At 39.1% G+C, this 126,615-nt stretch overlaps 14 protein-coding genes, 1 long non-coding RNA gene and 4 other non-coding genes across 21 annotated transcripts in view; 7 read left to right on the forward strand and 12 right to left on the reverse strand.

The window, feature by feature from the left end:
• The window catches only part of LOC103407290 (chromatin remodeling protein EBS), a 12,385-nt gene extending 11,458 nt beyond the window's left edge, over nucleotides 1-927 (reverse strand). Inside the window, exons 1-2 of the mRNA XM_029097903.2 lie at nucleotides 363-927; nucleotides 1-44 (exon numbers count right to left, since the gene is read on the reverse strand). The exon at nucleotides 1-44 is cut by the window's left edge and continues 299 nt beyond it. Of these exons, the coding sequence (XP_028953736.1) occupies nucleotides 1-44; nucleotides 363-435 (117 nt within the window). The 5' untranslated portion in view covers nucleotides 436-927. The remainder of the gene's footprint in view (nucleotides 45-362) is intronic.
• A 15,275-nt stretch (nucleotides 928-16,202) lies between these two features.
• LOC103404940 (homeobox protein knotted-1-like LET6) lies at nucleotides 16,203-19,486 on the reverse strand. 2 transcript variants are annotated; one of them, XM_008343899.4, is made up of 4 exons: nucleotides 19,079-19,486; nucleotides 18,423-18,687; nucleotides 16,875-17,128; nucleotides 16,203-16,535 (listed from the first exon to the last, which is right to left on the reverse strand). In XM_008343899.4, exons 1-4 carry the CDS (start codon nucleotides 19,340-19,342, stop codon nucleotides 16,317-16,319), a joined length of 1,002 nt encoding a protein of 333 aa, XP_008342121.3. In that variant the 5' UTR covers nucleotides 19,343-19,486; the 3' UTR covers nucleotides 16,203-16,316. The 2 variants fall into 2 exon arrangements, with proteins under 2 accessions (XP_008342121.3, XP_008342122.3); XM_008343900.4 differs by having other exon boundaries at nucleotides 16,832-17,128.
• A 2,586-nt stretch (nucleotides 19,487-22,072) lies between these two features.
• On the reverse strand, nucleotides 22,073-33,305 carry LOC103425990 (plant UBX domain-containing protein 4). The gene is made up of 4 exons (XM_017329736.3): nucleotides 32,687-33,305; nucleotides 31,820-32,108; nucleotides 22,809-22,904; nucleotides 22,073-22,717 (listed from the first exon to the last, which is right to left on the reverse strand). Exons 1-4 carry the CDS (start codon nucleotides 33,178-33,180, stop codon nucleotides 22,334-22,336), a joined length of 1,263 nt encoding a protein of 420 aa, XP_017185225.3. The 5' UTR covers nucleotides 33,181-33,305; the 3' UTR covers nucleotides 22,073-22,333.
• A 9,841-nt stretch (nucleotides 33,306-43,146) lies between these two features.
• Nucleotides 43,147-45,033, reverse strand: LOC103417175 (glycine-rich RNA-binding protein 4, mitochondrial-like). The gene is made up of 5 exons (XM_008355366.4): nucleotides 44,711-45,033; nucleotides 44,539-44,607; nucleotides 44,263-44,369; nucleotides 44,051-44,181; nucleotides 43,147-43,372 (listed from the first exon to the last, which is right to left on the reverse strand). The coding sequence occupies exons 1-4, from the start codon at nucleotides 44,874-44,876 to the stop codon at nucleotides 44,068-44,070; spliced, it is 456 nt and encodes a 151-aa protein (XP_008353588.1). The 5' UTR covers nucleotides 44,877-45,033; the 3' UTR covers nucleotides 43,147-43,372; nucleotides 44,051-44,067.
• A 1,804-nt stretch (nucleotides 45,034-46,837) lies between these two features.
• LOC103404943 (F-box protein CPR1-like) lies at nucleotides 46,838-48,728 on the reverse strand. The gene has a single exon (XM_008343904.4). It carries the CDS (start codon nucleotides 48,482-48,484, stop codon nucleotides 47,144-47,146), a length of 1,341 nt encoding a protein of 446 aa, XP_008342126.1. The 5' UTR covers nucleotides 48,485-48,728; the 3' UTR covers nucleotides 46,838-47,143.
• Nucleotides 48,729-49,245: 517 nt separating this feature from the next.
• Nucleotides 49,246-50,811, forward strand: LOC103417174 (uncharacterized). Its single transcript, XM_008355365.4, has 3 exons — nucleotides 49,246-49,379; nucleotides 50,190-50,394; nucleotides 50,479-50,811. Exons 2-3 carry the CDS (start codon nucleotides 50,203-50,205, stop codon nucleotides 50,608-50,610), a joined length of 324 nt encoding a protein of 107 aa, XP_008353587.1. The 5' UTR covers nucleotides 49,246-49,379; nucleotides 50,190-50,202; the 3' UTR covers nucleotides 50,611-50,811.
• Nucleotides 50,812-50,872: 61 nt separating this feature from the next.
• Nucleotides 50,873-53,978, reverse strand: LOC103417173 (protein NRT1/ PTR FAMILY 6.4). Its single transcript, XM_008355364.4, has 5 exons — nucleotides 53,575-53,978; nucleotides 53,369-53,477; nucleotides 53,028-53,245; nucleotides 52,175-52,722; nucleotides 50,873-51,923 (listed from the first exon to the last, which is right to left on the reverse strand). Exons 1-5 carry the CDS (start codon nucleotides 53,575-53,577, stop codon nucleotides 51,029-51,031), a joined length of 1,773 nt encoding a protein of 590 aa, XP_008353586.1. The 5' UTR covers nucleotides 53,578-53,978; the 3' UTR covers nucleotides 50,873-51,028.
• Nucleotides 53,979-67,086: 13,108 nt separating this feature from the next.
• On the reverse strand, nucleotides 67,087-71,135 carry LOC103404947 (endoglucanase 11-like). The gene is made up of 5 exons (XM_008343907.4): nucleotides 70,698-71,135; nucleotides 70,394-70,606; nucleotides 70,070-70,270; nucleotides 69,658-69,912; nucleotides 67,087-67,933 (listed from the first exon to the last, which is right to left on the reverse strand). The coding sequence occupies exons 1-5, from the start codon at nucleotides 70,908-70,910 to the stop codon at nucleotides 67,265-67,267; spliced, it is 1,551 nt and encodes a 516-aa protein (XP_008342129.3). The 5' UTR covers nucleotides 70,911-71,135; the 3' UTR covers nucleotides 67,087-67,264.
• A 6,437-nt stretch (nucleotides 71,136-77,572) lies between these two features.
• Nucleotides 77,573-79,342, forward strand: LOC114822727 (uncharacterized). The gene is made up of 3 exons (XR_003770905.2): nucleotides 77,573-77,752; nucleotides 78,438-78,513; nucleotides 79,209-79,342. It is a non-coding gene; the product is annotated as an uncharacterized lncRNA (long non-coding RNA).
• A 1,269-nt stretch (nucleotides 79,343-80,611) lies between these two features.
• On the forward strand, nucleotides 80,612-84,501 carry LOC103404951 (probable plastidic glucose transporter 1). Its single transcript, XM_008343911.4, has 12 exons — nucleotides 80,612-80,883; nucleotides 80,985-81,123; nucleotides 81,215-81,415; nucleotides 81,547-81,646; nucleotides 82,084-82,196; nucleotides 82,332-82,425; nucleotides 82,510-82,666; nucleotides 82,951-83,097; nucleotides 83,181-83,254; nucleotides 83,423-83,511; nucleotides 83,706-83,820; nucleotides 84,024-84,501. Exons 1-12 carry the CDS (start codon nucleotides 80,640-80,642, stop codon nucleotides 84,219-84,221), a joined length of 1,671 nt encoding a protein of 556 aa, XP_008342133.1. The 5' UTR covers nucleotides 80,612-80,639; the 3' UTR covers nucleotides 84,222-84,501.
• Nucleotides 84,502-85,473: 972 nt separating this feature from the next.
• Nucleotides 85,474-94,413, forward strand: LOC103404950 (uncharacterized). Of its 2 annotated transcripts, none has more exons than XM_008343910.4 (10): nucleotides 85,474-85,928; nucleotides 86,355-86,508; nucleotides 86,637-86,811; nucleotides 87,152-87,267; nucleotides 87,437-87,496; nucleotides 92,936-93,074; nucleotides 93,451-93,520; nucleotides 93,749-93,820; nucleotides 93,936-94,001; nucleotides 94,143-94,413. In XM_008343910.4, the coding sequence occupies exons 1-10, from the start codon at nucleotides 85,746-85,748 to the stop codon at nucleotides 94,275-94,277; spliced, it is 1,170 nt and encodes a 389-aa protein (XP_008342132.3). In that variant the 5' UTR covers nucleotides 85,474-85,745; the 3' UTR covers nucleotides 94,278-94,413. The 2 variants fall into 2 exon arrangements, with proteins under 2 accessions (XP_008342132.3, XP_028952816.2); XM_029096983.2 differs by having other exon boundaries at nucleotides 85,530-85,928; nucleotides 93,637-93,820.
• A 255-nt stretch (nucleotides 94,414-94,668) lies between these two features.
• On the reverse strand, nucleotides 94,669-94,794 carry LOC114822803 (small nucleolar RNA SNORD14). The gene has a single exon (XR_003770997.2). It is a non-coding gene; the product is annotated as a small nucleolar RNA SNORD14 (small nucleolar RNA).
• A 54-nt stretch (nucleotides 94,795-94,848) lies between these two features.
• LOC114822843 (small nucleolar RNA snoR77Y) lies at nucleotides 94,849-94,930 on the reverse strand. Its single transcript, XR_003771032.1, has one exon. It is a non-coding gene; the product is annotated as a small nucleolar RNA snoR77Y (small nucleolar RNA).
• Nucleotides 94,931-95,002: 72 nt separating this feature from the next.
• On the reverse strand, nucleotides 95,003-95,156 carry LOC114822848 (small nucleolar RNA snoR2/U65). Its single transcript, XR_003771037.1, has one exon. It is a non-coding gene; the product is annotated as a small nucleolar RNA snoR2/U65 (small nucleolar RNA).
• Nucleotides 95,157-95,348: 192 nt separating this feature from the next.
• On the reverse strand, nucleotides 95,349-95,415 carry LOC114822850 (small nucleolar RNA U49). Its single transcript, XR_003771039.1, has one exon. It is a non-coding gene; the product is annotated as a small nucleolar RNA U49 (small nucleolar RNA).
• A 284-nt stretch (nucleotides 95,416-95,699) lies between these two features.
• LOC103404949 (AUGMIN subunit 2) lies at nucleotides 95,700-98,367 on the forward strand. The gene is made up of 6 exons (XM_008343909.4): nucleotides 95,700-95,991; nucleotides 96,257-96,382; nucleotides 96,471-96,575; nucleotides 97,071-97,139; nucleotides 97,416-97,529; nucleotides 97,856-98,367. Exons 1-6 carry the CDS (start codon nucleotides 95,869-95,871, stop codon nucleotides 98,204-98,206), a joined length of 888 nt encoding a protein of 295 aa, XP_008342131.1. The 5' UTR covers nucleotides 95,700-95,868; the 3' UTR covers nucleotides 98,207-98,367.
• Nucleotides 98,368-104,106: 5,739 nt separating this feature from the next.
• On the forward strand, nucleotides 104,107-109,816 carry LOC103404952 (uncharacterized). Its single transcript, XM_008343912.4, has 10 exons — nucleotides 104,107-104,758; nucleotides 104,905-104,996; nucleotides 105,337-105,478; nucleotides 105,578-105,847; nucleotides 105,933-106,080; nucleotides 106,779-107,951; nucleotides 108,067-108,305; nucleotides 108,400-108,473; nucleotides 109,172-109,278; nucleotides 109,450-109,816. Exons 2-10 carry the CDS (start codon nucleotides 104,932-104,934, stop codon nucleotides 109,476-109,478), a joined length of 2,247 nt encoding a protein of 748 aa, XP_008342134.3. The 5' UTR covers nucleotides 104,107-104,758; nucleotides 104,905-104,931; the 3' UTR covers nucleotides 109,479-109,816.
• A 962-nt stretch (nucleotides 109,817-110,778) lies between these two features.
• On the reverse strand, nucleotides 110,779-112,613 carry LOC103404953 (small ubiquitin-related modifier 1-like). Its single transcript, XM_008343913.4, has 3 exons — nucleotides 112,187-112,613; nucleotides 111,192-111,341; nucleotides 110,779-110,996 (listed from the first exon to the last, which is right to left on the reverse strand). Exons 1-3 carry the CDS (start codon nucleotides 112,262-112,264, stop codon nucleotides 110,928-110,930), a joined length of 297 nt encoding a protein of 98 aa, XP_008342135.1. The 5' UTR covers nucleotides 112,265-112,613; the 3' UTR covers nucleotides 110,779-110,927.
• Nucleotides 112,614-113,993: 1,380 nt separating this feature from the next.
• Nucleotides 113,994-117,378, forward strand: LOC103404954 (glucan endo-1,3-beta-glucosidase 12-like). The gene is made up of 3 exons (XM_070817073.1): nucleotides 113,994-114,487; nucleotides 114,592-115,914; nucleotides 117,030-117,378. Exons 1-3 carry the CDS (start codon nucleotides 114,403-114,405, stop codon nucleotides 117,068-117,070), a joined length of 1,449 nt encoding a protein of 482 aa, XP_070673174.1. The 5' UTR covers nucleotides 113,994-114,402; the 3' UTR covers nucleotides 117,071-117,378.
• Nucleotides 117,379-126,615: the final 9,237 nt, after the last annotated feature.

The following is a 126,615-nucleotide window of genomic DNA, read 5'->3' on the forward strand; positions in this document are numbered from 1 at the left end:
AGGCTTATCAGTGTCTGACGGCCGCATTAACACACAATCACCAGCTGGCCAGTACAAAATCAATCGAAATATCAATGCCACACATAGCAGAGAAACACTTAACTTCACAAACTGTTTAACAAAAAAATCGAGTCTTTAACACCAATAATTTGAAAAACTATGACAAGTCTTGGATTTCCGAGCTCGAAATTGAAATTTTGAATCTGGGTTTTACAGATAACTTCATGTATATATGTAAAGATCGAAAATTTAGCTATCTAAAACATAGATATAATTTTATTTTTTTTTAAATTCGGGTTTTTAGAAGCTAAAATTGGAGAATAAATTTTGGTTTTTTTTTCAGAGAGAGAGAGGATAGTTACGTCGAACGATTTTGTTGGTGCCCTTGATGGTGTAAGAGTCAAGGTCCTTTTTTCCAGGTTTGGTCTTGGCCATGAATGTTGAGCAGCTGCAACTTCTGCGATTTCAGACAGTCGGATGGCGGCGGAGACAGGGAAGCTGGATTTAGGGAAAATGTGAGAAAAATGAGGCGAGATTGTTGTAGCTAAGTGAGGAATTTCTATTAGGGTTTTGTGGATTGGATGGAGGGCTTTAGATGGTTTAATGGCGTAAACGGAAACCCTAGAAATTAGAAGGTTCGGACAAACGGGGAAAGAGGGGAGGAGAAGATTTGGTCGGAGAGAGAGAGAGAGAGAGCGCTTTTGCTTGGACGGATTGCGAGGATGAACAGAATGGATGCCAACAGCATCATGTATCATTCATTCATCACCACCATCATCATCCATTCTTGCATACATTGATGCCCATTTTATATTACTAAAACAAAATTATGTCTTTGCTTTTATTTTTCTTTCTTACTAAGAGTGATGTCATCAACAATCGTCTAGTGGCTGTCAAGTGTTGATGCAAACCGGTCATTCAACGTATGCTCTCAACGAGTCACTCAAGTGTGCATAAATAGCTAAGCCCCAACTCTCAACACATAAATGCGTCAACCATGCACACACTAATCGAATTCCTTAACGCACGTATCAACGGTCATTATCTCTATCCTTCTTAATACAACAATATTGATGGGAGTTGGCTTTATGACCTTTTATTTACAACGGACCAACCACTAACTATGTATTAACTCAACACAAATACAATACGGCATAGTTATTTATGTGAGTTGAATTTGTAACTTCGCACATACAAATAAAAATGAATATTACTAGATCATAGTATTATGACGCTATCTTTTTATCAAAATAAAATGATGAGTTCGAACAAGAGAGCTTTTCTAAAATTAACTTAAAATCACCTCCTCCTTTTAATGTAGATAATATCATTTGTTTAAAAAAAAATTAACATAAGATAGGTTTTCAATCTTACAGTTTTCTATTCTTGTATTTAGCTTGAAGGTCAAATTTCACTTCAAACAAGATAAATACAAAATTTATTAGATTTAAATTTAGATTTTAGCATTTGTTACTTAGTACTACAGTCTAGTGTTATTTCTCTTCACTTGTAAGTGAGAGGTCTTAAGTTCGATTTTCTCCAAATGCAAATTTAAACCACATTATTGTTAGTCTTTATGAGGCTAAGCCCACCCCATTTCCGCATAATGTAGATAATATTGTTTGTTCAAGAAAATTAAAAATGCAGATTTTAACATTTAAGGCTTACAACTAAGCAAATAGTCACTTTAAATAAATTTCATTATTATCATGTGTTATTATAAATTAGAGCATGTTTGAGAATGCTTTTTTGAATGAGTAAGTATTTTCAGTTAATTAAAAATTATGTTTTTTCAGAAAATCTTAAATTGCTTCTAAAGTTATAAAAGCGCTTTTTCAATAATGTTTTTTTTTCAAGAAATACTTTTAACTATTTTCCCAAAAGCATTTGAATTTTAATATTAAGTTTCAAATATTTCTAATAATCTCAAACCAGCCGTTACTGATCAAATTGATGTATGGAGACATTTTCATTCCTTGCAGAGAAGGTAATGAGAAACCTAGCACAAGCGAACATAGTTTAAATTAGCAGATTAGGTGAGCACACACTTCTCAAACTTTTGTTACTTTTCGTTCAACGACCTACTCTTTTCTCACCTACAGCAATTATTTAAGGCTCGATCGTCTCTTACATTTGGTGTTGGGTTTTCAAATTTTTGTGATACGAAGAAAATATAATGGAAAAAAGGAAGGATGAAGACGGGTAGTGAGAGAAAGTGAAAGAAATAAAGAAGAATTAACGAAACAAATTTTTGAAAGTGAAATTAAACAACTTAAAATTGTTTTTTGCATAGTTTTGTGTTTGTGTACCTTTCCTTGTACATTTATTCTGCGTCTCTCTCATCATATTTCCTCACTCTTCTTTATCTTTCATTTTCACCATGTATTTTACCTGATTATGAAAACACATCAAATAAAAAGTACAAGCCAAAAACCAGATAACTATCAAACAAACACTTGCGTAGTAGAGAGATTTATAAGTGGAATTGTAAGATGACGTGACAGCGCTCCAGATAAACCAAAAAATCTTGTATGTATACTTGGAATACTTATCATGTGTTATACGTTTTTATATGCTATAAAATAAGTAGACGATACGATTAATATGTCTTACTTTTAGTATAGTAATAAAATAAATACATATAATATAATTTAAATGCAATTGTAATAAGGGAACTGTTATTAGCACTTCAAAAAATTTATTATACACTCCTCACACATGTATTTTTCTTTCTAATTCTAGAAAGTTTGGAATGCAAAATGAGATTTTTTGAGTGCTAATAATAATTCCCTCATAATAATACATAACAAGTATTCCATATATAGATAAACATTGAAAGTGGCCATTTACCACAGTGGTAGAAATGTGTTAAGCCCTTGCATGATAGCCTAGGTTCAAACCTCATCGGTAGCTAATCTAACATCTAATCTAACAAAATATTTCGTTTGACAAAAACAAAAAAAAATATATATATATACACACACACATAAACATTATCCTCAATAGCGGTGTTCTTATTATTTCTATTGTTCTTCTTACTTCTATAATCTAACGGCCTCGCAATTCTATCACTTCAATATGAATATGTGCGAGAGAATGCGAACAACTTCTTCATTCAAAATAGATATTTTTTTTAAAGGTCGTGTTATCCCCGCACATATTTTTACCTCTCACACATGCATCTTTCTTAATTTTAAACCGTCAGATCAAATGAATTAAAGAAAATCAATGAAATTAACAGAAGTGAATTAAAGAGGTAAAAAAGAGTGAATCACACTACCCTTTTACCAAAATCATGCATGCATGCATGCATGGAAAAACCATGTATTCTTATTAGGCACGTATTAATTTAATAAACATGACTCGGATTTAGATTCAAGATCTGTTATATATTAGAATATAGGGTAAATTCATCACTATATAAGAGCTAAATGTTGACAAAATGACACTTGATATTGAAAAATTGGGATCAAAACTATATATCTGAAAATGATATGTTGAGTGCATGCACCAACAACGGAGATATCAAGCAGTACAATTAACATCAATCCTCTGACACTGATGCATCAGATTAATGTTATTAGGTGGTTACCACATAAGTACGTTCTCTGTTTAATGTAAATCAAGAAATAAAATGTGCGATTTTATTAGCATATGACTACAAACATAGGAAAAATCACGTCAGTGACATGTGATGGTAGCATTTCTATATCATCAATCACATACACAATAAAAAACATGTTAAAAGACGAGTACATTTTGTTAGAAAATCTCAGAGTTCAATAGTAGAATACACCTAAATTAACTATGCATACGTTCGATTTCGCGTTCATATCTTCTTTAGTTGACATGGACTATATGATGCCTTTGCAGTCAATGATTTTATACTACTATCTTATTCTCTTTCATGTGTCTTTTTTATTTATAATTCTTAATGTGCACATGAACCAAAGCTTCAATACTAAAATGAAAGACCGGACCATACCAGACACAAAGGTTTTGTTTTACGAGTGAGGATCCTCGTTGAATTCTTTTTGTGAGAATTTTAAGGATCTTCATATCATATTTGTTCATCATACATCGTGCGATATACGAATGTGATTAGAGAATCTCCGAAATCCTCATAAAGATGATCCAGCGATGATCCTCTCTCTTGTTTTACACTCGCTCTCTATTCTAGTACGGAAGCTTCGAGTTGACAGTTCATGTTTAATCTTTTATAAGTTTGCAACCTTAAATTATAAGAGGGTTCACCTACTTTTGGTCGCTTAAATAAAGTGATTTCTTTATTGAGTGTCAAATCTAGTTCTCCCTTCATCGCTCCTCTTCCTACTGGCTTGCAAGGAATATCATGGCTAAGCGTGTTGTGTCCTAGTCCAAAGCGAGCGTGCTTTAGATGCGCCTTTTGCCCCCATTTTCTTTTCACCTGTTTTTATTTTTGTTTCTATTTACAGGAGTATGTGATGGTGGTTTAGTTTCTAGTGGTTCACTTATACTGTAGCGATTTTGGTGGTGAATTCTGGCTGGGACAACCTTTGGTTGCGGGTTGGAAAAATTTGTGTTGCGCTACCTTTGTGGAACCCAACCGGCATGCTAAAAATTGGGTGCCAAGCTTGTTGGTTTTTGGCTCTACTTGCAGGTGCTTGCATTGGTGGTTAAGATCTATTGGCTCTTCTTTGGTGTGACGTTTTGGTGGCGAAATTTGATTGGTTATTCTTAGGACGGCTATTCTTGTGGCCTCTGGTAGGGTGGTGGCGACGGCGGCAATTGGCCTTTAAATAACTATCTCCAATTTATTGGGTTGGTTTAATGTCATTGTGTTGGGTCTTTCTCATTCAATAAAATTTCATGTTTTTCAGAAAGAAAAAAAAATGAACTACTTTCACAAAATAATGTCAATGAATCAAACCAAGGGAAACAATAAAATAAAGCATCGTTTGGCACACCGCATTAAGCACCGGATATGGCTAATAGTACAGAGCTTGTTGTTTGGTACACTTTGTGTTTGGCATGCCAAATAACACATTGGATAGTATTATTTAATACTATCCGGTGTTTGGTGTCATTCCGTATTAAATTAGCACCGGATTATTTATGCGGTTCGGCCTATTTTATACGACGTACGCCGGATAACTTATACACTCCAAATCGTCGGTATTAATTAGTCAGGTCGCTGAAAACAAAATCAAGCTGACTCTTTTTCCATCTCTCTTGCTAGTTTTAAATTGTGAAACTCAGTGCCATAAATGTTCTTCAATCTCCTTTTGAGGAAGTAAATGAACATGATAATCTTTGATGAATTGAGTTTTTAATCCGGACCTGCACCAAACGCCCGATTAAATAGTCAGCACGCTTGACTAAATAGTCAGCACTATCCGATGACAAATTATCCTATCCGACTGAAATAGTCAGTACAGTCTGAGCTGCCAAACGAGATCTTAAGTCTTAAATAGTCGCCCGCTTAGCTATTTGGCCAGTCCAAAATAGTGCGGTTGACACCCGCATATTAATCCCCACCCCAACCCCAAAAAGCTATGTATAATTAATCCGGGAGAGCTTAAACCAAAAAGACGCTCATGTTCTCTTACCTCTTTGCGCATTTGCTTCTTGACGAACAGGTATGTCGGCTCGCCATCTTCTTCTCCAACCCATGCAAGCAGCTGGTTCATCTTCTAATCCAACCCAAGCTCTAGCTCCCTCCCTTTGTCTCGTTCTCCAGTCTCAATCCATCATATTTTTTTCTCGCAGATTAGAAGCTTTTCTTAAAGGATTTACACATGGTCTTTATAGATTTGGAAAAAGCGTATGATAGGGTCCCAAGAGACATTCTTTGGAGGATTTTAGAGAAGAAATGAGTACGAGTAGCATATATCCAAGCTATACAGGATATGTATGAAGGAGCAAAGACTGCCGTAAGAACTCATGAAGGACAAACCGAAAGTTTTCCCATAACTGTAGGATTACATCAAGGCTCATCCTTAAGTCCTTACCTTTTTGCGTTGGTAATGGATGAGTTAACAGGACATATTCAAGATGATATTCCTTGGTGTATGCATTTCGCAGACGATATAGTTTTGATAGATGAAACTCAGGAAGGGGTAAATGCAAAGCTTAACCTTTGGAGAGAAGTGTTGGAATCTAAAGGTCATCGCCTAAGCCGATCAAAGACAGAATATATGGAGTGCAAGTTCAGTGCAAATGGGGGCCAAAATGAGTTAGGGGTGAGGATCGGAGATCAAGAAATACCAAAGAGCGACCGTTTTCGTTACCTAGGACCTATCTTGCAAAAGAACGGAGAATTAGATGGAGATCTCAACCATAGAATACAAGCTGGATGGATGAAGTGGAAGAGTGCATCCGGCGTGTTGTGTGACCGTCGTATGCCACTGAAGCTCAAGGGAAAATTTTATAGGACGGCAATAAGGCCGGCGATGCTGTATGGCACAGAATGTTGGGCGGTGAAGCATCAACACGTACACAAAATGGGTGTAGCGGAGATGAGGATGCTTCGTTGGATGTGTGGGCACACGAGAAAGGATAAGATTAGGAATGAGGATATCCGGGGTAAAGTAGGAGTAGCCGAAATTGAAGGAAAGATGAGAGAAAATCGGTTACGGTTGTTTGGACATGTGCAAATAAGGCCTACTGACGCTCCGATTAGAAGATGCAACTATGGGACAGAGGTTCAGGGCCGAAGGGGTAGAGGAAGACCTAGGAAAACTTTGGAAGAGACCTTAAGAAAAGACTTAGAGTACTTGGATCTAACGGAGGACATGACACAGGACAGAACACAATGGCGTTCTAAGATTCATATAGCTGATCCCACTCAGTAACTTGGATTTTCCAAGTCTCCAACCGAGAAGTTTTCCTCACTCGGGAAATTAAGGGAACACTACCTCAACCTACATGCTCCACTCATAAAGCTTCAACATACAAGCTTCAACAAAAGAAAATTCAATGAACTTAGCGAAGAAGGCTTTGGTGTATTTAACACAATACGTTGAAATGAAGGAAAGCTTATTTATTGATATCCCCGATAAGTTACAAATATGTACATATACTTGAGTCAAAATAAACAAACAAGAGGGAACCTTCACAAAGGTTGCTTAGGAGAAGTCTCAGCAGTCGGTAGAGCCCCAGAAAGAGAAGGCACCGGAGGGGGATCATTCGGAGCCTCAGTACTGGACAGAACCCTAGAATGAGGAGGCATCAGAGGTTGATCATTTGGAGCTTCATTACGCGGTACAGCCCCAGAAGACGAAGGCAATAAATGTCTTTGGAACAAACCCATAAATCTCTGATGATCAAGTAAAACCTGACCATCAGATTCCTTCATCTGGTCAAGCTTCCTCTTCATGTTTGTAGCATAGTCATGTGCGAGCCGGTGCAACTGTTTATTCTCATGCTTGAGCCCTCTAATCTCCTGTTTGAGACTCATCACTTCAACCGCCAATGATTCTACTTGGCGGGTTCGAGCAAATAGGCGTTGGGCCATATTAGACACAGAACCTGCACACTGAACACTAAGAGCCAGAGAATCCTTAACAGCCAACTCATCAGACCGTTTGGAAAGTATTCTATTATCTTTGGGAGTGAGAAGGTTCCTGGCCACTACCGCAGTGGTCATATCATTCTTCATCACAGAATCCCCAACGGTAAGAGGACCAGTAGGGGAGACGAAGGATGGGCGCCATATGTTGTCTGGAGAAGGCGGGGCTGCCTCTTCAACAAGGTTCAAGTCAAAATGACGGTCGGAGGGGCCAGACATTTTCAAAGGTGTTGAAGAAAGAAGAGGTCGGACAAATCAAGATCTTAGAAGTGCAAGAATTGAGCTTCTACTGGTGGATATTCAAGTGTGCTTTGGAACTTAATGTCAGCCCCTATAAAAATCTGCACTCGACGAAGCATCAGAAATCGAAGAGGCGCCTGCTCAGAAATCGAAGAGGCGTTCGCTTTCTCAAAAGCTGGGCTGCTCAGAGACCACGAGGGTCGATCTCAGAAATCGAAAAGGCGTTTGCTTTCTCAAAAGCTGGGCTGCTCAAAGACCACGAAGGCCGATATCAGAAATCGAAGAGGCTTGCTTTCTCAAAAGCTGGGCTGCTCAGAGACCACGAGGGCCGATCTCAGAAATCGAAGAGGCACCTACTTTTCCAGCCTTGTCAGCACCTGTCACACGCACTCAGCTTTGCGAAAATTATGGGCATTCTGTCGAAGATTTCTGGCGAAGTAGAAAGCACATGAATCATACTGTTCAATCACCGACTTCCCACACGCAACAGTAGCTCATGGGTACCACATATAACTTTGCCAAAGTTCTCTGACAAAGTTGAGACACGTGAAGCTTGCAGCTCCCACTACATCGCTCTGACCAAGAAGGGTAAAAGAATAGCAAAGAAACAACACTAACAAAGTTTAGACACATAAATTTTGAAGGTCTAGCTACCATATTATTACCCACAAGGGTAAAGGAACAGTACCACTACTGGATAATTGGAAAGTCCCGGTGTGTCAACCTCTGTGCTTCGTGGCAAGGTAGACTAGCAAATATGCCCAACCTTTACTCATATTCGAGAAAACACTCCCAACAAGATTGCTTGCTCCAAAATCGAAGAGGCATCGCCCTCCGAATCTAGAGAGCCAAACTCCTAACACGATTACTTTCTCAAAAATCGAAAAGAGGGTAAAGGAACAGTACCACTGCTGGATAATTGGAAAGTCCTTGTATGTCAACCTCTGTGCTTCGTGGCAAGGTAGACTAGCAAACATGCCCAACCTTTACTCACATTCGAGAAAACACTCCCAACAAGATTGCTTGCTCCAAAATCGAAGAGGCACCGCCCTCCGAATCTCGAGAGCCAGACTCATAACATGATTACTTTCTCAAAAATCGAAGAGAGGGTAAAGGAACAGTACCACTGCTAGATAATTGGAAAGTCCCTGTGTGTCAACCTCTGTGCTTCGTGGCAAGGTAGACTAGCAAACATGCCCAACCTTTACTCACATTCGAGAAAACACTCCCAACAAGATTGCTTGCTCCAAAATCGAAGAGGCACCGCCATCCGAATCTCGAGAGCCAGACTCCCAACATGATTACTTTCTCAAAAATCGAAGACATCGCTCTCCGAATCTCGAGAGCCAGACCCCCAGCAGGATTGCTTTCTCAAAAATCGAAGAGGCATCGTTCTCCGAATCTCGAGAGCCGGATCCCCGACAGAATTGCTTGTTCGAAAACCGAAGAGGCACCACTTTCCCAACTTCAAGAGCTGGATCTCCTTAGATAAAGCTTGTCTGTAATCTTCACACGTAACATCAGTTTTCCAGATATCACAGACCACTTTTTCAAAGTGCTCTAACAGAGTTAAAACTTGTGAAGGTGGCAGCTCCCACTACCGTGTTATGACCAAGCAGGGTAAAGGAATAACATTATTACTTGATGTTAGAGAGACTCCTATATATGTCGACCTCCATCCCCAACGGACAAGCAGACCTGCAAAAATGCTCAACCCTTCCTCTTATCTGAGAGGGCACTCCCAACGAAGCCTTTCGAAATATTCAGCTTTCTTTCCCCCCCGATAATACCTCTGTAAACAAGCTATACTAGAGCAAGAATATCTCATATCATCAGGGTTAAAAGCAAGAGTATCCCATATCATGCTTGTTCCCCGTCTTTTCCTTTGGCCTTGTTCTTACTTGCAAGACAAGGAGAAAGAGAGCAATTAGTCAGCACTTGGAATCAAGCTTCCAGCCAGGAACTGACTGCCTGGAACCCCTTACCTGATTACTTACCTAGCATTGCTCTCGAGTACTCATCTTCAACATCTTATGCTTCCAGGGAAGATACCGCATCTGCCTGAGGAACAGATAGGGCAAGTGAGAAGGATACAAGGAAGCATGTGGAGACAAGCGTAACAGCACACATGCCGATACATCCACTACTCTGTCAAAAGCAAAAGTATCCCATATCAGCAGGGTGGAACGTACTCTAGATTTGATGGACTTGTTTTGACCTTCAAATTCTTCAGTCGGCCTTATACTCTGGAGGAAACCAGAAAACCCTCCAGCCCAGTTCAAGAATAAGCCTGTGGAAAGTTACTTCTTCAAAAGCAAAAGTATCCCATATCATCTCTTCTCATTTTTCTTCTCTTTATCCTTCATGCTGCCTGCAAGATAGGGAGAATGTGAACAATCAGCCGGAGCTCTGATTGCTTACCTTGTCTGTCACCTCTTTCAGCAGATCCCCTAGCTCGGCGACTTGGGGGACTCCTACTACATGGTTTGTATCGCGCTTGACCAAGCCTGAAACTACAAGTAAGCTTCAAGTGACATTGATACATTACCTTGTGCATCTCCACCAGTTACAGATACCACCCCTGGATGGAGGAAGAGTACTTCCAGAGAAGATGCCACATCTACCTATGAGACAGATAAGGAAAGTCAAGATGATACCACACTCCGGTACTTAGAAGTTTCGTGGTTACGAGATCATTCTCCCACAATATTTCCTAATGTCATTTGTACTAAATCATTCACTTGTACTCACTAAAGGAGAGCTTGAACCTATGTACTTGTGTAAACCCTTCACAATTAATGAGAACTCCTCTATTCCGTGGACGTAGCCAATCTGGGTGAACCACGTACATCTTGTGTTTGCTTTCCTATCTCTATCCATTTATAGACTTATCCTCACTAATGACCGGAGCAATCTAGCGAAGATCACAAAAAGTGACCGTTTTCGCTACCTAGGATCTATCTTGCAAGAGAACGGAGAATTAGATGGAGATCTCAACCATAGAATACATGCTGGATGGATGAAGTGTAAGAGTGCATCCGGCGTGTTGTGTGACCGTCGTAGGCCACTGAAGCTCAAGGAAAAATTTTATTTTATAGGACGACAATAAGGCGCACAGAATGTTGGACGGTGAAGCATCAACACGTACACAAAATGGGTGTAGCGGAGATGAGGATGCTTCGTGGGATGTATGGGCACACGAGAAAGGATAAGATTGGGAATGAGGATATCCGAGGTAAAGTAGGAGTAGCCAAAATTGAAGGAAATATGAGAGAAAATCGGTTACGGTGGTTTGGACATGTGCAAAGAAGGCCTACTGACGCTCCGGTTCGAAAATGTGACTACGGGACAGAGGTCCAGGGCCGAAGGGGTAGAGGAAGACCTAGGAAAACTTTGGAAGATACCCTAAGAAAAGACTTGAGTACTTGGATCTAACGGAGGACATGACACAAAACCGAGCGCAATGGCGTTCTAGGATTCATATAGCCGACCCCACTTAGTGGGAAAAGGCTTTGTTGTTGTTGTAGATTAGAAGCTTTTCTTCCTTGTTTTGTGTCTTCAATCTAGTTAATAGTATTATGCTTGTTTAATTGATTCCATAATTTAAGTTTGAATTTAAATTAGGTTTACTATTTGCTGCGATTTTCTCAATTAGCCTTTGGACTGTGGACTCTAGTTTTTGTTGTGATTTCTCCTATGTTATCAGCAGCTTTTCTTTTTGTTGCTGCGTGGGTTTTATGATTTCTCGCCTTTTGGATAAGTTTGTGTGGAGTGAAATTTTGAATTTGGAAAAAATAAAAGAACAAATTGGTGGTTGTTGGATTGGCTTGCTACTTGTTGGATTATAATTTCTAAACAGTTTTCTCCCAAATGTTGGCGTTGGCTTGGCTATCTGGAAAAAATTGGTGGTTGTGAGGGATTTTCTACATCCACAATTTTGTAATCATTCAACTAAATAATATCAACATTAATTTTTATGAACAAAAAATAACAACAATTCGAATAACTTTTTATCCGGTACGGTAGCTGTTGCGAGTTATATATTAGTTAGAGTGTAAATAGTAGTTTATTGTCCCATATTGGTGAAGTACATATGTAATATCAATTGTAACTCCTATATATACTCCACTTTGGAGATTAATGAATATATAAGAAATTCTCAAATATGGTCATATATATTTTTGGTATTTACCATGTTTAGTTCAATATGGCATTAGAGCAGTTCGCTCTTGGTGACCTGTGTGCTTTAATTTTGTGCCCACATTTTTCGTGATTTCCTTGGTAAAAAAAAGTGCGTGAACAGTGGTTTGCTTTGTGAGCAGTGGTCCTCTACAGTGTCGTAAACAGTGATTGCTACAGTGCTGTGAATAGTGCTCTGCTACAGTGCCGTGAACGGTCTCTGCTACAATATTTGGTAAATTATTTTCATTCCGCTGCGTATCTTTTGTGCCTTTATTGTTCGTGGTTTTTGTTCAATGGCTCAATATAATCATAGTGTTGTTATGCATCTTGGTGGAACAAATAAATGGATAATAGATACTGGGGTCACTGATCATGTGACGAGTGACCCTAGAGTGTTTGATGAGTTATGTGACTATGTTCGTGATCCGTATGTTACTAGTGCAAATGGAGCACATTCCCCTGTGAAGGGTGAATACACTATCTCTCTGACTCCAACCTTATCATTGGTCTGTGCTTTACTTGTTCATGATCTTAAGTGCAATCTTTTGTCGGTAGGAAAACTTCTTGATACCTTATATTGTTCTGCTCACTTCTACCCTACGTATTATTATTTTCAAGATATTCAAACTCAGAAGATAATTGGTCATGATAAAAGAATAGGGGGTTTGTACATCTTGACTATAGAGGATATTGTTGTTTCTGGTTCAAATAATCATCAAGTTTTAAGTGCTAAAGTGGATGACAGACATCAAATTTGGTTATGGCATCGACGGTTGGGACATTCATCATTCAGTTATATGAAACATTTATTTCCTTCTTTGTTTCGCACTTGTAGTGATTCAGAGTTCAAGTGTGAAACATGTGTCATGGCTAAGAGTCACCGTGCTTCATTTCCTATAAGTGATTCTAAAGCTACTTTGCCATTTGATTTGATACATTCTGATGTGTGGGGTCCAGCGAAAGTTACTTCTAATGGATTCCGTTTGTTTGTTACTTTTATTGATGATTGTACTCGGTTAACTTGGGTGTTCTTGATGAAGAATAAGAGTGATGTTCCATTACTTCTTTAAGAATTTTGTACAATGGTGTCTACTCAGTTTCAGACCAAAGTTAAGGTCTTCAGGTCTGATAACGGGGGAGAATATGTGAATCACACTTTGGCATGTTTTTTTCGTGATCATGGTATTATTCACCAGACGACTACTCCGTTTACACCCCAACAAAATGGTGTGTCCGAACAGAAGAATCGTCAAATAATGGAAGTTGATCACTCCTTGATGTTGGATAATTGTGTTCCTAATCATTTGTGGGGTCATGCTGTTTTGGCTGTTGTGTATTTGATCAATCGTGTTCCAAGTAGGGTTCTTGATTTTCAAACACCGTTTGATGTGCTACAAAAACATGTTTCTCTTGTTTCTGTATCAAAGCTTCATCTGAAAGTGTTTGGGTGTATTGCGTATGTACATGTCTACTTTCATTAGCGGAGTAAACTTGATGCATGTGCTCTCCGGTGTGTCTTTATTGGGTATGCTAACAATCAGAAAGGCTATAAGTGTTATCATCCTCCGACTCAAAAAACTTATATTACCATGGATGTCACATTCCATGAGGAAGTTTCGTATTTTGTGAAGTCATCTTCCGACTCTTCACTTCAGGGGGAAATGGGGAGTGAAGTGCAGATTCGAATAGATGGTATGAATGATGTGTTACAAGCAGAGTTGGGAACAGAACCTATTATGTTGCGTGATACTGATCAGTCGATTACAGATAGTGATCGATCACCTGTTATTCCTGGAATTATTTCTACTGACGATAGATCAGATATGCCCAGCGAGTGGCCTGTTAATATGTCTGACGAATTACCTTCTAATGATCGGTTGCATGCTGCTGATATGTCTAACGAGTTGCCTGATGATGTTTCATCCAGTGATGATTCTTCTAACTGTTTGGTACAAGATGGTGGCATACATGAGGTAAATTCTGACGATTCTTCTACTTATCAGTTGTCTCCACGAGCTAATCGTGGAAAATTTAAAGTACAATATGAGCCTGGTATGCATGCCAAAGCCAAATATCCTATCAACAATTATGTGTCTACTCATTGTTTATCCAAACCATATGCATCTTACATATGTTAGCTATCTAGTGTATCAATTCCAACAAAATTGCAAGATGCTTTGTCTGACCCTAAGTGGGTTAATGCCATGCAAGTTGAGATGGAAGCTTTGGAAAAGAATTCTACCTGGGATGTGGTTCCTTTACCAAATGGAAAAAAAATCGTTAGATGTAGATGGACGTTTACTATTAAGCACAAAGCAGATGGTTCTATTGACCGGTATAAAGCTAGATTAGTTGCTAAGGGTTATACTCAAACCTATGGGGTGGACTATTAGGAGACATTTGCTCCTGTTGCCAAACTTAATACTGTGCGTGTTCTTATGTCCTTAGCAGCAAACCAGGATTAGCCTATGTTGCAGTTTGATGTTAAGAATGTTTTCCTTCATGGTGATCTTAAGGAGGAAGTGTATATAGATCTCCCACCTTGTATTGGAACATCTCCTGAAAAATGTGTTATATGCAGGTTACGAAAGGCCTTGTATGGTTTGAAACAATCTCCTAGAGCGTGGTTTGGGAGGTTTACAAGTTCAATGAAGAAGTTTGGGTATATCCAAAGTCATTCAGATCATACTTTGTTTCTAAAGCAACAAAATGGTAAGCTAACTGCATTGATTATTTATGTTGATGACATGATAGTGACTGGTGATGATCAGAAGGAGATACAACATCTTCAAAAGTATTTAGCTACTGAGTTTGAGATGAAAGAATTGGGTGAATTGAAGTATTTTCTTGGAATCGAGGTTGCAGGATCCAAGCATGGTATTTTTCTGTCTCAACAGAAATATGTTCTTGATTTGTTAGTTGAAACAGGTATGTTAGATTGCAAACCTGTTGATACTCCAATTAAGCAGAATCATCGTCTGGGCTTATTTCCAGACCAAGTTCCTACTCATAAGGAACGGTATCAAAGGCTTGTGGGGAGATTAATTTATTTGTCTCACACTTACCCTGACATTGCTTATGCAGTTAGTGTGGTAAGTCAGTTTATGCACTCACCTAGTGAAGCTCATATGGATGCAGTAACCCGTATTTTGAGGTACTTGAAGATGGCTTCTGGCAGAGGCCTGTTTTTCTCCAAGAATGGTCATTTGAATGTCGAAGGGTATACAGATGCAGATTGGGCAGGTTCTATCATTGATCGGCGATCTACATCTGGATACTTTACGTTTGTGGGTGGTAATTTAGTTACTTGGAGAAGCAAGAAACAAAAAGTGGTGGCTAGGTCAAGTGCAAAAGCTGAGTTTCGTGGTATGTCGCATGGTGTATGTGAGTTGTTGTGGTTGAAAAAATTGTTGAGAGATCTTGGGTTTAACGCCAAAGGTGTTATGAAGCTTCATTGTGATAACAAGACTGCTATTGAGATTACTCATAATCCAGTGTAACATGATCGAACAAAACATGTGGAGATTGATCGACATTTCATTAAGGAAAAATTGGATGCTGAAATTATTATGTTTCTGTTTGTGAGATCTGTAGATCAACTTGTTGATGCTCTTACTAAGGCTATGTCTAATAATGTGTTTTCCAACTCGCTTGACAAGTTAGGCAGGTGTGACATCTTTGCACCAACTTGAGGGGGAATGTTGCGAGTTATATATTAGTTATAGTGTAAATAGTAGTTTATTGTCCCACATTGGTGAAGTACATATGTAATACCAATTGTAACTCTTATATATACTCCACTTTGGAGATTAATGAATATATAAGAAATTCCCAAATATTGTCATATATATTTTTGGTATTTACCTTGTTTAGTTTAATATTGATATTTACCATGTTTAGTTCAATAGTAACAACACAGTATAAAATAGTCGGTCTTTATTCGGTACTGCATCAAACGTCCGACTAATTTAGTCAATTTAATACAAATTATTCTATCCGACTAAAATAATCAATATAGTGTGAGCTGCCAAACAAGGCTTAAAAACTACTTTTTCACAAAATATTCGACAAGCTGGTATCAAATACCAAGCGTGTTGCAAAAAAAAAAAAAATGGAACAAGACGACTTTTGAACCAAAGTGACTTCAGAACTTTCTTATCAGTTTTTGTACTCTTTTATTTTATTTTATTTTTCAGCCAATAAATTAAATAAGAATTCCAGAGACAGAAAATGGTAGAAAAGTGACGAATAAGCGGGACCAAAGTGACAAAGTCATAATGCATTCATAATACATAATACAGAAGCCCTATGATCGATACTAATAATTAGAATGCAAATGTGATGATTACAGCCGAGTAGATGAACAATCCATGGAGAAGGGATTGCAGATTGCATTGTCCATATAGATGTGGGGATGATGATGGTGATGAAGAGTTGGATCCATCAAAACAAACTGCATGTCCTCCGAAGGCTTCCAATGGCGTTTCCTTTGATTGATGAACCAGTTATTTATCTGTTTAAGATCCAGACCTGTAGATTCTGCCAATGCTAGCTTCTGAGCCTCCTGCATTTGTAATAGTCGAGGTACCCCTTTATAATATATCATGCTACATATATCATGCTACCAGTACCACAACAACAAACTAAATATTCGTGATACTGTATGATTATGTTGTTAGATTGTGAATATGAATTACGATAGCATGGTGAATTGTTGCATCCTTGCGCAATTTACATTGCCTACCACGACAAGAAACTAAATTCATGCTAATGTTTGCTCATTTTTTTAGAGCATGAAAATGAATTACGGCAAAAATCACACAATGAATGGTACAGATTTGAAATAAAGTTGGAACGTACGGATCTAAACGAACAAGGATGTAGATGAGTATGATATTTGTACCGATGGATAAGGCCACTTATAATGTCTGCACCACCAATCCAGCAACTGATGCCGGGCTTCCTCTGGCAACTTTCCATTCTTTTTCTTCTTCATAAATTCCTGCTTGAGAGTGCCCATATATCCACTGTATTTGCGCAAAAGTTGAACTTTGAGTTCTCTATCTTCAGCTTGAGGATCCATGGAACATTCCTTGATGGCATCAGCCTCTTTTGGAGACCCACTTTGCCCAACAAAATCACTACTACTAACAATAGCTGATGATCATGCAGGCCACAAAATCAGAAGAGGGAAGAATATATAATATATGTATAACCTAGCCAGAAATATTAATTAGTCAAACTTCATGAAAATGGTGAAGGGCAGTACACAGTTATTTTGATGAAGACAGTTAATTTTTCTCTATCTTCGGTTCTTCACCTTCTGCAGTTAGTACTACTCAGTACCTACACCTATGTAATAATGGTCTGTTGAATTTGGTCCAATGGCTTAAACATGCATGATCAATACATGGCCATATTTGCATCCGTCTCCAACAGAAGGTCAAAGGGCCATAAGGCTCGTTTTAGCCCTGTCACAAAACCGTCTCCAACCGAGGACCAAAACGCCATAGGGCCAAACATAACTTATTATTTAAATTTAAAAACTACAACAACTTAAATTCAAATCCAACAACAACTTAAATTTAAAAACTATAACTTATATTTTAAAACTACAACGGTAACTGGCCCAAAAAACCAAAAAAAATAGAACTTAAATTTAATGAATGGTTTAGGTATTTATAGGAGAAAAAAAATATAATTTTTAAGAATTAAAAAAAAAGGCCCAAAAAACCAAAAAAAAAGAAAAAAAAAAGAATCGAACGGTAACTAGCGTCAGCTAGCCGTTGGATTCAAAAATTTGTTTAAGCATTCATGTCGGTTATATCCAACAGGATTGCTAGAATTTCTTACCAGCCCCAGGCTAGTTGGATTGGGCCAACCCTTTCAGATTCCGTGGGGCCCACAAGCTATCTGGCCTAGCCCTTGGTTGGAGACGGTTTTTGGGCTATTTTCAGCCCTCTGGCCTTCTGGACCATTCGATTAGAGATGACCTAAGCATTTGAAAATTAAGAAATGACATCTAGACTTGCTGAGGAGACTGCCTAGGCACCCGCCTAGCCCGTCCAAACCCACCTAAGCACCCGCCTCGGTTGCATCTCACTTAGACAAAATAGTAAACTTTCATTTTGCATTTTATTTTTTTAATAAATTGTGAGATACTTATTGAATATTTAAATGAAAACACATTATATATCTGTTCCTCATGTTTTTATTATGTTTTAATACTTCATAATGTATATGTCATTTTATTTTGTAGTTTATGATAAAATTATATATATTTGAAGTATAGACACACACTTGTTTACACGAAATATAATACATTTAATTAAATCCGCCTAGCCGTCTAGGCGCTAGGCCCAATCCACCGCCCAACTAGTGTCTAAAGTCTATTAGAACCTTGGAAACAGTTGGTTGCAAATGAAGATTCAAGAAAAGATTAGAGAGATACCAGAATCTGAAGAGGAATTAGAGTGAAGAGTAAGAGCTTTGAGCTGGGTGTCAATGTTGGAGAGGAAAAGCATGGCTTCTTTGAAGGGTTCTGTGAGCTCTTCCTCGTACTTGGTCAGCATCTCGCAATACGCCTCCATGAACTGGTCCAGCGCAGCGTCTGGATGATTATCTCCTCCTCTTATGCTACTCCTCTTTGCTGCCTCAGAATTATTAGCACTACAGACCTGCTCTAACCTAGCCAACACTTCAGCAGGTGCCCCAACCTAATAACAATTTAATATATCTCATTAGTTTTGTAATTAATCAATTTCTCAAAATCAACACGGACCACAGATAACAAGGACATGCAGAGAGAACTCATAAAACTGAAACCTTGCTAGCTACCAACTTATGACAAATAATCATTGAAAACAATATTCAAAAGTTCTACGGGGCAATGCAAATGTTAATACAGGTATCTGTAGATTAGATATATTCCTTTCATAGACCACAAATTCTCTTTTTTATTTTTTTTAACACCTCAATATTCTACTCATTCATTCTAAATGAAAGAGTGAGTACAGTGCTCTAACCAATTCGGCTACGGTCACGAAACCACAAAAATTGTGTGTAGTAAATTGGGTATGTGGGGTGTGAGAGAGAAGATAGAGATACCTTTAAGCAATTGACATAGGCAGACAAGAGTTGAGGGTAGAGAGGATGAGCCATAATCTTAGCTTTCACGCTCATCTCCTGATCAATAGGCTCATGCGGATGGCTTTGTAAGTTGGGAATATTGTTGATCAAAGGTAGGGAAAGAAACTTCTTACTATAACTGCTGCTACTAGTAGTTCTGGTTTCTGAATTCATTAGGGCAGCGGCTAAAGAAGAATCCAGAAACCCTAAATTGCCACTATTACGACTGATTCCTCCTTCCATCTCTCTCCCCCTCTCTCTCTAGAAACCCTAATTTACATATTCTCTCTCTGTCTTCGCACTTCAGTGGCCTGGAAGTGGAACAGCGAGCTTTTTCTTTCTTTTTCAGAAGAGGACTTGGCTCCCGGTTTTTAAGCTAAAACTCGGACAGTCTTTGTGTACAGTGGTCGTCAGTCAAAAAATTACATGACCGAACCCTTTTCTTTCCCGATGAAATATTTAAAAAGCAATTTGTTTATTGTACTACTTTCCATTAAAGCTTCTGCTTCTGTACCGCACGTTGCCTTTCCCTTCGATCCTCACTCCACAGTGCAAATTATTTAATTACCACTGTAACCTATATCTGCTGTTTGATGATTGATGTGATCAAATGTTAACAGTCCATCTTGGTAATCGATGGTCGTCAGTCACTTTCCGTCTATCCATCCATCCATCCATTTAAATGTTCTGTGGTGATTTTGGATTTCCTTTTCCAACACTCTCTCCTCTAAATAATCAGATTCCTGATCTAAATAAATTAAGTCTAAATATTAAAAGATTCAGACAGTTGAAATTTGATTCAACGATTACAATTATTATAACTTTTAGATGACTCCTTATTTGTAATCGTTGGATCAAATTTCAAAAGTCTGAATCCTTTGATCCTTAGGCTAAGTTTATTTAGGTCCGGAGGGGATCCGATTCCCTCCTCCATTGCCCTATATCTCACATCTAGTCTAGTGATCGTCATTTCCATTACACTTTATGTTTGGAAGAAGGAAATAAATTTAGAATTATGATAAAAATAAAAAATTATAAATTAACATGCACCAATTATTTTGTTTAGATTTATAAACTTAGAAATTTAGAATTTCAGCTTAGACAAAAAACTTAGAATTTGGAACCTCCAATTCTCAAGTTTAAATTCTATGTTAATAGGTGTCATTTTCAAATTTTTATGAGTAAGAGTTTAAAAATAACAAATTATGTATTCAATTTTCATTATTCTTTTAGGCTAATCAAACAAAAAAATTCACAAATTTTAAAAAATAAAATTTCGTCATCTCAATTTTTGTCATTTTAAAATTCTTTACTAATCTCATATTCCCTCAACCAACAGAGTATTAAAAAATTCGAATTGAGTGTAAAACGTCAAATACATTATATATCTCAATTCTCTAAAGGTAAATTGTGAACCATTGCCAGCTAAATATAGCCAAAATGAGAGAACTACAACACGTTGAACATTTAATAGTGAAAAACTCACCTCACCCACTCTTTGCATGCTTCACTGCTGCTGAAAGAAGAGCCGTAAGTGCTGCTAAAATCCAATCATAAATGGGCAAGTTTTCAATTTCAATTATTCAGATAAGTGTCCATTTGTAATCCAATCATAATTTCATTTGTAATTATTCAGATACGTGTCCATTTATGATTGAATTTTCAACTCTTTTTTCAGCAGCAGCCGAAGCATGGTTTCTCTCATTTTATCCACACTTCCATGTTGAGAAAAAATATATTCAAAATTAGTTGAAATAGCTAGTGCTGTCGAAAATGCTAATTAAGTGATTATAGATGAAATAGTTATAAAATTACGACAATGTTGAAAATTACGATATGGGAAATATTGAGATGACAATCTTGCAAATGAGGTCAAGCTTGCCTTTTGTTTCACCCACACTGCTTTAAATCCTATAAAGACACTCATTCTTTCCAATGTTACTGGGAGATTGGTACCTTAGGAGAGAGGATTAATTTTTGTGAGGATTTCAGGAATTTTCCAATCATATGCGATCATTGTGCATTATGATGGTCAATTTTCGTTAAGTACTATTTATATTTAATTTTAAATAAAAAAATTTACAATGATTTCCAACCGCACAATGTACAATAAATGGATGTGCTTTGAGGATCTCCGAGATCCTCACAAAGGTGAGGATCCTCTCTCATACTTTAGGCCCTCTCATATATGTATAAATGTATCTATATAAATCAATAATATTACATTGAACAAGTGTCAAGAAATATAAACTTACACTATGTTTGGATGAGGAAAATAAACTTAGAATTTGTATAAAAGTCAGAATTTATAAATTGACATGCACCAATTCCTTACTTTGGATTCATAAACATAGAAAGATTCATAAACATAGAAATTTAGAATTTCCGCGTGGAAAAAAAATTTGGAATTTGGGACCTCCAATTCCCAAGTTTAAATTCCATGTAAATAGGTGTCATTTCCCAATTTCTATGATTGAGAGCTTAAAAATAATAAATTACATATTCAATTCCATATTCTTTTAGATTAACCAAACAACAAATTCATAAATTCTAGAAAATAAAATCCCGTCATTTCAATTACCGTCATTTTAAAATTCCTTAGTAATCTTAAATTTCTTCATCCAAACATAAGGTTATTTGCTACACGTTTTCCTTTTTATGTCTATCTCTCTCTTCATAAGACAAAGAATGCTAAAACTTTACCTTACCTTATTACTTGAACATTTTGTCTCTCTCTTCACATAACAAAACTATTCTACGTTTTATTCCCTTTTTAAGGAGGGCGGTATTCAAACGGATAATTCAATTGTCATAAAATAAGTGAAGAAACATGAAAAGATAATACAAGTGAAGTACCGATTGAATAGCGGTATTTGAAAAAAATCTCTCCAAACCTAAGACTTCGGGTACGAATGTAAATAATTTGTTGGGCATTGTGATAACAAAAAGAGCGTTAAAACGAAAAGCATCTCATTTGGACTCGAATTGAAAAATCATATACTCCACCAAATGATCTGATAATTTCAACAATTTACCTATCAAACCGAACTTCGCATGCTTTGCAAAACAGATAGTCTACTGCATCAAAAGAACATAAAAGTTGTCGTTGATTTCGTAGATAATTTTCAAATTTCGTCGGTATAACAGAAATTCATCAGAGAAAAATAGATCCGAGCGAAGGACAGATGCACTTGAAATCAAGCTTGCGCATTGATGAGACGTGTTTGCAACCTCCTAGAGTTTTTGGATAATAACAGAATTGGCTATACCGGCTTGCTCTATGGTCTGGTCTAGATCTGTCAGCTGTTTGGGAGGGAACCCCATCGTCTGCAGTCGGTAACTTCTTGTCCCATCAGGTCTTGAGGCATCAATAAAAGCATGGATGTCTCTGATTGTATGGTGGTAGTTGAAGCGGGATACCATACGCGTGCCATCTGCTAACCTTAGCTGAACAGAGGTTGACGGCAATGACTGATCCACAACTAAGCCCATTGAAGGCAATGGAGCGCCTGTAAGGGGAGGAGCTGCAGCAGTTGAGTCAGTGGTAGCTGCCGCAGAGGTGCTGCCACCTAAAGTTCTTCCAACACCCTGAAAAGCAACATGCCTCTTCATTGGTTCCTGCAAAATAATAAGCTCAATGGGATCAGAAAGATTGCACCAGATGCATATTAATAACGTATACCAGAGTAGGAGAGAACAAAGCACAAACAGGATATTCTTCATCCCGCCTAGTAAGATTAACATGAACAGCAGTCCTCTTATTGCCTGGTTCAAGCTCTTTCGGGCACTCGGACTTCTTGATGCTCTGCATTCATAAAAACATAACATTTCCTATCAGTACTCAGAAGAGAGATCAAATCAAAGGAAAAATACAACAACAACAACAACAACAACAACAAAGCCTTTTCCCACTAAGTGGGGTCGGCTATATGAATCCTAGAACGCCATTGCGCTCGGTTTTGTGTCATGCCCTCCGTTAGATCCAAGTACTCTAAGTCTTTTCTTAGAGTCTCTTCCAAAGTTTTCCTAGGTCTTCCTCTACCCCTTCGGCCCTGAACCTCTGTCCCGTAGTCACATCTTCGAACCGGAGCGTCAGTCGGCCTTCTTTGCACATGTCCAAATCACCAGAGCCGATTTTCTCTCATCTTTCCTACAATTTCGGCTACTCCTACTTTACCTCGGATATCCTCATTCCCAATCTTATCCTTTCTCGTGTGCCCACACATCCCACGAAGCATCCTCATCTCCGCTACACCCATTTTGTGTACGTGTTGATGCTTCACCACCCAACATTCTCTGCCATACAACATCGCTGGCCTTATTGCCGTCCTATAAAATTTTCCCTTGAGCTTCAGTGGCCTACGACGGTCACACAACACGCCGGATGCACTCTTTCCATCCAGCTCGTATTCTATGGTTGAGATCTCCATCTAATTCTCCGTTCTCTTGCAAGATAGATCCTAGGTAACGAAAACGGTCGCTTTTTGTGATCTTCGCTAGATTGCTCCGGTCATTAGTGTGGATAAGTATATAAATGGATAGAGATAGGAAAGCAAACACAAGATGTACGTGGTTCACCCAGATTGGCTACGCCCACGGAATAGAAGAGTTCTCATTAATTGTGAAGGGTTTACACAAGTACATAGGTTCAAGCTCTCCTTTAGTGAGTACGAGTGAATGATTTAGTACAAATGACATTAGGAAATATTGTGGGATAATGATCTCGTAATCACGAAACTTCTAAGTATCGGAGTGTGGTGTCGTCTTGACTTGCCTTATCTGTCTCATAGGTAGATGTGGCATCTTCTCTGGAAGTACTCTTCCTCCATCCAGGGGTGGTATCTTTAACTGGTGGAGATGCACAAGGTAATGTATCAATTTCACTTGAAGCTTACTTGTAGTTTCAGGCTTGGTCAAGCGCGATACAAACCATGTAGTAGGAGTCCCCCAAGTCGCCGAGCTAGGGGGTCTGCTGAAAGAGGTGACAGACAAGGTAAGCAATCAGAGCTCCGACTGATTGTTCACCTTCTCCCCATCTTGCAGCAGCATGAAGGATAAAGAGAAGAAAAATGAGAAGAGATGATATGAGATACTTTTGCTTTTGAAGAAGTAACTTTCCACAGGCTTATTCTTGAACTAAGCTGGAGGGTTTTCTGGTTTCCTCCAGAGTATAAGGCCGACTGAAGAATTTGAGGGTCAAAACAAGTCCATCAAATCTAGAGTACGTTCCACCCTGCTGATATGGGATACTTTTGCTTTTGACAGAGTAATGGATGTATCGGCACGTGTGTTGTTACGCTTGTCTCCACATGCTTCCTTGTATCCTTCGCACTTGCCCTATCTGTTCCTCAAGCAGATGCGGAATCTTCCCTGGAAACATAAGATGATGAAGATGAGTACTCGAGAGCAATGCCAGGTAAGTAATCAGGTAAGGGGTTCCAGGCAGTCAGTTCCTGGCTGGAAGCTTGATTCCAAGTACTGACTGATTGCTCTCTTTCTCCTTGTCTTGCAGGTAAAAACAAGGCCAAAAGAAAAAACAGGGAAAAAGCATGATATGGGATACTCTTGCTTTTAACCCTGATGATATGAGATATTCTTGCTCTAGTATAGCTTGTTTGCAGAGGTATTATCGGGGGGAAAGAAAGCTGAATATTTCGAAAGGCTTTGTTGGGAGTGCCCTCTCAGATATGATGAAGGGTTGAGCATTTTTGCAGGTCTGCCTGTCCGTTGGGGATGGAGGTCGACATATATAGGAGTCTCCCTAACAACAAGTAGTAATGCTATTCCTTTACCCTGCTTGGTCATTGCACGGTAGTGGGAGCTGCCAGTTTCACATGTTTTAACTCTGTCAGAGCACTTTGAAAAAGTGGTCTGTGGTATCTGGCTCTCGAGATTCGGAGAACGATGCCTCTTCGATTTTTGAGAAAGCAATCATGCTGGGGGTCTGACTCTCGAGATTCGGAGAGCAGTGTCTCTTCGATTTTTGAGGAAGTAATCATGTTGGGAGTCTGGCTCTCGAGATTCGGAAGGCGGTGCCTCTTCGATTTTGGAGCAAGCAATCTTGTTGGGAGTGTTGTCTCGAATGTGAGTAAAGGTTGGACATGTTTGCTAGTCTACCTTGCCACGAAGCACAAAGGTTGACACACAGGGACTTTCCAATTATCCAGCAATGGTACTGTTCCTTTACCCTCTCTTCGATTTTGAGAAAGTAGTCATGTTGGGAGTCTGGCTCTCGAGATTCGGAGGACGGTGCCTCTTCGATTTTGGAGCAAGCAATCTTGTTGGGACTGTTTTCTCGAATATGAGTAAAGGTTGGGCATGTTTGCTAGTCTACCTTGCCACGAAGCACAGAGGTTGACACACAGGGACTTTCCAACTATCCAGCAGTGGTACTGTTCCTTTACCCTTGTGGGTAATAATATGGTAGCTAGACCTTCAAAATTTATGTGTCTAAACTTTGTTAGTGCTGTTTCTTTGCTATTCTTTTACCTTTCTTGGTCAGAGCGATGTAGTGGGAGCTGCAAGCTTCACGTGCTCAACTTTGGCAGAGAACTTTGGCAAAGTGATCTGTGGTACCCATGAGTTATTGTTGCGTGTGGGAAGTGGGTGATTGAACAGTAAGATTCATGTGCTTTCTACTTCACCAGAAGTCTTCGACAAAATGCCCATAATTTCTGCAAAGCTGAGTGTGCGTGTGACAGGTGCTGACAAGGCTAGAAAAGTAGGTGCCTCTTCGATTTCTGAGATCGGCCCTCGTGGTCTCTGAGCAGCCCAGCTTTTGAGAAAGCGAGCGCCTCTTCGATTGATTCGGAGAACGGTGCCTCACCGATTTTTGAGAAAGCAATCATGCTGGGGGTCTGGCTCTCGAGATTCGGGGAGCAGTGTCTCTTCGATTTTTGAGAAAGTAATCATGTTGGGAGACTGGCTCTCGAGATTCGGAGGGTGGTGCCTCTTCGATTTTGGAGCAAGCAATCTTGTTGGGAGTGTTTTCTCGAATGTGAGTAAAGGTTGGGCATGTTTGCTAGTCTACCTTGCCACGAAGCACAGAGGTTGACACACAGGGACTTTCCAATTATCCAGCAATGGTACTGTTCCTTTACCATCTCTTCGATTTTTAAGAAAGTAGTCATGTTGGGAGTCTGGCTCTTTAGATTCGGAGGACGGTGCCTCTTCGATTTTGGAGCAAGCAATCTTATTGGGAGTGTTTTCTCGAATGTGAGTAAAGGTTGGGCATGTTTGCTAGTCTACCTTGCCACGAAGCACAGAGGTTGACATACATGGACTTTCCAATTATCCAGCAGTGGTACTGTTCCTTTACCCTTGTGGGTAATAATATGGTAGCTAGACCTTCAAAATTTATGGGTCTAAACTTTGTTAGTGCTGTTTCTTTGCTATTCTTTTACCCTTCTTGGTCAGAGCGATGTAGTGGGAGCTGCAAGCTTCACGTGCTCAACTTTGGCAGAGAACTTTGGCAAAGTTATCTGTGGTACCCATGAGCTATTGTTGCGTGTGGGAAGTGGGTGATTGAACAGTAAGATTCATGTGTTTTCTACTTCCCCAGAAGTCTTTGACAGAATGCCCATAATTTCCGCAAAGCTGAGTGTGCGTGTGACAGGTGCTGACAAGGCTGGAAAAGTAGGTGCCTCTTCGATTTCTGAGATCGGCCCTCGTGGTCTCTAGGGAGCCCAGCTTTTGAGAAAGCGAGCGCCTCTTCGATTTCTGAGATCGGCCTTCGTGGTCTTTGAGCAGCCCAACTTTTGAGAAAGCAAACGGCTCTTCGATTTCTGAGATCAACCCTCGTGATCTCTAAGCAGCCCAACTTTTGAGAAAGCAAACGCCTCTTCGATTTCTGAGCAGGCGCCTCTTTGATTTCTGAAGCTCCGTCGAGTGCAGATTTTTATAGAGGCTGGCATTAAGTTCCAAAGCACACTTGAATCTCCACCAGTAGAAGCTTCATTCTTGCACTTCTAATATCTTGATTTGTCCGACCTCTTCTCTCTTCAACACCTTTGAAAATGTCTGGCCCCTCCGACCGTCGTTTTGACTTGAACCTTGTTGAAGAGGCAGCCCCGCCTTCTCCAGACAACATATGGCGCCCATCCTTCGTCTCCCCAACTGGTCCTCTTACCGTTGGGGATTCCGTGATGAAGAATGATATGACCGCTGCGGTGGTGGCTAGGAACCTTCTCACTCCCAAAGATAACAGACTACTTTCCAAACGGTCTGATGAGTTAGCTGTTAAGGATTCGCTGGCTCTCAGTGTTCAATGTGCAGGTTCTGTGTCTAATATGGCCCAACGCCTATTTGCTCGAACCCGCCAAGTTGAATCATTGGCGGCTGAAGTGATGAGTCTCAAACAGGAGATTAGAGGGCTCAAGCATGAGAATAAACAGTTGCACCGGCTCGCACATGACTATGCTACAAACATGAAGAGGAAGCTTGACCAGATGAAGGAAACTGATGGTCAGGTTTTACTTGATCATCAGAGATTTGTGGGTTTGTTCCAAAGGCATTTATTGCCTTCGTCTTCTGGGGCTGTACCGCGTAATGAAGCTCCAAATGATCAACCTCTGATGCCTCCTCCTCCTAGGGTTCTGTCCAGTACTGAGGCTCCAAATGATCCCCCTCCGGTGCCTTCTCTTTCTGGGGCTCTACCGACTGCTGAGACTTCCCCTAAGCAACCTTTGTGAAGGCTCCCTCTTGTGTGTTTATTTTGACTCATGTATATGTACATATTTGTAGCTTATCGGGGATATCAATAAATAAGCTTTCCTTCATTTCAACGTATTGTGTTAAATACACCAAAGCCTTCTTCGCTAAGTTCTTTGAATTTTCTTTTGTTGAAGCTTGTATGTTGAAGCTTTCTGAGTGGAGCATGTAGGTTGGGGTAGTGTTCCCTTAATTTCCCGAGTGAGGAAAACTTCTTGGTTGGAGACTTGGAAAATCCAAGTAACTGAGTGGGATCGGCTATATGAATCTTAGAACGCCATTGTGCTCGATCCTGTGTCATGTCCTTCGTTAGATCCAAGTACTCTAAGTCTTTTCTTAGAGTCTCTTCCAAAGTTTTCCTAGGTCTTCCTCTACCCCTTCGGCCCTGAACCTCTGTCCCATAGTCGCATCTTCTAATCGGAGCGTCAGTAGGCCTTCTTTGCACATGTCCAAACCACCGTAACCGATTTTCTCTCATCTTTCCTTCAATTTCGGCTACTCCTACTTTACCCCGGATATCCTCATTCCTAATCTTATCCTTTCTCGTGTGCCCACACATCCAACGAAGCATCCTCATCTCCGCTACACCCATTTTGTGTACGTGTTGATGTTTCACCGCCCAACATTCTGTGCCATACAGCATCGCCGGCCTTATTGTCGTCCTATAAAATTTTTCCTTGAGCTTCAGTGGCATACGGCGGTCACACAACACGCCGGATGCACTCTTCCACTTCATCCATCCAGCTTGTATTCTATGGTTGAGATCTCCATCTAATTCTCCGTTCTTTTGCAAGATAGATCCTAGGTAACGAAAACGGTCGCTCTTTGGTATTTCTTGATCTCCGATCCTCACCCCTAACTCGTTTTGGTCTCCATTTGCACTGAACTTGCACTCCATATATTCTGTCTTTGATCGGCTTAGGCGAAGACCTTTAGATTCCAACACTTCTCTCCAAAGGTTAAGCTTTGCATTTACCCCTTCCTGAGTTTCATCTATCAACACTATATCGTCTGCGAAAAGCATACACCAAGGAATATCATCTTGAATATGTCCTGTTAACTCATCCATTACCAACGCAAAAAGGTAAGGACTTAAGGATGAGCCTTGATGTAATCCTACAGTTATGGGAAAGCTTTCGGTTTGTCCTTCATGAGTTCTTACGGCAGTCTTTGCTCCTTCATACATATCCTTTATAGCTTGGATATATGCTACTCGTACTCCTTTCTTCTCTAAAATCCTCCAAAGAATGTCTCTTGGGACCCTATCATACGCTTTTTCCAAATCTATAAAGACCATGTGTAAATCCTTTTTCCCATCTCTATATCTTTCCATCAATCTTCGTAAGAGATAGATTGCCTCCATGGTTGAGCGCCCTGGCATGAACCCGAATTGGTTGTCCGAAACCCGTGTCTCTTGCCTCAATCTATGCTCAATGACTCTCTCCCAGAGCTTCATTGTATGACTCATTAGCTTAATACCCCTATAGTTCATGCAATTTTGTACGTCGCCCTTATTCTTGTAGATAGGCACCAAAGTGCTCGTTCGCCACTCATTTGGCATCTTCTTCGTTTTCAAAATCCTATTGAAAAGGTCAGTGAGCCATGTTATACCTGTCTCTCCCAAAACTTTCCACACTTCAATTGGTATATCGTCTGGGCCTATTGCTTTTCTATGCTTCATCTTCTTCAAAGCTACAACCACTTCTTCCTTCCGGATTCGACGATAAAAGGAGTAGTTTCTACACTCTTCTGAGTTACTCAACTCCCCTAAAGAAGCACTCCTTTCATGTCCTTCATTGAAAAGATTATGAAAATAACCTCTCCATCTGTCTTTAACCGCGTTCTCTGTAGCAAGAACCTTTCCATCCTCATCCTTGATGCACCTCACTTGGTTTAGGTCCCTTGTCTTCTTTTCCCTTGCTCTAGCTAGTTTATAGATATCCAACTCTCCTTCTTTGGTATCTAGTCGTTTATACATATCGTCGTAAGCCGCTAACTTAGCTTCTCTGACAGCTTTCTTCGCCTCTTGCTTCGCTTTTCTATACATTTCACCATTTTCATCGGTCCTCTCCTTGTATAAGGCTTTACAACATTCCTTCTTAGCCTTCACCTTTGTTTGTACCTCCTCATTCCACCACCAAGATTCCTTTTGGTGTGGGGCAAAGCCCTTGGACTCTCCTAATACCTCTTTTGCTACTTTTCGGATACAACTAGCCATGGAATCCCACATTTGGCTAGCTTCCCCATCTCTATCCCACACACATTGGGTGATTACCTTCTCTTTGAAAATGGCTTGTTTTTCTTCTTTTAGATTCCACCATCTAGTTCTTGGGCACTTCCAAGTCTTGTTCTTTTGTCTTACTCTTTTGATATGTACATCCATCACCAACAAGCGATGTTGATTAGCCACGCTCTCTCCTGGTATAACTTTGCAATCCTTACAAGTTATACGATCCCCTTTCCTCATTAGAAGAAAATCTATTTGTGTTTTTGACGACCCACTTTTGTAGGTGATCACATGTTCTTCTCTCTTCTTAAAGAAGGTGTTGGCTAAGAAGAGATCATATGCCATTGCAAAATCCAAGATAGCTTCCCCATTCTCGTTTCTCTCCCCAAAACCATGGCCACCATGAAAACCTCCATAGTTGCCTGTCTCCCTGCCCACGTGTCCATTTAAATCTCCTCCTATAAATAACTTCTCCGTCTGAGCAATTCCTTGCACCAAGTCTCCAAGATCTTCCCAAAATTTCTCCTTCGAACTCGTATCCAACCCTACTTGAGGTGCGTACGCACTAATCACATTGATAAGTTCTTGTCCTATTACAATCTTGATTGCCATGATTCTATCTCCTACCCTCTTGATATCTACAACATCTTGTACCAAGGTCTTGTCCACGATGATGCCAACACCGTTTCTCGTTCTATTTGTGCCCGAATACCAAAGTTTAAACCCTGAGTTTTCTAGATCCTTTGCCTTACTACCAACCCACTTAGTTTCTTGTAGGCACATAATATTTATCCTTCTCCTCACCATAACTTCCACTACTTCCATAGATTTTCCCGTTAAGGTTCCTATATTCCACGTTCCTAAACGCATTTTGCTCTCTTGAACTCTACCCTTCTGTCCTAGCTTCTTCACCCTCCCCCGTCTAATAGGATCAAAGTACTTCTTTTGTGTGTCCCGGGTAAAGTTGATAGGAGCATATGCTCCCAAACAACTTTGAGTGGAGTCGTTCGAAAAGAAGTTTCTATGGCCCCCTTGCTCATTTAACAATGCATCCGGGTGCCGATGGAGATACAGCGACCCTTGCTCACTTATCACTGTGCTCGGGCCACACAGCGCGCCACTTACGGGTGACGCCCTAGCTTTAGCGCGATTTTGTTCTGGATTCATTTTCATAAGGATTCGACGTGATCATGGAGTGCCGGCTGTCGACTACCTGACGCCCTCCCCCTCCTCCTTTATCCGGGCTTGGGACCGGCCATGTAAGACATAGGCGGAGTTAAAGGAAAAATACAACAACAACAAAATGAATATCTATACTTGCAAAAAAAAAAAAAAAAGCGAAGGGAGAGCTACTAATCAAAATAATGAGATCAATACATGAGGAAGTAAATAAGTTTTGTTCATCATAAGAGTTATGGTCGGTTTTATATATATGCAAATTCTTGTCTTATCACCTTTAAGCCAAACTACTCTTCTGTCCTTGAAATTCTTAGCTCAGCCAAACAGTTAATGATTGTCAATACGATGTTTTATACATAAAGAAAGCAAGATCACCAGTTGTTTTATACATTTTTCTTTTGGTTGTAGCTTACTATGTGACATTTTAGGAGCCATTATATGTTTTGAGACAACGGTTAGGAGCCATTATATGTTTTAGGAGTCATTTTAGCATTGCTTGACTAAGCCAAGGATCCGATCCCCTGATATAACATTTCAGTTTTGATATCAATGCAGTAAAAAGTACCCACTAAACCCTATATAGGTCAAGTATCATTAGAACTTACTTCCAGGAAGGGTGCATTTTCGGGATCATCCAGCCTCCGCAAAGGACCATCATCTACAGAAAACCCATTCCTCCAAAAAGTGATAGTGTGAACGATAGTTTCAGGCGGCTGAGGAGCAGCAGTCGGGACGGTCTCCCCTGAAAGCAATCTAGCTGTTCCACTGAAACTTTTGGAGCTTGAAGAAGGCTGATGGACATCTAGAGGTCCTTGTGTGGCCGCCAGCTGCCTAGCTTGTCTGAATATTGAATCCACATCGCTGCCTTTGGTAGGGTCTTGGACAAGCATTCCACTAGAACCAGCAACAACAGGACAAATTAAAACTAAAAACTAATTGCATGATTACAACATGAAAACAATTGCAAATTTATATACGTCAAAGATGGTTTACATCTGCACAAAAATGGAATTCCACAGATAGCTCATATAGAAACAAAAGTGATAATGTTACAAACAGAACCCCATTACGATATTACTCCACAACGTTCTCCAGTCTAAAAATAATCTACTTGCACACCATTACGATATCATTGACAACGAATTGAAATTTTCTTTCTTTTGGTAGACTTGGCGTGCAATGGTATTCTATGATTCATACAACCGACCCCACTTAGTGGGATAAGGCTTGATTGTTGTTGTACTAACTTTGGTTTTTCTCAGCAACCAAACGCAACGGAAGAATGAATGTTACAAAACGAAGAAAGAAGATAAAATGCATTGATATCACAACGTAAACATTCAGCATTATTGATTAGCTTTCTACTGTTTTCTGGGTTCCTAAACATAGGGTTAAAAGCAATAAACTATCCAAATTAGGGAAAAAATCGATCATTTTCCTGGGAACCAAACAAGAACTAAGAAATAAAGTACCTTTTCTCTCCACCAGTGTAATACTCCTGGGGTTCATCGGAGTCACTATCGGACCCGCTCTTTGCCGGCCGATTCAGATCGGAAAGCGTGCGTATGCCACGCGGACGACTCGCAGATGGCGGGTTGGCATCACCCTTGCTGTCGGATCCACTAGCGGCGGCGCGCTTCGATCGGAGCTGGTAGGGCGCACGAGACGCGGGCGACGGCGAGCGAGAGCGCGGCGGGGACTGCGAGGGAGAGTAATTGGGGGAGTGCGAGGGTGAGGGAGAGGGAGAGTGGGAGGCGGGGATTGAGCGCGGGGCGGCGTGGGTGGCCTCGGCTGCGTCGGGGACGGCGGCGTTGTTGTCCAAAAACGTGGAAACGGCGGCGTCGAGGTCCCAGTTGTGGGATTCAAGGAAGAAGAGGGCTTCTTGCTTCGAGGCGGAGGTGATCTCGCAGAAGGAGTTGACGATGGCATCATTTTGGGGATTGGATTCTTGAGCTTCGGCTTCCATGGCGATTGGATCGTTCAGTGTTTCGCTCCAAATCGGATTCCTTGATTGTTTTCCAAGACTTCCAAGTGAGTGAGATTCCTCAGAAACTCAAGCTTCCGTTTTGTGCTCTACATTTTAGTTAAAGCATTCACTTTAACAAAAAAATCACATTTTTACGCTAAAAAATCAATTCTGATACTATTCACTTTACCCTTTACTTTGTCCTTATCATTAAAACTCAAAGGGTGCGTTTGTTGCGCCGGACTGTCTCGGACTGGACTAGCTGCCGGGACTAAGCTGGACTGGCTTAGACTGGACTAAGCTGGACTAACTTAGTGAAGCGTTTGGTGCAGTCTCGGACTAAGAAGCAGGATAAGAAAAACAGTACTGTTCACCAGATTTGTGTTTGCTTAGACTAGGACTACAAATTTTTGCCATTGTGTAATAGAGTAAAGATACAAATCTCATGATATGGGTTAATTGGAGCATATTTTTACCATGTATATTATGAATCTTAAAAAAAATTGACAATTGTTTTGTTTCTATTATCTGCTAATAGAATTGGGTTTAATTTGCAAATGTAACTTGATTTAAACTCTATCACCCAACAGAAGAAAAATAATAGTGGCCAATACATGCAACTTCAACAAATACAAGTACATAAGATCTCCATAATTTAGAAAATCCTAGTTAACATTAGTTAACATTAGCCAAAATAGATCTCCATAATTTACAAAATGGCTAGTTAACATAAGCCAAAATACTAGTGCAAAGCTAAGTTATAAGTCATAACATAAGATTGTATGATTAATAAAATACATCCATGTTACAACAACAACAACAACAAAGCCTTTTCCCACTAAGTGGGGTCGGCTATATGAATCCTAGAACGCCATTGCGCTCGGTTTTGTGTCATGTCCTCCGTTAGATCCAAGTACTCTAAGTCTTTTCTTAGAGTCTCTTCCAAAGTTTTCCTAGGTCTTCCTCTACCCCTTCGACCCTGAACCTCTGTCCCGTAGTCACATCTTCGAACCGGAGCGTCAGTCGGCCTTCTTTGCACATGTCCAAATCACCAGAGCCGATTTTCTCTCATATTTTCTACAATTTCGGCTACTCCTACTTTACCTCGGATATCCTCATTCCCAATCTTATCCTTTCTCGTGTGCCCACACATCCCACGAAGCATCCTCATCTCCGCTACACCCATTTTGTGTACGTGTTGATGCTTCACCACCCAACATTCTCTGCCATACAACATCGCTGGCCTTATTGCCGTCCTATAAAATTTTCCCTTGAGCTTCAGTGGCCTACGACGGTCACACAACACGCCGGATGCACTCTTTCCGTCCAGCTCGTATTCTATGGTTGAGATCTCCATCTAATTCTCCGTTATCTTGCAAGATAAATCCTAGGTAACGAAAACGGTCGCTTTTTGTGATCTTCGCTAGATTGCTCCGGTCATTAGTGTGGATAAGTATATAAATGGATAGAGATAGGAAAGCAAACACAAGATGTACGTGGTTCACCCAGATTGGCTACGTCCACGGAATAGAAGAGTTCTCATTAATTGTGAAGGGTTTACACAAGTACATAGGTTCAAGCTCTCCTTTAGTGAGTACGAGTGAATGATTTAGTACAAATGACATTAGGAAATATTGTGGGAGAATGATCTCGTAATCACGAAACTTCTAAGTATCGGAGTGTGGTGTCGTCTTGACTTGCCTTATCTGTCTCATAGGTAGATGTGGCATCTTCTCTGGAAGTACTCTTCCTCCATCCAGGGGTGGTATCTTTAACTGGTGGAGATGCACAAGGTAATGTATCAATTTCACTTGAAGCTTACTTGTAGTTTCAGGCTTGGTCAAGCGCGATACAAACCATGTAGTAGGAGTCCCCCAAATCGCCGAGCTAGGGGGTCTGCTGAAAGAGGTGACAGACAAGGTAAGCAATCAGAGCTCCGACTGATTGTTCACCTTCTCCCCATCTTGCAGCAGCATGAAGGATAAAGAGAAGAAAAATGAGAAGAGATGATATGAGATACTTTTGCTTTTGAAGAAGTAACTTTCCACAGGCTTCTTCTTGAACTGATCTGGAGGGTTTTCTGGTTTCCTCCAGAGTATAAGGCCGACTGAAGAATTTGAGGGTCAAAACAAGTCCATCAAATCTAGAGTACGTTCCACCCTGCTGATATGGGATACTTTTGCTTTTGACAGAGTAATGGATGTATCGGCACGTGTGCTGTTACGCTTGTCTCCACATGCTTCCTTGTATCCTTCGCACTTGCCCTATCTGTTCCTCAAGCAGATGCGGAATCTTCCCTGGAAACATAAGATGATGAAGATGAGTACTCGAGAGCAATGCCAGGTAAGTAATCAGGTAAGGGGTTCCAGGCAGTCAGTTCCTGGCTGGAAGCTTGATTCCAAGTGCTGACTGATTGCTCTCTTTCTCCTTGTCTTGCAGGTAAAAACAAGGCCAAAAGAAAAAACAGGGAAAAAGCATGATATGGGATACTCTTGCTTTTAACCCTGATGATATGAGATATTCTTGCTCTAGTATAGCTTGTTTGCAGAGGTATTATCGGGGGGAAAGAAAGCTGAATATTTCGAAAGGCTTTGTTGGGAGTGCCCTCTCAGATATGATGAAGGGTTGAGCATTTTTGCAGGTCTGCCTGTCCGTTGGGGATGGAGGTCGACATATATAGGAGTCTCCCTAACAACAAGTAGTAATGCTATTCCTTTACCCTGCTTGGTCATAGCACGGTAGTGGGAGCTGCCAGTTTCACATGTTTTAACTCTGTCAGAGCACTTTGAAAAAGTGGTCTGTGGTATCTGGCTCTCGAGATTCGGAGAACGATGCCTCTTCGATTTTTGAGAAAGCAATCATGCTGGGGGTCTGACTCTCGAGATTCGGAGAGCAGTGTCTCTTCGATTTTTGAGGAAGTAATCATGTTGGGAGTCTGGCTCTCGAGATTCGGAGGGCGGTGGCTCTTCGATTTTGGAGCAAGCAATCTTGTTGGGAGTGTTGTCTCGAATGTGAGTAAAGGTTGGACATGTTTGCTAGTCTACCTTGTCACGAAGCACAAAGGTTGACACACAGGGACTTTCCAATTATCCAGCAATGGTACTGTTCCTTTACCCTCTCTTCGATTTTGAGAAAGTAATCATGTTGGGAGTCTGGCTCTCGAGATTCGGAGGACGGTGCCTCTTCGATTTTGGAGCAAGCAATCTTGTTGGGACTGTTTTCTCGAATGTGAGTGAAGGTTGGGCATGTTTGCTAGTCTACCTTGCCACGAAGCACAGAGGTTGACACACAGGGACTTTCCAATTATCCAGCAGCGGTACTGTTCCTTTACCCTTGTGGGTAATAATATGGTAGCTAGACCTTCAAAATTTATGTGTCTAAACTTTGTTAGTGCTGTTTCTTTGCTATTCTTTTACCTTTCTTGGTCAGAGCGATGTAGTGGGAGCTGCAAGCTTCACGTGCTCAACTTTGGCAGAGAACTTTGGCAAAGTGATCTGTGGTACCCATGAGTTATTGTTGCGTGTGGGAAGTGGGTGATTGAACAGTAAGATTTATGTGTTTTCTACTTCACCAGAAGTCTTCGACAGAAAGCCCATAATTTCTGCAAAGCTGAGTGTGCGTGTGACAGGTGCTGACAAGGCTAGAAAAGTAGGTGCCTCTTCGATTTCTGAGATCGGCCCTCGTGGTCTCTGAGCAGCCCAGCTTTTGAGAAAGCGAGCGCCTCTTCGATTGATTCGGAGAACGGTGCCTCACCGATTTTTGAGAAAGCAATCATGCTGGGGGTCTGGCTCTCGAGATTCGGGGAGCAGTGTCTCTTCGATTTTTGAGAAAGTAATCATGTTGGGAGAGTGGCTCTCGAGATTCGGAGGGCGGTGCCTCTTCGATTTTGGAGCAAGCAATCTTGTTGGGAGTGTTTTCTCGAATGTGAGTAAAGGTTGAGCATGTTTGCTAGTCTACCTTGCCACGAAGCACAGAGGTTGACACACAGGGACTTTCCAATTATCCAGCAATGGTACTGTTCCTTTACCCTCTCTTCGATTTTTAAGAAAGTAGTCATGTTGGGAGTCTGGCTCTTTAGATTCGGAGGACGGCGCCTCTTCGATTTTGGAGCAAGCAATCATATTGGGAGTGTTTTCTCGAATGTGAGTAAAGGTTGGGCATGTTTGCTAGTCTACCTTGCCACGAAGCACAGAGGTTGACATACATGGACTTTCCAATTATCCAGCAGTGGTACTGTTCCTTTACCCTTGTGGGTAATAATATGGTAGCTAGACCTTCAAAATTTATGTGTCTAAACTTTGTTAGTGCTGTTTCTTTGCTATTCTTTTACCCTTCTTGGTCAGAGCGATGTAGTGGGAGCTGCAAGCTTCACGTGCTCAACTTTGGCAGAGAACTTTGGCAAAGTTATCTGTGGTACCCATGAGCTATTGTTGCGTGTGGGAAGTGGGTGATTGAACAGTAAGATTCATGTGTTTTCTACTTCCCCAGAAGTCTTTGACAGAATGCCCATAATTTCCGCAAAGCTGAGTGTGCGTGTGACAGGTGCTGACAAGGCTGGAAAAGTAGGTGCCTCTTCGATTTCTGAGATCGGCTCTAGGGAGCCCAGCTTTTGAGAAAGCGAGCGCCTATTCAATTTCTGAGATCGGCCTTCGTGGTCTTTGAGCAGTCCAACTTTTGAGAAAGCAAACGGCTCTTCGATTTCTGAGATCAACCCTCGTGATCTCTAAGCAGCCCAACTTTTGAGAAAGCAAACGCCTCTTCGATTTCTGAGCAGGCGCCTCTTTGATTTCTGAAGCTCCGTCGAGTGCAGATTTTTATAGAGGCTGGCATTAAGTTCCAAAACACACTTGAATCTCCACCAGTAGAAGCTTCATTCTTGCACTTCTAAGATCTTGATTTGTCCGACCTCTTCTCTCTTCAACACCTTTGAAAATGTCTGGCCCCTCCGACCGTCGTTTTGACTTGAACCTTGTTGAAGAGGCAGCCCCGCCTTCTCCAGACAACATATGGCGCCCATCCTTCGTCTCCCCAACTGGTCCTCTTACCGTTGGGGATTCCGTGATGAAGAATGATATGACCGCTGCGGTGGTGGCCAGGAACCTTCTCACTCCCAAAGATAACAGACTACTTTCCAAACGGTCTGATGAGTTAGCTGTTAAAGATTCGCTGGCTCTCAGTGTTCAGTGTGCAGGTTCTGTGTCTAATATGGCCCAACGCCTATTTGCTCGAACCCGCCAAGTTGAATCATTGGCGGCTGAAGTGATGAGTCTCAAACAGGAGATTAGAGGGCTCAAGCATGAGAATAAACAGTTGCACCGGCTCGCACATGACTATGCTACAAACATGAAGAGGAAGCTTGACCAGATGAAGGAAACTGATGGTCAGGTTTTACTTGATCATCAGAGATTTGTGGGTTTGTTCCAAAGGCATTTATTGCCTTCGTCTTCTGGGGCTGTACCGCGTAATGAAGCTCCAAATGATCAACCTCTGATGCCTCCTCCTTCTAGGGTTCTGTCCAGTACTGAGGCTCCAAATGATCCCCCTCCGGTGCCTTCTCTTTCTGGGGCTCTACCGACTGCTGAGACTTCTCCTAAGCAACCTTTGTGAAGGCTCCCTCTTGTGTGTTTATTTTGACTCATGTATATGTACATATTTGTAGCTTATCGGGGATATCAATAAATAAGCTTTCCTTCATTTCAACGTATTGTGTTAAATACACCAAAGCCTTCTTCGCTAAGTTCTTTGAATTTTCTTTTGTTGAAGCTTGTATGTTGAAGCTTTCTGAGTGGAGCATGTAGGTTGGGGTAGTGTTCCCTTAATTTCCCGAGTGAGGAAAACTTCTTGGTTGGAGACTTGGAAAATCCAAGTCACTGAGTGGGATCGGCTATATGAATCTTAGAACGCCATTGTGCTCGATCATGTGTCATGTCCTTCGTTAGATCCAAGTACTCTAAGTCTTTTCTTAGAGTCTCTTCCAAAGTTTTCCTAGGTCTTCCTCTACCCCTTCGGCCCTGAACCTCTGTCCCATAGTCGCATCTTCTAATCGGAGCATCAGTAGGCCTTCTTTGCACATGTCCAAACCACCGTAACCGATTTTCTCTCATCTTTCCTTCAATTTCGGCTACTCCTACTTTACCCCGGATATCCTCATTCCTAATCTTATCCTTTCTCGTGTGCCCACACATCCAACGAAGCATCCTCATCTCTGCTACACCCATTTTGTGTACGTGTTGATGTTTCACCGCCCAACATTCTGTGCCATACAGCATCGCCGGCCTTATTGCCGTCCTATAAAATTTTCCCTTGAGCTTCAGTGGCATACGGCGGTCACACAACACGCCGGATGCACTCTTCCACTTCATCCATCCAGCTTGTATTCTATGGTTGAGATCTCCATCTAATTCTCCGTTCTTTTGCAAGATAGATCCTAGGTAACGAAAACGGTCGCTCTTTGGTATTTCTTGATCTCCGATCCTCACCCCTAACTCGTTTTGGCCTCCATTTGCACTGAACTTGCACTCCATATATTCTGTCTTTGATCGGCTTAGGCGCAGACCTTTAGATTCCAACACTTCTCTCCAAAGGTTAAGCTTTGCATTTACCCCTTCCTGAGTTTCATCTATCAACACTATATCGTCTGCGAAAAGCATACACCAAGGAATATCATCTTGAATATGTCCTGTTAACTCATCCATTACCAATGCAAAAAGGTAAGGACTTAAGGATGAGCCTTGATGTAATCCTACAGTTATGGGAAAGCTTTCGGTTTGTCCTTCATGAGTTCTTACGGCAGTCTTTGCCTTACTACCAACCCACTTAGTTTCTTGTAGGCACATAATATTTATCCTTCTCCTCACCATAACTTCCACTACTTCCATAGAAAATACATCCATGTTAACGTTAATAAAATACATCCATGTTAACATTAGCCAAAATCCTCATCCGCTTGTGTTGTCGCTTAAAAGCCTTTGGACGAACACTTTCTTGAGTTCCGGTTTGATTGCCCTGAACACTCTCACATTTTTTGGTTTATCCAAAATAAGAGACAATGCATCAATTTGATCCATAGGAGAGAGACCCATTGCTTCAAGTTCATTAGCTATGTCAGTATGATCTGCAGTACCTTGAACTAAAGCTTCAGTTACCATTTGCATCCTCTTCACACTCACACACTGCACAGTCACACACACACACACACGGGGACAGAGTGCAACACACTCTTACCCTCACACACACACTCTGTTTTTATACTCACACACACACACACACACACACACACACACACACTGCATACACACACTGCACACTGCATACATACTGCATACATACACACACACACACTGCACACACACACACACTGCATACATACATACACACACACTGCATACATACTCATACTCATACACACACTGCACACACTGCATACATACATACTCATACTCATACACACACTGCACACACACACACTGCATACATACACTACACACACACACTGCATACATACTCATACACACACTGCGCACACACACACACTGCACACACACACACACACGCACTCACACACACACTGCATACATACTCATACTCATACACACACTGCACACACTGCATACATACATACTCATACTCATACACACACTGCACACACACACACTGCATACATACACTACACACACACACTGCATACATACTCATACACACACTGCACACACACACACATACTGCACACACACACACACTGCATACATACCACATACATACACACACACACACACACTGCATACACACTCACACACACACACACTGCACACACACTGCACACTGCATACATACACACACTGCATACATACACACACACACACTGCACATACACACACATACACTGCATACACACACACACTGCACACACACAGTGCATACACACACACACTGCATATACATACACACTGCAAACACAGTACATACATACACACACTACATACACTACACACACACACTGCATACATACACACTGCAAACACAGTACATACATACACACACTACATACACTACACACACACACTGCATACACTACACACACACACTGCATACACCCTGCATACATACACACTGCAAACACACTACACACACACTGCATACATACACACTGCAAACACTACACATATACACACACTACATACACTACACACACACTACATACACTACACACACACACTGCATACATACACACTGCAAACACAGTACATACATACACACACTACATACACTACACACACACACTACATACACTACACACACACTGCATACACTACACACACACCCTGCAAGTACACACACACTGCATACACCCTGCATACATACACACTGCAAACACACTACACACACACACTGCATACATACACACTGCAAACACTACACATATACACACACTACATACACTACACACACACTACATACACTACACACACACACTGCATACATACACACTGCAAACACAGTACATACATACACACACTACATACACTACACACACACACACTACACTACATACACTACACACACACTGCATACACTACACACACACCCTGCAAGTACACACACACTGTATACACCCTGCATACATACACACTGCAAACACAGTACATACATACACACACTACATACACTACACACACACAGAGACACACACACGCAGACACACACACACACAAGCACAAAGTACTCCCATTGTTGAAACCCCAATTTTTAAAAATCGAAAACAACATGTGGGTAGGACTTCCAAGTTTTACAACATTGACATCCTAAATTCCCAAGTTCCATCTCATCTTATGAAAAGCCCAAATCCTAATTTCAATTTCACCTAAATATCAAAACCCTAATTTATTCAAGTGCAGATCTCTATGATTCAAAAATTATCAAACCCAAAACTATCAAATCACATAAAACTCAGTAAAATTACCTTCTACAACACAAATACATGCAATTAATAGAAGAATCGAAGTTTACCGTACAACTCAGATGAGGCGAGCAGATGCAGAGACAGGAAGGCACTCAGAGGAGGGTGAGGAGGAAGAAGATGAGAGAGCACGTCAACGAAAATGAGAGGGAACGTAGAGATGAGGACGAGGGAAGACAGGAGGAAGGGACGAAGGGACGAAGGGAAGGCAGAAACTCTCTCGGTTTGCTCTGGCTTACGAATCCGCTGGGTTTTGGGGTTGCTCGCGAAGACCACCTAAGGAGGTCTTTAGTCCGACCGAGTCCGGCTTAAGCTCATTAAAGCTAATCCGGTTGCACACCAAACACAGGACTATAGTCCTGTCCAGTCCAAGCCTTGCTAATCCTGTCAAACAAACGTGCCCAAAGTTTTCAAGTCATTTTTATTAGTTTTCTTACATTTTATTAGGTGTAATGCTTCATGAAACGGCATCGTGCTAAGTCGGTTTGCGATCGCAGTTGTGATTAGACGGCATGTCGTTTCGTGTTATTCTACTCAAATTAGTTATACACCATAATCCACTCAAGGAATAAAAACTAATTTTAAATATTCCAGGACCCACCATGCATTTCAATGCGTTATTATAACATAATCGTTTGGATGTGCTTTTAAAATGACTGAAAGCGCTTTTGCCAAAAATGTTTTAGAAACACTTTCAAATGAGCATATATTTGTAATGTTCTTTTGCTATCTAAAAGCGTTTTTAGCCTCTTCATATAATTGAATCCGACTTCTTTTCTAATTGAAAACTCGTTTGGAAATGTTTTTTAAATAACCGAAAACGTTTTTGATGAAAATATTTTTGGAACCAATTCTTAGAAAAAGACAAGTAAATCCTTCCTAGAAGAAGCATATATGAAGCATTTCAAGGGATTGTGAAACACAAAAACATTTTCTCTAAAAACGTTTTCGATCATTTTAAAGCACTTCCAAATAAGTCTTGAGTTTATTTGACCTAATGGAGACTCAAATGATAAAAGACTTTGATTACCAAAAATAATCTTAATATTTCATTACAAAAAGAGAAAAATATTGTATGATGAAATGTGCTCTGGTCTCATACACTTCCCAGAAAGAACACATGAACGGTGATACTATCTCTACATTCTTGGCTTGGATTAAGATAACTTTGACAAGCTTCGAGCACCGAGAAAAAATTTCATTCAACTTGCATTCTGCATGTCATCAGCCATTCACCTGCAAACAGGAAACTCCGAAATTAATAAACTTTCAGATGCAATTTTATAACGAAGAATACACAAACAATGACGAAGAAGAAATTAACATTGTTGAGCATTTAAGTTACGATTTTTAAGCATCGGGGTTTAGACGTACATAATTGTTACAACAATGAAGAAGAAACTAGTAGTCTGTAGAGTTAGGCTTAAGAAACGAATGTGCAGTTGAGCAAAGCTGCAAACTGCGAGCAGTAAGAGATGGAAGATCAAAGGATAACTTAATTACATTTTAATTGACTTCTCCGTGGCTGCCAATCTCTGATTGTTTTAGTTTAAAACATTTATATACAAGAATCTGAAGAAACAGTGATCTAAAGCTACATGCTTGAACAAAATTTGCAACGAGAAGTGCGTGACTCAAAGTGCTGTTGATTTTTTAAGATGCCCAAGTTCCTTCCTCCTAACAAGATACTATCATCAGATACATAAAACGTAAAGCTTCTCAACCACATGTGAAATGAATTAGCTTACAAGTTTGATTACTAATTAGATCAACGTGATTGACCAATCAAAAGTAATCATTCTCTTCAAATGACAAGGGATAATGGTCACCATATTACAAAGCACAATTTACAGCTTTCGCAACTAAACATCTTTGGTCATCATCGATTCGCCATTAACATGGAACATAACTTACCACTGTACCAAAGGAGTTCATGTATATCGAGTGGAAGCATCCCCACTGTCGGGAAGGCGAGGAACCACAGCAGGTCCTCCCCTTACTTTTTCAACAGCAGAAGTAACCCTCAATGGCCGACCCAGCAATGCCTGCAAGCAGAACTACGTTAATCAGAAAATCTTTATAAAAGAAACAAACTTCGATCCATGACAATATAGTTTCTTCATCACCTTTCCATCCATGGCATCTTTTGCAACCTGTGCTTCATCTTCCTTGGAGAAATTAACAAATCCGAACCCTCTTGACCTACCGGAATCTCTGTCATACACTATCTTCACTACAATGCAGAATATGAACAAAGATTAATTCTTTTTTTAAGGAAAACCACACATAACATCCAAATCATTGAGAAATAAACTGGAAGTGATCATTGGGTCATTTTATCGAACACGTAGACGACTGATGAATAATTTGCAAAATTTCATACCGGGAAACCAAGATTTTACCTTCGGTGACCTCCCCGAATGAAGAGAAGGCGTCTTTCAATGACTTCTCGTCCACCGACCATGACAGTCCTGCAAAACCCAAAAGCCAGATCACCATCGAAACGATCAAAACACGAAAACTACATAAGTTTGGAGGTGTATTGTATGTATGGGGAGGAGTGGGAAGAGAAACCTCCAACGAAGAGCCGGTTGTTTGGGGGAGGAGAGGAGGAGGAGGAGGACGAAGACGGTGGTGCGCAGAAGAATCGCCGACTTAAAGTTGGATTTTGGATTGTGATTGTTGTCGATGCTCTTCGAGCAAGGAGCGTCCACAAAGTGTTGTTCCTCATTGATGGCATGATTAGCCGATGACTTGTTCCTTCTTTTGCGCGCTTTTGAGTTTTGAGCTGGATTTGGTTGAATTTTGAGGTCCATGCCACATGGGCATAAAGTTACTTTAGGTCTTAATTATTGAAATGCCCTTTAAAACCAACATCGAATCTCATGTTATCGTGCAAAACTCAAATAACATTATTCACTTCATTTTATTCTTTGAAACTCAAAAAACTTCACTTCTTAAAACACACATTGCGTATTTGTATCTATGCCGTCTCAATCTTTGTTTGACTAGAGGAGGTCTCGAGTCAACTCACACAAACCAAAAGATAATATACTTATATTATTTCAATATTAAGTTATGGCTCACCGTGACTCATTAAGAATGAATTAATATCAGTTTAAACGCATTACAAGACATCTAATTAAAATAATGATGATTAATTATTTTCCAAATGTGCTGGATTAACGTAACGATTCTTAAGAGCCCACACGTGCTCCATGCATCCACTCTTTTCATCTTATTTCCCTCCCACTTGTGATCACAACTAAAAATTTTCCGGGGACACCTCGTACTCGAGCAAGAGGTCTGTGCAGGTTGTAGGTTGTAGGTTGCAGTGGCTATCTTCTTCTCGGAGAATATGACCGCGTATGGAGAAGAAAGAAAATAGGGATTCTTCCAGCCTCTCTCCTCCTTGCTTCTGCCATGGTCTCATCCATCGATGCCACCCACTTCTCCTCCAACCTTTCTCTGTCGTATGGCGGGGCAGTACATAAGCCCAAATTTCCCCAAATTATTTCAACCACCTTAGTAATTTTTCTTATGGGTGAAATTTCCTACATAAGGTTAGTAAGATAGATATGATCTGTCATGGGTTGGTGAAATTTGGGGGTGGAGCTGCCATGGCTTTGAGAGAATAGGGAGGGAGGTCGTTGGTGGAGGTATGGTAGTTGTGTTCTTAGTGAAAGAGAAAGTTGATGTTTGGAAACTAGTAAAAGAGAAAAATGGTGTGTTTGGTTAGAAAGATAGTGGGAGTTTATGGAGAGTTTTATTTGACCGGTGTTTTAAATTTAGTGGTCCATGTTAGATAATCAATAACTTAGGTACTCTCTAGCAACTTATGAAACCTCGTAATGGACGCTTAAATTATGATTTTATAATTTGTAATATTGTTTTGTATATGATTTTTGAATGAAATGTATTATATTTAAATTTTCAATGTTGTTGTTGTCTATAAATTTTTTGACATTTATTATTGGGACCCCCCAAGTTTAAAATCCTAGATCCGCCACTGGTGATCACATTTCATTTTGGATCCGGTTTGCTCCCACTTTGTTCCACCGTATTCAGCAGCTTTATCGGAAGGTGCGTAGAGCCTCAGCTCGGGTGTTCGCACCACCACCTTCCACTTGTGTGTCGATCTCGGCACTGTTGCCAGAGGTTCCACTAACTTCTTCCCCAGCTTTATACCATTGGTGGCAGCAGATTAGTTTTGTGTGGAGTTCGATGGAGGACGTCAACGTTTGGTTCTGTTTTTTGTTGTTGGGGCTTGGTTGGTCTTCACCTCTAGTGTTTGTTGGGTTGCTCGTTTGGTCGCCGGAGCTTGCTTTGACGGCGGCAAGAGATCTAAACGGCTAGGGTTTTCAGTTTTTTTATGTCTTTCTTTTTTCGGGCTCAACCCTTGCGTTGGGTTGTTGTTATGATGGCCCAGTTGTGGGCTTTTGTTATGCATGCAAGTTTCTGGTAATGAAAGTTTACCTTTTATCCAAAAAAAAAACAAAAAGAGCCCACTCGTGCTGGAAAGACGCAAAAGAGTTTTACAGTGTAGAGATAATTGCAGAAAGAGCTGTACAAGATGGTTCAGTCTCGGTTCTGAATCATCATTGATACCTAAGCAGAGGATCCAAGGACAACCTGTTCACAGTATTTGTCGCAGCCGCCTCACAACAATTACACGATCCCCCATCAAGAACAAAGACGAAATGAAACGAACATGGGATGGGATATTATACAAGATGCAGGAAAAATGCAGCAAATAGTCAATTGTTCATACACCACAAGACTAGAAAAATATACAACGACTTGGACTACCCAAAACAGAGGTGAATTACAATGATACGAGTTGAAAACCAGGCGGAGAACTAACAAACTAACAATAATGCGGTACCGTACAACATAAAGAGCAAAAGGTTGATCACATAGATCAATAACCCTGGCCCTAGTCCAAAAGAAGTTGCAAATCATTACCGTGTGATCAACCCTTTTCGCGCCAACTGACTACTTTCCACCCTAATTTTGATCATCTTCAGCTGCTTCCAGTGCCAGATCAAGAGACTCTTCACTCTGCTTGGAACTTTCCGCTTCTTCGAGGTAAGAGGGGCCTTGTTGATGCCTCGCAGCAAGAACATCGTCACCATCCAGAAGACACAGGCTCCCTACACAAATAGTTACCGTGACAGGATGCGAAATACTATAATTTTCCACCATAACTACACCAGGGGGAAAACCATGAATGTCAACTTCTTTGACAGTGTCTTCCTCTATGTCAATCCAAAAAAGCATATAATAGTCATCTACAAAAAGAACCATTCCACTATTCTTTGAGAACACCAAAGGTTTGTAATGAAAGGTCTTACGACAAAGGGAACCACTGTCCTCTTCATTAATAGAATAAATCAAGGTCCAAGATTCCGCAACTCCAAATTCCTTCATAATCCAACCATCATGTCTGGTTCGTCCATGACGAACACAAATATATAAACAGTCTCCCAAGACCTCCAAAAACAAATATGGCTTATCAACCGGGGCAGGAAACGCGCCACATTCCTCAGTGGCAAGATCAAGGGTTACAATTGTGTATATATCTGAACCATCATCCATCAGCCAACACAGAGCACCGTTCACATAAACGATATTATGTAAATCAAATACATAATAACTCCACCAAGGGATGTTGATGTTTTGGATCCTTTTCCATGAGTTGGATTTTAGGCTATAAATTTGAACCGAATAAGTCAAAAACAATGGTTCTTTATTTCGAAACTCCACAAATCCAACAAGTTTATAGTCATCGTTAATGGAATCGTACCCGAAAGCATAGCAGGGAGAACCGAGTTTGGTCATGATATTCAAATCCGCCTCAAAGGTTGTGGGGGGAATCATCTTGAACTTTTGAATTGAAGGGTTCCAAAAAGCAATATCTCCGTCCTCCCCTTTGCCTCCTTTGCGAATGCAAACCAGGCCGTGAACGGAGCGGCCAATGATCTCGGTGTACGCGGCAGGGCATTTTATCCACCTTGCAGATATGAAATCCGGCAACCGCGGATCGAAGGGGTCAACTTCAACCGCCGGTTCAGGGCATTTCAACGGCGGAGCAATCTCGACGCATTCACCGAACGCCTCCGAGTCGTCAAAAGACACTGAAAAGAAATCGGAAGGATACGACCCAACTAAAAGGGCGCGATCAGAGTTGGTTGCGGCAGACCGTTGGAGATGGGCTTTGATGAAGCGGCGGCTGCGGATGGTGGCGTTCCAAGATTTGGAAACACAGAGGGATCGGAGCAAATCCTTGGGAGGGAGACGCGTGAGGATCTCGAAGAGTAGCTCCGGAAGGAGGTTTGACAATGACATGTTTGATGTGGTCTTGATTGTTGAAAGATACTGAAGCTTACTGATTGAGGGTAATTCTAGGGTTTAAGGGTCAATCTGTGCAGTTGGGTGGTTTCGGAGGAGGGAAAGGTAACATTTTTCTTTTTTATTTTTCGTTGGAAGACTCGCATTTGTGAAGCTCGTTTACAAACGAAGAGAAATACCATTAAAGTGTACTTCTGATTTTTTTCTGTTATAAATGATGTACTGGCGGAAAACATTCATGCTCATATATTTTCGGATGCGAGTTTGATCTTTTAAGTCCTTGTTGAATTTAAAAATATTTTTTCTAATGCTCTTTCAATCATTAAAAAGTATTTTTCAAACAAGAAATGCTTTATTAAGAAGAACTTGTTAAATGAGTGAAAGTGTTTTTTAAAAAATATTTTTAAGTTCTAAAAATACTTAAAATGCTTCTGCTGCATGTATTATATGATTCTTACTAGAAGCACTTGAAGTGCCTTATAAAAATTAGCTTTCATTTTTACTAAACGAGCCATAATGAAATTCCGAACAAGCCACGAATCATGTTGGGATGAAGAAAACCAAGAAGGAAAAAGGTCAGTATCGCACAGTATTTCTGTAACGCACATCTTACATACAAATTGAACATGGACCGTTAGATTAAAGCTTCAATTACAATCGAGATTGATCCAACGGGGACCAAAAAAATGTGCTGGCATCGGGTTAGAAGTATGTTGGGCTTGGTAGGTAGAAGATAGACCCAAACCGAAAGGCCCAAAGTACCAGCTAGGCCTACATGGCAAAAGGAGCGAAAATCAACTTCACCACTCAGACTCCTTAACAAGGCAGTCAGCCCTCGCCGCCGCCGACGTCGTCGTCACTGGTTGCAACTCCGTTGACAGACATACTTGAGGTCATCTCTCTCTCTCTCCCCTGTATAATCTCTTCCTTTCTTCCTTTTATTCAGTTTGTAAATCTGCTGCTTTTTCTTTTTCTGAGTTCTCATTGTTTACTTTTTGTAGTTCATGAATTGCCGGGTAAGTTTTAAATCTAACTGTGAAAAATCTGATTTTTGGGTGCAATGAAGATAAAAAGTTTTGTTCTTGAGAAAGATTGAGCTTAATTACCACCGGGCTTAGTCTAATTCCGGCTTTAGAGATAATACAACATCTTAATTTTGTTGTATTTGTTGAGTTTTAGGAGTAATTGAATGGAGGTTTGTGATCAATTTAATAACTTTGGGGGAAACACATTAGGTTTGATCACTACATGATGTGCCTGTGGCGGTTCTTGTTGAACCGTGTAGTTCGTGGTGAAATGTAGAGATATTAGTGTTCAAGGCCACTGAGCTTGGATGACGTAATTTTTCTGATTTTTTTACGATGATTTATTGGTTACGAGTTAAAATGATTGTAATGTAAACAAGGAAAATGATTGGCACTAGCCCGTTTTTAATGTTTTGATGTTCATCATTGCAATTCTGATTTAGTAATGATTGAGATCCTTTAAGCAAGCTAAACCCTGAAATCTTCTGGATATAAATAGTAAGCTATGTTTAACAGAGGCACTAAATGTTCGCGGTGCTTTTTCCTAGACTTTCTGTATTCCCGAGTTGCTATGTTTATCTTCTTTCTGGAGTTTGTCTTCTTTCTGATGCAGCCATGTATTAGTAGTTTTCACATACATTGAAGTTATGTCTTAGGCACCACTTTGGGATGTGTAGGTTGGAGAAGAAAATGAATGCTTTCAAGGCTTATAAAGCCAGTGTCCCAATTGCATGGAGCCCTAATCTGTATATAACTTTGGTGAGGGGAATCCCCGGAACCAGGAGACTTCACAGGCGTACTTTAGAGGCATTACGTCTCGGAAAGTGCAATCGAACTGTCATGCGATGGAATACTCCTACAGTTAGGGGAATGCTCCAACAGGTTTGATAAGTTCACAGTGGATGCATTCATAAGGCATCTGTCCTCTCCGTGGTTGATAATGTTAGTATGTTATTTTTCACACAGGTTAAGAGATTGGTCGTGATTGAGACAGAAGAGATGTATAATGCCCGCAAACAAAACTTGGAAAGTCACCGAGCTCTACGTCCCCCATTGGTCGTAAATCACCAACCTGGTTCTGCAAGTGGACCTTCTTAATAGCCTATGTAATTGTTTAGAGGTCAGCTCTCAGCTTCTTAGATATGATTGAGGAGACTAGTAGTATTCCTGTAGTGTAACTTTTTGTCTCAAAATTTGCAGTGTTTCTGAACTAGTTCATTAACGTTGATAAAAGTAATCTTGCAACTAGACGGCTTCTATTTTGCATATGCAATATGTTGGATGGTTTGATTTGGCAAATTCCTGATTTCTTGACGTGTGTCATGGATATGTTGTTATGCTGTTAATTTTGTTTTTCGGATGAATAAAAATCTGTCATTACATTGCATTATAGAGCACACTGTATTTACATTTAGTCCGAGAGACTGCGGACAAAAAAAGGATTTAAATATCTAATAAATGATTGATAAGCATACAATATTACACAAGATCCTTTTGGAAGCATACTTACTAGGTTCTAAGGCCCTTCCTTTGCCTCAATTCTGATTATCTCTGGCATTTCTTCAACTGTTTTGATGTTCGAGCTCTTGAACTCCTTTTCGCCACTAGCATCATGGCTATTGTGCTGATGGCCTTTGTATTGGTGTTTCATTGCAAAGGCAAGAAAAACCAAGAAGTTTATAGCTCCTAGCACTGCGAGGACCCAGTAGAAGTTATCCACCCTTCCTTTGTTCAGGTTACTCCTCAGCCAGCTCTTCTTAGTCACTTTGTCCACTACTGTCACCAAAAGACTGCTAACGTAGAATCCCATTGAGATGGTGCTTAAGAACAGCCCCGTGCTCATGGACTTCATCCTGTCCGGTGCCTCTCTGATGAAAAACTCAAGCTGTCCGACATAGACAAAAGCTTCCCCTGCACCCACGAGGAAGTATTGTGGGATAAGCCAGAAAGCACTTAGCTTGGTATTTTGGTGAACTGTAATGTTTCTTCTTTCTTTCTCTACTATTGCGGCAGCTACCATAGCCGACGTTGATAAAATGAGTCCAACCCCAATCCTCTGAAGGCTTGTTATTCCTTGGGCGTTGTTGGTGAGTTTCCGAGCAAGGGGAACAAAGAATTTCTCGTTTAAGGAAGTAAAGATGAGGATGGTGATGAAGAGAAATGCTGAGAAAGAACCCGCAGGGATTTCAAAGGAGCCTACTTTTCGGTTCATGAAGGTGGCTTGTTCGATGGTGAACGTAGTCATTTGAGAGTAGACCGTCCAAAAGAGGATACATGTCGACCAGATCGGCATGAGCTTGAAAACCAGTTTCACCTCTTCAACTTGGGTCACTGTGGATACTATCCATGAGTTGCTTCTGTTTCCTTCATGAGCTGCATATTCATCTAGGATTGCAGCTTTGTCTAGACATCTAACCATTCACATGCGTAGTAGATAAACAAAACCTAGTCAGTGCCAGTGAAGAAATTTGATGTAATTCGGATAGTTTAGGATTCTGACGCTCATTTTCTCATTTTGCGCACGCATGTTTAATTATGTACTTTTTTCTATTTCTTCAATTCAAAGGCCAAAACTAAGTAGGGTGTGCAGGAGAGAAAAATGATTTGCAGAAATTACTTCCCGATGATAAACATGGAGTACTGGTTTTATATGTAAACTTACTTGAGCCTCTCTGTGTGGGGGATCTTAGCTTCTTGGCATCCATTTAAAAGGCTTGGATGGGAAGGATGAGGATGAGCCCTCTTCTTCCAAGCCAAAAATATCACTCTCCATATGACAGTTAAAGGGCTTCCTCGAGGCTTGCTGAACCGGTAAAACGTCGTCCCCGCGAGAAATACGACGACCGCAATGATCATTGCCCCGGCTGATATTCCGTACCCCAACCCTCTGCTAACATTGACTTGCACATACACCAGCACAATAACGGCAAACAGAGACCCAATGCTGATGCCAAAGTAGAACCTGTTGAAGAAGAAGATCATGGCCTTCTCTTCCTTGGGGTCTGCGGCATCGAATTGATCGGACCCGAAACCTGAGACGTTGGATTTTATCCCACCACCACCCAGCGCTGTAGTGTACAAAGCAGCATAGAGCAGGGCTAATTGGCTGCCGTTGGCCTCAATGCATTGATGGTGTTGCTGTCTGTAGTCATCACATTGAGGTGGTCTCATGCTATGAATGGACGTAGCCAATGTCAAGAAAATTATCCCCTGCAAGAACAAGAAGGATTCAGTTTTTATAACTCTTGAAAATCACTCGAATCCAAGCATTCGAAGGCTTGAGTGCATCGAAGGGGGTTCGAGCACTGCTGGAGGGGTCTTGGGAGAGCTCAAGAACTGCTTGAGCGATTTCGATTGATTCCCATTGATAAATCTTAAAAATCGTTGTGAGCTTCAAGATGAATATTCCTTGACAGAATGACTTTTAAGGAGTGTCGGACGAAAAGTAGGCTATAAGTCTTTAATATGTTAATAAAAAGGTTAATATTACAAATTTTACATGGCTCAAAACTTACCACAGCAGTTATGGTTGCAGAAAGTGCAACTGTGAGGTACCTGCCAAGCTTAGCATCTGCTAGGAACCCACCAAGGAGGCCAAGGAGGTTCAAAGTGCCCATGAAATTGGTCACTATGTTTGCAGATTTTGCAGAAGATAAGTGCAAATCTCCAACCAGGTACGTAACCAAATTCATAGATATGCCCATCACACATATCCTCTCAGCCAGTTCAATTCCTGCAACATAGTCATCATGAAGCACAAAAAGTACCTTAAGATAATGCATAACAAAGGTAGATGTGATCTGTCCATAACTCAAACGTGAATATCAGAACGAGAGAATCTGATTCGAGAAAGCACCCAAAATAAGCCCTGCAGCAAGCCATCCGCCAGTCTTCGACTTGTCCACCGGATTCCCTCGGAAATCCACCACATCTCCATCTTTCTCACCTTTCCTTGAGATCAAAACCTGTTGGAAGTTAACGAAATGTAAAAAGAAAGAGAAAAAACAAATTGAAATTTCAAGTTTTTAGTATGATATTGGAGTTGTATGAGTAAGTAGCTACCATCTTTTAGAGAGAGAGAGAGAGAGAGAGAGAGAGAGAGGAGAGAGAGAGAGAGAGTTTTTTCTTGCTTAGGATAGCAGTAGATTCCATGAATGATTGGGGGTTATAAATAGAAGTGGGAGAGATGGTGAATACTAGCTTTGTCACGGCCTCCACAGTTCTGGTGGTCAAGAGCAGCTAAGGAAGGTGACCACTTTCGAATACGTAAACATGTTTTTGTGGTTTTGCTGCATTCTACTAAAACAATGGAAAGTGACATTCACGTTTTTTTGATAGAGTTGGGAAAGGAAAAAATGACACCGCTGTCTAACACTTGGATGCCATTGATAGATCTTATGGAGAATCAAATCAAATGGTCCACCAGATCCACAAGCATATGTCGACGAAGAATTTAAAGCTGGAGCGTAAGTATGAGTTCGTGTTTTCTATCATATACTCGTTCTTCTACTACTAGGTTGTATGGTGAAAATGAGATGGAGCTTTTGTATGACAACGTGAGTTCTAATTCCGTCGGTGACTAATCTAACATCTAATCTAACAAAATCTATCATTTAACAAAACCATTATTACCTGCTTGATTTGAATCCTTTGCAACTGTCTGTTATAATCCTCAAGAATTACGACATTCGATCTGTCATAATGTCGAATTGAATCAAACAAAAGCACCTCAATAATAAGTTTAACTTTTCAATAATCTTATAATTATCACAAAAAGAAACCCAAAAAATAATGAAATACTTTTGTTTGACCGAGCACAATCGTGTACTGGTGGAATACCCTTTTGAGTCTTGATCAGGGCAATGTTGCTCTCAGTGCAGCGTCATACTGTTCAAGTTGTCACGGAAGAGACCTATAGGTGTCCATTCTCTGGGTCCTTTTTCTGTAGTGTATATAAGTTCTTCGAGGGAGGGGAGGGACTATGCAAGTTTATACATAATGGTACAATCCATCGTGTATCCACGCATGAGTCGATCTGCACTGTTATAAACTTATCTTACACAAGTTTTTACGACTGATTATATCAGAACTTTTAAGTTCAAAGATTATATTAGTGTGCGCAACATAAAGTCAGACCACGTTATAAGAAAATTGAGCATAATTTGATCAGAGTCCATGTTGATTATTCACTATCTTTTTAAGATTCCTAATGCGGTCCTATGGTTTTTTATGGTGATTGGAATAATTGTCTCTAGCAACTTCGCTAAATGCGCGCAATTTATGTGTGCACATATTTATAAAGAAGAAAATCATGTTGCAGATGCTTTAGCTTATTTTGGGGCAGATAGTTATTCTTATTATTGGTGGTCCACGATTTTAGATTTTGTAGCCTCTGCACATGTTCGTGATATTTCGTTTTGTCTTTATTACTGTTTTCGTTGATCGTTTGTGTTTTTGCGGGTCTTGACCTAGTCCCCCGTATGTAACTTTTTTGTTTACTTTCATTTATTATCAATGAAATTGGTGAAGAAGGGACTGGCAGGGGATTTCTGGGAGTAATGGTCCACACCCCTTCATGAGAGAGTAGGTGCCTTACACGCGACCATTGCTAAATGACTAATCTCACCTAATCTTTCTCTATTTGGTAAAAAAAAAAAAAGCAATAATATTAATATTGGGTAAAGTACAAAAAACTACCTCAACTATTGATGTCACGACACTTTTATACCTCATCTTTTAAAATTGACAATATCATACCGCATCTTACGAATTTGTGACAATGTCATACCTACGTCAGTTTTTCTGTTAATTTCTCTGTTAAATGCTGACGTGGCCCAACACGTGTCCCACTCACTAATCCAGCTGGATTAAAAAACAATTAAATATATTTTTAATAATTAAATATTAAAAAAATTAAGAATAAAAAAAACAAAAAAAAAATTCTTAAGGGTGCGGCATCCCCTTTCCTTCTCCCGCACCAATTTCAATTTTTTTTGTTCTTCTCTCTCCTCCTTCTTCTTCTCTTGGGCCGAAACTGGATTTGTCACTTTTTTTTTTTTGGTTTTCAATTTTTTTTGTTCTTCTCTCTCCCCCTTCCTCTTCTGGGCCGAAACTGGATTTGTCACTTTTTTTTTTGGTTTTCAATTTTTTTTGTTCTTCTCTCTCCTCCTTCTTCTTCATCTTCTTCTTCTTCTTCTCCTGGGCCGAAACTGGATTTGTCACTTTTTTTTTTTTCGTTTTCAATTTTTTTTGTTCTTCTCTCTCCTCCTTCTTTTTCATCTTCTTCTTCTTCTCCTAGGCCGAAACTGGATTTGTCACTTCTTTTTTTTTTTCGTTCTTCTTCTCTCTTCTTCTTCTTCTTCTTCTTCTTCTTCTTGGGCCGAAACTGGGTATGAAATTTTTTTTTCTTTTTGTTTTTTGTTTGTTTTTGTTTCTGGGTTGCAGGTAGAGGGAAAAGGGGACGAAGATGAAGATGGGGAGGAGACAGAGAGGGTTCTTCTTCTTGGGTCGAAATTGGGTTCGAATTTTTTTTTTTTGTTTCTGGGTTGCAGGTAGAGGGAAAAGGGGAAGAAGATGAAGATGGGGGAGGAGAGATGAGTGCGCGTTTGGTTTGGGGGGGGGGGACGAACTGGGTTGGCAGAGTGAGGGAGTGGCGAGAAAGGGGGAGAGAGAGAGAGAGGAAAGAGAGGGTGGTGGAGGACGGGTGGGAAGGGGTTGGGTGGGAAGGGGTTGTGGGTTGCAGAGAAGAGAAAGTGGTGAGAAAGGGGGAAGAGAGAGGAGAGAGTGAAGAGATTTAATATATATATATATTTTATATTTTTTATATTTTATTATTAAAAAAAATATATATATATATATATATATATATATTTTTTTAATCCAATTGGATTAGTGAGTGGGACACGTGTCGGGCCACGTCAGCATTTAACAGAGAAATTAACAGAAAAACTGACGGAGGTATGACAATAGTTGAGGTAGTTTTTTGTATTTTACCCATTAATATTCGTATGTATTTATAATCAACTTGAAAATTGGGTTAGCTTTCATTAGGGTACATTAGGTAAACCTTTGGTGGTATAGGCTAGCCAGAAAGGCAGTCATCTATGAACCCAAGCGTCTTCGCTAAGGGAAACACATGTACTAAAACTGAGAAGTTGCCAATAACTTAAGGTCACACGGAGTATCAAAGGAAGTCAAAGAAACAGATGGAATAATTATTTCGGGTTTAGGAATCGAAAAGAAACCACATATACTTTATATGACCTGTGCCAAATTGATTTAGTTCTACTCGGTTTACGATTGGGACATTGTAATACCTAACTCTCTTTTTCTTTGGCAAATTTTGGAGCAAAAGTAGCCAGATTGTGTAGATGCAAAAGGCTTTTAGCCAAAACTTTCATCCTTGTACAATTTTAACCACTCGAAAGGGATTTGAGCACTGCTTGATGGGGCCTCAAGTGGTTATATTTATAAATCATGAAGAAACAAAATGAACGATTGAAACTCTTTCTGTAAAGGGATTTTAGCAACAATGCAGATTATGTTGCCTCTCTAATCTGCTTTTTGTTTGTACTGACTTTACTTTCCTCACTTTTGATCAATAGGGTTGGTTTATGTCAATTCTTTCTCACTTGGGTTGGGGTTAGAACTGCAGGCCTTATCTAGAAGGCTTATTTTTAGTTACGGTATCTGGAACTCGATTTTGATCCAACTTTGCTCCTGAAACTCAAAAGTTGTCAATTTACTCTGTTTGTACCATATTTAGACCTCGTATAAATACTCGGGGGACTCAAATGTAATTATGTAATAAATGAAGGAGCAAATATGTAATAAGTGATGAGCCCTTATTCTATAAAAGGACTCCTCACTCTCCTCATTAGAGGGGGTCAAGGTTTAGGCCATGGGAAGAGAGAAAACATCTCAGAGAGGGCAAACACAGAAAATAGGCTAGAGAGCACACTGCCTTTAGCCTTCTTGTATATTCACCATTCAGAGTGAAACAATATCAACATCAGTGTGGATGTAACCCAAACATTGGGGTGAACCACGATACATCTTGTGTTCTTTACTTTCTTTCAAATTCACAGTCGGATTTATGTTGTTCCAAGACCCCTCCAGTTTTGTGCATCAACATACTCCCTAGAACTTGATTTGACCAACTTTGACCTTGAAACTCAAAAGTCGCTAGTTTACTCTCTGAAACTTGATTTTAATCTCACTTTGCCCCCGGAAACTCAAAATTCGCTACTTTACTTCCTGGAACTGGATTTTTAGGAAGCAAATTTTTGCTTCCTAAAATTCAAAACTTAGACAATTCACTCCTTGAAACAAGCCAAAGTGGAGTGAATGTTGAGTTTCAGAGAGTAAAGTAATGATTTTTGAGTTTTAAGAGATGTTTGTACCATACTTGACCAATTCCGAAACTACCGAGCACCGGTCAACGTTATACCGTCAAGGACCCAGAAGAGTTTCTCTCCAACCGGGAGGCCAATCACAGAGCGACATGTGTCGACATCAAAAGCCAATCACAACACAACACATGTCAATGTCAGAACAAGTCTAGAAACTCTCTCCTATAAATAGAGATCATTCTCTCACAATATTTCCTAATGTCATTTGTACTAAATCATTCACTAGTACTCACTAAATGAGAGTTTGAACCTATGTACTTGTGTAAACCCTTCGCAATTAATGAGAACTCCTCTACTTCGTGAACGTAGCCAATCTGGGTGAACCACGTACATCTTGTGTTTGCTTCCCTGTCCCTATCCATTTACTTACTTATCCACACTAGTGACTGGAGCAGTATAGTGAAGGTCACAAACTTAACACTTTATGTTGTACCAAAATCCTCGTTGATTTTGTGCATCAACAAGAGATAAAGTGGAATGAAAATTGAGTTCCAACGAGCATAGCTAAAAATAAGCCCATCTAGAAAACCATACTTACTCCAATTTTGTTTCCTCGAAATTTCCTAAAATTTTGAAGTCTACTTTCCTCTTTCATTTTGTTTACTGTCAACATTTCAGCATTTATAGCAGGAGCTGCAGAATATGTTATCCAAGGATCTGTTGCTTTTGTAAACTCATTAGCTTAATTAATTACTCTTCATCCCAAATTTTCGTTTTATGTATATACAGATTCACTAGTTTACCCAGTCTTGCTAACTTTTCACAGTCTCGAATGCATTCATTCGGAGCAGTAACTTTATCCTAATTATTTGCTGAGGAGCTATATTTTCCCTATGCTTTTAAGTAGTATGTGAATATTTCCGTCAAATTGATGTTATGATTGTTATCCTTGTTCATTCAAGTGGTGACAACTGTTGGATTTTTGGATCGTCAGGCCTGTCTCACTCTAACGACATCGATACTATCTCCAATTTTATCACCTGTCCAATCCGTCAAGTGTGAGATTTTACCACAAAAAGGCCTCAGTATTAGTTAAAGTAGGGTTAATCATATTTAAACCCATTTGGTTTTCTTCACCCCACCAATGTGGGACTTTTTAACACTTCCCCTCATGTGTAATCCCATTTAGTGGTTTACACGTGGAGATCCACATCGGTAATTGAAACTCAGAGGTCGACTCACATTGGGCCCACTTGTTTTCAATGAAACTCAGCGGTCGTCTCTATATTAAGAGTTCATACCTGTTTACTTATGGGTGCACATAAGCTCATTGGCTTGCATGGGCCCGAAACGGTGGGCTCTGATACCATGTTGGACTTTTGGATCGCCGGGCCCACCTCACTTTAACGACAACGATATTGTCCCCAACTTTACCACCTACCCAATCCGTCAGGTGTGAGGTTTTACCACAAAAGACCTCAATATTAATTAGAGTAGGATAATCATATTTAAACCCATTTGGTTTTCTTCACCCCACTGATGTGGGACTTTTTAACAACAACTATTAGAAAGTACCAAGGAATTTGACTACCAAAGGTAAATTGAAATGTTTTAAAAGATTAGAGACGATCAAATGTAAATTGTGAGTGTCAAAGGACATGTACTCGCCATTTATTGACATACAAGTAACTTGGTCAATCCGAGTTAATAGTTGAGAAAATTATGGAGCCTTATTTGGTTATGTTTAGAAGTCCTTATTTAGTGCAATTAATCATGAAAACCTTAATTAGTTAACAAAGAATTTGTTACCATTTAGGACTATTATGATCCCCTAATTGATATGGAATATCCCATGTAATTAGTTGATAGGTGGATTACATGGATAATTATCAGTATATTAGGAGGTCCCTGCACTCACAGTAATTATCCTTGTTTCATGCTAAACCCTATTCACTAGCAAAGGAACTTACGACTGCTTGAGTGGAGAAGACCCTTCCTGGAACCCTAGCATCATGTCTTCCTCTCCTACAGATAAGTTTATTTCCTTTTCATGTCGATTTTTTATGGCATTTGTGATTCTAATGTCTTGTTGTTGTTCTTATGATTTCAGAAATATCTTACATGTGGTATCAGAGCCACACAACAAGCTTAGGGTTCGGGTTAATTAAAGGGTGAGATATGGCATTAAAACAGTACGGGGTCATCTCCCTTGCATGTGAGGTTTTTAGTTCTCTCTCACAAAACTCCTCAACAACAGTTTTTTTTTTATATATTCGGTGTTTTTCAGTAAGAATTCTCTCCGAAAAGGTATGAAATCTCGCAATTTAGTCTACCTAATTTGGTTGAGTTAAAATTAAACTTTTGATTCCAACTAAATTGTGAATTAGATAAAGGTGTCGTTGATTCTGGGCAATCAACCTTTATTTTCGTATTTAATTTCTTCATCTCAAAATTGATTAAGTTGAGAATTTACACTTCCAATTATTGCGTTGCAAAATCTAGCCTTTAAAATTTTCAAAGTTTTTGGTTAGTTTGCTTATATTTTGGGTTGTTCTCTGTTAGGGTTTTGTCAAATTATTGAATTAACCCTTGCAGATGTGAGGTTTCAGGATGAATATTGTATTGGATTTCATGCTTTAAAATTTGGATTTACTATTGTTAATTAACATGTTCTAAAAGGCATTCCCAATTTGTTTGTTTTTTGATGAACCGATAGGTGAAACTATTTGGCAACTTACGTATATATAAACAAATTATTGTATTATGAAGGACTGCTTGCCGTCATAATTTTGATGTGTGATTAATTACATTATTATGAATTGCTTTCAGTTGGTTCGAATTGGGATTTTCAATTGTGGTGTGAATTACTTTTGCCTAAACTTTTCTCAAAATTAATCATGCTAAATTATAATCTTTTCAAACTATAATTATTATGGGGGTATGATTATAATCTTGTCACCAACAGCCAAAGTTGTGTCTCCATTAAAGTCTCCTTAAAAGGAATTAATTATATATTTAATTCCAAATTTGGATTTTATGCATCATTATAGTGTTTTCATTTTCTGAGCAAATATAGTGTTTTCATTTGGGATTAATTCAATTTTGCATTTTTCGACACTTATCCTTATAGTGCGTATGCAAATGAACAAGTAAGTTTTGATTCTTGGTTATTTCTCTATGAAATGATAGTCGCTTCTATTATTGCAATGAATCTTACTTTTAGTGTTCTATATAACTGAATAATCATGTTTCATTTTTTGAGAACTTTATTGTTTAGTGTCAATAACGACATATTTTTGTGTCTGATTTAATCTATTGTTGTAAAAATTATTTTGAAAATCAGAATTCTAATTTATATGGTGAATACTTTTGTCCCAAATGGAATTTCAGGAAATCATTTACCAACTATAAATTAATTAGGGGTGGGCACGGTTTGGTTCGGTGCGGTTTTGAAGCCAAAACCAAAATGAAACCAAACCGTTTGGTTCGGTTCGGTGTGGTTTCAAACGGTTTCGATTTGGTTTTTAAGAAAAAATGTACAATTTGCAATTTAACATATTAATAAGCATTTCCCAATAGCAATAGGAAAAAGACATTTGTTATGTAAACAATTAGCATGTTGCATGCAGTTGTGATGTTAAAACATATTTGTGCAACAAAAGGGTGTCCCTTACAATGTTTATCATAAAACAAGTTGAATAAATTTGAATTCATTAAACGTGAGCAAAACTTTGATACTAGAATATGTGATATCATGCTTCAAATAAGTGAACTTCATTAGATCATTGTTCAACTCTTGATAACAAGATTAGTCCACCCTTGTACATATATGTGTGTGTGATGGTATAAAATAACAAAGGTCCTTCAAGTTAATGAACGAAAGAAAGTGATGAATGATGATATTCTAGTGTGGTTGAGTCTCATACTAAGTGTATGGATTCTAACAAACAACCAATTAAAACATGAAATATAATATGGACATTTAATTAAATGTTTATTAATATTTGCGCTGCGGTTCGGTTTCGGTACAGTTTTCAAAAGCCAAAACTGAAACCAAACCGTTTTCTATGTTGCGGTTTGGTTTCAAAACTGAAACCGTTTCAAAACCGCAAAACCAAACCGTTCGGTGCGGTTCGATTTGGTTCGTGTTTCGGTTTCGGTTTTCGGTTCTAAGTGCCCACCCCTAAAATTAATATTATAGCAACATAAAGTATTTCTAACATATTTTCATCTGGCTAAAGATATTGAAGCTATATGTATTTTGTGTATTTTATGTTTTGGTTAGCTATGCATGTATTTTCTTTGCATGATTAGTTTATGCCCAAAGGTGTAACAATCATGCAATTTGTGTTTGGTTCAATCCTCCACAACTCGACTACTTCCATGATGAATCTTGCATAATTGAGAAGGAGTAGGTAAATTTACCAATCTTTTGCCTTAATTTTCTTTGAGTTCTAAATTGGATTAAAATTATTGTTGAAAATTTGATGTTATTGAGATATCTAAGTGTTTATTTTAATCAACTTTGTTTTAGAATTAAAGCATAAATTTTGAGTTTGGATTCTCTTATTAGGTTTCATTTTAATTTATGACCTAATCTTTAACACATATGTGAGTCTTCTCTCATACACTAAAATAGAATAAAATTTGTAGTCATTACATAAGTTTTTATTGAACTTTTAATTCTAACCTACTTTTAAAAAAAAAAAAAATTATGTATTTGATCTTTATTGATTCAACTAGCCTATTTCATACTTGTTTATATTTTATATATGCAACTAATCTTGCAGGAAATTCAAGAAGGGTTAATATGTATATTCTGCTAAAAAATGGTTTGCTTATTAATTCGTGTTTGTTGCTCAAGAAATTAAACTTGTGATTTATATGTTATTGATGAATAATTAATCTGCTCAAAAGTGTTTTCTTATTCAGTCCAACTATAAATCAATGAATGGTTAAACATGGAATTGACAAGATTGTATATGCTTCTTCTGCTCAAAAGTGTTGAAACTATATACGTTTGCCCTCGTATTTTATGTTTTAGCTGTGAAAACCTAATATAATCAGATTATGTCCAAAGATGATTCTGGAATTTATATGTTTTTGTTGCAATAAGAAAACGTTCCGTTAAAGTTTTCTATTTCTGTCAAATGTTAGACGAATAAAATTGACCAAATGATTTTGTATAGTTTTTCAGTCATAAGAGTCACTTCCCTACAAGATATAACCGACAGAAAATTTATTATAAGAATAAATAAAAGAATTCTTGTCGGATAAAACCGACAGAAAATATATTAATAAAAAAAAATCTGCAATCTTTCTGTTCTTGAGGCAGCATTCTCTAACATAGCAGAATACGAAGCACCGACAAGAAAATGCATATGCAGATCGAAATACTCAAGTAACAGCTTGGAAGCCATATCACCAGCTTCACTACCATTATGACCATAAAAAACAGCAACAATTCCAACTCTAACCTCCTCAATTCCACCACCGTTACCTGCGTGAAAGAAAATCATACTAAGCCCCAATTTATTGTCAAATCAGCGAGAGAGAAAGAGAGAGGTTCTAGAGTGCACTAGGAAAGGGAATGATGAAGTCGAGGGCGCAGAGAATGCGATCCTCCAGCGGCCTTGTACAATCTTTGAGCACAGCTGTTTCACAGCTGGACATGCTTCGAGAGCAGGAAGCGTACCAGTCGGAGTGCCTCCATTGAAGGCATTCTTGGGACTCGAAAACCGCCGGGGCACCGCCATGTTCGTATAGCGTCAAGCACGTCGACGATTCGCCTCCGTACAAGCGCATCACGAAGGCTGCGATTACGGTTAGGCGAATCAAGCTGCAATCTGAAAGCTCAAAGTCTCATGCATATGGTGTTGTTGCGGAAGCTCAAAATAGTATATCCCCTTTTGTGGAATCAAAGCTTGAGACTAATGCCAAAGAAAATGAGCTTGTGTTGACAAAGAAAATGAGGAGATGAGAAAATGGGGAAGGGAGAAGCATCGGCGCACAGAAGAGATGGAGGGGTTATATTGTGGAAAATTTTCATTACTGTCGGTTAAAACCGACATAAATATTTTTTTTTTAAATAAAAACCGATAGAAACTTTTCATTAATGTCGGTTATAACTGACAGAAAAAAAATGGCTGCAAAAATCCCCCCAAAATTCCCTGTGAAAATTTTAAATTTTCCCCCAAAATTTTAAATTCCCCCCCCCCCAAAAAAAATTTTGTTACGATTTTAAAAAATAAAATAATAATTGTTTGGTTTAATAAATAAATAAATAATATGTATTTAAATAGAATATGTTTTTAAAAATTAAATAAATAATTGTTTGGTTTAATAGATCATTTTACATTTTTTGTTTAATAGATAATAATCCATGTAAAATATGCGATAAAGAAAGAAAAAAGAATTGTATAATGAAAATGTCATCGCATAAACTAAATATTGTCTAATAAACACTTGAAAAATATAAATAAAAATTTAGCACAAATTACTTTTCCCACTTCAAAATTTAGGCAAATTTATACATTTTACGAAACTAGTTTCCATGATCTAACAGTCAAACTTGTTTGTAGATACTACAAGATTGCATACGTAAAAAATCGTAAAAAACAAACATTCAAAGATTACGTAACGGGACGAAAGTTTTCGATAGTTATAAACGAAAATTCACAATTTAATGGTTATTTTAGCTTCGATTTTAATGATTTTTTACAACTGAGGATTAAGAAAAATGTCCACTGAGGATTAAGAAAAATTAATAAAAATTGTACTGAGGATTTTTTAATGGATATCAAAAGTCTTTTTCCACTGAGGATTAAGAAAAATTAATAAAAATTGTACTTAATAGAAATAGCTTGATTGAAAAATGAAAATAAATTCGTAGTTAAGTAAAGCATTGGCTCAAAGAAAGTCTTGTTCTTATAAAGACTTGGTTTGAAGTGAAGCTTAAGAAGAAAACATGTACACAGAGAACAGAAAGCAAACAAAAAAAGATAATTTTTTTATCTACGAACAAATTAAGCACATGTTGGGAAAAAAAAAAAAGAAGTAAGCACATAGATTTTCGATATAACCGACAGTATTCTTTTGATATCCGCCAGTAAATATCCGTCAGGAATTTCTGTCGGATATAACCGACAGGATTTTTCTAATATCCGCCACTAATTAAATGATGTGTCGGATACAATTTATCCGACAAGATTTTTCTAAAACCGCCACCATCATCCGCCACCTAAAGCTAATATTGTAGTAGTGGATGTACAAAAGTGTGAGACAAATCCCAGAAAATACATGAGACCTTATCCAACAAATCTCTCCATCAAACTACTATCATTTTCATCTATCAAAAGAAAACTATCTACACTATAAATTCGTCCAGCCTATTTAACATATCAAAACACCATCATCCATATATTATATTATAATACTTCCTTTATGAGAGTTGTTCGTCTGTCTCTCTACCATGATATATCAAAATTTCAGAAACATCCAACGGTGTGATCGTCCAATATGTCTGAAATACCAACTTCTGTCTCTAATCCCGCAGAAAACTGGACAATCATGTTCTAAGCACCAAAACCCCATTTTTCGTAACTCGAATCGAAACACTTCCTTCACAAAAGTTGTTCCTTATCATCTCCTCTATAACATATCCAAAAACCCGACAATCAAATCTATGTGCTGACTTATATCCCAGTTCAAACAGCTGATAGTTTCAGCTATATTAAAGAAGAAGTAGAAGTGGTGGGCTAACATAAAAATAAAAGATGATGTTTGGAAAGGGAAAAGCTAGAGACATAATTTCATGCATTGTGGCCTTTGAGACATATATTTCACTCTAACAATTATTTTCTCTAACATGGATGTCTATTCTTTTCTAATAAAAACAGGTTGCCCAACCAAGATGGACGAGACGACGAACAAATATATATGGAGTGGTCCATGAGCAACATTTTATATGATGAATTATAGATTATTATTTTGTTAATATTATGATTATATTACCCTTGTTACTAATCAATTTGATTTATGTTGAAGTTGCAAGTTTGTTAGATAAAGTGTGAGTATTGATATCTATGTGAACATGACATATACATATGCTTTGCAAAGCAAGAAAAAGAGTTGTGTTGTGTCAAGTGCTCACTTGTGTAAAGTGTTTAAGTTGTGAGGATATTCAAGGGCTAAATTTTGCCTCGAATATAAAATAATGAACCGTGTATATGTCAGGCGTAGGGTGCAGGGCTTGAGTATACATATGGGCGTCGGTGGAAGTGCATGTTTAATAAAGTGGAAACTGAGAGTTTAATTATAAAAATTGGGTTAAGGGATGAACGGGAGTTAACTCATATTCTAACATACTCGGAGCCAAGTGGTATAAGCATGGTATGGGACGTGCAGGCTTGGGTACCTTAGGTATGTGTTGACGGGATTAGAAGGGAGTGAGCACATTCATGCATCTCATTGTATACATTTTATGTATTTTCAAGAGCTACTCATTTCAATTATTATTTTAGTTGGTACTGTTGTTATAAATTAATTTTGTATACTAATATTTGTTACAATTTAATTATTATTTTGTTAGTAGTTTTTGTTGTGAATTAATTTGTGCACTATAGTTATTCTGCTGTGTATTCAATAAATTTTTATGTAAGATTTTGTTGATGAATGGTGTAATTGTTATAATTTTATTTTATTTTCCACCATATCTTGGTTGTAAAATTTATTTTTATAGCTAAGATATAGCTCACACTCTAACTCGTGGATAGTCTTTATTTGCGGGTCGGGGTGTGACAGTTTAGGAGTCCTTATTTAGTGCAATTAATCATGAAAACCTTAATTAGTTGACAAAGAATTCGTTACCATTTAGGACTATTATGATACCCTGATTGATATGGAATATAATATCCCATGCAATCAGTTGATAGGCCGAATTACATGGATAATTATCAGTATATTAGGAGGTCCTTGCACTCACAATAATTATCCTTGTTTTGTGCTTAACCCTATTCACTTACGAATGCTTAAGTGGAGAAGACCCTTCCTAGAACCCTAGCATCATGTCTTCCTCTTCTATAGATAAGTTTATTTCCTTTTCATGTCGATTTTATTATTGCATTCGTGACCTAATGTCTTGTTGTTGTTCTTATGATTTCAGAAATATCTTACATCAAAACCAAACAGAAGTCGAGGAGCGCAATCAGAAGAAGATCACGAGTTTGGTGGGCGTGACTAAACTTTTTCCTTTATACTTATATAAACACTTAGATATTACAACAATGAAGGCACAAAATGGGCTAGCTAGAACACCTTTCGTTCAGCCACCATGGCAAAGCCAAAAAAAAGGGATTACAAGTTATAACCCCAGCACTCTTTCCCACCACAATATCATATACCTAATAAGAAGCAACCAAATCCAAAGTTTGCCCCTGATCCACATTCTTTTGGACCTCCAATTCTGAAAACTTTGCAAAAACCCCCACTAATGGTGCTGTATTGTAAGTGCAGGCCTCAGTCTGCATGTAATTATCCCTCCTGTCCACAAAATTATCTTTGCAATCAGGCCCTCCAACCAAAGCCCCGACCAAAACATTAGGGTTTGGCTCCTCCCTGCCGTACCAATTATCATACCCTTGTGTGCACCCAATGAACCCTTTGTTCTCCCGATATGATTCCACGGACGCTCCTCTGTGGTGCACCCTCCGAGGGTATTTTGGTCCATATCCCACCAAGTAGCTCATGTTCAAAGGGTTGGAGCCCAAAATATAATCTATCTGCGATTTAGCAAAGCTGAGGACTTCTTCATGGCCTGCCGTTCCGCCATGGCAGCTGAGCTTTTGGTTCGAGGTTTCGAGGAAGTCTGAGTAGACTGTTAGGAGGAACGAAGCTGTTGAAACGTACTGCATGTTGTTCCATTGCCTTACGTACAGTAGGCCTGCCGGTGTGCGTTCCACGTTTTTGGTTGCAGTATTTTTGTTTAGGCATGAGCACATGTAGTAGTCTGCTTTTGATTTATACAACTCTAGTATGTGAGAGTGTTTCATGTGTTCTTCTTCTAAAAGCAACTGCAGAAGAAAAAAAAGAGAGCATATGAGACAATGTACTCTACTATAAAGCGCTCAAGGGGTTGTAAATGTGATGAACTCGAACACAGAATCATGGATACATGGGCGAAGCTTGTAACCGCATAATCTGTATTTATTTTTAAGCACTTTAGAATTAAGGAAAATCTTATTAAAAAACAAAACTGCAAATGAAAAAGTGAATACTTTTAAACACAACTACTTTTTTTTTTCTTGTAAACAAACTCCGTTGTACTCTTTTATATATGGAGCATTTTAACTTTCTTAAATTTTGAAATTTAAGGATGGCAAATGCGACAATATCAAAATTCGAGTCAAATGGACATAGAATTGTAGATGTAGAAATAAATGTTATTAAACACTTGACACATTTCTATTACCATGTAAGTACGAAAATCTAACTTGAACATAACACCGCAATTGCATATGTGAATGTTTTTAACCACTTAATCACTTTCTATTATTCAAATTAATACTCTTGCATGTGAGGACAATTTTACAGTTGTGAATACCTTCCATTAACTAAATTTACTCATAATATTATGTTTCACTAGTTGTATACAACTATACTTATCTCTTCTCTTATATGATTATCTCCACATACATCGATAGATTAATTTTCTCGGGCATCATATGAGGACACCTATGGCACCTAGTCTCCCTTTCAAGACATGTGGGTGGGTCTCTAGATAAACAAAGTTTAGGGAGGTTGTGCTTCTTCAAACAAAGGAAGAGACATAAATGAACGAGCTACATCCACTCAGTTTTAGAAGTGGGCCATCCCCATGCAAACATCAGGCTCCACTTTAAGATTCAATACAAAACTGATTAGATCAGCGATCTTTACTCCACTCCACGATGACATCTACCGATCTAACTGCACAATATCACCTCCCCGAATTGTGATTTGCTCCCAATTTTTGTGTTCGAAGCTGATAGACTTGTGTGGACCGTTTATTTTAAACCTTGCTATTCTTATTAGTTAATTTCATCGGCCACCTCACACATATTTAGAATTTAAATCTCTCTCACTTTTTAACTATCCAAATCTTCAAATTCTTCCACTCAAAACACAAAAATCTGTAGAAGATCTCGACTTAATCTTCCCATCTTTTACTAGAGCGCACAAACACTACTCATGCATCGCGGGGATGACCTTTGTACGTTCTATCAACCACTCAGGCCATGACAAGTGGCAGAACTTTCCTTAGTACTGCCATGCAAAGCATCATTTTGCACATGGTTTTGTTTGCTGAAGAGGAATTTCCCTTTTATTTTTGGTGCTTAATTAAAAACCCTAGTTATGTGCCTTAATTTGGGCTCACTCCATCTAATGACGAACTTAATAAAGTAACAGCATGATGTAAAAGTTTGTTTTATCATTTCAATTTGAATGCTAGAAAAGCTAATTCCCAAAAAGATTTGAAGAGAGTAGAATTTGTGGCACCTATGGAACTAGACCACAATCAAAAAGAAAAGTTCAAAGAAAAAAACCAGCAATAAAGTAAAACTGAGGTAATTACGATCAAGAAAAACGTGTGAGACTCGCCTCTGGTAGCGAACTCCACACCAACACTCATGAAAAACCAGATTAACATGTCAAATGTATTTAGACGTTTTTTTTATTTTCTAAATAAGAAACGTGATCATCAAATATGATAGATTGTTCTGTTTTTTAGATATAAAGTGAGAAGTTGAGAAGTTACCTTTGACGCAAGGAGTTGAAGGCCAGCGTACTTAACGTCCCAACTGAACTCTGTAATTGCCCAACCAATGCCACCAAGGCTATGAGCCTTGTTAATTACATACTTCAAATACTCCTCATTGTCGGTGGCTTTGTATAGCCACAAAGCTGCCCACAACAACTCGTCCTTAAACCCACTCACCGACGCATAGTAGCTCTTCACCACTCCCAAGCTCCCATCGTACTTCTCCCTATACTTGTCCCCAAACTCAAACAACTACACATATATCGAATAAAAAATAAACCTACTTTAGTAAATCGCATACAGTTACATGTTTAACTTTTTCGTGTAGCAATGTGTTAATAATTTAAAATATTATCATAATGACATTTGATTATGTGTAAGTTTTGTCAACATTAAGTTAAATTTGTACCTGCTGGGCATGGTGTAGGAGGAGGTGAGAGTAATGTGGGTTACTTTTCTTGAACACTAAGGCCGCGGCCGCCATTGCAGCGGCGGTCTCTCCGGCAAGATCCGACCCGGGATTTTTCTCATCTATCTTGTAAGCTTGCCTTGATGTGGTCATGTCCTCCGGCCGTTGCCAGCAGTAATGATCGGTGTCCCCATCACCCACCTAGGAATAATGAACTGAATATTAAATGTGCTCAAACAGTTTGGTGCTAATTAAATAATTGATTTAATAACAATGTGTGAAACTGCTAATTACAGTAATTAAACGTATGAAAATTATATGTACCTCTGCCCATAACACATTGGGACTAGTGTGAGCTTTGATGAAATAGTCAGTCCCCCATTTGATCGCCTCCATTGCATGTTCCAATTCTCCGGCGGCCGCAATTTGCTGCCGGTATTCTATAACACTCCACGACAGCATCGTCACTGTAAATGCCATCGGCAGTCCGAACTTGACGTGGTCGCCGGCATCGTAATATCCTCCTACCAAGTCCACCTACACAAAAAATATATCCGATAAATTCATACTTTAAATTTTTATTAGTACAAACTTACTAAAATATACCATTTTTAGGACATTAACGTACCCCTTGCTCTAGGCCATCGGTGAGGCCGGAATGGTCACGCCAGGTGACTCTCTGGTTGTACGGCAGGCGGCCGGAGCGTTGCGATTCGAAGTAGAGGAGACTCTTTGTGAGGGCATCACTGTAATTGAAAGCACTGGCGGTGGTGAAAATGTTGAAGGTGAGTAGAAGAAGAAGAAGATGATGATGCTGCCGTTGTGTCTTCTTCTCCTCCATTGTTAAGTCTTTAAATTTCTTCCCTCCTCTGAAGTTTTTTTTTTCTTTCTCCAAAGGAGTGAAGGGAAGGATGGGAAAAGTGAGCTAGCTCACTTTGTCAGTTTGAAATCTAACTTTGTGTCTACTAAATTGTGTGTTTAGGCTTTGATAGGTGTCTTTGTGCATGTGACTTTCACATGAGAGCGACTTTATAGTCCCACACAACACTAGCGTGATTTTTGCAACGGCTTGACTCTCTTTTTTGTACCATATATAGAGAATAAGGAGAAACTTTCGGTACGACTTTCTGATTAGGGCAGTTCTCGTGCTAGGGTTAATCACCGTAAACTCAAATGAGACTAAAATATAAGAGATTTAAGTTTTTGTGAAGAGATGTTATACGAATGACGTGTTCAAACACTTGTACTTAAGATTTCTTATAGAGAAACAATAATATTTCTACGACACTGTCTACCAACATAAGATAAAAGATAATGTTCTTACGAATCTATCAGGCAACACAAAATTGTCTGAAAAACCTAAAAGATACAATACTTATATTTTTAGACCATGAATCCGCACTACTAATCATCTTTACTTTGCGCTAAAATATGATGTCCGAATTCACTGTCTATCGATGTAATTATTTTTCTACGGCAACAAGAAAAAACAAATGATCATATGGCATATAGATTATGGGAAGGGTTTGTGTGGTTTTTGAAGATGGGTAATACACCAATAATATAATTGGTTTAAGTATCCCGACACATGATTAAAGTCTCATAAAAGTATGTTAGATAGTGGCTCAGATGCCCATGATTTTTCTAAAGATTCTTGGGTCAGAGGATTAGATTGTGTAAGATCCATACATTCATGTGTATGGTGTAAAATACTGCTGTGCAGGGCCAGGGTTTGTAGCTTAGAAGTTTCTCTTCAAGTATATAATTGTGGGTCTTGGACGTATTGGTCTCTTGGAGATGGGAGTGCCAAGTTGTCACCATAAATGGTCTTACGACTTTGCGGAGGATTTTCCTAATTACAAGAAGCATACTTAACAATAAGAAAATAAAGGGCATGCCATTGATTTTGTTCTTGATTACAACAATCAATCAAGAATGATGGTGGTGGCCTTGTACAGTAATCCCATATCATATCATAATCATGTTGTTTACTAAAATGCTTAACAATTGATGACAAAAATTAAGAAAAGTGAGCATGTTCCTAAAAAGAAGAGGAATTCCGGAAATCTGGTAGTGCAGTTGCTAATGCCTAATTTGCCTTTAGTGGTATGTGGGTGCAACTCCCCCGTTTTGACTGCCCAAATTTGTTGTCGGTCGACCTACCTCCACGTGGAGGACAGTTAAGATCCTCCATTTGCGGTGACTGGACTAGCGAAAAAGCAAAACCGGCTGAGCCGGTCAAACGGAAGCACCGACTGGCAGTGGACCTGCGCATGCTCCCTCGCCGACAGCGCGGGAAATTTACGTAAACAGTGATTAAAATCAAATTTTGATTTCAACCTCAGCAAGAGAAAAACGAAGGTTCCGACGAAAAGCATTGAAATGTGCAGCGTGATCACGACTGACTGATGACTCCAATTGACTCTCCTTCCCTCCCGCCGGAACTAGCAACATCTAAATTAAAAGTGGTTTTTTATGTTCTTTTTCAAAACGGGATCAGTTGGTGATGTCTCCACGACAGCATGACAGTGCATCTTTCGGGACCGAATTATGTATTAGCTATATATATTTAGGGTGAACTGTCGATTTAGTTTTTACATTATTACTTGAGTAAAATAGTTCCCTAAACTTTTTTTGGAAAAATTAGACATCAAAATAATAAAATTTGCCAATTATATTCCTAATGTTAGATTCGAAGATATTGTATTCAATTTTTCGTCAATTTAAATCACGTGACTTGCATGTGATACACTTTAGAGAGTCGATTGATAGTTTTTCATAAGGACTTATTTTCTTCGAAGATATAGTATATGGAGTTAACTTTGAAGAGTACACTAGACGTTAAATTTGCAACCTATAAGCAACATTAAGGGCTTATAGGCAAGAAAATAGTGGCAATACCTTCTAAAATGTGTCATGTGACTTAAGTTGACGAAATATTGAATAAAATAGCTTCGAGTATAATTTTTGGGATGAAATTAGCAGTTTTTAAAGAATTCAGAGACTTATTTTACCAAAAAAATAATTCAGATACCTAATTTTCACTTAGGTGACAATTCAGGGACTAAATTGACAGTTTACTCTATATATTAAAAAAATTATATTGTGAAAACCTAATAAAATTTTGGTATTTTTTATAATACTTACATGTATTTAATACAATTATTATTGAATGTTAGATATAATTTATGTGATAATTGTATTTAATACAATTATCATCTGACCATTGAGATGGTAATTAATACAATTATCAATATAAGTATGGTAGTCAAGTCCTAAAACTTTAAACATGTTTCGGAAGGATAGAAAATGTAGATCTTAATTATGATGGATTCCTCAAAAACTTGCTATGTTAAGATGAATTTGGGGTTAACCACATTTTCTGTCACATCCCGGCCCGGGTCCCCACTGTGACAACCCGTCCCAAATTTTATTATTCTATAAATTTTAAAATTTTAATTTACGAGAACACTTTAGAGGTGAGGGTATTGATTTCCGTTGATCACTAGTTCATGACGCGTATGAATTATTATTGTTATTATTTTAAGGGTTGTGGTTGGAAAAAAATAAATAAATAAAAGGAAGGAGGGCTGCCTGATGGCAGCAAAGGAGAAGGGGAGAAGATGGGCGTTGCCACCAATCAGGAAAGAAGGGGAAAAAGAGAGGGGACGAATTAGAGGGAGAGACGGGAGGGAAATGAGGAAGGAGAGAAGGAGAGGAACTGGCCGGGTTCCCCTTCGACCCGCGCGACCCGTTTCAAAACCTGGCCACCCCGTGTGATTTTCTGATGGTTTTGCACCATTCCTCCGACGAATTTCAGCCACCCACCATCTAGAAATCAACTCAGCGTCATCTCCTCTTCCATATTCAACCATAAACCAACACGAATTGATCACGTTTTCGTGAGATAGCACTGAAGGGGTGTGCAGTGCATGGTGGCGAAATCCATCATTTATGAAATGAATTTCCTCGATCTCCACCACCATTAGACTCCCCTTGAGCCCCTAAACAAAGCCCAACCAGTTATAGGGGCGGCGGAACACCGAGGAGGGAGAATTGAAGCCACCCAAATTCTAGGGTTTTCCGACGGGTTTGATGAAATTAGGGCCCTTCTCGGCTAAATTGGACTTGGCCACAGGTATAAAACTTGCTCTACTCATTGAGATCTTCATTTATGTGAAATTTAGTAATTTTTGGAAATAATTGGATTTTCTGGCGAGTTGGGACGGCCGACCGCCACCCACGGTGGCGTGTGCGGCGGCGCGTGGCCAGTGGGCCACCAATGCTATTTTTAGGCTATGTTAAATATCTTGAATTCAGTTTTGATATTTGAATGACGTAGGTTGATCGTTGGAACCTAAATTCTCTACGAAACGTTAATAGGTATTTATGTGAATCGACGATCCAACCGTTAGATCATCACCAAACTTTGTTACATTGTAGTACGTAATATTTGAAGAATGTAGGAACTTACGGATTGAGAATCCGACTTATGGATCTTCCCGAATTGGATTTGTAAGTTAATAAAATAAAACGTTAACCGCTAATCAGTTTTGGAAATTGGCGGAGATCCAACCGTTGGATTGTAATGAAACTTAAGTATTTTGTTCTAGAAGTATTTTTTGTGTCATGAGAAGTTACGGATTGGAAATCCTAGATGTGGATCTTTCGGATCGAGTTTTACAGGATTGTGGACCCAACCATCGATCTTCGATCGACAGTTGACACTTAGTCAATGGGTCTCAAATTTTTCTTGAAGGTCCTTGAGGATATGTTTTATGTAAATTATGTACTCTATTGGTAAGAACTTTGAGACATGATTTGATAATTGGCCACAGGCGACGATAGTTCATGATGTCTTGATATTCGTGTGAAGGAGTCGTAGCACGGACCTGAGGTGAGTAGGCCTTTTCTCTTCTATCATATATATATATATATATATATATATATATATATATATATATATATATATATAAGATTGACACAAACGTTTATGATTTGATTATTGCATATAACTATTGTGAATGCTTTGAAGTACTAATGTGAACTACGAATGGCTTGATCCTTGTTTAGGGTACGTAGGCAGTCTAACGAGACGTTAGATGCAGCCATACAATAATTGAGACAATGGCCTTGTTTAGGGAATTGAGCAGTGTGAGAGATATTGGTGGAAAATATGAGATTTAACCTTATGATTTGGTGGTTAAATGTTGGTCATAAATCAATGTGTAAAGGATCAAGAATTTGAAGTAAGGAAGTGTAAGTAATGATAATTAATTAAACTAGTGTCTAGTTGGGTTGGTCACCGATAATTATTCCCAAAATAAATAATTCAGGAGTAGAGCGTTACAACTTATGCATTTTTATGCCACATTATATATATGTATGTATGTATATAATTCGAAATGCTATAACGTGGTTGAGTATCATATTTCATCATGGTTTATCTATATGTATATTACCTGCACACAATTATTATGAATGCTTTGAAGTGCAAAGGTGAACACAAGATACTCAGGTAAGTTCAGGTGAGTTTATGGTATTAGCTGAAATGAAGGGGCTATGGTATGACTACATGTATGTTTAGGCAACTCCGACCTTGTCGTATAGGTTGCAATGATAGGCAACTCCGACGCTGTCGTACTGGTTGCCCATGAATCGTATATGTTACAATAGATACAGTTAGAGCTCATAAACATGCACTCTGGTGTTAGTGCTTCCGCCCGTGGCCATGGCACAGTCCTTCACGTGATGTTCACCTCCCTCACCTTACGCTCACTTTGGATCCAAGGTAGGTGCACAGTCCTGTCATATAGACCACTATAGGTGGTTCCGACTTGTAGGTGACCCACGATTATTCGCACAGTCTTCATGTGATCATAGCACTTGAGTGTATTTATTTACACCTAATCCTATCGTACATACCACTTTAGGTGGTTCCGACTTGTGTGCAGGTATACTTATTGAATTATGGATAAGTCGTACAGGTCATTAGAGGTGACTCCAACTTATGAGCTAGTATATGTGATGAAATATGTGATAAGCTAGCATATGTGATGAGATATGTGAGCTAGCATATGTGATGAGATATATGATAAGCTAGCATATGTGATGAGATATGTGACAAGCTAGCATATGTGATGAAATATGTGATAAGCTAGCATATGTGATGAGATATGTGACAAGCTAGCATATGTGATGAAATATGTGATAAGCTAGCATATGTGATCAAATATGTGATGAACTAGCATATGTGATAAGATATGGGTAAGTCGTACAAGTCACCATAGGTGACTCTGACTTGCGTGCTAGTATGGGTTATTAATCACATGATTATTGATATTGCTGATGAGATGCTGTGTTGTGGTATATTTATGATTTTTCTGGAAACTATACATGTGTTGTAGCGAAGGGTTATAATGTTTTATATGGTTTCTATTAAAATTTCATTTTCAGGACCATTCACCCTTGTTTTGTCTTCACCCTCCAGGTTTTAATTGCTCAGCTTTCTTATCATCGAAGATTCGTGGCGATTCTTAGTATTGGAGATTATTTCGAGGGTACGATTCTTAATTCACTCTACTGTACTTACTTATGCTCTAACGTCACGTGTGAAAATTCCCGCTCACCAACGCATTCTGGTATTTAGGCACTCTTAGGTTTAAATTTATTCACATTTTTCCACATCATCATACTTTATGGCTTCGTCACCCTTCATGTGTCGGCCAGCACAGCTCGATTAGGAGTCCTAGTAGACATCCCGGGCTCGACTTCACCATAGCACGATATTGTCCGCTTTCGGCCCCGACCACGTCCTCATGGTTTTGTTTTTGGGAACTCACACGAGAACTTCCTAGTGGGTCACCCATCATGGGATTGCTCTCGTGCGAACTCACTTAACTTCGGAGTTACGATAGAACTCGAAGCCAGTGAACTCCCAAAAGGCCTCATGCTAGGTAAAGATGAGAATATACATATAAGGCTTATAGGATCCATTCCACTGGACGATGTGGGATGTTACATTTTTACACCATTAAGGTTTAAAGTGATCTTCAAAATGGGCCACGAGGTTTTGATTTCTCACATTGTACTTGTAATATCCCAATAATTTATTATTAAAGAAGAGAAATATTTGGAAAAAAAAAAATATGTTGTGCTTATTTATAAAAAAGGTTTTCATATGAAGATAGTAAACGTTATTTCGAGTTTGTATCATTTTTCGGATTAGTTTTCGGGACTTTAATGAAATTTTGATAGAATGTCCAAGCCTGACAAATGTTAGAACACCACATGACAGCCAACGAGTGGCAAGATTGCCAAGTGCTAGCTGCTGGAGACGCCAGCATTTGGATGACATGCTGGTGGTGTTATCATCATATGATGGCACATGTCAAATATGATAAATTAAAGAGAAATCATAAGTCTTTGTGTTGCCACTTGGAAAGCTACCATTGCACCAAAAGAGATAAATAAAAGGAGAAGAAGCGGTGGATCATTTCAGATGGAACTAAGGCTTTATATTTCTTTTTCTCTTCGCAGAAAGATGCAGAGAGGAAGGAAGCAAGGAGCTTCATCTCATTGTCCAAATCAAATACCATTTTCCTCATAAATTTTGATTTGGAAGTCCGGATTTGATTCCGTTTTCGCTTACGAATTTATGGGGAAGAGTACTACAAATCTCAGGTACTAATTTATGGATTTACTATAGATTTTGGAAGTTGCCATTTTTGGATTTATTACTACACAGCGTAATATTTCGAATTCATGTGTTATTCGTGATGGCTTAAGCGTATTGGAAGCTTAATTGAATGAATTGAGATAAATTTGCCTATGGGTTAGTTGCTGTTAAACCCCATCCATGTTCAAGTTTGTGGATTTGGGGTATTGATATTATTCGACTAAATTAAAAGGAATGATGGCCTACTTTGAAGTAATTGAATCGTATAAATATGAGTATTTGAATTGAAGTTGGAAATATTTTGGACTGAAAGATGAGCAACATGAATTTGGAAACATGGTCGGCTGTACTGTTTCTGTTTCTGCAGTAGGGACCAACTTGAAAGATGAGTTTCAGATTTGGGGCCATTTTACAGTTCTCTGAACATTTAGGACAGTTTTGTAATTACCTGAAAGTTTGGGGTAAACTATAATTCTGGAACTTTTTTCGGACAGATTGTACTTGCTGTACAGGTTAGGGACATGAAGCTTATTTTTAAAGATTTGAGTACTTAAGTGAAATTATATAAATCTGAAGATCCAAATTGGAATAAGAGATGCTAAGCCTAACTTGGGAGTTCCAAAATATAGGATTTTACATTTGGTGCTATATAATGGATTATATAGTGATATACTTTTATTGTTGGATTAGGAACTCCAGTTACCGCGACGGTTGTGTGTAATCGAGGTGTTGGTAAGGGACACTGCTTGTTTGCTTTGGACTCCAGGTAGGGGAAATACGGCAGACCTTTACGGAGATTGACTTTATTAAATTTTGTGAAACATTATATTATTATTATCGATCTTCTTGGTTGATTAATGTGATCTGGCTTGCTAATTGGATAAATAATGCCCCTGCGTGTTTACTTGTTATTGGTTATGGAATTATTGATGAAATGCTATTGGTTGAGAATATACTGTGGTATATGTGAATCATTCATAATTGGTCGTGTGGTAGGAGTTTTGGTGTTGAGGAAGTAATTCTGGAAATGAGGGTAGTTGGAAATAATCTTTTGTGTAGTTGAGCCAAACTCTTAGCAGGTACCAGGTCTCAGGTGAGCCCACAGTGCACATATTCTTTAAGGGTAATTCGGGACTGGCGACAAAGGGTTTTGGCAAGATGACTAACAAAAGGGGAAATTGGGATGATTGAGTTACATGGGGTTAATTTGTATATTAAAATATTCGAACCACCACTGCAGAGGTAAAATGCACGGTATGGGACGTGCAGGTCCGCGTGTTTTATTATATGAATTAACGGGTAGAGATGAAGAGTATTGTATTGCACTCATGCATTGTTGATGATAATGATTTGGTACTTGATTACATGATTTTATTACACTTAATTTAATATTGTCAATTTACTGTGATAAGGTTATGTCCCTACTGAGTTGTTGAAGCTCACCCCTCTATTGTTATGCAGGTTTACTAACTAAACTGTCAAAAGAGTAAACGTGATGAGATCAAATTAGATGTGAGGCTAGAATTGTATTTATTTATTTTTAGCTTTGTAAAGATTATGGATTTCTTTTTTATAAGAGGAGTTTATCTTTTCAACCCGTGTCATTTCTTTTATTTATTTAGCTTTTAACTCGCGTTTCGGACTCGGGATCGAGTTTTTACTACCGACCCCAGGTCCGGGGCGTGGCAGTACTCTAAAGTTTTGTAATTATATCACTTTACACATTTTGCTTATACAGCTAATTATCCATTAAATTGATGATTTTTCAGCCAATTTAGTACAAATGTGACTTACATGTCAATCCAATTACGGATTCTATGCTCACTATGTCATAATTTAATGAAGACTCAAATAATTCGTTAGGTAAAATGCATAACTTGATACAGTTTTAAAACCTTAAGGTGTAATGTGAAATAGTTAAAATCTCACGGCCCAATTTGAAAACACTCCAAACTTAAAGGGCGTGAAATGTAGTTACTCCCAAATATTGATATATCTGTGAGATTGAAGTAGATTCAAGATTTGATACAGATTTAATACCAAGCTGGTGAGTTTCCTTGACTGTGGCTATGGGTATGGTGAAATTCCCTATAGCCTTTCCGGGCCCAAAATGAGTAAATAACTGTAACTTGCCACCAGTTGTCCATTTAAAAAAAAAAAAAAAGAAGAAGAAGAAGAAGAAGATTTGATACAGATTCTTAAAAGGAGATCTGTTTCTTGTAACATTTGATAAATCGATCGGGATAGTTAGCATTTAATGAAGCAAATTTCATATATTTCGAGAAAAAAAAATGGTTGAAGATGACTTAGCTTTCGACGTTAACATGATCACAATTGTATATAATTTAATAAGTTCCTTTTCTGAATATTTTATTGGTAAAAATTTGATTTGTATGGTCTAGATGTTCCTGAAGATCCTCGTTATTGTTATCAAATGAGAATGACATAATGGTGATGATGTCAAACATCCGCGATTAATATTATTACAAAAGGAAGCGGGAATTTGACATCAGCATGAGATAATAATGAATTTTTCATCCACGTAACTTCTGCATTTTACAACCAATCACTTTACGCCTTATTTAGTTACAAATCCACTTTACCAAGTTACCAGACTCCGATGAACCCTAACGTAGTTCGGTCCGTTGATATGATATCTAGCTGCTGTTGGGTTAATACTTTTGGTCCAGATGATCACATCGACCCAAGTTAGGACTCCGGCCCAAATTGGGCTGGGGATCCAATTGGCAGACTACACGAAACACAAAATGCGATAGGGTCCGCCACGTGTTCCATTCCTTTGTGGGTCCCGGTCCCGCCCCTTGTCCGCTTGAGAATCGCGTGCTGATCACGTGATACTAAAAATATCTGGATGATCACGCTCCTCCAGAAATGAACTTCGTCTCACTCTCTGCTTACCTTGATCCGATGTGGTTGGCTACTACCGTACATCACCAGCCGGTCCGTCCGGTTCCGACGATCTCCACGGCGGGTCCGAACCCGAAAGTCGTGTATCCCTGTCTTCCGAAACCGAAACCGTTTCGGTTCGGACCCGTCGGTGTCCGGCTCCGCCTTAACAAGTACAAAGTTTTGGCGGAAAAGAAGCAGCTCGCCGATTTAGGGACTCAGAATTCAGGTCTTCGATTCTCACTTTATACAGTTCGAATTATACTAATCCGAATATTAAACTGTAATTATTGTAATTTTATTTAGTAATTATATAAATTTATTTTGCAGATAGTGAGAAATTAGATGTAGGAGAAGAGAAAGTTGTAGAAGAAGAGGAAGTTGAAGGTTTGGATTTGGGATGGTTAGCTGCTTTTCCGCACGTGTTTATAGCTTCCATGTCGAATTTTCTGTTCGGTTATCACATTGGGTCAGTCTCTGAGTCTCTGTAACTTGCAATTGTAGTTAAAGTGTCAATCTTTTTTGTTAGTTATGAGTTGGGTGGGCTTGTTTTTGTGCAGGGTGATGAATGGTCCGATTGTTTCGATTGCCCGAGAACTCGGTTTCGAAGGGAATTCGATTCTGGAGGGACTTGTAGTTAGCATTTTCATTGTTGGTGCATTTCTTGGAAGCCTATGCTGCGGCACAATTGTTGATAAACTTGGTTGTAGAAGGACTTTTCAGATTGCCACTATTCCTCTCATTCTTGGTGCATTGATAAGGTAATTCAAGTTGATATTCGAGTTTTGAGATGCCGTATTCGACGTTGTGTCCATGTTGGTATCGGCATTTGTATTGTGTTAGTGTGCATTTTAAAACTTTTTGATGATTGGTTCATTTCGTTTCGTGACAGTGCACAAGCTCATTCCTTGGATGAAGTGACTTTTGGAAGGTTTCTTGTTGGCCTTGGCATTGGTGTTGACACTGTTCTTGTACCAATCTATATCTCAGAGGTAATTCTTCGTATTGGTTTAGTTGTGTTTGCATATTTTGTTCACGCAAATTTTCCAAGATGATGATACTACGTAGTTGAAATCCATGTTTCAGCGATAGTAAATGCTCCATTTCTATGGACCATCAAGAGTTTGGGTGAAATTGAAACTCATGAAAGTTGACCAAACTGCTTCGTTCTAATAAATCACCACTACTAGCATAGACTTTTCTGGACCTTATTTAAGTTCTCATTGAGCTTTAACACCAAGGTACACAATACAGCCGTAAATTAGTCCTTGCTAGAAAGTTATAAAAAGTTTCTTAATGGGTTTGACACATGCCCGTCGTTCTTGTTTAGAAGATTGAAGGTTATACTCGATAATACTTCTTCTCTGCATCACATGCATTGCATATCTGGAATGAAGTTCACTCATCTATCCTACCATATACCTTGCAGATTGCTCCAACAAAATATAGGGGTTCATTGGGAACCTTGTGTCAAATAGGAACGTGCCTTGGGATTATTTCATCACTGTTTCTTGGAATTCCCTCTGAAAATGATCCGCACTGGTGAGGTTCGGTTTATGCAGGGATTTTTGAAGAACTACTTTTAGCTTTTACAATGACTGGACCATTTAATGCTATCAAGAATATTTTAATATCTGAGCCTATATATTAAAATGTTTTGGCGTATCCGGTTTTTAGGTGGAGGACGATGCTTTATATTGCAAGTGTCCCTGGTTTTGTCCTCGCTCTTGGAATGCAGTTTGCTGTAGATAGCCCCCGTTGGCTATGCAAGGCAAGACTCTCTCTCTTATTGTAGAAGTATGGAATTTATTTTCAGGTGTGTTGTTCCTCAAGCTTTAATATGTTGTTTGTGCAGGTAGGGAGACTGGACAATGCTAAAGAAGTTATCAAAAATGTTTGGGGAGCATCTGAAGTTGAAAAGGCGATTGAAGAATTTCAGTCAGTTATCAAGAATGATGGTAGTGATTTGGACAGCAGCTGGTTTGAACTTTTGAAGGAGCCAAACTCAAGAGGTTGTATCAAGGTGGCGGACTTAGGATGTCAGCATTAACGGCATCTTTGTGTCGAACATCGTATAAAACTTGCGGCACTTGCATTTAGCATCACCTTCTGTACATGATAAAAAATGGCCTTTTCTTAATTAGAGGGTGATTGGTAAATATAAGAAGTTTTATGTTTGGAAACTCCTTTGATTTGTACATGCAATATTTTTGTCTGAATTATATGCTGGCTTTCAAATCATTCCTTTCAAACTGTAGAAATCCTCACTTATCGACAAATTTTTGCATGGTTGCAGTTGCATTCATTGGAGGCGCCCTTTTTGTACTTCAACAGTTTGCAGGCATAAACGGAGTTCTTTACTTTTCATCATTGACTTTCAAAGATGTTGGAATCACAAGTAGCGCTTTGGCAAGTTTGTTGATCGGAGTTACGAACTTTGCAGGTTTGAGATAGGCTCTACGTATTTGTAGAATGATGGTTGTTTCTTGAAGAACCTCTCACCCACATCAATTGTGGTCATGGCAGGGGCACTTTGTGCTTTGTACTTGATTGATAAGCAGGGAAGACAGAAGCTCTTGATTGGAAGTTACTTGGGAATGGTGAGCTGTATTTGGAATTAATGCTTGGAGACGATTAGAAAGTTACCATGCATATAGTCCTTAACATTAAAAATAGGAGGGCGATTCTGTGTTTCATGAGTTGGAAATGCAAACACGGAATCATATTAGCAAACCCATGACTAAGTAAGAAATTCTGTGTCTGTGCAGGCACTTTCGATGTTTCTTGTGGTCTATGCCATCAGTTTTCCCTTAGATGAGCAACTAAGTCACAACTTATCGATACTTGGAACAGTCATGTAAGTCTGCAGTTTGTATGATTCCACACATAATAGTTTCCATAAACCAGTAGTCAGGTACATTTAACTCATCAAAATACTATGAAGAGTTCATTTGCTGATGTCCGCCTCCTCTGTTTATGCTTTCGGATAGGCACATTTTGTGCTCTTAAGAGAACTCTACTTTTTTTTTTTCTCGTCGCACAATTTTGTAGGTACATATTCACCTTTGCAATAGGAGCTGGCCCAGTGACAGGCCTTATCATACCAGAACTTAGCAGCAACAGGTCACGCGGGAAGATCATGGGATTCAGCTTTTCTGCGCATTGGGTGAGCCCTTGAATTTTGTTCCTTGGTTAATATTTAAAATAAATGTCGTGTTTTTTCTTTTTGTTCTATGATTTATTAATGTGTTCTCACGGTTAAGAGCGGCCAGGTTATTTCCCTACTTTTGCAAATCATGTTTTGCATTTGGTCCTCCTTTAAATGTTTACTTTTTTTTTCTTCTAATTGATGCTAAATTTGTGATTCAGGTTTGCAACTTTTTGGTGGGTCTATTTTTCCTCGACTTAGTGGAGAAACTCGGCGTTGCTCCAGTTTATGGTACCTTCGGTGGAGTCTCCTTGTTGACAGCAATTTTTGCAAACTACTTTATCGTTGAAACTAAAGGCCGCTCCCTTGAGGAAATAGAAATGTCACTAACCTCCGATTTCAGGGCTAGAGACAAGTGAGAGATCGAAGATCACGTTGAAGTTTCCACGATGGAGTTTTTCAGGCGGTAACTCTTGATGTTTCAGTCTCCAATCTCCGGGCAAGGTGTGTAGGATTCTAGGATCTGATCTTGTACATCACACTACACATACATGCTGTTAAAGCTGGCCATTTTACTCGATTTCATACTAGTTCGGTTCCCGCTAAATTCTGTATGGCGAATACTTAGTACGCGTCAAATTATTCAGTCGAATATTTCGGTTTGGTGTTGATTGGAAGTCAATTTTCATGGTTTACACATTGACATTTTTGAACTGAATGTGATATGTGCATATACCTAATATGGCTATATCGCTTCCACAGACCACCGGTAACCCTGAGAAAGTGAAAGAGTCATTGTCTTATTCTTATATATGGTCTCCAAACCAGGAAGATACCACATCTCATTGAGTTAGAGCTTGTTTGAAATGTTTTTAAAATGATTGAAAGCGTTTTTGGTGAAAATATTTTTGAAACAAATCCTTAGTAAGATGCAAGCGAGTCCCCAAAAAGTATATAAAGTTTTTCATCCAAGAAGCACCAGATATTTGCTTATTGCATGAAGCATTTTAAGCGCTTTTAAAATCCAAAAGTATTTTCACTAAAAATACTTTTAATTATTTTAAAAGTACTTCTAAACAAGTTATTTTAATGTGGAATTGATATTGGAAAATATCTTGAGTTCGAATTCTTACTCATTCCATGACAGGAGAATAAGTTTACCGAAAAGCATTTAAGTTTGTTCACGACCGAGTCAGTATACAATTGTGAATTATGATTGTAATTTAGGAGATTTGTTATTGTGCTGGGAACATGAATTTAGTACTACCATAATATAAGTGGTCAATTTTTTTTTTTAAAGTATCGAATCGCTTATATATTTAGTGTATCGGATCTTGTTCATGTCACACTCTATGTTATTTACTCATCTCTTTAAACTCAAGTTCGAGTTCCTAATTTAAAATAATGGCTTAATTAGATTAATAATCCTCATGGTGATATAACAGTTAGAAGATAGTTCGTGGGTTAAAAAAAAAAAAAAAAATTTAAGCCTCTGTAATGAATTTTGTTAGAATTTATGTTCAAATTAAAAATTCCGTTTTCACCAATATTAAATTTGAGATTAGCCTTTATAAACACGATATTGACCTAAAAAGAATCTTTCTAAAAAGGATGCTCTAATTATTTATTTTTTTAAAAAGGAAAAAAAAAGAAAAAGAAAAAAGGCCGATGGCGGGCGATGCCCGGGAAAATTCCAACTGTCGATCACGTCCAAGTCAGCGTGAGAGTTCAGCTCCCCCACTGGGCCCACTCCGGTCGTGCCACGTGTACGTTGGGACCAACTTGACCGTTTACGCGTCGCTTTCCAACGAACGAACGCACACTGCATTAGACTTTAGCATTCGGCATTTCTTCTTATTCTGCGTCCGGCCGAGATTGGAGTTTCTTCGCCACGGAAGCCGCCAAAATTTTCTAGGGTTTCTGGAGATTTCGGGCGCAAGCGAATGTCGTCGTCGGCGGAGACCAGTGACGGAGAGCACGAGGTGGAGCTGATCGTGCACGACGCATCACCATCGGGGGATGACGGTGGCGCGGCCGTCGCTGACGAGATTGCCCCGCTCTTGACGCAGCCGGAGAAGGCCAAAATCAATATTTTCACCCTCTCTTATCCTCGAAAAACATCTAAGGTACGATTCCCTCACTTTAATTTAATCCAAAATTTCTTCTTTTTTTTTTTTTAATTTCAAATTTTGGTGATTAGGATGATTTTGAATTGTATACGGATGTTAACATTTCTAGGGTTTCAATATCTTTCCCTGTTTGGTTGCTCTGAAAATTGAGGAAGTGAAACTATGATATACTTAAAATTTGAAATTTTGCACTTTTAGTTTTCTAGTACTCCAAATCCAAAAGCAGTGAAAATTTGAAAATGCTGGTGATCGTTATGTAGTTTAATGCCTCAGTGATTGAGAGCGATTGATCGGTTTTGGTTCCGTCTTAATAATCTAATGATTGTTTTGTCATTTTGGAGGGAAAGTACAGTAATATTAAATTCTGCAATGGTGGTTTTTGGTTGATTTGATTGATAGTTGATATTGTGTATCTGTGTACAGGATACAGTACGGAAATCACTTGAAACGGAGACGTCCGCAGTAGCTCAATTTGTTTTGTGGGTATGGAGTGGATCGAGATACTCTGGTCTAATGTGTATGGCCATCTCATCTACCATCTACTTTGTCATGGAAGTTTTTGCAGATGTTTTTTCTGGTTAGTAAGTTCTGCATTCTATTCATCACTGAATTGCAAGTCGCAACATTTTTTCGCTGTATGTCTCCTCTCTCTTTCACTTGTCTTCCTTTTCGTTTATATTTTATATTTCTGTTATATTATGGCAGTTCAGTCCATTCCTTTGCTTGAGGCTGCATTTACAAGGTGTACGATTATCTTGGTATTGTCATTTGTGTGGCTGAGAAAGTGTGGACAGCCAATATCTGGGCTGGCAAATGTAAAAAATCTTTTGATTTCCAGAGCCCTTACTGGATATCTCTCACTGATGTGTTTCATTTATTGGTATGTCACCTTGTGTGTTTTTTTTATGTTTCTTTGGTAGGATTATTTACTCACTCTTTGATGTCAATGTATTCATGGCATGATACCTGCCTCGTTGACATTAACAGTTTCCATGCTGCATTCTGCCCGAGTGAAAATGGCATGTTCTTTACCCATATAAATGTACACATATTTGGCTAACTTGTATTTTAAGTTTGTTATCTGTGAGATGTTATTCTTGTCCACTACAGTATGTTTGAAATTCTTTTTAGGCAGCTTGTGAGCTCTGCCCTTTGCAACTTGATTCGTGATGGGAAAACACCGCATAAATAACCAGAAGTTGGCTCATTTTTCATTTCAGCATTCAAAGGCTACCTTTGCCTCAGGCTATTGTATTGAGCTTCACAACTCCAATAATGGCTTCGGTTGTGGCAAGAATCATTCTACATGAGAAGTATAAAATTTCAGACGTTGGAGGTATGTAGTAAATAATGTTTATAATCATTGCCTTTCACTCTAGTTTGGAGATAATGTTGCATATATATGTTTTTTTTCATGTGAAGATTTTAGCTTCTAGAAAAGTTCCTTAGACTACCTTTTGATAGTCAGGGAGTGATGTCTTTGTCAATTGTCATTCATTTTCCAGGTCTTGCATGCAGTTTCTTTGGTGTGCTCTTCATTTATCGACAAATGCTGACCGCACAAGGTACAGAAATGGGTTAATATAATCTTATATTATACACTGGATGTGGATGCTTTCATATGTAGTAAGAGTTTAATAACTCTTCTGTCTGTCTAAAGGTAAAGAAAAAAAATTTGGGTGTATCACACGGATGTATATGCTGTTGCCCAGCTTATCATGTCTCTTCACTTTTCTGCAAGAAAACTACTCTGATATAGTAGTCCACCAAGGGCATATATAATTTCTTATACATGAGGAAGAAAGTGTGTGTGAGTTTTGTGTCTCAATCCTCCTATATTTTGACAAAAAAAGTTTAAGCTCATATGTGTGATCGAGAGATTTTAATGCATGTCTTTAGATCACATTGTTTACTTACATTTCTTCAGTTACGGCCCCTGCTCACAGCATACAACAACAACAACAACAAAGCCTTTTCCCACTAAGTGGGGTCAGCTATGAATCCTAGAACGCCATTGCGCTCGGTTTTGTGTCATGTCCTCCGTTAGATCCAAGTACTCTAAGTCTTTTCTTAGAGTCTCTTCCAAAGTTTTCCTAGGTCTTCCTCTACCCCTTCGGCCCTGAACCTCTGTTCCGTAGTCACATCTTCGAACCGGAGCGTCAGTCGGCCTTCTTTGCACATGTCCAAATCACCGGAGCCGATTTTCTCTCATCTTTCCTACAATTTCGGCTACTCCTACTTTACCTCGGATATCCTCATTCCCAATCTTATCATTTCTCGTGTGCCCACACATCCCACGAAGCATCCTCATCTCCGCTACACCCATTTTGTGTACGTGTTGATGCTTCACCGCCCAACATTCTGTGCCATACAACATCGCTGGCCTTATTGCCGTCCTATAAAATTTTCCCTTGAGCTTCAGTGGCCTACGACGGTCACACAACACGCCGGATGCACTCTTACACTTCATCCATCCAGCTCGTATTCTATGGTTGAGATCTCCATCTAATTCTCCGTTCTCTTGCAAGATAGATCCTAGGTAGCGAAAACGGTCGCTTTTTGTGATCTTCGCTAGATTGCTCCGGTCATTAGTGTGGATAAGTATATAAATGGATAGAGATAGGAAAGCAAACACAAGATGTACGTGGTTCACCCAGATTGGCTACGTCCACGGAATAGAAGAGTTCTCATTAATTGTGAAGGGTTTACACAAGTACATAGGTTCAAGCTCTCCTTTAATGAGTACAAGTGAATGATTTATTACAAATGACATTAGGAAATATTATGGGAGAATGATCTCTTAATCACGAAACTTCTAAGTATCGGAGTGTGGTGTCGTCTTGACTTGCCTTATCTGTCTCATAGATAGATGTGGCATCTTCTCTGGAAGTACTCTTCCTCCATCCAGGGGTGGTATCTTTAACTGGTGGAGATGCACAAGGTAATGTATCAATTTCACTTGAAGCTTACTTGTAGTTTCAGGCTTGGTCAAGCGCGATACAAACCATGTAGTAGGAGTCCCCCAAGTCGCCGAGCTAGGGGGTCTGCTGAAAGAGGTGACAGACAAGGTAAGCAATCAGAGCTCCGACTGATTGTTCACCTTCTCCCCATCTTGCAGCAGCATGAAGGATAAAGAGAAGAAAAATGAGAAGAGATGATATGAGATACTTTTGCTTTTGAAGAAGTAACTTTCCACAGGCTTATTCTTGAACTGAGCTGAAGGGTTTTCTGGTTTCCTCCAGAGTATAAGGCCGACTGGAGAATTTGAGGGTCAAAACAAGTCCATCAAATCTAGAGTACGTTCCACCCTGCTGATATGGGATACTTTTGCTTTTGACTGAGTAATGGATGTATCGGCACGTGTGCTGTTACGCTTGTCTCCACATGCTTCCTTGTATCCTTCGCACTTGCCCTATCTGTTCCTCAAGCAGATGCGGAATCTTCCCTGGAAACATAAGATGTTGAAGATGAGTACTCGAGAGCAATGTCAGGTAAGTAATCAGGTAAGGGGTTCCAGGCAGTCAGTTCCTGGCTGGAAGCTTGATTCCAAGTGCTGACTGATTGCTCTCTTTCTCCTTGTCTTGCAGGTAAAAACAAGGCCAAAGGAAAAGACAGGGAAAAAGCATGATATGGGATACTCTTGCTTTTAACCCTGATGATATGAGATATTCTTGCTCTAGTATAGCTTGTTTGCAGAGGTATTATCGGGGGGAAAGAAAGCTGAATATTTCGAAAGGCTTCGTTGGGAGTGCCCTCTCAGATATGATGAAGGGTTGAGCATTTTTGCAGGTCTGCCTGTCCGTTGGGGATGGAGGTCGACATATATAGGAGTCTCCCTAACAACAAGTAGTAATGCTATTCCTTTACCCTGCTTGGTCATAGCACAATAGTGGGAGCTGCCAGTTTCACATGTTTTAACTCTGTCAGAGCACTTTGAAAAAAGTGGTCTGTGGTATCTGGCTCTCGAGATTCGGAGAACGATGCCTCTTCGATTTTTGAGAAAGCAATCATGCTGGGGGTCTGGCTCTCGAGATTTGGAGAGCAGTGTCTCTTCGATTTTTGAGGAAGTAATCATGTTGGGAGTCTGGCTCTCGAGATTCGGAGGGCGGTGCCTCTTCGATTTTGGAGCAAGCAATCTTGTTGGGAGTGTTGTCTCGAATGTGAGTAAAGGTTGGGCATGTTTGCTAGTCTACCTTGCCACGAAGCACAAAGGTTGACACACAGGGACTTTCCAATTATCCAGCAATGGTACTGTTCCTTTACCCTCTCTTCGATTTTGAGAAAGTAGTCATGTTGGGAGTCTGGCTCTCGAGATTCGGAGGACGGTGCCTCTTCGATTTTGGAGCAAGCAATCTTATTGGGAGTGTTTTCTCGAATGTGAGTAAAGGTTGAGCATGTTTGCTAGTCTACCTTGCCACGAAGCACAGAGGTTGACACACAGGGACTTTCCAATTATCCAGCAGTGGTACTGTTCCTTTACCCTTGTGGGTAATAATATGGTAGCTAGACCTTCAAAATTTATGTGTCTAAACTTTGTTAGTGCTGTTTCTTTGCTATTCTTTTACCTTTCTTGGTCAGAGCGATGTAGTGGGAGCTGCAAGCTTCACGTGCTCAACTTTGGCAGAGAACTTTGGCAAAGTTATCTGTGGTACCCATGAGCTATTGTTGCGTGTGGGAAGTGGGTGATTGAACAGTAAGATTCATGTGCTTTCTACTTCACCAGAAGTCTTCGACAGAATGCCCATAATTTCTGCAAAGCTGAGTGTGCGTGTGACAGGTGCTGACAAGGCTAGAAAAGTAGGTGCCTCTTCGATTTCTGAGATCGGCCCTCGTGGTCTCTGAGCAGCCCAGCTTTTGAGAAAGCGAGCGCCTCTTCGATTGATTCGGAGAACGATGCCTCATCGATTTTTGAGAAAGCAATCATGCTGGGGGTCTGGCTCTCGAAGATTCGGGGAGCAGTCTCTTCGATTTTTGAGAAAGTAATCATGTTGGGAGTCTGGCTCTCGAGATTCGGAGGGCGGTGCCTCTTCGATTTTGGAGCAAGCAATCTTGTTGGGAGTGTTTTCTCGAATGTGAGTAAAGGTTGGGCATGTTTGCTAGTCTACCTTGCCACGAAGCACAGAGGTTGACACACAGGGACTTTCCAATTATCCAGCAATGGTACTGTTCCTTTACCCTCTCTTCGATTTTTAAGAAAGTAGTCATGTTGGGAGTCTGGCTCTCGAGATTCGGAGGACGGTGCCTCTTCGATTTTGGAGCAAGCAATCTTATTGGGAGTGTTTTCTCGAATGTGAGTAAAGGTTGGGCATGTTTGCTAGTCTACCTTGCCACGAAGCACAGAGGTTGACACACAGGGACTTTCCAATTATCCAGCAGTGGTACTGTTCCTTTACCCTTGTGGGTAATAATATGGTAGCTAGACCTTCAAAATTTATGGGTCTAAACTTTGTTAGTGCTGTTTCTTTGCTATTCTTTTACCCTTCTTGGTCAGAGCGATGTAGTGGGAGCTGCAAGCTTCACGTGCTCAACTTTGGCAAAGTTATCTGTGGTACCCATGAGCTATTGTTGCGTGTGGGAAGTGGGTGATTGAACAGTAAGATTCATGTGTTTTCTACTTCCCCAGAAGTCTTCGACAGAATGCCCATAATTTCCGCAAAGCTGAGTGTGCGTGTGACAGGTGCTGACAAGGCTGGAAAAGTAGGTGCCTCTTCGATTTCTGAGATCGGCCCTCGTGGTCTCTGGGTAGCCCAGCTTTTGAGAAAGCGAGCGCCTCTTCGATTTCTGAGATCGGCCTTCGTGGTCTTTGAGCAGCCCAACTTTTGAGAAAGCAAACGCCTCTTCGATTTCTGAGATCAACCCTCGTGATCTCTAAGCAGCCCAGCTTTTGAGAAAGCAAACGCCTCTTCGATTTCTGAGCAGGCGCCTCTTCGATTTCTGAAGCTCCGTCGAGTGCAGATTTTTATAGGGGCTGGCATTAAGTTCCAAAGCACACTTGAATCTCCACCAGTAGAAGCTTCATTCTTGCACTTCTAAGATCTTGATTTGTCCGACCTCTTCTCTCTTCAACAACTTTGAAAATGTCTGGCCCCTCCGACCGTCGTTTTGACTTGAACCTTGTTGAAGAGGCAGCCCCGCCTTCTCCATACAACATATGGCGCCCATCCTTCGTCTCCCCTACTGGTCCTCTTACCGTTGGGGATTCCGTGATGAAGAATGATATGACCGCTGCGGTGGTGTCCAGGAACCTTCTCACTCCCAAAGATAACCGACTACTTTCCAAACGGTCTGATGAGTTAGCTGTTAAGGATTCGCTGGCTCTCAGTGTTCAGTGTGCAGGTTCTGTGTCTAATATGGCCCAACGCCTATTTGCTCGAACCCGCCAAGTTGAATCATTGGCGGCTGAAGTGATGAGTCTCAAACAGGAGATTAGAGGGCTCAAGCATGAGAATAAACAGTTGCACCGGCTCGCACATGACTATGCTACAAACATGAAGAGGAAGCTTGACCAGATGAAGGAAACTGATGGTCAGGTTTTACTTGATCATCAGAGATTTGTGGGTTTGTTCCAAAGGCATTTATTGCCTTCGTCTTCTGGGGCTGTACCGCGTAATGAAGCTCCAAATGATCAACCTCTGATGCCTCCTCCTTCTAGGGTTCTGTCCAGTACTGAGGCTCCAAATGATCCCCCTCCGGTGCCTTCTCTTTCTGGGGCTCTACCGACTGCTGAGACTTCTCCTAAGCAACCTTTATGAAGGCTCCCTCTTGTGTGTTTATTTTGACTCATGTATATGTACATATTTGTAGCTTATTGGGGATATCAATAAATAAGCTTTCCTTCATTTCAACGTACTGTGTTAAAAACACCAAAGCCTTCGTAATGTTACAAAATCTAATTAAATGGGTTTTTTGCATACAGTAATGTAAATTTTCGGTGTTTCCTCCTATTGCTCTCAGTCTTCCTTGCATTGTGGAATACTAACTTTTGAATTATGCATGAGAATTAGATAAAAATGGAGGAGAGAATACAAGTGCAAGGGGAAGCAGCTATATCTTTGCAGTCTTGGCCGGTTTACTTTCGTCCATAACTGGTGGAATCAGCTACTGCCTTACAAAGGCTGGATCAAAGGCATCTGATCAGCCACTGTAAGTATTCTCTGCATTTATCTATTATCCTTCGCTTGATTAATTATTCTAACTTCATGAAATTATGAAATGGTTGATAATGTGCTCTCTTTTATCTGCCAAACTATTGACACTGGCCATACTGATACTGTCCCATTGTGTTCAAGACCCTTTATGTAGCTTGATTCACTTTTCAGTTCCTGATGGTTTTATACAAAGAGGATAGCCTTTAATGAAGATGTTTATAACTGTTTAGGTTCCATGTTGTTACGTTGCATCGCTAAAATGAAGATAATAGTATAATCCAGTGGGAGAAAAACATTTCATTGCATCCGGGAGCTATATAGAAGTTTTGTGAGATAAAATTACCTAGATGAATACTCTGTTCAATTTTCAGGTTGACAGTCTTTTCATTTGGTTTACTCGCGAGTCCTGCTTCAGCAGCAATTTGTTTGTTTACCCTTGAGGTAAGGTTGATGTCATGGTTGCTGTACTGTTCTTTCTTTTTTTCATCATTTCAATTCTACCACACTCCATGTTAAATGCATCACTTATCACTGATAGTCTAGCAACTTAAACCTAGGAGTTCATCACGACCCGGGAGTCATATGTAGCTTCAGTGCTTTCAGGTTATTGCTTTTACATGTTATGTACATTTTGGGTTGTGCTAAATATTTATCCTTTCCTTTTTTCAGGATTTTGTTTTCCCAGATTTGCATTCCTTTTCAGTTATGATTCTACTTGGTGTTCTGGCCTTTTTTGCAGAGGTGCTGTTTTGAACTCTCTTTTTACCCGTTGTGCTGCTCTGGTTAATGGAATTCTATTTATCCGATAATGCTCCAGCAGTTGTGGACTTGAGTGAACTTTTGTGCTCGATTTCAGGTATTCTTGGCACGCGGATTGCAGCTTGAGAAAACCGGCAAAGTTGCAAATGTTATATACATGGAGGTACGTTCCCTGTTTGAATGTAATTACCACTCGCATGATTTGATTACTAATTGAGAAATCATTGAACGTGTGAAGAAATTTTGGTTCAACCACCCCCGACGATTCATTCACGCAATGCACTCTTGTTTTGCTTTGTTTCAGGCTGCCCTATCACAGTTATGGGGCATTGGTTCATCAAGGATAGCTCCATCCTTTGGTCGAATTATCGGATGTCTGCTTATTTTCATTTCTGTTAGTTGCACCATGTATTTTGGACCCGATAAAGATACGGAATGACGGGTCTTCCTATTCATTCTTAAACTGTATGCCTGACACCCATTTGTTCGCTTAAATAGTTAAGCCCAAGTTAGCAAAAGCAAATATCTTCATTTGCAACTCGTTGACACAATTAAGTCACGTCAACATTTTATATTATTATTATTTTTTATCTTATTATCTTTATAAAAAACTTAATATAAAATATTAACGTGACTTAACCGGGATAAGAGTATATGGGACTAGAAGGGCAGAGAGGCCGGGTCCCTAAAAAACTTCGTACCAAACGATTTTTCAACAAGGGTTTTCAGATTTAGGAACCACTTCCTACGACCACACTTTCTGAAAAAGCACGTACCAAAGTCATTTTTCAACTAATGTGAAATACAAGTAAAATTATTTTAGAATTTAAGATCTCAGACATCCAAGGAAGGATAAAAACAGCACAAGCTCTCAAGCCCGGCGAAAGGCGAAAGCTCTTAGGCGGCCACTGCGAATGTTCTTGAGAAACAAGCCTTCGGATTTATCATCACTGACCAATCAAATACTTTTATATTTCTTAAATAAATTATCAACCATTTAATTAAAAACTTTTAAGCCTCAGAAAGCCAGTTATTTGACATCAATAAAATTCAGTCGGTAATTCCAACTAAAATAACAATCCTCATAGGCTCAACAAATTATTTTCTAAAATAACATAATAATTTTTTTTTAATCAAAATCTAACAAAAATTCAAGAAAATTAAAAATGTAATCGCAGTAAATCGGCTCCGTGGACCGGTAAAAGATTAGGATCCACAGGTTCCTATCAGAATGCGAAACAGAAGATCCTCGCTCTCGGTTCAATCATAGCAACGTCGGTCAAGGCCATTTTAGCTACCGTCGTCGTGGCATCGAACCTTTCAAAATTATCACACAAAATAAATAAAAAATAATTAAAACTGAATAATAATTGCAGTAATCGGAAAAATTCAAGACCCTCAGAATCCCGTTCCAAATCACACACGGCGGCGGCACACCGGAGCCGCACGCCTGTTCCCGGCCAACGAACCAATCATTGGGGGATGAGAACGAGGCGGGCTCCGTTAGCGTGTGGCCGCCGCTGTATAAAGTGTCATACGGCACTTCCTATCACTTTGGGCATTCTTCCTCATTGAGATCGACCGGAAAGAAGCAAAAATAAAAAACCCTAAAGCATCCTAAAACCCTAGAAATTGACCGAAACACAAATTTGGGATTCGGGAAGAGAGGCGCGACTGCGGGAAGACAGAGAACCACCAGAGCGATTTGTGAATTGATAGGACGAGAGGGGTTTATATAGGGAAGGTGAAGATGTTTGTAAAACCCTAATTGCCCTGTATGGGCTTTGTTTTAGCGGGTTGGGCTCTATTTGGGCTAATACGACCGATATAACTATTGGGCCTCATAATTGGGCTGAAGAACGGGTCCTGCAGTTAGGTCCACCCGGCCGGCCAGAGAGCATATGTTGCAAACAGGTTTGAAAATTTTCAGCGCATTGCTGTCTCTGAAAGCAAGAACTCAGTGGAGAGAGAAGACCAGCCAAACCAAATTGTGGTGGTTGCCGTAAGGCGGTTGTTTGGGTGGTGAGGCAATGTCGATGGGGACTGACAGCACTTGGGTGGGGAAGAAGCCGCTGCGGCGTATCGGCGGCATGGCCGACGCCCTCGCCATCGCTTCGGATCTCGGCTTCTCCGTCGCCGCTCCTCCTACCCAGGTAAACCCTCGCTCTCCTTTTTGCACATTTCTATGTCCTCCATGTTCAATTTCAGTGTTTGGCTCGTTTGGACTTATGAGCTTTTACTCCCTATGTTTTAGCTTTCGTACATTTTTCAGATTTATGAGCTTAATTTTGAAAACCCAGTTGTAATTAAATTGTTATATGTTGGTGGAAGAGGAAAGCTGATTACTTGGTTAATTTTGTAATGTGGAAGCTTCTTGCTTTGAATTTCAGAAAAGTTGAATAATTTTTTGTGATGCAGGAAGAGCTTCAGAACTTGTCCAGTAGTACTGGTGAAAAGGGTGATGACTTGATAAAGGTTTTGAGGGACCTTACCTCTGTTCAGAGAAAAATAGCAGATCTGCAAGTTGAACTCCAAGGGAGAAAGGTGAGCTGTTGGAGTCCCTTTTTTCGTGTTTTGAGTTTGTGAGATTATCTTATCTGTTTTCACTGAATTGGGATTATATTGTCTGTAGGATGATAAAAACGTAGCGCATTTGACACATGTGAGTGAAATGGAAAAGAAGTGTGAAACTTTGGCCAGGATTACTACCATACTGAAAGATGTGATTCAGAATAAGGTAAATCTGTTGTGGTACATCATTGTGTGTTGCTTTGTTCTTGTTGTACATTGGGGTTATGATTGGATTGGTTTGTCTTTGTTAAATCATACAATGATTTAAGATTCATTATCATTTGCATATTCTGTCCACTGTGCATTCTTTGTCAAATCATACAATGTCTGTAATAGTTGCGAAGTCCTCCTGGCCAGAAATGGACTATAGCATCTCTTTCGAAGCGATTTCTGGTTTTCCTATCAAGAATATGCTTTAGTAGATATATTCCAGGCATGTAATGTTGTAGACTGATGCTTTGGTTATCATGTTCTTTGAAAATTGAATTTTGGTGGCATAGAAGAGCAAATTTACAGTCTATCATTCATTGAGTTTCTTTTTTATGCCACTTACATATGCAGTTGTCATCATTCATATGCATGTTTAATTCTCAGTAACACCCCCTTTATTTTTGTGTCTGAATAATACCTCCTTATTTATTTTGTTTCAAATCACTGGCAGGATCGGATCATAGCCCGTCTTCAACAACCTTATTCACTCGATTGCATTCCAGTAGAAGCAGAGTATCAGGTTTGAATTCAGCAGTATAAAATCTCTTAGGTTTGAACTCATGTAGGTTGTCTTGTATTTTACATTCTATGCTATGATTATACATGAGCCATTTTGTTTCGACCAGTCTAAGAGTGTTTGTTGCTAAATCCAAGTCATATTTTATGGGAGTTTAGATTGATCAAAAGATTCAAAACAATTGTTGGGAAAAAATTAATCACTACAGGGCTATTTGTATTTCATGTGAAAGAACTGTTTTCTTAATGTTTCTGGAATCTTTTGCTTGGGCCTGTGCAGAAACAATTCTCCGAATTATTGATGAAGGCTGCTAGTGATTATGGGGCCTTGACAGCATCAGTTGCAGATTTCCAGTGGAGTCAGACATTTAAGGAGCCTCCTTCGGTTTGGGGGGTATGTTTGCAGGAGCTTTTCGTTTGTTTCTAAATTACTGAGAATGCATGTAGCAATAGTTCTTTTTCCACATTATTTGCTTCAATTTTGATAATATTCCTGATGTTGCTTGGTTTATAAGCTATAAGACATTTAATTGTTGGCAACTGCGGGGTATGATACTGTTGCAATTTGCTGATAATAGCACCGAAGGAGTTGTTTAGATATCTGATCTACCGTGTACTGTTAGCAGAACGTGCGAATTAATAATGCAGATGTTGTAAAACTTTTTACGTGGGGAAATTATGTATGCATGATGTGATCTTCATTTTGTTTAACTGATGCAGGAAATGCTTCGTCCAATTCCTGTGGCATTAGCATCATGCACACGGTTCTTTGAAGCAATGTCTGCCATGAGGGAATCGTTTTCAACACTTCAGCATCTCAGAGTTGGTCATACTGATGCGCCTTCGCCTATAACACCAGGCAAGCAATCCTCCCGAAGAATACCAGGTGATTCTGAATGTGTAACTCCACCTCCTTGGAGAACTGAACCAAGCTTTGATGACTTAGCTATCAGAAGCTCAAGGAAGGCTGAAGTTGAGCACCAAGAAGCCGAGGATGAACACAGTGAGGTAGATGGAACTAGCCACCGGAGATTGTCATGGCCTCCATCAGTTAAAAAGAACGGTGTTTAGTCAAAATAACTGACATTCGTTTCTTGCGACTCTCTGTATGTGTTTGTGTGATATAGTAATTGTATAGGCATCAGCAAAAACAATTCCCGTAAAATTATTTTACGCCTTGAAACAGTAACTTAGTTTGTGCAGCAATACATATGTTTTCTATTATATCGAAATGTTTTGAGTTATGCCTTCAAATTTGTATTCTTTTATTGCCCCTACTCTTGTTGGGCCGTCACAGAATGTCGTTAAATCAAATGATCGTGTCTAAATTTCGTTATACTTTGACCATGCCATATAGGACTTTTAAGAAGACACCAGCAAGTTCTCAGCGGCTCTATGCAGTCAACTCTCAACAGTAGAGCCAGTGAGACTCCGGAACGTCCTCGTGGCCCCTCTCTCTTTTTAGGCACTATAGTTTTGCTACCTGTGTTGGGTAAGAGCAAAGTTCCGTTGTTGAATTTACTACTTAAATAACGCAGATAATGTCGTCTACCATTTCTATTCATAATAACTGATCACGTTATTATTATGTAAAAGAAATTGTTAGAGAATTTAAACATTGCGTAAACGGAAGTGATTATTATTAGCAATCGAGTAATGCCTTTCCTAAACGCTTCTCTTATACATGCAATATTTTTTTCAATAGGGAGGAAAAGTACACATTTTATTTTGATTACTTACAATACAAATGGCAGTTTGTGTGTGAAAATTAAAAGATCAACATCTCAATGACAATGTGGTCTAGGCTGTAGCAACAACTGAACATAACTCCACCGCGTTAAATGTTGCCAACTTTGCATGGACCTTTCACATCTACGATCCTCAAAAGAAGAGAATTTTTAGGACACATACGTCATATGTCATCATACAAGTAGATATGATTATTGTGCAAATAGTGCTTTACTACAATGACGAAAAACAATCTTGAATATGTACCTTCATACCGTTTCGATATACACCGACTCTTCTCTCCTTTACAGTTAACTATCTAACTAACTTTAACGCTATCGCTCTACTCAAAACAATAAAAGGACCATGTAGATTATATCAACGTCATCCAACAGTATTAATGTTATTGCCTTCGCAGCTAAGAAATGAACTTCCCAACATTCAACATTCCAGTATTATTAGACTAACCAAGTGCGTGAAATATTTCTACCAATCAAATTAACAAAACAACCTGCCCTCCACCCAATCGAAACGTAATTACCATAAGAAAGTGCCACCACCAAACTTGCTTAGAGTTATCATAAAGTCTGAATTTTTATGATATTTTTCAGTTACTGATCCATATTAATAAGAGAAATTACATTTTACCGATGAAGAATTTTGTCAAATACTTGGTGGACTTGTAGTCGTCAGCCAAATCATATTGCATACATGTCAACAAATATCGACATATGCTGAAGCAATCTGATGAGTGATATTGAAAGAATTTGTCGAGTAATGTCCATGAAAATTGTCGAGATATACCTAGCAAACATTACATAAAACACTCGATAAGTACAAAAAGACTAGTACCAAACATTCAAAGGCTCATCGGAACACATTTACATGTATATTTCTTGGACTCTGAGTGGTCTTGAGATGACCTTGATCCCAATATACGTTGCCACAGTTCTAATCGCATGAGGTGTTGTGTACACATCTGTCTTCCATTTATATAAATTCAGAGTTGTATAATGTGTCGTGTAATAAAATGCAAGCTCTGGCAATATTGAAGCCAAATTTATTATGCTCAAATAGTCAACATGTTGAAATAAAATTGTGCAGATGCGTTTTACTGCAATGATTGAAAGTAATTATATCTATACATTTTAATACGGGTTCCACTGACTCTTCCTCCCTTAACAATTAATTATCCAACTCATTAACTCTATCGCTCTACTCAAAACAATTGAAAACGATGTAGATTATATCAATGTCATCTAACAGTATTAATATTGTTGCCTTCGCAGCTAAGAAATGAACTTCCCAGCGTTCAAGATTCCCATAATATTAGATTAACCAAGTGTGTGAAATATGACAACCAATCAAATCATCAAAACAACCTGCCCACCACCCAATCGAAACGTAATTACCATAACAAAGTGCCACCACCAAACTTGCTTAGAGTTAGAGTTATCATAGGGTCTGAATTTTTATGATATTTTTCAATTACTAATCCATATTAATGAGTAAATTACATTTTACCGGCTCAGATTTGATTGCAATTGCAACTTCTATACATCATTGTTAAAACGGATTCTCAAACTGACCCTCAAATATTAAATGTTTTAAATAACTAAATTTATATAATGAAATTATTATATCAAAAGATGACCCAACCAAACATGAAAGGGCCTTGCACATGACTCGTCACGTATTTAGACAGACAACCAAGAGAGTATATACTCCGTAGCATGAACATATTTTTTTAAAATATTGCATTAAATTACTCATTTCTTGTCGTGAACCTCTTTTTATATCTCTTTCATCATGTTATCTGTTTGACTTGACAACCAGAAAGCAAAAAGATGCACCAGCACACATGAACATACCCTTTTCATACAAAATATCATTCACGATGATTAAAAAGCCTAATGTCCATTTTAAATTGAAGAAAGACTTACATACATCTTAACAGTATTCAAACCAATAACACACTGACACGTATCTTACTCTGATAAGTTCACACTTCGAGTACATTCCAAATGTAGATAAGTTCCTTAGTTTTGCGAACACAGATCAAGTTACAGAAATGATGAATCATCATCCAACTTCCAATAACATGCATCATGCATTGCCTTTGATGTATATTTTTTTTCTTCAAGAAATTGAGGATTTATAGAGCCACTTGCCTCCCCATCTACGAAACTATCGACATCCCCCGCACATGAACTTCACACGATTCGTGTACACACTGCATCTCTGTCCTTGCTCTATTATTTTACCTAAACAAATCAACGGTTAGGTTCCAACTCCTACCTGGGCCCTACCACTAAATCACAGATTGTTCGTTCCGAATTCGGATCCTCTCCGGATCCTCAATGAATTGTGTTCGTTCATTGTATATTGTGCGATCAGTTTTTGTCAGATATTTTTTATAGTCAATTTTAAATAATAAAATTTAAAATAATTTCTGATCGTACGATATACGATGAACGAATACAATACACGGATCTCCATAATTCTTATAAAAAAATATTCAGAGAGGATCCTATTGGTTTGTCCCTACCACGAAATCACAGATTGTTCGGTTCAGATGGAAGGAGGATTCTCTACCCTCCTATTCTCATCCTCTTTCATCCTCTCCTCTCTCATATTGTTTTTTTTCTTATTATTTGTATAAAAAAAGTAATATAAGATGTTGATATAACGTAACCGTGACTGTTTAAATAAGAAGGAATAGAAAGGATGAGAGATTAGGAAAATAAAGAATCCTCCGTTCAGACGAGGCCAAGGAGTTTCCGGATCCTGCTGTTAATCATTGAAATTCCTGATCATGGTGGGGTCATGCACCATCAAAGGATATTTTAAGGTGCCACGACCCATACGTTAGCCAAGAAAGGCCGCATGCCTAAGCCAAAAGTTAAAGGTGAAAACACTTTATGATATAACCAGTGTTTAAAATATCGGTATTGATAAAAATATTGATTTGTAAATTTGTAAAAATGTTGATATTGATATTGGTTTTCATTAGTAAAAATTTGCTTAAACATAAAAACTTAAAATAAAATTTTAGAGAATATTAAACACTAGTTTAACTTTAGACATGAACAAAAAAAAAAACATTAGTTTAAACAAATATGAGAGTTTCTCCAAATATATCTATATGTCGGATGTATCGATACATTTTGTCGATTTTAACAAAAATTCAAGAATTTCTCTGATATGTGGTGAAGTAAACTTCACTCCCATTTTTCATATGTATCATATAGAATAAATTTTAAGCACTAACCAAAGTACAAGGGTTGTAGATGTGGCACACTTACATTACCGGGTAGATTAATGGTGTATTCTATCGATCACATAATGGTGTATAAAGAGAAATTACGCTATGACATTGTATAATTGGCTTAAAATGATACCATGCACGACAATATATTCATATCATATAAATTAATCTCGTAGACATCCACTAATTAATTAAGTTGGCCGGACAAATTCTAGGAGCTCATCGTTGGACCAAATGGATGTGGCTACAGAAATCACTTAAGAGTCCTAGAATGGAAAGAACTCAATTTCAGCGTAAAAACAATTCCACAACAGTTTGTAACAAACAAGGACATAGCAATAGACTTGTGATCAACTTCGGATATATGCATCTTTAAGGCTACAAGTTCAGGCTACAATTTCATGCTTAGACTGACTTAAGCATCAAAGCGTACATAGCCGGAACCACCGCACCGGCGCTCCTCATTTCCGAGATCCGGTCCTCCTTCATCTCTCAAAGAATTAAGTGAAAGGCGTAATATTCAATCCTTGGTGATTTTATGCATCAACAACTACCTTACTCGGAAATCTTGACTTGGATTTTTTGTTGGTAAGTGTGCCTTCTCTTGCCTTAAGAGCAAAGCTTTTTTTCCTTATACTTTTCAATGCGATATTCAATTTTAAGTTTCTCTAATTCATGGGAGGGAGGATACAAACTTGAGATGACACACTATCTTAACCTATGACAATCTTCAAGACCTATCGCATTGTGTTTGATTCCAAAAAGGGTGGTGAAGTTGAGTATTTTTGGTTTTCTCATCCAATTCAAAGACTTTATATTAGTATATTTTGGCTTTTAAAATTTGGATATTTTCACTGAAGTTTGAGTTTTGACAATTTAAATGTGTATCGGAGATTGTTGAAGTTAAAACTCAAATCTTATTATTTACTTAGTTGAATAACATTTTTCTTGAACTTAAATTTCGTATTGAAACTCAAATGGTCGAAAATCTATATAAGATTTGAGTTCAGATTTTCCCTTGAATTGTAAATTACTTTGAAAAATAAAGTCTTTACTACACGCAATTAAAGCTTTAATTTTGGGAAAGGGAGCTTTCATTAAAATTGATGGTGAAGCATGCAAACAAACAAATTATGATGGACGAGGTAAGGATAGATTTTTCAAGGTGACTGTCACACGAGATAGTACACCACGAGTTTTCATATAAATGGTAACATATATGTGTTAAAAGGTTAATAACTTAAAAATTAAAAATTTCCACCACTTACATAGAAACACGTGGCGTACCATCCATATTCCTGTCACAACTAAAAATTTGTATGAGATAAGAGCTGAAATTGAGAGAATATACGAAGGCACCCTACTCACATATAGATATGGATTCTTTTCTTTTATATAGGACCACCACGGTACGCCCACGTACACAACTTTACCAGCAAAAAACAACTACGACCGCCGTATACGCGCTTTTACTTCTCTCTCCTATGAGTCCAATCGTCTGACTCCCAATTTTCAGTCCCAAATTCTGTATTAGTCCTTTGTATTGCAGCCATTCCCATTTCCGTCCTTCCATTTAGCTCTTTTTAACTTTATAACCCCCAAACTTTTGTTGTTATGTCACTTTGGTTTCTCTGTCAATGTATACTAGTTTTTAAGTTCAATTAGTATGTCCGTTCACACCATATGTTTATAGGAACTCACACTTCGACTTTCAATTAATGTACAACAAGTATTATATTACTTATTGACAACTATTACAACGACGACAACACATTTTTCTTTAAGCTCTTATTTATAATAATAATTAATACAACTAATTAAGCAACTAACTCAACAACTCAACCAATATGTTACAAACAATTGGCACGTGGACAATCAAGATGATGCCATTTGGCGTCATATAATTGTTTTAAAGTCGAAATGACAGATGCCTTAATTTTGGGTATAAAATCAAATGAACTTTCACAAAAGGACCAAAGTGAGACAAAATTAAAACTCATAAAAATTCAAGGGCCAAAGTGAGAAACAACTTACGCAGGCGATAACAGCTCGCGCGGTTATTTCCCAGGTTTCCTCGAAGTTCCGGCACCTCTTATCCCGTTCTCTTCACTTTTAGAAATTTCTCTGACTCTCTGTCCTCTGTCTGTCTGTCTCTCTCTCTATCTCTCTCTTCCACCAAACGACAGCTACTGAAGAGAGAGATAATGGTGGCGGGAAGCACATGAGATCCGCAGGAGGGTCGAATTTACCATTGTACCCATCTCCCCGGCTGCTCCCGTCATCCTCCTCATAAACTCCCCCCAACGGACGTGTCCCTGCCGAGTCGACCCGCCTCCTCTCCTCCTTCGGACACGACACCGTCCTCGTCGCCTTCGAATCCAAGCAACTCATAAATCTCCCCAAAAAAGAAGAAAAAAAAATGAAATTTAATAATTTAAAAAAAAGATGAAATCTTTGCTCTGAAAATCTCCGGAGGGTAAAGGGTTTTTCTTCCCTCCGCCGTTGATTCGTCCACGTGGACTCCCCCATTCTCTCTCTCTCTTCCGGCGTGCCTTTGCCCTCTGTTATGAAGTTCGCCGGTGATTGCTTTCTCTTCTTTCCACGGAATTTCCTTCTTTATCAACAAGGTCCTCATTTCTCTCTCACTCTACCCTTTTTCTCTCTCTAAAATGCATTCAGTGCATGCTTCCATATAAGAAGCATAGACATATAACCTTGTGTATTTGTATGTTGGATTCTGGGTTGTTAATCATTTGTGAATTGTGGGAAGCAGTGATTGGTGAAGAATTGGGCAGAAAGCATGAACTTGATGGGGAAAGGTGACGCTGCCCGCTGCATTTTCCCCCTCACCGGTTTGCAAATTGGGTAACTTTCTTCAAAATTCAGCATTTACTACTTCAATTTTTATTCTTTGGTTTTAATTTAATTAATTTGTTTAAATTCTCAAATGCCCTTTTTGTTTTGATCCTACATGCACAGTTTTTCTGTGCGAGAATTGGGTTTTATGAGAAATTTAATTGCATGACAATCTTTTTTCTTTAAATTTTCAGCTCTGGTGAGTGTTTATTTGTTAAGATTGTAGTTTAGTATTGCTAAATACAGAGAAAACTTTATGCTTTTTCATGTTCTGAAACATTGTTTTGGGTTTTTTTTGTTCTTTTTGTGTGAATAATGAAGTGATGTGGTTTGTGCTTTGTGATTGCAGAGACTTGCAGTCTTATCTTTCGGATCTTAGCCTTTTCCTGGCCCTCGAAAGCAAGAAATTCTATATCTTGGTGGACAATCGGCCATGGCTGGGCGACCTAGGTTCGCGGTCAGCACACTTGTGGCAATTGATGGTTACCAAGGTCAATCTATAGTCACCACACTCTTATTGATGTTCAACTTATTTGTTTTTCAATTCTACTTTACGGAGAATCAAAGTTTATATTGGTTTGATTTTTCAGTCAAGGTTGTCTCCTTTTGCAAACACTAAGGCGCGGAAGGTGAGAACAGAAGGAAATGATGCTTGCCCCAGACCAAAGACTGCAAAACCAAAGAAGCTTGCTAGGTGGTTCTCATTAATCAAGCATCAGAAGAAGGTGTTGTTACCTGTAAAGAAGCTGCAGAGATCTTTGCTTCTAAGAAGGGAGTTACATAGGACCTTGTATGGTTTTATTGTATTCGAAGTTGCATGGAGCAATGTTCGAGGTATCAATTACATCAATGAGCTTCAGGTATCACCCCCTTTCTATATCCTTGAACAGTTGTTTGTAGTCCTTTGTAAGTGCCCGTGTTCTATGGTTCATGTGTTCTTTGCAGACTGATACGTCGCTGGCTATAGAGGCTAAATCCATGCAAAGATGGGAATTTGACAGTATTGCTCAAGCTGCAAGCTGCATATCTTCGTGGTTCTCAGGAACAATCTCTGAGCAGCTACAGTTAAAAGAGCATCTGAATTCTTCCGTAGGTAGTATTCTTTGCCCTCATGATTCCTATTTTTGTGGTCTTCATGTTAATAACTTTATGACATGGGCTTTTTTTCTTTTGGCATATGAGCATGAGATTTCTGTACCTGTAGTCAGAATGTGGGGATGTCTTTAGTGGTCATGTTTGGTTAGTCAAAACAAATAGTGCAGCATTGAAAATGGTAAAAATTTGGAAATTTATTTGGGGCTGCTATAGCTTAATTGTTTCGCGATATATGTTCCTTTAAAGAAAAAAATATTATTACTCTGCCGTGCACTGAACCGCAAGGCGTGAAGTATTCATCTTTGCTTGAATCTGTATGATTTTGCTTGAGAGTGAAATTCTGTGATATGCATGATGATTTGAAGGTTATAAAATTCTAACACCGGCTGGAATGGAAGCCACTAGAATGTGAGATGATCTAGAGACACTGTTTAATTTACTTGGATAATCTTCTTATAGCATAGGGACTTGGGATCCCTTGAAGCTCACAAGGAGAAGTTCGAGAAGTTCTTTTTGAACATTTTTCCTTTGTTGGTTTATTAGGAAATTTGGATAAACATATATTTGGAGAATTTCTCTATCTGCACAAAGTGTTATACTGTGCTAAGTGATGGCTGCTGAAACTACTGTGTTTCTTCTACTACCAGTTGAAATGAGGATTCTATGATTTCATTTAATTTTTATTAACATTTCCAGGAGAAGTTTTCTATGATGCTGAAGAGTTTCCAGAGACAGAAACTATGGCGGTTGTTGATGACAATATCTGTCACAATAATCTGCCCACTGGGGAAGATTCTCTCCACTGCCTTAGTCGCAACTTTAGTGTTCATTCTGATATCTGTGAAAATAGGGCCGGTGTACCGCATTCACCGCCTCCACCTACTGGACCCTATAAGAGAAGGAAAATAACAGCGTGTATTAGTGCTGGAGTTGAAGTAGATACTTATTCAGAGGAAGTGCAAAGCCCTGCCTGTGACTCTGAAAGTTCTGAGACGTATAAATGTTACTTTGAAGAAGAAATGCAAAACTCTGAGACTTATTCCTGTTACTGTGGAGATGAAATGCAAAACTCTGAGACCAATACCTGTGATTCTGAAGATGAGATACCGGTGACTGCGAGGGCCTATATCAGTGATTCTGAAGGTGCTGTTAAAGCTACTCCGTTCAGCAAAGAAGCTATACCTGTAACTGTCAATACCTATACTAGTGATTGTCAAGATGCTGTTGAATCTACCCAGTACAGGGATGTGCTGATTTTGTTCAGGTTCAATCACCGTGACCTCCCATTTAAACTAAGAGAAATAATAATGTCTGATCTCCGGTTGCTGACTTTGCTTGAGGCCGGGCTTCCATCTTGGGTTATCTTCCTTCAGTCATACCCTGGGTTTTGCCATATCTATCGCCCATGGATGTGCCCTCTGGCAAGAGCATTGTATGTGCTGATCTCAGTTGTCACTGTTTTAATTGGATTTTATGACCTATACAAAAATGTTCCAGTTCTCAAGGCAACTGCATCTCGTCTTTGTGGGCCTCTATTTGATTGGATAGAGACCTGGTCGATGATATCAAGGATTAAGTACTTGGGAACAATGCTATTTCTACACCACTCTCAGAAAGTTGTTCAGTGGTTTCTGGCAATCAGGAGTACCACGCGATCCTTTTTTTCAGTTCTAGCTCAGCCATTGATAGAACCTCTTGTGGAGTGTTTTGGATTCCTCCTTCCAGTATGGAACATGCTTATTGATGTATTAGAGAGCCTCTTTTCAGTCATTTGGATTCTGATTGGATCTTCATGCAGTCTAGTCGGGAATCTGATTGAGGTTTTAGTGTTTCCAATATGGTTTGTCCTGTCAGCCATCTGGAGCATTGGTAGGTCATGCAATTCTTTGGATTACCCATCTATTGATTCAAATAGTCAATGGCGTTGTACAATTTTAAAAATCTTCTATTAAGTGCATGTACTCTTGTTTGCGTTTTGTTGCAGGAACTTCCATTGTATATCCTATATTTTGGATTCTATGGGAAGTACTGTATGCTCCGGTTCGCATGGTCCTTTCACTAGCCAATGTTATAGTTTTTATTGGTGCATGCATATATGATACACTTCGAGATATCTGGCAAGTTATTTGCAGCATATTCAAGTTTGCTTCAGCTTCTCAGGCAACTGTGAAAACGGTTGAAGTTTCCATATGGCGTTCACTTTGGAATGACCTCTTTTCTCAGGTTGGAAGTTAAAAAGTATAAATGTAGTTTCTACTTTTTAACAATGTCGCTAGATGGTTTTATTGATCACCATTCTCTTCTTTTTGGGTTTCAGGTTTTCCGAGCTGTCAGGAGTATATTAAATGGTTTTGTTGCATTCTTCATAGCTTGTAACAGGCATCGCCTTAGGTATGCTGTTCTTTTCTTTAGCGTGAATATCTTGTTTAGTGATCTTCATTTTTCTGCTCTGGGATGCATACACATTTGCCGTGGTTTCTTAGGCCATCATTAGACCTTATCAGTACAAAGTTCCTTTAAGAACAGTGTTGTCGTTAAGTTGCTAGTTGTTTGAGAGACAATAAAACTACCAGGTCAAATGTAAAACTCCGACCCATGCTCCTCAGGCATTGTTCCTGTCCTTCCAGATTCTGGGGTTATGCTAAATATTAGCTTTCTTACCTGGGAAGAAGTCAAATGTAAGATTTCAAGATTATTTGTGCAATAGTCATGGGGAAACTTCTGTTGTTATCCTCAATCCTTGGATATTGCAAAAGTAGTCTTCTCCATGGTACCAAGCTTCCCAATTGAACAACCCTTTGAGGAGGTGATCTCTCGTATCTGCCACTCTTAACGGAGCTGACTACCCCAATTCTGATTCATTATGTTCGCAATAATTTTGACCTAAAGGTTAGGTAACAATATGGAAACGAAGTCTAGATAGGAGATCCCGAGGAGAGATTTCAACTCTATTCATTTGGAAAACCTGTGCGTGTAACTATGTGGTTTGCCTATGTAGTCACTGATAATTCAGCATGATAACTATTCGTAGACCTATGTAAGATTGTGTTAATAAACCCGTGCTTATAATTATTTTGTGATGGTTACAGCATTTATAATCATATACAAGAGTTCACCCAAAGATTCCTGGACCGAACCCAGAGATCACAGCGTGAAGTTTCTAGACGTTATAGGCGCAGCAGAGACTCGGAATTTGGTTAGTTTTCTAATGTGGGAAACTTTAGATGATGAATTTCACGTCCCTGCACAAGGTTGGAGCGCAGAGAGAGAATTGCTGCACCAATAATTGCTGCTGATATTACTACGCACGAACAATTGCACATGTTCTAAATTTCGTTAACCGATTATCATGGTTTTGGCTTTGCAGTTCGAAGTAAGAAGGAAAAACAACCTTGAATAGTTTTTCCACGGCTTTTGGAGGATAACACTATCAAAGGGGCACCACCTTCGACAATGTGTGAAATGCTTTCGGCCAAACAAGAGAACATAAAGACGGCGGCATAGTGTAAAGTGTAGGAGTTGATGCGGGTGCTTCTGTTGTGTGCATGTAGCACCTATGTCTGAATACATACCATAGGAAGAGCTCGGTTTCTTTTTTATCCTTAATTCTTTGCGGTCTTGTTTCTACATGTGAATTGTAGGGGGCAAACTATTAGTTCAGTGTATATAATGTTCATTCGATTAATTCATGTTTGAATCTGAATTGGTTTGTAATCAAAACTAATCTTAGGGCATGTTTACTTGATAGAAATAGAATGAGGAATGGATAAATATTTTTCGTAGAGCGATAGAACAAAAAATAATAATAATGGTAAAAATTGCTAAAAATAGACTTGAAGTTGCTATTAAATTTGACAACCATCGTTATTGTCAATTCCCGGCATGCCAAGTAGAAATTGACATTTCGGTTCAAAAACACGAAAGCTATCTTTTCTTTTTTTTGTTATTGCTAATGTGAACTTTTTTGACTCTTTGGAGATACTCTTAAATGGTTAGTTGTTAGGAAAAAGAAAAACCGATCAATTAAATTTGCATCAGGTTGCACATGCTTGATTGCTTTCCGCTACTGCAGTAAAGCAACATTTGCCCTCAGTAAGGAAGGAATGGAAAACTTAGAAATAGGAAAAGTAAGGACAGGTCCAAGGGGAAAATATTTTTCCGATTACTTATGGGTACACAAACTCCGCCTGTGTAAGTTTATCTTACATTGCCGGTCCCAAGCCCGGATAAAGGAGGAGGGGAAGGGCGTCAGGTAGTCGACAGCCGGCACTCTTTGGTTACGTCAAATCCTTATGAAACTTATGGGTACACAAAAAAAAGTTTAGAAGTGAATTGATTCTCATTCCGGTATAGAAAATGTAGCTGGTTCATAATCAAACTAATCTTAAATCTAAGGATCCTAATCGGATTATAAATTCGAAACTAATCAATATTAGTTAGATACAGGTCGAAACCATTAAAAATCTATATACCAATTCAAAGATGGAGATAAAAATTCAAATTGGACTAAATTCAATCATTTAATAGTCTCGCATCCAGGTACGATAGCATTGCATCCCGACCAATAACACGATGTTATGTGTTTTAACAATCTCGCAATCATGTCTGTTCATTGGGACAATGACATACCAACTTAAAATCATAATCTGGATCCAAATTTAAAAGAAAACTAAAAACTTCGACGCCAAATCCCACATACAACATAATCAAAGTTGATTAACAACTACGAAAGGTCTTGTACAAAACTAAACTCACTCGTAATACTTGACAACCGAAGATTCATAGAACAACTTCATTTCCAATCATAGATAATAATATCTACCTTCCACTAAGAGCATGGTAGTATCAAATCTGTACGGCTCCCCCAGTTTGGTGCAGCATGGCGTCGATCTCATCACCGTCCTCCATTTCCAACTGGAACAAGAAAAAAACCACAAACAATTTAGCATGTGAATAAGAAAAACATAAGTGCAAATGCGCGTTCAAGTGTTTGCAATCGTAAGTTTATAATATATGCAGAAAATGAGCAACTGAGCACAAAATGCACAAGTGTTTGCAATCGTGAGAGTGGAAGAGCAGGTGCGTATGTGAGAGAGGGGAGAGGGGAACCTCATCAGGGGTCTGCTCTGCTCGTAGACGACGGCCATCAAACAAGAAGGCGATTGAGTTCATCTCCACAGATTGGCGATCACAATATGCGTTCATAAGCTTCTTCAGTTGAGTACTTCGCTTGATCCTGAAAAACACTTCATTCCCATCCTGCAACGAAATACAAAACTATCACTCATCTGCTCATCACACTTTTCGTGACTACAAACTGTTTTGAAAATATACCACTCAAACAAAACATCTGAAGATTATGATTCATTGACTTCGGAAGCAACAGCAAGGAAGCCTCAAACTCTGTCACAACTACGGAGTGAAATGAACAAAACACAATGAAGTGAATGATCATCGGAAGGACGAATAAATAAGGTACTGAATGCAACAGCAAGCGTTCAACGGTGATGTTATAAACCCATCATGCAAAATAAGCAGTTTGCGCACTAAATCGTCAATCGCACAGAAAAACAAACAACAGAGATTGAACTAAATACATCTCCATTATCATCACAAACGATTGCATAAAATAATGAAAAGCATATTGCAAAATCATAAGACCACAAAACCAATTGATTTCTGGGCGAAACCGTCATGATCATAGAAAAAACCCAACTTTAGTTTAACAAGAACAAAAGGTAATAAGATATCGACACAATCACAAGAGCAGATGGCAGACACCAAATATACGAATAAAAAGGCAGCAAAACACAGCCTAATTCACTAATCCCTGTTCAAATTGATTAACACCAATTAATTTATCCATTAATTTGCCAAAAAAAAGCAGTAAAACTCTAATCGGAGCAATTAAACTGATTTCTTAGAACAAAAAAATAGGGGAAAAATCAGGCATATTTGGGAAAACCCCAATTTTTTTTCAGAACCCAAAAATTAAAAAACCCATGCGAATCGAATATCACAATCAAAACCAGAAACGTTAAAAATTAAAAAAAAAATCTAAATTGTATACAGATGGGTAAAGTACGATGGTGAAAAATAGAGACCTGTCCTTTGACTTTGAGGTTGATGTGGGCGGCCTGGTCGTTGGGCTTCTTGTCCTCTTCTTGCTGCGGAGTCGACATCCTCTTCTTCTTCTTCTTCTCCCTCTCTCCTCTGCAGTCTGTATCTCTCTCGCTCTAAAACAAAGCAAAATTAGGGTTCCTCTCCGTGATTTTTGTACCCGCTGCGGCGCTACCACCGACGGTTCTTTTCAGTGACCCCGCGCAATAGAGGTCGTATACGTGTTAGAGTTTGATTGGTTGCTGATGGGCCTTTTGAAGTTCAAACGCCCAAGTTATTATTTAAATAGGGCCTTCGAGATCCACGAGGCCCGATAATCTTTTGGTTCAAGGATCATCAATCTTGTTAACAAGTAAGTTGGTTGGTCAAGCAGACTCACCAGCTCATGACCACAATTAAGCAAACTCGTTAGTTCGGAGTATAGAACTCGAGACATCCAATTTTTATTTATTTATTAGGAGTCATAGCAGTTTGCTCCCTTACCATTGGGCCATTTGCTGTGATTGTTGGTCAGTTGTTCATGGTACAAAGTTCGTACTCGTGTATCAGGGTTCGAATAAACTCTATCATAAATTCAAATTGTTTGGTATATCTACTTGTAATTGAGAAATCATAAGTTCGATACTAATGTACTATTTTTGTTCATTGTGTAACTTAGTCTAAAATTTCCACCCATAATTTAAGTATACATGTTGTATAAAAAATGTCGACTTAGAAATTGGTTCAACTGATATTTCCTCAAGTGGATTTTGATGCATCGCTAGGCATGGAACTCAAGTTAGAGAGAACGCTAAATAAAATTGATTTCAATTTGTCAATTTAAAAGGCGAGATATGATCCCTCTTCAGCTCTTTCAATATTCTATAAAAGTTGCAAATTAAACCATTTGCATATTTAGCTGTTGCGAATGTCCTCAACTTGACATTGCTCACAAATCAAACTTTTACACAATGAATTCTGCCACGAACACAAACCCAAAAAGTCGTCGGTTCACAACGGCATAAATGTTTTAATCATAAAAAGTGATGAACTAGTTGTTGGCTTGTTGCTTGCCTTTCCCGTTAAGCACTGCTCATTTTGCTTGTACCATCCAACGTTCGGAAAACATGATGAGATCATCTCTTCTTTTATTTTTTAATTTTCCCCAAACATCGATTCCCCCAATCCCCATGGACCCCATTGCATTGCATCCTATGTTATCATGAATCATGATTCAACACTCTTCATTATTTCCGTTACAATGAAAATGGAGACCTAAAACGGGAGGTTATAGGTTTAATATTTTATAAATTATGAATCTGTTTGATTGTGGGCATAAATAAAGTGTAATTTTTAACTAGTTTTCTTCGGATTTGAAAAAAATAAATAACCCTAGTTCGTTAATTGTTTTCTCCTCTTTAAAGAGATGGAAATCTAAATATGATGTTGTAGTAAATAAAGAATGTAGCTATCATTTCTCGTCTTTCTGTTCCAAAATTCCAGCTATTTATTTAACAAGCTGACACAACCATTTATTTAACAACAAAATAAATAAAATTAGACGAACCCTAGGAGCGTACTACGCACATTAGTAGCAAGCAAACCATTTAATATCTGCATACGCAGCGGCAGAGTTAATTAGGTAGAGGTGGATTCTCTATTCTTCTATTTGAATGATTACAATTTAATTAAGTTAATATTTTGTATTAATTTTTTTTATAAAGATAATAAAATAAAAAATAATATGTGAGAGGAGGGAAGAGAAATGAATGAAGATAAGAATAAAAGGGGAGAGAATCCCCCTCCTAATTCGGTGAAGCTTAAAACGGTCGAGTTTGTGGGACAATGTGAGAGGAAGACCCATCACGTAGTAGAAATTTTTCAGTATAACCATCACACAAGATAATATATCACGTGTTTTTATATAAATAATAAGATATATATATTAAAAAATTAATAACTTAAAAAATAAAATTTATCTCTCTTACTTACGTATCATCCATATTCTTATCGCAAATAAAAATTTCTCCATCACGTAGGGTCTCTTGCGTCAAACGCGTGGGTCCCGCCATATCGATCCGCACGTTATTCCGCTAACACCATAAAATCCACTCGCTCCCCTCGCTCCGCTCACTGTCACTCACAACCTCCGCCACAGAAAATTAGAAGAGATCAACAGAAGAGGAAAGAAGAAGAAGAAGAAGCTCTCCCACCTTTCACAATGCTCTGCTTCTCCAAGAACCAGAGTATGGAACGCCACGTCATCGCCGTCGTGCTTCTCCTTTCCGTCTTTTCATCTCTAGCAGGTAAAATACCGAGGAAAATTACATTTTTTTTTCTCTTTGTATCTTCATCTTGTAATGGTGTTTTGGGTTCTGATATTGTGTCGTTTTGTGCTACATTTGTGCAGATGCGGGCTCGGTGGGAGTGAACTATGGCAGAATCGCAGACAACCTGCCGTCGGCGTACAAGGTGGTGCAGCTTCTGAAATCCCAAGGCTTGGAGCGGGTGAAGGTCTTCGACTCCGACCCGGCCGTGCTCCGGGCCCTGTCAGGATCTGACATTAAAGTCACCGTCGACCTCCCCAATGAGCTCCTCTCAGCCGCCGCCAAGTCGCAGTCGTACGCCACCAACTGGGTCCAGCGAAATGTCGTCGCTTACCACCCCAACACCCAGATCGAAGCCATCGGCGTCGGTAACGAGGTCTTCGTCGACACCCACGACACCACCAAGTTCCTCATCTCCGCCATGAAAAACATCCACGCTGCCCTTGTCCACTTCAAGCTTGAGTCCTCCATCAAAGTCTCCTCGCCCATTGCCCTCAGCGCCCTTCAAAACTCCTACCCGTCCTCCGCCGGGTCATTCCGACCTGAACTCGTGGAACCCGTTTTCAAGCCCATGCTTGAGTTTCTCCGTCAAACCGGGTCCTACCTCATGGTCAACTGCTACCCTTACTTCGCTTACGAGTCAAACTCCGACGTCATCCCCTTGGACTACGCCCTATTCCACCAAAACCCCGGAGTCGTAGACGCCGGCAACGGTCTCCGTTACTTCAACCTCTTTGACGCCCAGATCGACGCCGTTTTCGCCGCCATGTCGGCGTTGAAGTACGACGACATCAACATGGTCGTGTCGGAAACGGGCTGGCCTTCGAAAGGCGACTCGGTTGAAGTAGGCGCGAGCGTGGAGAACGCAGCCGCCTACAACGGCAACCTCGTCCGTCGGATCTTGACCGGCGGTGGGACCCCGTTGAGGCCTAAAGCAGAATTGACCGTCTATCTCTTCGCGCTCTTCAACGAGGACAAGAAATTCGGGCCCACATCGGAGAGAAACTACGGTCTCTTCTTCCCCAACGAGCGCAAGGTATACGACATACCGTTTACCGTCGAGGGACTAAAGAACTATCACGACAGCCGGTCGCCGGTATCAGGAAACCAGCAGGTGACTGCTCCGGTCAACGGGGGAGGAGACTTGTCGAAGAGCTTAACCGGAAACACGTGGTGCGTGGCGAATGGTGAGGCGGGGAAGGAGAAGCTGCAGGCGGGTATAGACTACGCTTGCGGTGAGGGCGGGGCGGACTGCCATCAGATCCAGCCGGGGTCTGCGTGTTACGATCCTAACACCCTCGAGGCCCACGCCTCGTACGCCTTCAACAGTTACTACCAGAAGAAGGCACGTGGGGTCGGCACGTGCTATTTTGGCGGGGCAGCCTACGTGGTCTCTCAACCACCCAGTACGTATCTTATCATCTCCCTCTCGTATTTTTAATTAATATAAATACCGGCGCATTTTATAGTTTTAATATGCGGCGTTGCTAAAATACGCCGGATGGAATGGGACACTGTAGTCCTTTGAGTTCCGAGTGAAAGCTTGACTCTGGTCCACGAAATGTTGGAAAGTGGTGCAGCACGTGAGGTCAAAGGACGTCAAGTGGTGGTCGCGTGACCATTTTTTGGTTGTGTTGTTTCTAGTTTTACATTACCTTAAAAAAAAAAAGGCTTTTAGATTAAAATCAATTAAAATTTTAAATCAAATTTTAGTTCTTTATACATGTATCACCTGATTTATTTGTTAAATTTTGATGTTTAATTTTTTTTTCTAATTTAATAAATAATTACCTTTAATCTAAAAGTGTTTGAATACTTTAAAATTTTAATTATAATGATAAAATAAATGATAAAATGAATAGCATTAGAATTGATTTTTTTTTGTATAAAAATATGATTTTTCGTTAAAATAAACAGAACCGGAAGTTTTTCGATAAAGTTTTCTATTTTATTTGGGTAGTTAGGTAAAATAATTTTTATCAATACTGTGTTCTTCAGACATTTAAATACATTAATTTAATATAATATATTTTGATAGATTAATTTAATATAAAAATATTTTGTTACAAACTTTTGGGTATATTGGTCAATTGCAAAATATATTTCGATATAAATGATTATGTCATCAATTTATTTTAACATATTTTTGGTACACTTGTGGAATATGTTTATAAATAAATTCAAATTTTAAATAAAATATATGAATTGTAATTAAAAATAGAGTAATTTTATTTATAAATTTCATTTTACTTTACACTCGCTTTTGTTAATTTTTGTACATTAACTTTTTTCAAATCATTCAGTCGATGGTCATAAATTGAAAGTGCGAGACGTAAAAATAAGTTTGATTAGCACTACCACTAAAATATACACAAAATGACTAGAATGAATATGTAATCTCATTAAAATTTCAATTGTATTTTTTTTTAAGAATTAAAGTTTAAAAACCCTTTTTGTTTGGTAAATTCCTCTTATTATTTACTAATATAAGAAAAATTTGGTCTTTGTTTTTTTGTTGCAGAGTTTGGGAAATGTGAGCTGCCCACTGGATACGGAAACTGAAGAATGCAGAAGGAGGGGGGGGGGTATGATGAACTGTATGGTTTAGCAATTTTGTGGCCAAACTTAGCCTAATTGCAGTTGTGGGTTTAGTTTATAATTTATTTTTTGGGAGGTCCTTGCTTTTGTACGTATTTGTTGGTTGGACTAGTTGCTTGGCTACTTGTTAATTTCTGTTTTAGGGGTTTTAAGTCAACCATTATGTTAATAATTACACACTTAGTAGTTTCCTGGTTTAATTCCAGTGGCGATGTACCTTGTGGATCTTGACTAATTAAATCTTCCAAGAATCTTATTATTTTTGGATTTAATGATTGGAGTAATAGAGTGAGACGTGAGTTGGACAGTAATATGATGGAGAACTCTGCATGCATATGATAATTGTGTGTGGCAGTGTGTCACGTGAAGAATAATTGGATGTGTTCATCTGATACATAATTTGGATTTGGATTCTTCCAAATGTATGGTTGGATGAATAGGGATCGTGAATTCATTATTGGGAAGTACAGTTTCTCGTCTTGTCTTTCGGGGGAATGACTTATTTCACTCGCTTACGTATGTTATTGTAGCGGTATTTCAAATCAACAGTACAATATTTATGTGAACATGAAATTGCTTTAAATTACCGTTGTGTGAAATTTCTCTTCATATTTCACAATCTCCAACTATGTTAAATACACCAAGTATTTGTATTTGATTAAACATTTTAAACAAGTAACCTAACATATTAAAAATATCATATTCATTAAGCGTTGGTTATTTTTTCGTTAAATGTACATGTGGCAACAATAGATCTTGCCTTTTTGCTTACATGGACAATAAAATAATAATAAAAATAACTTTATAAAAGGCATGAAGATGAAAAAATGAAAAGAAAGAAAACGAACAAATTCACTAATAAAATAGAAAACAAAAATGAATATCGGGAAACATTAAGCCCTCGCCACTTTCAAGCTCAACCTACGATCACCGAAACCTAATCCCAATGTTTATATTCAAAACTCGACAATCGGGTATATCATAGTTAACATTACTATTGGTTGCCTCAAAATCTTAATTTTAAACATAAGTTATATAATATGTAACTCAATCATCAAACAGGTATTGAATTGAATTGAAAATGAGCACAAATTGAAATTACATCAGGAGGGCAATCTCCAAACAAAGAAGAGGGTTAAGAATTCAATTAAGGTTTCAAGGAACTTGTTTCTGGTTATGTGATTTCCTCATTCGCTGATTCTCAGCCCGTGAAGCTTCAAGTTCTTCTTGTAGGGCTGTGAAGATGGTGGTGGATGCATCATGGTAATCCATACTATTTTAGCAACCTCCATGACCCTTTCAATGTTGGTGGCTTGAGTTGTAGGTGGAGTTGGTGATTGTGCATTAGGTTTGGAGGTGATAGCCTGAAGGGGTGGTGGTGACTGTTAGTTGATGGAGACAATGCTTTCATGACCTTTTATTGATTTTGGAGACAAAGTAAGCTCTAGTTAATTTAACAAAAACTTAATCGGGACTTACTAGATGTGACATTTTCAATCGGTTAGGTATTTACTTGAAACATTTAAAGAAGTTGACACCAATTTATAATGACAATAAAACGTTAGTGAGTTTTAAGTACTTAATCTTTGTATTTGGTCGGTCTTACAACACGTGCAACATATGCTTTACAAGATTGTAGTAACCATAAATATTTTACAGCTAATTAGCTATATACATTGGTTCAGTGGGAGCAATGTGCATGGCGCAGTACTCAAACTTTTACTTGTTTAATTGTTAGACAAATAGTAGAATGAGCTGGCCTAGCGATCACCCGAAATAAATAAAATGGAATTTTAACGTAAAGTTTCCTATACTGTTTATTTTTATATTAAAAAGTTAATCCTGATACTATTCACTTTACCTTTATTTTAGAGAATTTTAATGAAAAGCTCTCGGTATTGTTCACTTTAACGAAAAATCATATTTTTATACTAAAAAGTCAATCATGGTACTATTCACTTTACCTTTTATTTTGTCCTTATCATTAAAATTCAAAGTTTTCAAACATTTTCAAACATTTTCATTAGTTTTCCTTTTATTTTATCCTTATCGTTAAAACTCAAAAACTCAAAATTTTCAAATATTTTTCATTAGTTTTCTTTAAATAAAAGCCATAGAGAATAAACGCATGTGAAACCATTTCCACACAGAGGAGGATTGTCTACTCTCCTATTTCCATACTCTTCTCATCCCTTCCTGTTTTGTGTGGTCACGGTTAAGCCACATTAACACTTTATATTTATATTACTTTTTGTTTTATTATTTTTATAAAAAAATTAATATAAAATATTAACATTGCTTAATTTTGCTCATATAAATAGAAAAAGATAAAAAAAGTATAGAAATGAGAGGCCACACAATCCACTCATTTCCACACGGCTTTTATTTGTAGCATGACAACAAAATTGCAGAATGCATGCTACTCAAAACGTTGCACATATCCCAAACGACGATTGCCTTTCACACAACCCAAAAAGTGACCAATTTTTCTTACATCGACCCATGTGCCAAGGGGCCACCCCCAACTCGATTGCATCCGATCTAACTAGGATACAATGCATTCTCTTATTGTTGGCAATAATCACACGCATGGTTGATGAAGACCCCCTTGGGGCACTTTTCTTCCATACTCCATATGGTATGAATTGAAGATCGGATTAGAGGACTTCAAATTAACGACATTGAAAATAGTATAAGTTAATGATACGGAGTATGAAATTGGATCCAAGTTTGGGTTTTGTTATTATATATAAAAAAATGAAGTTTTAATTTTATCAATTTTGGTCAAATGTACAATTTGCTTCAGTTTTGTGCTTAATTAAAAGTTTTGGTCTTTCATGTAAAATGATTGTTGTTTCCATGTTTAGCTAGGCTCTTTTGTTCAAGGTTGCATACAAAAAGTTCCCACCGCATGGATTACACATGGATGCTAAGTTATATAAATTAAAATTAGTAAATATTGAATATTTGCCTGAAATTTTTATGAATGATGCAATTTGGACACACATATTGAGATTCATATAAATGGTAAGGCCTGTTTATATTGGATGTGTGTTAGTAAGCGCTCCAGTTTTGGGTGTATAAATAGTTATAGATGATAATAAGAAGGATGCTATCAACCTTCTTTATTTCTATCATATTGACTTTCATACTCATTCGACAACGTTGCACAATAATCAAATATGTTCACTTTTTAGTTCAACCTTAAAGATCAACTTTGCGAAAAGTAATTAAATTATAAATCATTTAATTGTACAATTGATGTTGTTATAATTTTAGTATTTAACTAAATAACATGCTTTGTATATATATGTTGGATAATAGTTTAGATGACTAAATGATGTCAGATTAGGTTGGTTTACCCAAAATTGATTTTTAAAGAGTGAATTTAAAAATAGACGTTTCGTATTAATGTACAACATTACATGATAAGAAGAAGAGTTGAAAAGAGAGAACGAGAAAGTTTAAATAAAAATGTTGCGAGATCCTCATGATAAGAGAAGTAAACCACCATACTAAACTCTCCATGAACTCTTTGGATTTGCCACCTCATGGTTTTAGCATAATATTTTATAATTTTAGCACAAGAATTGATGTTAAACTATGATGTGATAGAAAATCTATAAAAAAATCCCACTTTGAGAGTCTCCTTAACATTTGTCAGTTGAAATCAAAGTACAACGTGGCAGCACAAATATTAATTAGGAGTTCCCCAATTCATGAAACACTGCGTCAATGTGAACAACGTTTATTATTCATGACCTTCAAAACAGGCTACATAAACAACACTTCACCAGCTCAATCTGCCCACCATTCCAAGCCATGCCGAACTGAGAGTTCGAATGCATGGTGAGTGCTTTGCCAACCTTCTTCATACGCCAGCAATCCAATTAACCTATTAAACATATTTATTAACTTTACTGTTGCCTATTTAATTAAATAAGATAATGCACTTAAGCTACAAATTGCAATACAGTACCAATTGTTTCCCGACAAATAACCAGTATCCCATATTTCTTGTCCCCAAGTGTGGCAATGAATTGTGTGAAGAAAAATTACTGACCTCACATGTCACATTTTATAAATATAAAATACAAGATAAATAAAAGTATGCGATATATACATTATAATTGCTTACAAGTAACACTTTTTTTTGCACCAATAACCTATTCTTGGGAGAGCATTGAGATTTGCAGAGAGGATAAGGTTTGTGCGAGTACTGGAATGGCTTCTTCATCAATAAATATGTCTGTAGGTTAGTTTCCTATCAGGTGTGTTTTATACTTTGTTCTTCTTGTGTTTGTCAATACTGTGATTTAATTAATTGCTTGATCTTTTGGTTCATGGGAAGAGATTATTCTTGTTCTTGATGTCTCTAGTTTATTCTTACAAGATGTGCAATGTGATGATACCTCTCGTCACCTTGACAAATTACGTGATAAGAAAGATAAATACAAACAACTTGTGAGAGATAAAGAATTTGGGTACACTTTCAAACCGAGAACGATAATTGAAGATCCAACCGATGTGTCGACACCAAAATCCTCTAACGGGACTATGAGGGTCTTTCAACGTGTCTGTAAATTGGTGGTGAGTACGGTGTATGCTCGCCCATTCAAGTGCACTTCTCTGCATCTGAAAAGAAAAAAAGAGTAACAAATTCTTCCTATAAAATAACAGTGATGAATAAAGTAATGTATAGAACCTGTGGGATCGGCTATCACACTACTACAATATTAGCCTTAGTAACGGATGATGGTGGCGGATATTAAAAAATTATGTCGGATAAATTATATCCGACACATCATTTAATTACTGGCGGATATTAGAAAAATCATATCGGTTATATCCGACATAAATTCCTGGCGGATATCAAGAAAATACTAGCGGATATTTACTGGCGGTATTTTTGAATCTTTTTTTTTTAATATTTTTTACATATTCTAGTGGTTTTTAAGTTAATGGTGGCGGTTATAACCGACAGAAATTGACTGTTTTATTATTTTACTTTATGACGGTTATTATCCGCCACTGCATCATTTTCTGTCGGATTTTGCTTAATATTCGACAATTGTTTGTACCATACTTGACCAATCCCGAAACTACCGAGCACCGGCCAACGCTATACTGTCAAGGACCCAGAAGAGTTCCCCTCCGACCAGGAGGCCAATCACCACTCGACACGTGTCAAGATTAGAAGCCAATCAGAGCGCAGCACGTGTCGACATCAAGAACCAATCATAACATGACACATGTCAATGTGACAAAGCTACAAGTTTTTCTATAAATAGGGGTCATTCCCCCACAATATGGCCTAATGCCATTTGTGTTAAATCATTCACAAGAACTCACTAAATTGAGAGCTTGATCCTTTGTACTTGTGTAAGCCCTTCACTACTAATAAGAACTCCTCTACTCCGTGGACGTAGCCAATCTGGGTGAACCACGTACATCCTGTGTTTGCTTCTCTGTCTCTATTCATTTACGTACTTATCCTCACTAGTGACCGAAGCAACCAAGCGAAGGTCACAAAACCTGACACTTTCTGTTGTACCAAAGTCTTCGCTGATTTTGTGCATCAACATTTGGCGCCGTCTGTGGGAAACGACACTTATTCCTATTCTCTTCAGCTGTGTCAAGCTGGTTTCTATCATTCGTACACTTTCTTTTGATCAGGCATCCCTCTCCAACATGGGAAGCGAAGCAAGCCACAGCACACAGAATGACACCCCCCTTGCACATAGTGCGAAACAACGAAAGAAGGAAGGAAAACGAGTTCTTCTTCAAGCTAAAGTCGATGAGTTGGAAGCTCAGAACAACAAGATAGCAATGAGGAATGAGGTCCTCCATGAGCAATATGAGAAGCTCTTCGAGACACTCCACGAAGCTAGGCAAGCTCAGACACGCGAGCTTGTTGCCCCCGTGGAAGTCAACCATCAACTGGGTGCCCTCCAACATGGAGGGTCACATGCATTCGACATAGATATCCCTGATAGGGAACAAATTACCCCTCGACTTGATAATCAACATGAGGCTTCTCTTAACCCAGTTGCTTCGACCCGAACCATGAGAAGTGGAGGGAGACACCTCTTTGCTGAAGGGGCAGAAGGATCGAAAGCCGTCTTTCGCGATTGTCGGGATTTCCTGAAGCAACGTCGAGAGAATTCCATCCATATAAGCTCAAAGATTAATGACCCAAGGATTTCTGAGAGACTCGGTCCCCTGCCACGGCCCAAGCCGGCCACCAATTTGGGGAAGGGGCAACAAGTCCTAGAGAGACATGAGGGTACAAGGGACTCAGAGGTGTTCCGACAGACATACCCTGGAAGCCAGTACAGCGAGTCCAGGGAAAAATCACATGCCCTTGATCAAACCTTCCTAATTCCAATAGGAGATGGAGATTTACGAAAGAAAGCTCCAGTGACACATAACTCCGCTCAGGACCCCCTTGTCCTACAACTTCTTGAGGAAGTAAACAAGTTGAAGGCTGAACGTCAGGCTGAAATACCTGACTGGAACCAACCCAGGCCTGGCCCTCTTACAAGGAGGATCCTCAACACCCCCCTTCAAGCAAAGACAAAGCAAAAGCTTGGCTTGCAACTTTATACTGGAAAAGAGGACCCGATTGAGCACCTTAACCTCTTTGAGTCCACCATGGCATACCGGATGCACACCGACGAAGAGCGATGTCTTCTCTTCCCCTCCACCCTCTCTGGTGGAGCTCTAAATTGGTATTGTCGTCTTACACCTGAGACGGTAGACTCATTTGAGGAATTGAGGAAACTATTTGTTTCCCAACACATTTTCCAAACCGATCGCTTGCACTCTGCAGATGACTTGTACACTATCCGCCAGAAGCCAGACGAGTCATTACGTATGTATGCTGGCCGCTTCAGCCATGAATACTCCCGGTGTGCCGAGGCAGACGACAAGACTGCCCTCAAAGCCTTCACGGCAGGCCTACGTGATTGTTTCTTTAAATACATGATCAATGCCAATACTTGGAAGACTTACTCTGAGGTGATGGCGCAGGCTTATAACCATGCCTCCGCCGAGGCAAAGATATATCAGGAAAAACCCCCTACAACCATCATTTATCAACAAGTGGGAGGTGGAAGCCAGACTCACCTAAATGAGAAGACCTCGACTTTCCAAACAGCAGTGGCACCTCCCCATGCCTTGCATAATGCTTCACCGAATCAACAGACATATCAATTTCAAGGCAAGAGGAAGGATTTCCATCCTCACCACTCTCCTTTCAGTAAAAAGAATAAGGGACACTATCCCGATAACCAAGGGTATCGCCACAATAACGCTCGCCCCCAGGCAGTCAATGCAGTGGGTCAAACCCGCGTCAAGATACCCCCTACCCCAAGGTATGAGACATACACGCCCTTGAATGCCACATGCGCGGCCATTTACCCCAGCATAGCTCACCTGATACCAAAGCCAAAGCCGAGGCACCCAGATTACACGCCCCCGAATAACGCGGGCATGTTTTGTTGCTACCATGAGCATAACGGCCATGATAGCGAGAAATGTATCATCCTCCGTGATCGTATTGAAGCTTTGGCACGAGAAGGAAAAATTGATCAATTCCTTCTTCACCCTCAAAGGGATAACCGTAACCAACGCCAGGTGAATGTCATATATTCCATAAGCGGCGGCACACCCATATCTGAATCTTCCAATAGGGCCATGAAAAACAGTGAACGAATTCTGAGGCCTGGTCACCAAGTGTTTCACGTGGAAGACATCAGGGGAGGGAAGTATCAAAAGCCTAACTGGGATCCGATATGTTTCTACCCTGAGGAAGAAAGAGGCATCATCTACCCTCATAACGACCCATTGATCGTGGAGGCTCACATAGCCAACTTTGATGTTCGACGAATCCTCGTAGATGTTCGACGAATCCTCGTAGACACAAGGGCTTCGGTCAATATCATGTTTGCCGAAGCTTTCAGGGCACTCAGTGTAGCTGAACACTTGCTCGATCGCTCGATTTCTCCTCTGATAAGCTTCTCCGGTGATATCGTGCAACCCTTAGGGAGCATACATTTACCCTTTACTATTGGTACATGCCCTTACACGGCTACCATTACCACTAACTTCCTAGTGGTTGACTGCCCAACGGCATACAATGTCATCTTTGGGCGCACAGGCATCAATGATCTCAAGGCTATGGTATCCACGCATATGCTGTTGATGAAATTTCCAACCCCCCATGGCAACGGCTACATCAGAAGAGATCAGCTTAGTGCACGATCATGTTACAACACTTCAGTTAAGCAACAACACTTGCCCGGACCCAAGGAAACCCTGTCTGTACATGACCAAGTCACAAAGACCAGCCTAGATGAAGCGAACTTGGATCTTCCTGATAGCAACAATCAACCCGATGATCCTCGAGATGACTCTTTCACCCAGCAAGCCCAACCTGCTGAAGAGTTGGAGAAGGTACCTATCTCAAGAGATCATCCAGACCGCATGGTGAATATTGGCACCACATTGTCACCACCCCTTCGGTTAGCATTGATATCTTTTTTGAAAGAGAACACTGAAGTCTTCGCCTGGTCATACGAGGACATGCCAGGCATCTCTCCCGATGTCATCTGTCATCGTTTGAGTATTGACCCCAAGATCAAGCCGGTGAGACAGAAGCGAAGATCTTATGACGCTGAACGATACGAGGCAATGAAAGCAGAAGTTGAAAAACTCAAAGGCATAGGCTTTGTCCGCGAAGTCAATTACCCGACATGGGTAGCAAATGTGGTTCTTGTTAGGAAAAATCCGACCAAAGAAAGTCTTTTGCTTCAAAAGGTCTTGTGGAGGATGTGTGTTGACTACACCGACCTAAACAAAGGGTGTCCGAAAGATAGTTTCCCTCTTCCTCTTATTGACAGGCTTATAGACTCTACGGCAGGGTGTGAGCTCTTGAGCTTTATGGACGCTTATTCAGGATACAACCAAATCCTCATGAACCCCTCAGACCAAGAACACACGGCCTTCACTACTGACAGGGGACTATATTGCTATAAAGTCATGCCTTTTGGCCTAAAGAATGCAGGAGCAACTTATCAGAGACTGGTCAATTCAATGTTCGCCGAACAAATTGGGAAGAACATGGAAGTTTACGTTGATGATATGCTAGTCAAAAGCAAACATGCTGACCAACACATCACCAACCTATCTGAAACTTTCACCATTCTAAAGAGGTATCGAATGAGGTTGAACCCCAACAAATGTGCCTTCGGCGTGGGCTCTGGCAAATTCTTAGGCTTCATGATTAGCCAACGAGGCATTGAAGCTAACCCTGAAAAGATCAAAGCAATCCTCGACATGAAAGAGCCAATAACTTCAAAAGACATCCAAAGCCTTACTGGCAAGGTGGCAGCCTTAACCAGATTCATCTCTAAGGCCACAGACAGATGTGCTCCTTTCTTCAAAACACTCAAGGGAAATAAGAAGTACATTACATGGACGGAGGAATGTGCCAAGGCATTCAGGAA

This window comes from Malus domestica, chromosome 17 (assembly GCF_042453785.1).
Source record: "Malus domestica chromosome 17, GDT2T_hap1".
In the NCBI taxonomy this organism is placed as follows: domain Eukaryota; kingdom Viridiplantae; phylum Streptophyta; class Magnoliopsida; order Rosales; family Rosaceae; genus Malus; species Malus domestica.

What these genes read in the sequence shown, in the direction of transcription:
- LOC103404940 (XM_008343899.4), bottom strand. Translation starts at nt 19,342, where the DNA reads ATGGAAGGAGGAATCAGTCGTAATAGTGGCAATTTAGGGTTTCTGGAT. An exon ending in TAATTCCTCTTCAGATTCTG is followed by an intron (nt 17,129 to 18,422) that starts GTATCTCTCTAA and finishes CATGATCATCAG; the next exon opens with CTATTGTTAGTAGTAGTGAT. An exon ending in ATAAGTGGCCTTATCCATCG is followed by an intron (nt 16,536 to 16,874) that starts GTACAAATATCA and finishes TTACAAATGCAG; the next exon opens with GAGGCTCAGAAGCTAGCATT.
- LOC103425990 (XM_017329736.3), bottom strand. Translation starts at nt 33,180, where the DNA reads ATGGAAGCCGAAGCTCAAGAATCCAATCCCCAAAATGATGCCATCGTC. An exon ending in TACACTGGTGGAGAGAAAAG is followed by an intron (nt 32,109 to 32,686) that starts GTACTTTATTTC and finishes TGCTGGTTCTAG; the next exon opens with TGGAATGCTTGTCCAAGACC. An exon ending in AAAATGCACCCTTCCTGGAA is followed by an intron (nt 22,905 to 31,819) that starts GTAAGTTCTAAT and finishes TTATGAATGCAG; the next exon opens with AGCATCAAGAAGTCCGAGTG.
- LOC103417175 (XM_008355366.4), bottom strand. Translation starts at nt 44,876, where the DNA reads ATGCCATCAATGAGGAACAACACTTTGTGGACGCTCCTTGCTCGAAGA. An exon ending in CAACCGGCTCTTCGTTGGAG is followed by an intron (nt 44,608 to 44,710) that starts GTTTCTCTTCCC and finishes TGGGTTTTGCAG; the next exon opens with GACTGTCATGGTCGGTGGAC. An exon ending in AAGATGCCATGGATGGAAAG is followed by an intron (nt 44,182 to 44,262) that starts GTGATGAAGAAA and finishes TTCTGCTTGCAG; the next exon opens with GCATTGCTGGGTCGGCCATT.
- LOC103404943 (XM_008343904.4), bottom strand. Translation starts at nt 48,484, where the DNA reads ATGTCATTGTCAAACCTCCTTCCGGAGCTACTCTTCGAGATCCTCACG.
- LOC103417174 (XM_008355365.4), top strand. Translation starts at nt 50,203, where the DNA reads ATGAATGCTTTCAAGGCTTATAAAGCCAGTGTCCCAATTGCATGGAGC. An exon ending in TTAGGGGAATGCTCCAACAG is followed by an intron (nt 50,395 to 50,478) that starts GTTTGATAAGTT and finishes TTTTTCACACAG; the next exon opens with GTTAAGAGATTGGTCGTGAT.
- LOC103417173 (XM_008355364.4), bottom strand. An exon ending in TGCTGCAGGGCTTATTTTGG is followed by an intron (nt 53,246 to 53,368) that starts GTGCTTTCTCGA and finishes ACTATGTTGCAG; the next exon opens with GAATTGAACTGGCTGAGAGG. An exon ending in CCCCACACAGAGAGGCTCAA is followed by an intron (nt 51,924 to 52,174) that starts GTAAGTTTACAT and finishes GTGAATGGTTAG; the next exon opens with ATGTCTAGACAAAGCTGCAA.
- LOC103404947 (XM_008343907.4), bottom strand. Translation starts at nt 70,910, where the DNA reads ATGGAGGAGAAGAAGACACAACGGCAGCATCATCATCTTCTTCTTCTT. An exon ending in TCCTACACCATGCCCAGCAG is followed by an intron (nt 69,913 to 70,069) that starts GTACAAATTTAA and finishes ATATATGTGTAG; the next exon opens with TTGTTTGAGTTTGGGGACAA. An exon ending in TTCAACTCCTTGCGTCAAAG is followed by an intron (nt 67,934 to 69,657) that starts GTAACTTCTCAA and finishes TTTCTTCTGCAG; the next exon opens with TTGCTTTTAGAAGAAGAACA.
- LOC103404951 (XM_008343911.4), top strand. Translation starts at nt 80,640, where the DNA reads ATGAACTTCGTCTCACTCTCTGCTTACCTTGATCCGATGTGGTTGGCT. An exon ending in ATTCTTGGTGCATTGATAAG is followed by an intron (nt 81,416 to 81,546) that starts GTAATTCAAGTT and finishes GTTTCGTGACAG; the next exon opens with TGCACAAGCTCATTCCTTGG. An exon ending in TCTGAAAATGATCCGCACTG is followed by an intron (nt 82,197 to 82,331) that starts GTGAGGTTCGGT and finishes TCCGGTTTTTAG; the next exon opens with GTGGAGGACGATGCTTTATA.
- LOC103404950 (XM_008343910.4), top strand. Translation starts at nt 85,746, where the DNA reads ATGTCGTCGTCGGCGGAGACCAGTGACGGAGAGCACGAGGTGGAGCTG. An exon ending in CTGATGTGTTTCATTTATTG is followed by an intron (nt 86,812 to 87,151) that starts GTATGTCACCTT and finishes TTTTCATTTCAG; the next exon opens with CATTCAAAGGCTACCTTTGC. An exon ending in TTCTGGCCTTTTTTGCAGAG is followed by an intron (nt 93,821 to 93,935) that starts GTGCTGTTTTGA and finishes GCTCGATTTCAG; the next exon opens with GTATTCTTGGCACGCGGATT.
- LOC103404949 (XM_008343909.4), top strand. Translation starts at nt 95,869, where the DNA reads ATGTCGATGGGGACTGACAGCACTTGGGTGGGGAAGAAGCCGCTGCGG. An exon ending in TTGAACTCCAAGGGAGAAAG is followed by an intron (nt 96,383 to 96,470) that starts GTGAGCTGTTGG and finishes TATTGTCTGTAG; the next exon opens with GATGATAAAAACGTAGCGCA. An exon ending in AGCCTCCTTCGGTTTGGGGG is followed by an intron (nt 97,530 to 97,855) that starts GTATGTTTGCAG and finishes TAACTGATGCAG; the next exon opens with GAAATGCTTCGTCCAATTCC.
- LOC103404952 (XM_008343912.4), top strand. Translation starts at nt 104,932, where the DNA reads ATGAACTTGATGGGGAAAGGTGACGCTGCCCGCTGCATTTTCCCCCTC. An exon ending in ATTACATCAATGAGCTTCAG is followed by an intron (nt 105,848 to 105,932) that starts GTATCACCCCCT and finishes TGTTCTTTGCAG; the next exon opens with ACTGATACGTCGCTGGCTAT. An exon ending in GTCAGCCATCTGGAGCATTG is followed by an intron (nt 107,952 to 108,066) that starts GTAGGTCATGCA and finishes GTTTTGTTGCAG; the next exon opens with GAACTTCCATTGTATATCCT.
- LOC103404953 (XM_008343913.4), bottom strand. Translation starts at nt 112,264, where the DNA reads ATGTCGACTCCGCAGCAAGAAGAGGACAAGAAGCCCAACGACCAGGCC. An exon ending in ACCTCAAAGTCAAAGGACAG is followed by an intron (nt 111,342 to 112,186) that starts GTCTCTATTTTT and finishes ATTTCGTTGCAG; the next exon opens with GATGGGAATGAAGTGTTTTT. An exon ending in CAGAGCAGACCCCTGATGAG is followed by an intron (nt 110,997 to 111,191) that starts GTTCCCCTCTCC and finishes TTCTTGTTCCAG; the next exon opens with TTGGAAATGGAGGACGGTGA.
- LOC103404954 (XM_070817073.1), top strand. Translation starts at nt 114,403, where the DNA reads ATGCTCTGCTTCTCCAAGAACCAGAGTATGGAACGCCACGTCATCGCC. An exon ending in CGTCTTTTCATCTCTAGCAG is followed by an intron (nt 114,488 to 114,591) that starts GTAAAATACCGA and finishes ACATTTGTGCAG; the next exon opens with ATGCGGGCTCGGTGGGAGTG. An exon ending in CGTGGTCTCTCAACCACCCA is followed by an intron (nt 115,915 to 117,029) that starts GTACGTATCTTA and finishes TTTTTGTTGCAG; the next exon opens with AGTTTGGGAAATGTGAGCTG.